Genomic DNA, 101,433 nt, shown 5'->3' with positions numbered 1-101,433 from the left:
GACGCGGCGCCGGAGGATCCCTTCGCCTCGTCCCGCGCCCAGAGCCGGACCCGCTCCTCCCCGCAGGCCGCCAACAGCCGCCGCCACCGTCCCAACCTCCAGCCCCCTTCACTCACCGCGCATCCCCCCCCAAACAGAAAAGTGCGAGAGCGGGCGCTTTAACCCAGGGAATCAGCAAGAGGGGCGAAGGGGCGGGGCGGGGGAAGGGCGGGGCTGGGGGCGAGCACCGCCCCCCGCCAGTCGTGGGTGGGGAGGGGGCGGAGACAGGGAGCGGCGCGAGGGAAGGCTCGCGAGGGTTGGGCGGGGCTCGGCGCAGGCGCGGGCCGTGCTGAGGGGAGCGGGGCTGCGGGCGAGGAGTCGCGCCGCTGAGGGGAGCGGGCGGCCCTGTCAGCGGGGACCGCAGTGCCGCCTGCACCTCCAGCTGCCGGTTAGCACCCGTTCGAGCGCGGCCCCAGGTGTCACCGCGCCCTCCTACCCCTCAGAGCCCCCGGGGCGCCGACGAGGTTCTCTTCAGAACACCTCCTGTTCGGCCTTGACACCCGAAATAACTCACTTTCTCCATTAATTGCGTTTTGATATTGAGTGGGACGTACTTCTCCAGTTGGAGTTTCCATGGGCAGGGAAATTTTCTTCCTGTGACACCAAATATTGGTGTGGTGTTTTTTCACCGTTGTTTCCTGTGCATTCCCACCTTTTCGTCACGATGGACAGTTCATAGTATGTTTACCTTCTTGATTCTTGAGCTTCTAAAAGCCTTTGGGTTTGGGCGTGGAGCCGTGGGGCACAGATTGCCCAGGCATGTGGCCCCATCCCTCCTTGGCCCACTGAGGCCTGGTGGGTGTCCAGCACTGGGGTGGGAAGCCCAACCTGCTGGATTTGCATTTCGGCCTTCACTAAAAGCAGTTTCGGGGCTACGAAGGCTGGTGGAGTTGGTACAAATCGGGCCTGGGCTGGTGCCCAAGCCCTACCGGGATCCGGATTTCCAGCACCACCGGCCCCTCGGGGACGATGGGCAGTGGCCATGTATCAAACACGCCTCGGAAGATTTCCTTCCTCACCCTGAGCCCAGTTTTGTAAATTTGTGAGATCAAAGCTGTGCAGGCACACAACTTGTGTTTGTCTTTTTTTTTTTTTGTCCTCTTTCCTTCCCAATAAACAAGAGTGTTGTTGTTTCTTCCCTTTCTCCAGCTATTCCTTCCCGTTCTCTTTACCAGTTGCCCTTTACGGCACAATTGTCTTTGTTGTGCTGAGGGACTTTATTGACCATTCAAAGTTGTTTTATAATATTTCTAGTGTTTCCTTTAAAGAAAAACTTGAGGAAATTTGACATTTCCTCAACTGTAGACTTTTTTTGGTGCTGTGCCTGGTATCATTGCAGGCACAACAGTGGAATGGATAGACCGAATCTTAAAAGCAACTATTCTTAACATCACAAAGTCATTGCACTGCTACCACTAGAGAGACAATGTAAGATGCTCTCCAAAATGACAATCGGGTAAGGACACGGTTTCAGTCCCGTAAAGTCTGTCAAGACCAATTTATTTATTTTTTTACTTCATTTTGAACTTCCGTGGTAAAATTAACATTTCCAGATACCATGTCTATTATTGTTCCAAAGGTCAGAAGTTTGTACTAGTTATTTGGCAGAACATGTTATCCTTTTCCAACTTCGGTACATAAAATATTATTTCCAGTAGTGTGGGAATCTTCTGAGATTCCCTGCCAGGATCCTAAATCAAAAAGCTGAAGATAAAAAGTTCTCCTAAGTAATTGAGGAGAAGCCAGTAGAAAAGAACTGAAGCGTGAATCCTTCTTTATTAAGAGATTCTTTTTTTCTTATTACTTCGTTATGTTTTCTTTTTTTTTTTTTTAATCAGAGATGTAATAGCAAATAAAGTAATTTTTCTTTATCAGCTCAGTTTATAGTTAAAGATCATGTAAAGGATTAGTCGATACTGCCCAAGTGCAGGTGGCTGGAAAAAAAACTTAATGGAAGACTAGAATAAAAATGTAACTGTAATCTGTGCTATGACAGTTCTCATGGATCTGTAATAATCTAAATCCTAATCCAATTTTTAAAACGGTAACTTACTCTACCACCTGTTCTAGCTGTTCATCATTCCTGCAGTCAAAATAACACAGCAGTGGGCACTCAACATGGGAACAAAAAGAGTAGCCTCAGAATTCCTTTTTCTTTGGCACACAAATTATCTTCCTTATTGTGCATCAGGCAACAGACAGGCATCGAGCAGGAAGGTAGACAGAGGTACTCGATAGGAACCAAAGCTGCTCTTCCAATTTAATTGCTTGGCTCAACTGACCCATGAAACAAGACTCCTCACTCAGAAAATACCTGAATTTGGGTAGGTAATGGCTCTAATAGCTGCAATTATTCCAGGGGCTATTTTAGCTGTCACGTTTATTTTCCCAAATATCTGGAGAACAATGGAAACGAGTATCATGATCCTAACTGCTTACTGGTGTTACAGCCTGTGTCCCCACGTAGTTAAACACAATTAAGAAGCTTTCACAAGTGAGCAGTTTCAGGGCTGGGATTAAAGGATGTGGCCAAGCAGGATGCCTATTGTCTGCGTGGAGGGGAAAACCAGCTTCCCTTTTGTCTGGATTGTATCACTCTGCCCAAATAAAGCATCATTACTTATCACAATTTTTTTATTTATTGAAAAATGACGGTATTTGTAGCCTTATATATAAGAATTGAAGGTGTCTTGCGTTTATACGGATGAGTTGCAACCTCAGGAGATTAAATGTTTCTGCTTCAAACATCTGTGAATTTGAGAAGATCAGCTAAATTACGAGGGACATCTCCTCCTCCTGGTATGTTCCTTCAATTGTTTGGGTTCACTGACACTCCCAAAGATGCCGTTTAATCTCACGCCTTTCACCACCATGTGCACATCCCAGATTCTTCAGGGTAAAACTCAACTTCCTCACCTCTCCCACTGGGAAAGATAAACAATCATCACACACTGAAATATTTTTTACTTGTATTTTCACGTATTCTCTATATTTCTTGTGAGTTTTATTACACCCTGGCAATTTCCTTCCTCTCGTTCTCTAATACGACTGTTGGGCTATTGTTTTTGATTTCTTAGGTTTGGGAAAAAAACTGCCCTTCAGAGATTCATTCACATCATTGGCAGCGACTACTAGCTAAGTATGTGGTTAACATGCCGCAAGGAAGACATACAAACGAATTCTCTGCCTGACTAGAGGAAAACAAAATGTTCTGGGATCCCCCAGTGATGGGAAGAGTCACTTCAAACTGTTTTACCATATATGCTTATTCTGATGATTAACTTCCTGAGTAGAACATGTTTGTGATAGTGCAGTAAAAGGGTGTGAAACTGGGGAGGCAAAGGGATAATTAGTAATTTTGCGCAAGTGCACCTTTTGCAGGGAAGTTCCATTTCTGCAAATGGCGCAACACTGATCAGGTACCCAGAGGAGAACACTGATCTCCTGTCTAAAACAGCATTTTGCAGCTCAAAATTTCCATTTCTGAAATTATGTCCCAGAAAATGTCAAATACCAAATTATTTTTGCAAAATCAGAAGTGAGAACGAAATGGACATTTTGTATTGTACCACTAATTTTGCTCCTCCTGCCTGAGGCAAAATTCCCCACTGTGCATATTCCTAGAGCTTCAGTGCAAAGGACAATGGTAAAATGTAGAAATGAAGCACGCGAATCGTGGGATCTTTATCTTTCTGCTGTATAATATTTTTTTTTAAATTAAAAACCCATCTCTTTTCTTTAACTCAAGAGTAGCCTTCCATGTACAGATTTTTCTGATGGGTAAAAAGCCATGTACACGTAAGCAATTGTGACAGTCAAGCCCTTATTTTTCAGCCTTAATTAACCAGACTCAAACAAATGGGAAGCCTAACAACTTCTAAATGCGGGGATACAACACTTTCTCTACTTAGGCTTTACCTTCATCAGCGATTTTCCTTGCTTTTGGCTTCCCTGTCACTCATCTTTGATGGTCTCTAATGTGCTGAGTGCTGGTGTGAATGTACTGTGAATACAGTGAGCCTGAAGATTGAAAGGTCTTAAGACTATATTAACATGCAAAGAGAGGGGGATGACAAGCCCCAGCTGCTCCCTGGAGCAGACTGAGCCATAGCTCTGGCTGGAGAGATTAACCATTTCCTACGTCTTAGCTCCCGACTGAAGGGAGCATCTCTTCTCAACTGAGGCCACTTTATGGGATGTCCACGGGAAAGGCTTCATAGAGGACAGGTGGAAATTCTAAAATAACCAATATTCCAACCAGTATTTGCCCAGAGAAGCTACCCCATACCTGGAGGTGTTCGAGGCCAGGTTGGACGGGGCTTGGAGCAACCTGGTCTGGTGGGAGGTGTCCCTGCCCAGGGCAGGGGGGTGGAACTGGATGATCTTTAAGGTTCCTTCCAACACAAACCGTTCTATAATTCTGTGATTCATGCTTGAGGATGCATAGCGGGTTAGGAACATCGCGCCCTGGCCATTTTGTTGGGTAAGGCCCGGCGAGTCATGGACCGGACCGCTTCTGGAGTCCTCGTTCCCAAGTTAGGAGCAATGTGCTAAAGCAAACAGTGAATTAGGTTATTTGCTATTCATTTACTAAGGTTTCTATGAAAACAAAGACATTCATTGATACAGACTCTCTGAAAGTTGCCAGTGAGGACAGTGAGAGCTATTTATACCGAAACAGCACTGGCTGTCCCGTGACGCTTACATGTGTGTTCTCATCTACCTCATTTCCCCTCCATGTCCCAGTGTGGAAAGGCACGTATCAAGAAGGACATTCCTCTTTCTTGCCGGCTGCCGAGTGACTGGAAAGGTGCAAGTGAAGTGAGAGATGGCTGTCTGCCCATCCGCGCCTGCCGCCACCCTGTGCTGAATTACCAGGCTCCGTCAAATGTAAGTGAGCGGGATCAGGAGTGAAAGGATTCCTGCCAAGTCACCAGAGCATCCAATCTGCCCCAGGCACGGTATAGTGTACAACATTATCAAAAGTGTCTGATAAAACAGAATAAGAACTGACAAAACCATTCAAAATTGTTATAAAATACCGTCTAAAATAAAAACAGCTGGTCTGCTCGAAGCCAGAAGTTCTTGCCCCAAGCAGACACACACTCAGCAATGGAACAGCTCTGTCTTTCTGTCTGAAACAGGCTCTTTTATCAAACGGTTTATCTGTCTTGTGCCATTTTACTCTTACTATGCACAACCTACAGACATTTGATTCCAGCCCCAGTGCTTTGTTGGCAAAAGCTAAAAGAGCATATGGACCTGTCTAGATATTGGAGGTATCCAGCAACAGTGTACAGATGTCCAAGCTCTAGCCTGAAAAAATTAAAGATGGGGGCGGCGGGGGAAAACCTGCCCTGACAGGAGGCAATCTGGAGTCTAGTGACTACCCCATTTGCATTTTCTTTCTTGTTATAATCAGGTTAAAACTTTAGCTGAAAGATTTTCTTCCTTTGTCGGTAGGAAACCTCATGCCAAAAACCATTAGAAAGGGGAGAGGTGGGTAAAAGAATGGGCTAGGCGCAGATAAAGATGAAGACTTAAGAAAAAAACAATGAAAGAACACTCTTGCCATGGGAAACTCCCCACTAGTAATCTGGCATCGGTAGCCAATTCAACATATCTTATCCCAAAAAATTAATGTCTCTTTCATTAATTTTGGGGGGCCGCTTAAAGCTGTACAACTATAAATTGCAAGAAGATTTCACAAACTGTGGGGATTTTGTGACTGTGACCTGTTATAACCCGGAGAGAACATGCAATCGTATTTGTGTTTTTCTACCGAATACTTATTTTCAGAGGCAAAAGGCCAAACACTTGCATAACTCAATATTACCATTCTGTGTATCTATGACATTTGTAAGTGGACAACACTTTGGCTGACAATGTTGAGCTAGTAAAAGAACAGGGCATGTCTACGGAGAGGAGCCAGTTTAAATACGATAAAGATTAGAGTAAATAAGATTTCAGTCCTCTCCTTTTTTAAGTAAATGGAGTAATTCTCTGAGCATGTGGAAAAATAATAAACAACCTCTCTGCTGCCAAATAACAGGCCAACAGTCTAGACTTTTTCTTAACTGGCAATCAACTCAATTAAGAAATTGTGAATAAACGCCTGACATGCTATTTCTCTGATTTATGCATTCAAATAAATGCTACTTATTTGTGAAATCCTATGAGAACCATTACACCATTTGAATCAAGACCAAGACTGGGGAAAACTTGCAATTCTTACCGTTTTCTTGCTGCTAGTGTCAGTGTCAGGGTACTTGGGCATTGCTGTTGTAGCCGAGACCAGCGCCGCAATTCCACCAGCATCGCTTCAGCTTTCCACTGTAGGCATGTATTTTGTGTGTTTGTAGGAAGATACACGTCTGCCTGTTTGTGTTTCTGTGTGTGGATAAACTAGAATTTGATTAGGGAGAAATGTTGCACAGTTCAGTAGACTCAGTTCAGGCCTGGGAGCCAGGAATGCTTGGTGAACTCATTGCAAAGTTATGTAGGCCAAAATTCCCTGTATCATCCTCTGGTTTTAGTCACTTTTCGATGCTGTCGGTCTGATTTTTCTGATGAAGACAGTATAAACAGCTCCTGCTGACATTAGGAGTTAGCAAATGCTCAGCTCCTCCACGCTGGTAAAGTGGGTCCCCTTGCATCGAAGCACTCGGTGTCAGAGGCAGTTGCTTTTATCATCTGTGTTCGCACGATGACATGCATCCTTATTATTCCTTATGATCTGTTCTCCGACTTCTAATGACCCTACAGAGCTAATGAGATGTTTAGTTCCCCCACCCAAGCACAACCATGTGGATGAGATGATATCAGGCAGCTCACTGAAACCATTAAATCACAGGCATGCAGAATATCCAGAAAGTTCCTGTTTTCAGCATGTCGGTTTTAGTCTTCAAATGCAGAAGCGTATGGCATGCTCACATGATGTCAGCAGCATAACAGAACAAACTGTCTTCTGCAGACAAAATCCTGTCTATTTTTAACTTTAAAAAGATCTGCAGATGACTCTTCTTCCACTCGGGGTGGTTTTCCTCCCTTCCTCCCCTCTTTCCAGAGGCCCCGGCCTTGGTCACACAGTAATTCTGTATCACGGTAGGGGTGGTGGCAGGGGATATTCATCCACAGCAGTGTCCCAGCCCCTGTGGTGGCCTCCTCCCACTGCCCAGAAGCTCTCCTGCAGTGGACAGCTGAGATGCTCCAGCAGAGAGACCACCAGACTCTCTTTTACCTTCACACATCAAAAAGACAAGACATCCAGGGACGCTGGCCGTCCTTCCTCAGTTGCAGGGGAGGGACATAAGTGCGGCCTTGGGAGGAATGGCCTTGCCAGGCGCAGAGCAGGAGCTGAAGGTACAGTACCAGCAAGAGCCAGCACGCAGAGTTAGATTTCTCCTAGAGTCATGGAATGGCTTGGGTTGGAAGGGACCTCAAAGGCCATCCAGTGCCACCCCCTGCCCTGGGCAGGGACACCTCCCACCACACCAGGCTGCTCCAAGCCCCGTCCAACCTGGCCTTGAACCCCTCCAGGGATGGGGCAGCCACAGCTTCTCTGGGCAACCTGGGCCAGGGGCTCACCGCCCTCACAGCAAAGAATTTTTTCCTCATATCTCATCTAAATCTCCCCCCTTTCAGTTTAAAACTATTCCCCCTCGTCCTATCACTCCACTCCCTCCCCATCTCTCAAGGAACTCACGTTATCTCTTTGCATCACACAACACCTCCAGAAAGCTATCGGCGACGTTAACGTCTGTACCCACAAAGTGCACAGCAAGAGTCGTGGATTTCGGGAAGACCCAAGTTATCTTCTGATTCATTAGTTCATAACTCTAAAATTCCGTCAAGGGACTGGAAGGGGCTCTGAGGTCTCCCTGGAGCCTTCTCTTCTCCATGCGGAACACCCCCAACTCTTTCAGCCTGTCCTCACAGCAGGCAGGAAAACCCGCTCACTTCACCTTTTGACACAAAAAATGGTGGAGACCCTCACTACAAACCCTATCACCCCACCCAACGCTCTGCAGCGTCTCCTACCTGGGGTTTCGCCCAGGAGGGGAGGCTGTGACTGACACACAGCAACTCCTGGAATGTGTATGGTGTCTAGGGGGGTAAATGCGAGGGGAAAGGGGAGTGGTACTCCATCCTGTGCTTTTCTAGTAGAGGATTGTACCAGTTGGGTTTTTAAATACTAAAAGTGCAATTATTTGCAGTCTTCCTGAAATGAAAGGAAGCATTGTGTATGAAACACAGGAAGAATTTCCTTTACTGTAACTTGTAGGGAGCAAAGGAAATAAAAGCAGAACAGCAGCGAGATGAAGGTCAGATGATCGTATGAATCATACGGTGATGCAAGTTATCGAGTGCGCGGCTCAGTGCACCGCCCAATAAAACCAGATGCCACCTAAGTACACAAGTATCACCTACCTACAATCACTTACCCCACATGGAAGTAATTTCTCTTGCTCAGAGCAGAATAGGCAGCTTTTGTTCGGTTGGTTTTTTGTTTCTTACTATGATACTGTGAATTTAAAAATCAGGAAGATATCTGTCAGGTTGGACAACAGTGGTGATATTGAGGCAGAAGCAATTTCTTTTGATTTTTAGGCATTTCCTTCCACCTAAGTGAAAGTTGAGATCCAAGCGTTCCCCAGTCTGAAATGGTGAAGAGGTGATGGAGGCTGCTGTCGGGGTACCGGCAGAGCTGCGTCTGGAGATGTATTTGCAATTTCCATTAGAAGGAGGAACACAATGAAATTCATGCCGAGACCTGCCTGGCCTGTAGGAACCACACCAACATCCAGAAACACCGTGACACCAAGAACAATCTTGTCAAGGAAATATTATTTTTAATAACTGCGTATGAAATGACTGCACACCTTGAACCAGCAAAATTTGACCTGTCTGGAAAGCTGAATGGGGCTCGCTGTATTTTCACGCGTCGCAAACGAGCCGCCCTCCAAGTGCCCCAGCTCCCCTCGGTGCCATTGGGAACACTCTCAGTGCCGTACCGGCATGCTAAAAGCCATGGATGGTACCAGCAGAAATCTCAAGATCTCAATTTTTCAAACTGTTTCAGTGACAAATATTTTTCTCAGAGCTTTGGCCAGTGGGCAGATTCTTTCCATAGAAGTCTGCATTGCATTTAAACAGTTGGGTTTCATTGCTGTCTTTATCCAAGGCAAAATTGCCTTTGCAGTAGAAGTGTTTTCTTTTGTATAAACAATTGATGTAGCAGTTGCTATTTTGTGAACTACTATTTGAGCCCGTCTCCAGGAGGGCGTTAACAAATGTGCTGCACTTTTTAAAGAAGGTACCAGGAGAAATGGAAACAGTTCGCGGGCTTGCAGTTAAGGACACCTTGAGGCAGCAGGAACTACCCCAGAGTTTTTTCCAGTTGTGGTCTAAAAGAAGGATGTTCATAAAATGGTGAAGAACCTGCAACCAAAACCAGCAGTAAGAGCATTGCAACACGAAACTAAGAGAGCAGAGCTCAGCAGAAGCCTGTGTCCAGGATGGGAATCACCAGCAGTTGCAACGGCATCTCCAGGAACCCGGCCAGTAGCCGTCACTGGTTGATTGTGAGCGGAGACGGGTGCCAGAGACACCACAGACGTGCCGGTGCGGTCACAGTTGCACAGCCCAGCGGTGACAGGTCCCGGCAGATGGAACTGTTGGTGACACCGTGGGCAAGGAGGGGGTTATAGTTCTGTTGGCAGAAGTATTTTCCTCGCTGAGGTGGCAACACCACCACATGCTCCAGTGATGATGCTCAGCTGCCTCCTTAGTTGACAGTCTGAACAGGAAATAGCCGACTCACAAATTAATTAGAAATGCTTAATGAGCTCTCATGCTTTGACTGTACGTGATGAAGGCAAAGGACAGACACTCCTGATGGAAGACATTTCCTCTTGAACTGCCTCTCTTGTATGCATTCTGAAAAAGGGGGAATTCACCCCATATTTCTGACGGATGGCTTGCTCTTGCCAAGCGGCCCGAGCCAGCGAGTCCTCTGCAGACCAAAGGGTGACCTGCCGCAGGCACCTGCGGTCCCACAGGGTCAGCAAGCCTGGGAAAAAAACAGAACTACAATATATTTGAAAAGCTGTATTTAGATTATTTTCCCCCTAAAAATGGGAGTCTGAATTAGTGACTGGGAAAAGCTGCAACTGCCAGGAGCAGCCGGGCTTCTCTCTAGGCCAGGACAGGGCCCTTGGTTTTAATGCTAAATCACTTCAAGCCTACAGTTCTTAAAAAACTGTATCTGTTTCCACGGGAAGGGCCTGCTTTTCACTAACCTATAATTTAAGAAATGGTTTGCAGATTTAAACTGTATTTTGAAAAATAAATTTGCCTCCAGGCTGATGGCTTTTACAGCCTAACCAGCCTCAGAACAATGTCATGTGAAATGACAGAGATCAAGACCTTTATTTAAACTGTTGGAGCTGTACAAGAAAAACAAGCCTGGAGAATAAAGCGCGCGATCATTAATTATTGCGGCACAAGCAGCACAGCTGTAATTATCTTGTTCGCCGAGAATGTCTCCCGCAAATTTTATCAGTCATATTGTTAATACATGGAAACAGGAGCCCTTATTCTTTCTGCTCTCTCGGTAGTGATCAAAATTAGACAAGATTTCTAGTTACAGCTGCTATTAATAAATCTACTCCTTGAAAATTTGGTAGTTAATTTCTTAGGATTCAGTGCACTCAATAAGCTATTGAAAAATATAATTGCTCGTGGCTGTAATTTTGAAGTAATTATAGAAGAATTGCTGAATGTAGTCTTTTCAAATACGTCGAAGCTCTCCAAAGTGAAAAGCTTCTCTGGCAGGAAAAATCAAGCGCACAAATGCATTTGTACCTTCTTCCCAAAAGTCACTGTTGATAAATGCCTTTGTCGCATAAGGACCTGTCGCAGTCCCCACGCCACAGCCCGTAAGCGAGGGTGTCTGCTCAGGAGAGGTCCCACCACCCGTCCAACCTCAGCGCCAGGAGCCGACCGAGCGCTTGCCGTGACCACCCCCGTACAGACCTGGGCTGTACCTCCCTGCGCTCTCACCGCTGCTCTCTGTGCTGGCTCCGGGCCGTTTATAAACCACTTTTATTTGGTGACATCAGTGGAAACAGTCTAGAAATTCATTCTATTAGCCAAGAAAACTAAAATAATATGCCTGTAGGAAGTAAGATGCTCAGTGTTCAAGGAAATGCTCTCACCCATCTTTCTCAGCCCGACTACACGCATTCCCACAAGAAACACCAGTTTCATTTTCCACGGCACTCAGGGAAAACATTTGTTTTCCATTAACAGGCTGGGACAAACTCCACCTTCAGCTCTCCCGCCCGGCCCCAGCGATGCCACGAACGACGTGTACGTGTGTCCCAGAGCCGTGACTTCAGCCCATCCTCCTGGAGAAGGGAACAGCAGCAAGAGCAGAGCGGCCCTGCATCTCGCTTCTCGCAATTGCTGCAACACAGCAGAGCCACAACAGGACATCACAGCAGCATCCCGCACCCCCGTAGTGGTTTTCCTTAAGAAAAAAGCTGAGTCTGTCCCCCCAGCGGCACTAAAACTTGAGCTAAGGAGTTAACGAAGGAGAAAAAGCAAGTTCCAGATTAAACAGATGCTCTGGTTATAGTGGTTAGAAACTGAACAACAGGAGCAGCCAAAGGCATGGCGGTCAGAGAAAGTTCCTCTCTTCAGCGGCTGAGAAAGCGCAGGAGAGATGAAATCTTGAAACGAGAAAAATTCCAGCATTGTACAATGACTTTATGGGCTAAAACCCAGCGGGCCCAGGGACATCCCCAGGGGCTCCCCCGGCCCCGGGCGGCTTCGCAGGAGCATCTCCCTCCTGCTCACACAAGGTTCTCATCTTGTAATGGGAAAAGATGAGCTTGGGGCAGGACGTGTCCCTCCTGCCACCCCCACCCACCCGGGGATAAGAAAAGTTGAAGTCTTTTCTTGCTCTGTAACTTCATCTCTGAGAAGACGCATCTACAGAAAAACTGTTCCCAAAGGAGCCAGGTTGCAGGTCCTTAGGGAAAACAAGAGCAAACAGAAAGCAGGAAGGTGTTTAGGAAGTGAGGGGTGGATCACCCAGGACCCCCCCAGCCCATGGCCTGAGGCTCCTCTCCCTGCCCAGGGCCCAGCTGGAGATGGGGACAGGCAGAGCAGCTGTGTCACAAGGAACAGGCATCTTATCTCCCATGCTGCTTTTGAAATCCAGGACCAACCTACGGCCCAAATACTTCCTTTGGGATGCTGCGATAAGGAGCTGCCGGCTGGTCCGGGATGCCTCATCGATGCCGTCCGTCAGCGGAGCTCTGGCGTCCTGCCCGGCTCTGCCCAGGAGCCAGGCAGGGTTCCTCGCTCTCGCTGGCGGCTGAGCACCCAGCTGCTGCTCAGGCTGCACTGCAAGGCTCTGGTACGGAGCGCTGGGGGAAATCCGGCCTTGGAACACCAGGGAGTGTCTGCGGCAGGACCGGAGGGCCCGAGCCCTGGCATGAGCGAGCCGGGCTGGCCCCACAAACCACCGGGGCCGGTTGTTCCACCCCGCGCCCGCCACAGCCTGGATCATGAGGCTCCTGTGGGTGCCAATGGACCGGATCCGCCTGCGCAAGGTGCCCTGACCACAGATCGGCCACACTGGGCATGGCTCAGAGCCGTGGGGGCTGCCACCACGCGTGGGCATTCAGCTGACGTGCGTCAGTGTCATGGCTCGGGGAAGGTGTTGCCGTGTGGTGGCTCTGACTCGTTCACGAGATATGATCTGGTGGCAGAGGTGACCACGTAGGGCCCCCTCTCCGCCAGCAGCGCAGGCGGTGCTGCCCACAAAAACGCTTGTGATGTTCTTCAGGGAACCTCTCCTTCAGCAGTAACATCTCAAAACACAGGACCAGCTACTTACTGTTATCTGCCTTACTTCTACAGCTTCTCCTTCTGCACAGTAATTACCGGTGATCGCATTCAGAGCTCGCCGTGCCCTGTCGTGGCTGGTTCTCAGGAGCTCAGGCGGTGACTCCCACTGTCGGAGCAGATGTCTTCAGCTCCAGCTGGGAACAAACAGCTGGAACAGGCAGAGGTTTAGAAATCAAATTCTACCGCCGTACAAATATTTTCAGTAATGAAAATAAACAAAGACATGGGAGTAACATGCTCCCTCCTGCTGCTATGCTTCCCAGGAGCTGATGGGCTGTAAGAGGCAAAAGGACCTGCACAAGACCCCAGCGGGTGATGGCTCACAGGAAGCCGTTCTGTTTCCAGAGGCCACACATGTCCAGCCATAGACGTTGCAGAGAACGTTGCCCAGCAGTGGTCCCTTGGGGGAGAGGAGAGACGCAGCACCCCTCCGACACACAGCCCCTCCTGCCGGCTGCTCAGCTGATTCCCATGGGGATCCATGGCTCGTGGGAAGCTCCGTGTCTGCTCTTCCTCTGCCAGTCGGGGCAGGCCCTCACACCACCGTACTTCAGTGCTGAGTGAGCTGCGTGTCCCGCAATGACGCTGACAGAGCTGGCACGCTGCAGCTGAAACCCGGAGGAAATATATTTAAGGTGTGAGAAGCTCAACACGACCTGGTGATGTGCGCCGGCAGCCCAGAAACCCCCCGCAGCCTGGGCTGCATCCCCAGCAGCGTGGGCAGCAGGGCGAGGGGGGGATTCTGCCCCTCTGCTCCGCTCTGGGGAGACCCCCCTGCAGTGCTGCCTCCAGCTCTGGGGCACCAACAGCAGAAGGACTCGGAGCTGTTGGAGCGGGGCCAGAGGAGGCCCCGGAGATGCTGGGAGGGCTGGAGCCCCTCTGCTGTGAGGACAGGCTGAGAGAGCTGGGGGGGTTCAGCCTGGAGAAGAGAAGGCTCCGGGGAGACCTTGGAGCCCCTTCCAGTCTCTCAAGGGGCTCCAGGAAAGCTGGGCAGGGACCCTGGCTCAGCGAGTCCTCATTTTTAACTCCAGCTCACTATTTTTTCATGATAAATGTTTAAGTCACATTTGCAGACAGAGAAGAACGCGAGAGCGGTTCGGCAGCGAGCAGTTTGGGAGCTCTGCGCCTTTGTGCAGCTGACAGCGAGAGCTGCCTCCCGCCCCGCGGCTCCAGCCATCACCCTGCGCTTACTCTGCACTAAGAGCACAGAAAATAATCACCTCCGCTTCTGCAGCCCCCTCCTGGATGAAAGACACCGTGGTACTGGCGTGCCTATGGCTCACTGCCCTGCCTTTGCCCAGGCAAACGAGAATTCACTTTCCCCTTTGCTTCAGGAAAAGTAAGGGAATTGCAGAAAAGGAGTAATAGTACATTAAAAATATTGGCTAGCAAGCGCTGTATCCCAGTCTGGCTGCAGAGTTAGAAAGGAAATAAATTCTGGGCATTAACATCAGAGTTTTCTGGATGCTGCAGTGATTATACTGCGGAATTTACTGCTAACGTAACCGCCTGCCAAACACCCCCCCCAGACACATGATCGCCGGCTCACCTCGCGCGTCCCCTGTCAGGAGGGCACCTCATGACTGTCTACTCTGGTAACACAAAATTCTCTGTCCTCCCTTAGGTGGAAAAACACTGCGGGAGGTCTGACAGCCCGTGGAAAGCAGCGGTGCACACGTGTGCGCCACCAGCGTCCCACAGCAGCGTCTCGCTGCCTCTCCTCCGGCGCCGGCTGAGGCCAAGCATCTCCTGCCACAGCCCGGACCTGGTGCTGCCCGCTCCTCCCCTCCAGGGACCACAGGCTCTGCCTTCCGAGTCCATCATGGCACAGGAACTCTAGGCCAAGAAATAAACCCCTATGTTATAATTATTAAAAGGCAATCGATCCTCTGTCGATTGTTTTTACATCACCCCACCCTTGCGGAGCATTGAGCCATTCGATGTCAGGCTCCTCGGGCTGGGAACTGACAAGGCGCCCTCGGAGCAATTCACCCATTCCCGGCGGGCAGGGAGACTCCCAATGCTGTTACTGCAGCTATCGAAACGCCCGCGAGTCTGCCGAGACGGCTCCATTCCCCCTAGAGATGGGAAAAAAAAAAATAGTGGGGTAACAGGTATCTTTTTACAGGAGGGGCCTTGGCAGGTGCAAGCGGAAATCCTCAACAGCCCCGCTCCCAGCCCTCTCCTGCGCCAGCCCTGGTCCGGCGGCTGCAGGATGGACCCGCGGCCACTTACCTCTGCTCGTCCCTGTCCCTCACCTGCAGCCGGGGCACCTGGGGGAGGCACGTACCGGGAAAGTGAACTAGGAGAAAGCTCATCAAAAATAGAGGATGCAGCGACTTCAGACAAAGGTCTCCATCGTTTGCCAATTACTTGTTCCCTCTTCAAGAACACAGGACCTGTATTAATCTCCAAAAGCCGTCGTAGGGACGCTCTGCTACATCTTCCCAAGTGAATTCTTTTTACCTGTTGTATGATTATCACTCCACTGTCCTTGACAGCACTGTATCATAATTTGAACTTACATTTAATAAAACCTTACGAAGACTTCTCAGTAACCTTTACTCCTGCGCAGCGACCCAGAGAGACAGAAAAGGGATTGTAATAGGGCAGACGGGCACAGACACGGTAATCTGTAGGAGAGGAATTACAGACACTGCTGGTGTGACAAACGGCTCTGCGGGTGAATTTGGGATGTACGGAGCAGCGCAGGCACCACGGCTCTGTGCATACACTTTTCTCCTCCTGCAAAGTCACGCATCAGCACGGACGGCCAGGGCCACCTTCCTGTCTTCCAATCGCTTTTTTTGGGCCAACGACATTCACAACTGACGGGACAGTAAGTTCAAACACAAATTCCTATTTGAAATGACTAATTCCCCATGAGACCCCAAATGAAATGGCCGCGGCACCCTCGTGTACCAGGATGCACGTCCCAAAAGGGATGGGTGACAGGAGACGCGCAGACATCAACCCTGAGATGGTGACAGTTCATACGGTCACCAACACGCTTGTACTACCAGTACAAAAAATGGACACAAAAAGGTAGCAGAAGTAAATTGACATACTGTATTTATTGCACAAATTTCCCCTAAAACTGGGAACGGTTATTATAATACAAGTGCACATCTTGGGAAATATATACAAAAACAGAAGAGATAACAAGTATGTACATTTTACCCAGCATTTTACAAGTACCACCATCTAAATAATTTAGAGAAAGCAAAAAATTGTCATAAAACATCTATAACAACTAATAGGGAAAACATACGCAAGGTGTAAAATCCTTTCTTTTAAATATTTTTTGTTCTTAGCAGCCCAGTGTTTGCCAATTGCAACAAAACCCAAATTTGCTAATTTGTGTGCCTAGTACATTTAGTTTTCAGCCAGAAAATTTAAGACATGTTAATGGAGATTGGTAATAGTGGAAAAAAGAAATCAAACGTTAGTTTTCTATTCACATAAAACAATCGCGATATACTTTTAAAAAGTCGATGCTATAGTCCTGTAAAAGATCCCTTTTTGTATTATTTAACAAATAGACTCACGTACCACATTGTTCACGTACCCTAAAAGTTAACTTACAGAGTAACTTCCCGTCATACGAGGGTTTTGGTTGGGGTTTCACCACACGCTGCTCCAGAGGGTGCCACCGCCGGGTGCCACCGCCCCGGGGGCTCTGCGGGGACCGGCCCTGGCGGGAGGACGAGGAGGAAGCCGCATCTGTGGCTGCTTCGTCTGGGACCGACTGGACACATTGTCACAACGGCGTGAACGGGTTGTGTTAGGCAGGGACAGCCGAGAAAGATGCCACCAAACAACCACCCTTTGCTCCTTCTCAAGTTAATACTAATTTTCAGCTGCGCAAGGGCCTTCCTTGAGAGTCAAATTCGCCTAATAACGGTTAAAGGGAGGAGAACACGGCATTTTCCTGTAAGGATGCATTATAAGCGTGGTCCTGGAGGTGCCAGGACTACGGAGCGGCGCTGCCGGCCTGTTTGGGCTCGTGCTGGGGATGAAGGAACCTCCCCGGAGCAAGGGCAGGAGCTGCTCCCTGGGGACCCTCCACCAGGGCCACAAGGGCAGCCCCCGGCAGTGCCGATGGCGCCCGGTCCCTACCGCACATCTATGTACAATGTTCGGAATCCTAACTATTGGCTATACAATGTATCGTAGCAAAGAGTTAAAAATTCATATTCCGAGCTCAATCCGACATTTCATTAAAAATGCGTTTACACAACTGGGCCCCTACGTTTTGTGCTCATTCCAAAAGCCAGACGTAACGTAACTGTGTGGCAAAGAAAGGACGTTTGAAGAACAGGGGGGAAACACATCCTTAGATAGCGTATTAACACAAGTTTCTCCCCTGCAGCAGTCAGCGTTAGATTTTATATACAAAAGAGTTTCAAATGACACTGCTTATATTAACTCCGGTTTACTCCCTGGCGGAGACGCAGTCCTGCGTGGAAAGGGCTGTGGGTTTGCCACGGAGGTCTGCCCTGGAGCACAGCCTTCAGTTACACATTTGAAATACTACTGAAAAACCCCTCCGGGTGAAATCCTGGCCCCCGCGAAGGAAGGGAGGAGAGTTTTGTCATTGACAGCGGCGGGGCAGGGATCTCTCCTATTGTCTTCAAGTTTATCAAATGGTTAAAATAGATTCGTATTTAAAATAACTCGGCAAACAACAATAGCAGGCGTGCTATACTATTGAAAAGAAGATTACAGAACGACGTATTTATAGAACTGTTTATAGAGTTCAGCGCCCAAGTGAACGCGTATCTCCTACTTCTGTGGATAATCCATGAACTTCAAAATGAAAACAGAACCTAAAAATCAGCAACATGAATTGGCTGCTAGGACAAATACGCAAAGAAAAGCCTGTAATGAAGTGTCCAGTTAAACTGAGGTAGTAGAGCCTTTGCAAACATAATCCACCTACCACTGTCTATTTACATTACTTACACCAGACTGGGTCCATCAGCTATTCCTACAACTATTGTATATACAAGGAGAAACCAGTGATGGCTGAGGAAAGGAGAAATGCTGAGAATAAAATAAACAACATTTCCTGCTGGTAATTACACAAGTGAGTAGAAAAGGGACGAGAGTCATCTGCATCAAGGGTCTATTTGTCAAAAAATAATTTTGATATTTCTATACTATGGTGTAATCAACGTTCATTTTTTTTTGTAGAATGGTTTTAAAAAATATATCAATTCATTACCTGAGCAATTAAGGGTAATAGTCTATTTGTTTTTTTTCCCTGATGCTTTGGTACAATTATTTCTAGTTCATTATTTCAATAGCTGACTGACTGCTGTAAAAAGAATAGGATGTTGCGAGAACATTATAGACCATAAAAAAGTTAGAGGTAAGAGTCGTGTCATTCCAGGGACCCCACGGGGAAATTTCAGCCAACTTTCTCTGTAGTTTTTTTTTTTTTCCCCGTTAACATTTTGATTACGTTGTGGAAGAAAAGCATCACTTGGTATAAAGCAACATTTAAACATTATAAACATTTAATACTGGTTACAACATCCGGCCCAGAAAGGGAATCTCCATCGCTGGTTTGTCTGTTGGCCTCTTCCTCCCTCCTCCCTGTCCCCCCCCCGGCACCCCCGCTATTCCCTCTCCCCAGGAGAAAGAGCATAAATAAATTTTGGAGCTGAGCGTCATTAATAAGCTTTTTACAAAACAAACCAACCCCCCCCCACAATCCCTGTTCTTCCTGTGGGAAGTATCCACAATTTGACCATGACATGAAAAAGTAGAAGTTGTTTACAAATCATTGCAGCTTGAGAATTAGAGATCTTAACGAGATCCTAATCAGTGGAAGCCAGTCTGAAGCCAGCTGCTGCGTTCTCTTGTTAAGTTTGTAATTGCCGATAGCATCATCTATTTCTCAAAGCAGTTCTTCCGCACATTTCCCAATATAAATTACAGTCAGCCACTGTGGCAGAAACTGATAAAAAATGCAGATCTTCAGCTTTTGCTAAAATCTCTCCTTTTGTGTGGTTGAAATCTCGGCCTTACTCACTTTTCTTTTTCTTTATCCTTTTTTATAAATGAGCGAGTGGGAGAGGAAAAGTCTCCAACTGTTTGCATACCGTGCAGTCATATATGGAGGTGCTGCAGCTCAACGAGCAGTTTGTTTTAATTGCTTCAAAGAGAAAGGAGCCAGAACAAGTCGTCTTCCACTTTGTTTCCAGAGGGGGAAAGAAGTCAACATCTCTGGCCTCTGGCATTTTAAAGTAGTATCTGGGCAACGTAGGGAGAGTGAGTGCTCGCTACAGCTGCCAGTAAAGGGAGGTCGCTGGATTCAATCCTAGAAGGAAGCAGAAGAGTCACATTTAATCTAAGGCGAAGCGTAGCTGGGCTGAACACGTGCATCAGTCGCCACATTGCCTGCTCCGGCCCCAGCCGTCGTGCTGGGCCTGGGAGATTTTACAGCGCTGAGTGGCAGGACGTCCCTCAAGCAACAGTGAAGCCGAATGCGCTCCCTCCTACCGCAGCGCTGCCAGTGGGGAGACGCGCTGCCGCCACCAGACTGTTTCTAACATCACCCCCAGATGTGTCAGCTCGTGCTGAGCGACAGCTCCGCGCTGTCAACGATCCTCAGCTCCTGCCTGCCTGCTTGGGGGTTTTTCCATAGGGCCAACAGACTGGTGAGAAAGTAGATGAAGGGAGGAAAAATAGCAGATTCCTTCCTACCCTCAAAGGGACCAACAGTTGGGGGACAAGGCGCAGGAGCAGAGGACCAGGCTAAACTGCTTCTGCAGCTGCCGAGGAAGCGCTGGCACTGGGCTCACCGCGCTGCAGCTGCTCCCCATCTCCAGCTCCACAGGCGCTCCGTGTGCCCTCCTGCTCCCCCGGTACTCCTCTGCACGGAACACCATTCAGAGCCGTCCTATAAACACCCCTGAAATAGCTCCTCTGCCCGTGCCCCACACCCCCAGGGAGGAACTATGTGCCTTAAATGACACAGAGGGTGTTTTCTGCCATGTAGGGAAAGTCAACGCGCAGGAATCAGGTGCCCCACATTGTTCAGTGGTGACTGACCAACTAAGGACGGAGCCTGACAAGCTCTGGGGTGCTGAGCCCACCTTCCTGCCCGGAGGGAAGAGAGAAAGGCTGGGGGATCCTGGGGATCAAGCAATGGCAAAGGAGAAGCCTGCAGCTGCGGGTGATTTACGCCACACCACGGTTCCAGTCCCATTTAGGAATCCGTTTCGCTGTGCTTAGCACAAGGCCAGGCAGAGGATGTGGCACCGCTCGGAGAAAGGGAGGGATCGTACCCCAGCACCATGCCCAGCTCCTTGACGTGAACTCTCATCTGGCCCTTGAGATACTCGGACAGCATCTTGCTTTTGAAATACAGCTCCTGCAGCCGATCTTCCAGGTGCATAACACACTAGAAAGCAAAGGGGGTTGTGTCAGGGAGAAGACAGTGCTACGTCCAAACCGCGCCCGGCCTCAAAGCAAAACAGCACAGACCCCACTTCTACTGCCTGCTCCGTGGCCGTGCCCAGGTGAATAGTTAGTAAAACACTGGCAAATTTTATTTCACTGGCAAGACTCTCACTTTTGAGCAGAAGCCTTCGATTGCATGTTAAATCTGAATTAATAAGACAGCTGTCTTGATTAGAGCGCAGCAGTTAAATGGACAGCTCAAAAAGCTACATCAGGGAATGCCCTGGCTACTAAAACTGGGGCTACAGATAAACTAGGCAGAACTTTACACCCTCTTCAACTTACAAAGTGAAAGGATGCTTTAAAAACATCGCCCTCTCGATTATCATTCATACTTACAAAGTTTGGAGATAAATTATGCTTGTAAAGCTGAAGAGTGGAATGAAGCAGGTTGGAGACGAGACTGGAGACTAACACTTCTTTTCCGAGCTTATTATCAATCATTCGTCTCTGGCTACTGGCCACTTGCACCGTCCATTTGTCCGTGTCTGCAATAATGCAGACGGCTTCTGCAATCGGTTCATCCAGAACAGGATGCTAGAAACAAAAAAAGAATAGCAGAACCCTGAGAATGACAAAGGACAACGGTCTTTTCACAAAACGTCATCCTCCTGGATAGCAGGGAGAGCGTCCCAGGCACCGCTTCATCTAAAATACAGTATCATGTGCCAAGAACTGCATTCCATCTATTAAAAACACTGTTTTTAACTGTTTAAGGACAGTTGCTTCTTTTCTTTCATTTCCTTCTAGGTTTGAAAGCGTGTCCTTGGCTGACAATTAAATCATTTGATATTTTATATAAAGAGTTCTGATGTATCTAAAGCATATTCTAACTGAAAGTACCAAAACCCCAACTTGCTGTTCAACATGGCTGCGTTCACGAGGCCGGTTTCATTCCCAGTTGTCACTGGCTTCCCTTTACGGCAGGGCCAGCAGAGGGAGTCAGGACCCAAGCCTGCGCCCAGCTCCTCCTTTCCTTCCCAGCAGCGTTTCACCTCCCGTCCAAAGCCATGGAGGTGGTAAAAAGGGAGTGTATTTGGAACCCCACTGTCCGCCCCAATACATTTTTGGGGCTGGACTGTTAGGAAGCACCTCCTTCCTTCACTCAGGACTAGGCTGCAGGTATTATTTTACTTGAAGATAAGCATTTAAAATCTTGCTTCCTCCTTTTGTATCGTCTCCATCTTTGACTTCTGCGATTGAGGTTGAAGCCTGCTGACGGACACGCACCGCTATCGGCTTATATTTCACACATGTGTTTCATAGCAGCAGCTACCTCACACTGCTGCCTCTGCTGCCTGAAGTTCAGTTACGCTTCACAAATGGCTGAAACCACAATGGCTTAAAACAGCCCCCAGAACAGCCGCGCAGGGAGCGAAACTGCCCCCCAGGGCTGGGCACAAGGGAAGGGGACGGTAACGCGGGGAATGGCCGCAGCAGGTGGCCGTGCCACCTGTGTAAGGTGTGATGCACGTCGTTACCTCGAGAGGCGTGGACGAAGGGGCATTTCGGAGGCTCCCAGGGGAGCGCTAAGCAAAGCAGACTGATGCTACCAGTCTGTGGGCGGGTCCTTCCCCAGTCCCTTGGGAATAAACCGGAGGGGAGCGGAATCCCGCTGTTCAGTGCCGGCCTGCTTTCTGCTCCTCTCCTGGTGACTACAAAAGGGGTAGGAAATTCCCCACTTCCCAGTCACGCCTCAGTTCATCTACGAAAAAGCTTCTGTGGAGAAGAGATTTCCAGCATGAGATGCGTGAGTCCCCTTTCTCCCTTTCGCCTTTTCCGACGAAGCCGGCACTACTGGACACTTTGACTACAATCCTAAAAAAGGAGTAATGTCCCCAAAATACTGAGCGTTCCTGATGGCTTCACCGCAGAGGACACATTCTGCCCCACAAGCGGCAGCAGGTTGGTTAGATACGCGCCAGAAGAGGAGGGAGCAAAGGCAGCTTCTGCACAACCGCTGCGGCCAGACTCCGTGCCCGGGAGGAGATGCCCAGCACCCTCGGCATTTGGTCTCGTTTAACATCGTTCCATCCTGTGGGCACACGACAACCATCAGCAGGCTGCCATGTCTGCAGGAGATGATGATTTCTCTGTGGCTTAGCAGAGAGATCCATCTTCTCAAGCACAAGCCTCTCTGCTGGCTTCAGCGGGAGCCTCAGTTTTTGTGCTCCAGATTTGTAGTGAAATAACCACACTTTTCAGATATGTTAATTGAGAGAGGAGAAAAAATTGGTGACCTGGGACTGAAGAAACCTGAAGAGAGCTGTGACAGTAAATATTTCCACTTCCAGCAGGTTTGTATATTCAAAAACATTTGCCCTTCCCTACTGTGACAAATACATTTACCAAATATAGCTTAATTACCTGCACAGCATGAGACAAATCTGACACCAAACAGTGCCTCAGCTTTTCATCGCTTCCTATTCCTTGCAAAACAAAGTCGGGGACATAAGATGAACAGTAGCCACCTAGTAAGGATCTTCCAAAATTGGCAATACTGGGCTGGACAGAGTTCACTTCCACTAATTTTGACCTGCAGGAAAGGCACAGCAAAGAGATGTACAATAGGAAACAGCAAATTCAGCTTACAGACAGATTGCATTCTCACATCTGTCGCATCTCTTCTAACTTTCATTCAAGCATTTTTTAAAAAGAAAGAGTTTAAAGTCAACTTTTGCAGTCAGACCACTGTGGAAGAAACAGAGATGAGCCAAGATCGCAACGCACAATTAATATTTTTTTCCAGACCACTGAACTCTCTATATTCTTTTACAACCAGCAAGCTCAAGAGACACTTTTCCAACCACCGATGCCAAGTTAGACTACATTCCTCCAAACATGTGACATAAGAAGAGGCTCTATCTTTTTTAGGCTCTCTTACTGCTGAACGGCACTTACCCAGGGAAAGGAATCTCATATTCTTCTGCCCAGTCTTCTTGCTCTCCTCCGTAATAGTTACCGCTTGGTCTAGTTAGATCATGACCTGTATCCTCACTTTCACTGTCACCCAGGGCACTATCTGAACTCTCATTTCTTGGAATGTCCCAGTCAATTCCCGGGGCGACTTTTTTCTCTACGTTTTCTCTGTCCCCATGGGGGACGCGAATAGAGATGTTCTCTCTTTGGTCCTGCTCATTAAAGCAGTTTTTGTAGGTCTCTTGTCGAACAGAGTCCATGAATTTACAAAATTCGCTAGCTGGTTTGTTAGTCTTTGTACACAGCTTTTTAGGAAACTCTAAACTACTGTTGTGAGCAAGAAGGTCTGTAGCTGCTTGCCCTGGAATATCATCAATAGTCCGGGTTTCAATTGAACTGTCATCAGTAAAATATTCGTCAAACAGACTCATGCTTTCAGCATTGTATGGATTTGGATTCCAGCCCTGATGCTCACTAGCAACTTGAGGAAAGGGTTCGGCTGTCCCACAGTCTCTATTTTGGTCCTCAACAGTTTGTTTAGCTTCACAGTTCTGATCAGCAGACACTCCTTCCTCTGTTGCTGGTGGGCTGTGATGCCGAGCAATTTGTTCCACTACTGCCTGACTTCTGAGTTCGATGTCTGAATCAGGAGACATGGAATCTCCGATAAGGAAAGTCACCTTTGTCTGAGCTTCAGCAGCACTGCAAGGAAACGCATCGCAGAAGAGCTTATCCGGCGGCTTCTTCTCCACAGCAATGCCGGGTGACCTTGTTACACTGACTGCCTGGTTGCCCGATTCCAGAGAGTCTTCGCTCCTCCACACATTTGCTGGTGGCTCCAAACCAGATTCCGTCACTCCACGTTTTTCTGGTGAAGCTGACCCAGTGCACACCACGGTCTCTAGTTTTGTGTCCAGGCAGGGTCTCGGTTGCTTACCATCGACAGCATCTTCCTGGCAATCGTCAGGAACAATAGTTCTGTTCTCATCTGAAGAAGTTTCCAGCTCTACCTTAGGAGTGTTTTGAGCATCTTCTCTCTCTTGCTGTGAAACACCTTCTATGTTTTGTGCAAGGGAAATCGGACATTTGCAATATTTACAGCTACAGTTAGGAGTTCTCATTTCTTCAGACTCCGTCGGGAGCAAGTTGCCCCTGTTCTTGTGCATTGTCACAAGCACATACTCCGATTCTTCTACTTCTCCTTTCTCCAGCGTGGTAGTTATAACAGTTCCAGGCATGACAATGGCTTCATCTTCCCCATTTTCTAGAAGATGCGTCTCTTGAAGCTCAGAGCATCTGATGAAGTAAGTAAGGAAATAAAGCAATCTCTGTACCAGGTCATGCCTTTTGCCAACCACAACTGTTTTTGCTAATCTCACAGGTGATCCAATAGCCCCATACAGGTCACCTGGAATAGGAAACAAAACTGACAATTATTTTGCATCTTTAAAATAAACTATTCTTCTAACAGACAATTGTTGTGGACGGTTTTCAAAGGCCATGTCTACAACAGAAAAGTACTAAAGCAGAAGAGTGAAGACAGCTATGCTAGTAATTCTATTTTCAATACAGAGAATCCCAAAGATGCTGTTGGTATCGTATGTAAGGTGACACGCTGGTCAGGGAGACATGTGATCTCACACATTAGGGAGTATTCGCAACACCTAACTTCAGTGCCTAGTTTTGGAGGCTCTTCTCCTGGGTTCCTTATATAGCCATGGGACAGAGGAGGCATCTACTCTGAATTACCCTGGACAGCCTGGAAACTGGGTGAACTTTTACCCACCAAGAGAAAGCTGTAAGGAGAAACAAACCTATGCCAAGAACCAGGGCAAAAAGGGACAGTAGCGGGTGCATAGTTGAGGCCAGCCTTCTTCTCTTCCCTCCCCTTGAGCTCTACTATGGGTTGGATGGGTTGTCCTGACTGTATTCCAGATTCACCTGAGGAAGTGCCTGTGCATGTGGCCAGACTCACCTCAGCAGACCCCTTGAGTCCCATGAGCTCTGAAATCTTGTCTTCTTGCCAAGTCCCTGGCCATTCCTGTCTATACCAGAATAGGGCAACCTTGCAAGACTTTCCTTTCCCTTCCCTAATCAAATTCCATGAGAGTTTGTGTACGGAGCAGGACAATCTGAGCAGAGTACGAAGCTCATCTCCTGTTCCCTACTTAGCAATTAGAAGAGAGCTACTCAATCGACTGGGCTTTGAGACCTTCCCCAGGGGGTCGCCTCATCATGATTTCCTGTACTGTGTCGCTTCTTTGCCTGTTGTATGGAGAGTATGTTCATTTCTTATCAAAAGATGAATTTTCTTGATTTGCTCTTTCCAGAACCAGGCTTAGTGATAGCAGCATCCCAAAAAATAAAAATTTATTTTCCTTATAGAGGACCTTAAGAGACCTGCCACAGATGACTAAAGAAGGCTTTACTTCTTGGCTGCCATTTTATAATTGATTAATGCCTTGAGAAATTACAACACACATAAAAAAAATACAGCAACCACCTCTAAGCTTGAAATACACACTTTTGTCTCATTTTGAATAAAAAAAAAATAATCTGGGGGGGAAGTAACAAGCATCCATAAAAACCACCATGCGCATATCCATTGATGTAGAGCTGTTGGATGGTTTAGAACTGTTTGTCACATACCGAGCTGTGCCCACAGTGGGTTGTACGGATGAGTTTTGGCCAGCATGTCCACACTCTGGGAAGAATGCTTTTCCAGGAAGATTCTTATAGGCGGCTGCCCATTCGGCATGACGGTAGGGACCCAGGCCAAGTGGTTAGTCAGGACTGCAGTCAGTAAAGCTGGTAAAAACCTGAAAGCAAAACGTTCAACATATTGTTTTTTTCCAAGTACACACTCAGGATGTTAAACTGACAGCAGTTCTACAGTCTGTATGGATCAAGGATTACAGAAACAACCAAAGTCGTCAGAGATAATCACTTCAGTCTCGGCTCTCTGGGGAAAGAAGGGAAGGCTGTACCCTCCCTCCCGCCCTGCAAAGCTCTTTCTTAGAACACACATTTAAAGTAAAATGCAAAATTTTAAACTTGTGGCATCTCAGTTCCTCTGTTTGGCAATAATTATGAGACTTCCTATTTTGCAAGCTTTATGTTGTAAAACACCTCAAAACGAACTTTGTTTCCTGCGAGAAAAGACTGGCAACGTGTGGCCTCTGTACTCCAAGAGGGATATCCCAAACCCTTAAGATCTGTAACTATTAATGAAAAGGAAGGCAATTGCTGCCAAACCTGTATAACAGTTAGTTGCTGTGTTCTTTCATAGAACTGTTAAGCACTTTAAGCATATATGGTTGCTCCTTTTCAAAAATAAAAACGCCCAAAGTTCTGTAGCTCAGCTGGAAGGGCTGCATCCTTACACTGGCAAAACAGTTTTCACTAGCTAAGCAAGCGAGGTGAAAAAACCTTTCTGAAAATTGTTAACTATCTGATTTATTGCTGTTTCTGCTCCGTGGAGGGAAGCCTTTCCTTCCCAGTCCCCTTGCCTGGCAGGAGGAGCATGCAGAAGCACAGCCCAAGAGCCGCCTGCACGCCGACAGATGGTGCTGGCGGCTCAGGTGCGTGGCGAGGAGAAGAGTCAAATGGCACAGAGCCTCAAAATAATGCTATCTTAATAGTTTACAAGCATCAGGAACCCTACAGTTTACATTTAGCCCCACTACCTCACTAGAGACAGCTAAAGTAGGAAAGGAGACTTAAAACTGGATTGAAAAGGAGGATATGGGGCTTGATTTTCCTCTTGCTTCCATCAGTGTACATCTTACTATATTTCAAATAAAGCAAGCAAACAAACCCAAACAAATGACCATTTAAATGTAACTAAGTGCACAGGGCTCAGAATGGCAAGGACCAAAGGGGCTAATCCCAGGAAAAAGCTTCCACTAAGAAAATACATTTGAACCCACTCAAAAGTCCCTATGGTTTCTCCCATTGCTCTGCGGCAGGAGAAGGGGGACCACGCTGACCAGTAATTGTCACCCTCCCATCTGCAGGAGGGAAAAGGTGACAAAGTTGGTGGTAAAGCTGGAAGATGGTGAGCAGCAGCCCCTTCCCCACCCTGCAGAGAGCAGCTTCCCCGGAGCGAACAGCTGGTCTCTCAGTGCCATTCCCACTCAAACTTCACATGTTTGTGCTCGTTTTAGGACTTCAGTGGAGCCAAGCGCTTTAAAAACTTCCCCTATTCATGCCCTGGGGAAAGAGGATGAAGTGTTGACAAACGAGTAAATTTATCAGATTCTCCTGAGTTTATCAAGAACATTCTTAGTTTTTAACAACCGCTCAGGGCTTTGTCCTGAGGACAGAAAGGTGAGTACTAATGAAGCACACCGTTTCCTTAGTGGCATTTTACAGAAGTCAAGTTTAAGAGCAATTTGCGGTCAGACAGTATTACAGCCATGGCTCTTACTGAATGTCTAACCTTGCTCATCATATGATAACTGATTTTGAAAGGTAGATTAATGCATTTCGTAAGGTATGTTCACCCCCTTCCAGACATACACACCCATCACGCGCTTCCTATGGACATGTTTCAAATGTTTAGCCTCTACCAAGATTTAGAGGATTGTGGAGAAGCAGACGTTTAATAAGATACTTTCTTATTTCTTTTTTGTTTTACAAAGAAGGTATTTAGTATGGTCTTTTGATTATTTGATTACCCGGATTTTAAAAACCGATTCAAAACTTGGCTTGAAATACAACGGCATGAACACATAATGTAATTGAAAAACTAAAATCCACCATACTGGTTTTTAGAAGCGTTTTCCATCAAGAAAGTGAACTCCTTCATGAAGCGATGGCAAAGCTGGTTCTTTTCTGGTGTCCCTGACATCATAGTAAGCCAGACAGGCTCTCCAATCCGTGGCATCGTGTAGAGATTGCAAATAGTTGTCCTAGGAAAAAAAATAAATCCAGAAGACTAAATAAAATAACCAAAGGCAGAGATCCCGATTCAAAGAGTTTAATGCAACATTTAGTTCCAGCTGTCATTTCTATCAGAAACAAAATTTCTCTCATCAACCATTACCTAAACCATGTTGTTCATTAAATAGTATGAATTCACCCTTCCACCTCGGCAGGTTACGGTTCTTCATGCGTGTGCCTGAACTCAGCCCAAGCACAGCAACATTCACTGTCAAAAGTCAAGAGCTGCCCTCTTCCGAATGCAGAAGAAATGAATGATGTTTGTTTGTTGTTGTTATCTCCCTGCTTTCTCTCCAGTTTGTTCAAAACATGTAAATGCTCCATAGTTCTGCTTGGGGCAAGTTTACGTGTATCTGACTTATAAAAATACCTTAACTTCCTCCTTGTTTTAAAAAAATTGATGTATCTCCAGGTCAAACCCACCAAAGCGTGGATTTGTCTAGCAGGGGACCAGGTTACTTCTTTAGCTTTAAATACAGTATGAGAATCAAAGCTACCCCACGGTTTCCAGTATTATGCACCTACCCACATCTTTTTTGAATTTACAGAGGACAGTAAATGTACAAGTAAAACTTTGGCTTTGCAGTAAAACACCAGATCAAAACCCTTCAGATTACTGTTAAATTCCTCTAAAATTATAGCTTTGTTTTGAAGTACAATGCCTACATTATGACACTATGGGGACAAGTATTTTTATCACAGTAAAAATGTAGCCTGAAAAACAACCAAAACAAGACAGGAAATGACTGATCAATTCAGGTTTCTCCTCACCTAATGCACTACTTTTTCTAGAAGAGATATTTTTGGTTTACAAGACAAAGATTTACATTATCCCATTATCCCTGGTACCACCCCTGATTTATAAAGATCTTCTCTGGATACGTTGCTCTAAAAATTTATAGTCATTTCCAGAAGCAAAGCAATGGCCGTGCGCGCCAGGCAGGCAAACACACTCCAGCAGCAGCTGCCAAATCTTCCGTGGTTTAGTGTTTAAAGTGAAACTCCCAAGGAATTGAGAGCAGCAGAGCAGCACACAACGGCACCCCTACAGGGGGCACTCGGGGGGGGGAAGGAATTATTCCCTAGTTATTTGGCAGAGAAGAAAGCAGATGTAGCGTGACAAGACCAGAGCAGCTCCCCAAAGGGCAGCAAAGGTGACCGTGCGCCATACGAAGTTACCGGGACTGCTCAAGAAGAAAGGGGTGAGGGGGGCAGTGGCATTTTCCGCTTTATTTTTTTTCTACTGGTTTTCATTAAATACAAAATCCATCCTGTGTGTTCATAACAGTCAAAATCAACCCTGTCTTCCTCAAAGGTTAGATTTCCAGCCACTCCATTGCCACGGGCACAATGGGAAAGCCAGAAAACAGTCAATGGGCTGGAGAGGGGGAAAAATCAAGTTACCAGACCCACAGGGTTGCTGTTTGCTGGGTCAGTGCAGAGCAGCCTCGGAGCTGCTCTTCATTAACCCTCTGCTGCCGGTCTCTCTTGGGAGGACAGCACGGACTGGTTCCAAACCCGGGCACAACAGTCCTGCCAGGGTGGCTGTGAGTGAGGCACGCAGCCGGGGGAGCCCAGCACAGCCGCTCTGTGGGGGAACTGGAGGCTCTCCAGCAGCATAGCAGTCTTGGGGCACTGGGAATTCATGCCTCACCAGTAGGGAGCTGGGACTAGAGGTGGGATCATTAAGGGAAAGCTTTCTGTTCACAGCCCATTAACTGGAGTGGATGTTAAAGAGGCCCAAAGAAAGGGAGAAACCCCAAGTCCAGGGACTTCAAAGCTCCATGAGTTTCAAAGCTCAAAACAAGTATCAAAATTTACCCCCCCCCAACACAGCTGACCTTATAAGCTGAAGATAAATCAAACAACTTAACGTAAAATACAGCTCATTTCTCCTTCCTATGCAAACTAACCCAAGCTAAACCTCCTGCAGCTCGGCTGTTTTGAAAAAAGAAACTACTTCTATACTAAAACCAACATATTAAAATATTTGTTTTCGTTGAAAAGATAGACCGAGTCTTGTGATTCGTTATTTACTATTCTGGTAACCCTGGCTGCATCTGCAACTGATAGTGTTTCCTCAGAGAGCGATCAGATTGCCCTGGCCGGCGGCCAGCAGGCATGTGACTGCAGTGCAGGGAACCCTCCATGCCAGCGCGGGCAGCAATGCCACACAGACCAAGGGCAAGGATTAACCGCTTTCCAGCTCTGCAAACATGCGGGGGAACGGGCTCCTTCCAAAAAATAATAATAAAAAAAAAAAAAAACAACAAAAAAACCCCACCCTACAATGCTACAGGGAAGTTAACTGGATTTAAAAAAATGACAACCATTAAAAATCAGATTGATCCCCCTCAGCCATCTGCAGCAAGCAGCCCCCTCCCCTGCGCTCACCTTCCCCCCCTACACCAGCACGCAAGGGAAAGTTCAGTTAATGACAGACTCTGTTCTTTTGAGGGTTACGGTACATTTAAAATGGTTTCTATTTGGAAATGCTTCAGGGAGGCTGAACTCCAGCCTGGAGCTGATAGGCGTCTTGGCACCAGCAACGGGTGCAGCAGGGGCTGGGGGAGCTCCTCAGGAAACACCTTCCTGTCTAACAGCGGCTTGAAACCAAACAAAGCACAGCCTGGCCAAGGAAAACGAAGACCTGAGCACAAGCCCTCCTTCAGTCCCGCGGGGTCTGCCTGCCGTGCGGGCGCAGATGGCAGGGAGGCGAGCGGCACGGTGCGGCACGGCCGCGCGTCAGGCGGTGCTGCTGCTTCCTGCTTCCCCCACACACACCCGCAAACCTCCCCGGCCTTTGGCCTGGCCTTTAGTACCGGTCCCAGGTGTATTTCCCTGCTGCTGCACAAACTAAACAAGAGAGACGGCTCCTCGTGGATGAGAGCATCCCTCTGCAGCCCCCCATCACAGAATGGTTTGGGTTGGAAGGGACCTTAAAGCCCATCCAGTGCCACCCCCTGCCCTGAGCAGCGACACCTCCCACCACACCAGGTTGCTCCAAGCCCCGTCCAACCTGGCCTTGATCCACATCCAGCTTGTGATCCCTCAGCACCTTGCTGGGAGAGCTCTCTGCTATTTCCGAGCTGCGATACAATGGGAAAGCTTACCATCCCTTTAGGGATTCTTTCAAAAAAGAAAAAAACATCAGTGGTTTGTAAAACTTACTTAACATGCATTTGCTCCCTATCCTCATTCCCACTTTCCATAGGTGATTTTTCCTTAAAAAGTAACAAGAAAAGGAAGGCAGTAATTGCTGCAATGAGTGCCCATGCAACTCCCGTGCCCGTGCTGGCACAGGGACCAGCCCGCACCGCTCAATTCACAGCAGCATAAGCTGTTTAAAAATTACTGGCATAAAATAGGATCGAATTTGGCTGCCAGAAAGCAGAGAGGGGTGTTTCCCTGGGCCTTGCGCTCAGTGTTTCCTTGCCAGCCTGCGTATGTGCCACACAGGTATTAGTCAGATGCATAATCTGTATTATCAATGTGCTGCATTGGCCTCAGGGACCGGGGGAGTCGAAATATTTATGCAAGTACAGTAGCTTATTTCATAAGTCATGTGTCTGCACAGCTGACATCTGAAGAGTTTTAAGCCTCTAAGTCAAGTGTTAACAGCTAAACCCATCAGTGCTTCAGAAAATTAAAAATTGCTGTAAAGTGAATGATGACGCAAGGGTAGGCCGGGAGCTGGGCACCAAATCGATGGCAAATTTATCAATACCATCAATTTGCAGAAGCAGCCTAGGCCTTTCAGCTTTGTTTTTCCCAGGATGCGACAAGAAGAGCCCAGGAAGGGGTCTGTTTTGCTGTCTTCTTTTCTGCCCCTCGGCCCCCAGGACCAGCAGGTAAATGCCTGTAAATGCCTGGCTACTGCTGCAGCCAGCTCCTCTGCAATAACCCTCCTTGCCGACTCCCACGCTGAGCTACAGCCACAGCACCGTCCCTGCAGAGGGGGACTTTTGGGTGACAGGTTACCGTAACAACCCTCACCCCCCCTCCTCCCTTCTCTGATCAGCACCACCACGTGGAGCTGGTCCCCCATGCCCCAGTGATTTGAGGTTATTCTCATCACCAGCAACACTTGAAAACCTCTGAAAGTCTGGGTTTTAAAACAAAAAATAATTCTCCTAAAAAAAAAAAGAAAAAAGACAGGCTGCAATGAGTTAAACCAGCAGAGGATTACGTTTTAGAAACACCAACCCACTGAAGTCAGCACCCTTCTTCCCTCCAGCACAATTTGCTAAGAGGGCAGGAATCAACACAAGTCTCAGGTTCAGCAAAGGACCCGGGCTCCTGACTTCCCCGTGACTTCAGTGGGAAAGCAGACGCCTGAAGAGATAATAGTGGCCTAAATGGGTTTGCTGAACCTGTGCCAAAGCATCTTTGCATTCAGCCTTCAGTATTTAAATACACCCTTTTTTTTTTCTTAGTAGACACATACTGCATTGGTCTGAAAAGCAAGTGGCTCTTATATGTTACAGAAATGCTTTTCTCGATGGCTGCATGAACTGACAGCCCAAGACACCAAGGAGGCATGAGGACCTTCTGCAGGACCGGCCCGGGCTGGGGGCACCGACTCGTGCGTGTCTCTGAATGCGTTTGCTTAAAAAAAAAAAAAAAAAAAAACACCAAAAAAACCCCAACCAAAAACCAGAACTGACAAAGTCTGCTGCCCCAGGAAACTCATTTATATGAAATTAAACTGGATTTAATTTACCTTGTTACACTATTAAAGAGTAATATTTATATCACCATGGGAACCTCTGCATAAAACTGGTAGTTAGACACATGCTTCCAGTGCTGGTTGCGCAATGGCTGTGTCATGTGAATGATCCGTCTTACGGCGGCTCGGCTGGGGGAGTGCCAATCCTCCCATGTCCGGGGGGCCAGTATTTTCCTCCGCAGCCCCAGCAGAGCAGCCATCCTCGTCCCACCCCAGCTCAGCATCGCCGAGCTGCCCTCCAAGGAGGAAAAAGCTAGCAAGGGGGACCTGGCTTGTGTTTTCAGGGTTATTTTTCCTACGTTTGACTCGGGATACGTGCCCCTCCCCACCACTCTGGAACTGTTTAACTTGGAAGGACAAAGGAGAACAGGCAAAGTCCACTGAATGTATCTTGAGGGGGAATGTTTTGGGGGAAATTTTGGGAAAACAGCCGGGGAGGTGGTGTTATCAGGGGGCAGGAATGCAGAGAAGTGGCTCTGGGTGAGAACGGGGAGGAGAGGGAGAGCAGAGCTGGGGGAGCAGAGGAACCACCGTGGCTGCTTGGAGTTGCCAAACTCGTCTCGGGCCCCTGGGCAGGATCGGCGGCTCCCAGCAGTCACGAGCTCCCTCCGCTCCTTTTCTTGGCACTGCTTATCCCCATCCACCCTCACCGCAGGCCCACGTGCTCGCTCTTCCCTGCCTCCTGTCCCTACCAAACATATCCTTTGCCCTCCCTTGCAACTGCCAGGAGGTGAGGTTCTAAAAAATAAAAATAAAATATACTGTGCCTTCATCCTGCACCACCACCTAATCCACGGCATTCAGGTAGTAAGTGGAACTGTAGAAAAATGAGTGAGCCCTCATGATCCTTCACTGTTTGATAAAATACATCCTGATGTCCGGATTTTCTTTTTACAACATCAGAGCACTATCTTCTATACTGTCCTTAAAAAGTAGCTCTACACTGGTTGTAAAAGGAAGCACCCTGCCACTCCCATCGGAGAGGAGATGAATCACTTGAAACAGACGGATTTCATCTTAATTCCCTCCCCATGACTTAAACTATGGAAAGAAAATACAGTTAAATGCCAGGGATGTGCTTATCTGTGTTACTTTGTATATTAACTGTTGAATAGGGACGCTCTGCAGGTACTGATAGCAAGAGATTACAGTACTGCATTTTACTGTGTGAAAAAGATAGTCTTCTTTCTTAGTAGCCGGTTATCTGAAATGTCTTTAGAGTAGAATTTAGAGCCGGGTAAAGGTCTTGCTTTGCTTACACATCAGGAAAATATACCCTAGAGGAGGATTTCCCTAATGTGGCTTTGCAATTCTTTTCCCCCTCTAAACGGGCCATAAAAGACAATTTAAGAGGTTGCTGGAGCTTCATTACCACCTAAAGCACAGAAAACCTTGATCATCTAAGTCCTGTTCAGATGAAGCTCTGATGGATATACACACTTGGCAAAAATCTAAACAAAGAGATTATAATGGCTTGCTACCATCAATACCTTTTTAGTACTTGCTTTTGCAGAAGACTTTAGACATTATAAATTACTTATCCTGCACTAAGGCGAAGATCCTTTTAAAACAGAGTTGAATGCTTTTGAAGAAACAGACACAAAAGATAGGAGACAAACTGCTCACCTGAATTCATTAAGGGCATCAACAATTCTGTTATATGCCAAACTCCGCTGACTGGCATCAGCTGATCTACGACTCATTTTCATAGCCTTGAAAACAATCATTAAACAGATAAGTAACACATAGCTACAGAAGCACAGAAAATGGAAAACAAAGTCATGTGTTTGACTTTATCTTTCATGCAACAAGTCATGCAAATAATTTTTTTTTAAGTGATAAAACGATGGTACAAGTGCCAGCTTTCATATCTGAGGAACGATAGGTGAGGCACATGCATTTGCAGCCTCTGCTTCTTCTGTGCTTTTCATCATTCAAGGCATAAAAGCGGTCAAAATTTTCATTGCAGCGGCAAAGTAACCATTAAGTATTTCCTAGAAGAGAGATTTGAAGCAAATCTAACTGCATATATGAAACTTCAATCTTTGAAAATTTCCTACACATCAGAATCAGGGGGTAAAATAAAGGAAAAGAAAAAAAGCTTGCTATTTATTTACGGTCTGGAATAGCCTAGAGATGGGTTCTTACCCTGCGATTTGCTAGACTCAGACACAGCTGAAACCAGGAGGTAGAGGTGGCCTTAAAAGCACCTTTCCCCCTTGGCTGATCCAGGGCTTGCTGGGAGCTGACACAGCCCAGTGGCTGTTCTGGCTTTCAGCAACCCCTGTAGCGTAACGCAGCGTACTGTGTCCTCACCCTGTGTTGTGCTTTTGCTAGCAATAAGAAACCTCATCAAAGATGTTGTGGAGCAAAGCTCTTCTCTGGTGCAATTCCAATACCCAACAGCAAGTCGATCCCACTTTTGTGAACTAGTAACAAGAGTTAGAAATTAAATCTGACAGCTGGGGGGAACATGCAGCAATACAAGTGCAAGAATCCAAAGAGACTGTGTTTACCTGTTCTATTGCACTCTTCAGTTTGTTCATGTGACTCTCAAAAAGAGGAAAGTGTGAGAAGAAGAACTCATTAAATTTGTTGTTTTCATCTTCGTCTCTTGAGAGTGAAAAAATAACTCCAATTGCTATCTTTTTCTTCCTAACAATTCCTGGGCTGGGACCAGAGCTGTCATCTGACAAGTTAAAGCTTTCATCCATGGACCTTGAAGCACGGAAAAAATAGAAGGTTAATGTAATCCACTGCTTAAAGTTGTACGTTGGTTTCCCGTGTAATTAAATTCTTGAACATTTAACTCCAATAAACAACTTTTGTTGGCACGTGTTGTCAAATCATCACCTTTGATAACATCCACTTTGCAATTTTTTACAAGCACTCATTAATTGATCCTGCAGTCACAAAAGCTGGAACCAGACTCAAAGTGTTTGTGGGATTAGAATATGGTATTCTAGTTCTCTCGCATCTCTGCCAAGAATTTGTGTTTTGAGTGGGATTTTAGGGCTTCTTATCCTCAAAAGTACAGCCTACAGGTTTACATTTTGCTGAAGGCTTTCTAGTTAGTGCAAAACAACGAATGTCACCAAGAAAACAGATACTAAAAAAGATCAGGCACTGAAGTGCAGCCTGACTTACACCTCTGTAAATACCCCACAGAAAGCAACAGCAAGAGCAGATGTACGTATGCAAGAGCAGAATCAAGCTGACAACGGTGGAAAATTTATGGGCAGCAACCAGCATTTTCATTCCCAGCTCACCATCGAGGGAAGACCCCATTCTCCAAGCTGGTAGTCTGACTGCGACGCCAACGCCGCTGGTAACTGCTAGCACAGCTTTTGTTAAACGAAGAGCCCGGAGATGGAAACGGAGTGATGAGCAGACTGCTAAGAGATGCTGCAATAATAAGAGGAATAAATAAAAATCTCTCTAGAAGAAAGAGCATTTGGAAAATAATACCAGCAATTAAACGAAGCCCCTCAAGATAAACTGCAGTTGGTTGTCAAGTGCCTTCTCTTTTGCTTATCTATGTTTCTTATCTAAAAATAACCAGTTTATAATAACATTAACAAGATATACCAGCACTACAAGGGTGGGACAGTCCTGCAGCTTTACATAATAAGCAACATACAGGCTGCACCGTGCTCATCAACCCTGAGTATCGGGAAATAAATTCTTTGTGGAAAGGAGTAACATTAATCATGTCCTTTAACAGCCTTTCCAATCCTAACCCTACATGCCCAATATCCTGAATTTGGGGGGAGGAGAGGAGTGTTGTGGAGGCGAATTCATGTTTTAACATTACCATCCTCCTCAATTTGGAAAGGAGATGACAACAAGTATCATTTAGAAATGCTGCAAACTCATTTCAATATTTAATTTGGCTTGCTTATTTGCAGCATGCTTAAATAAACTGAACTGCTGTTCAGATTACCTCTTTGAGGTTCCTAATGCAATACTCTTGACGCCTACAACATTTGTACGTAGACATATAGGTATGCATTAATGCTTATATATAACAAAACAGAACAATCACATTTCAGCAGAGGAAAAACTATGTGATGATGTCTAGACATCTCAGTGACGAATATTACTGCATATTTTTGGAGTCTACGGGGTTAACACATGTAACTGACATTACCAGATCTTGCTATACCGCTGTCTCTGTCCTCATTCTGCTCCCTCCCAGGCATATCCATAGGGTTGCTATGAACTGTAAAACAAGGAATACCAATTAGCAGGGGAATATACAGTTCCTTTCTTGTTTGCAGATCTCCATGTAATTAATGAAACAAAAACATGCTCATTAATTCAGATCAACAGCACTGCACAAGGCCATCACCAAGAAAGGCTGCTTAGCTGAACAAGCCAAAACACTTATCTGAAAAGCTTGTATGTCTTTTTCTGAAGTTCATACACCTATTTTAGTACAAACTAAAACCAGTACACTTTGTTTCTCTGCACAGATATTTTTCAATGAAATTTTAATGTAGCAAAAGGATGTTGGTCACATTGGTAGTACTTAGTGTACAGACAAAAACCCCACCAAAGCCCAATATAAACAGGACTTCTTCCATAGACCAGTTTTCTTAGGTATTATATATATAATTTTAAAAGGATTTTACAATGCTGTCTTGAAGAAAATACTTTTAAATTGTGAGCAGTGCATTGGTTGTTCAACTAAGCCATAAGCTGTCCAGATTCACAGTCTGCATATACACAAGATCAAAAGTGTCTCAGGCTCAACAGTCTTGAAATGTGATATATTTTACACATATGTGTGTGAAATAAAGCTACTCAGCCATGGAAATAAGACCCAGCCACTAAAAGCAAGACATGTCCATTTTAAATGAACCTAGGTTAGCTTTAGTTTTTACAGTTTGGTTGAAATAAGTCCAGATCAAAATAGCTCAACACTATTGTGAAATATTATTTCCAGAAATATGAAATCCACCATTCAATATATAAATTTCCAAAACAAAACAACACAACACAACCAACCAACCCCAAGGAGGAGTATTAAAATATGTCTGCTGTCCTCTGGGGATTTAAAGCACATACCCAAAAAGGTAAGAGCGCAAACATCACCGTCCATTTTTGTATTTTAAAAATAAAAATCTTATTTCCAGGGCTAAACTACAATTCCACACGGTTTTGTCACACCAGCTAGACTAGCCACACAGCACAGCACACAGCACACTGCAAACCTGCAAAGAAAGAGGCGCTCCGGATCAGGCGGAGCGGACCTTGCTCTGAGAATGCCCGCCTGGGGCTGCAAAGCTGTGAAAGACCTACATGGCAAAACGTAAAATACACATGAAAGAATGAGGTTAGTAAAGCAGAACAGTCTGTAGGGATGGGGCCAGGGCAGGGAGAAGATATAAGCCAACATAAAGGCAGACTAACGTATGCAGGAGAACAGCTCTTAACGCTTAACAAGAACGTCGATTGAAAGATATGGCTTACAGTTGAACTATATAGTATTTATAGAATTAAATAATAGACCCAGCTTTACACTGTCTCCCATAGAAGAGTGGGGTTTCTCTCCAAGGGCTTTTTTTTTTTTTTAGTTGAAAAATAATTAATTTATGCAGGCTCAAAGCCTAACTTGATCACAAACAGGAGATTCATCGTGGAGTACAATGTTTGTTTTAACATCCACACTGGTGGGGTGGCCGAGGAACACAGTCGCTGAAGATGATGGGAGAAAGGGGGAAAAACGCAGGCAGAAATCCGTCTTAGTAGAACCAACAGAAAACTATAGGCTAAAGTAGCTTTTCTGAGACCAGTCAGTACATCAGTTTAGTGAAACAATCAATCATATAAAAAATAAATGTTTGCAGTCTTGGTAGTCCATTTTAAAAGTAATACCGGTTTGTAGATATACCAGAGAAAGAGTGTATTTACCGTACACGGAGCCAGGAAAAATGCATGGGTATTTTTAATGAGTTAATTGCCAGTCCCTCTCCTAAATTTGAAGCTACTGCTCACTCAAAGTTTTCTGATTACACAAAACATGAAAGCTGCACCTCAACAAAGCTCCCTCCCATTCTCTTAGGTCTTCAGTCATTAAAGAACATGACCAGTGCTGCTTTTCTTTCTTTTTTCCCTTTTTTTTTTTTTTAACCATCGTATCTAAAAAAAGCAGCTTGTAAATAGCTCCCAACCAAAACACATAGAGCCTTCTCCTATCACAGGCTGGCGAGAGCCAGTGAGCCCAGAGCGGTCTTTGCCATTGAACAGAGTTGTGAGAAATGCTGCAGTTACAGATTAACTTCTTTCCCTCCTTTACCCATGGTTCCCCCGGCGCTGAAACAGGAACTGTAAACAAACACTGTCAAACCGACTGCAAACTTGTGCGGCTCAATAACAAAGAAAGTTTCAGCATCCTCTTCTAGCAGGCAATCTTGGCACTTCTTGTTGCACGCCCTTGCGCTGAGGTGCCTACCCCTCGCTGAAAGTTGTCCTTTCTGCTGGTGGGGAAGAGTCACCCTCACACAGCCAGACACAGATGGACGTGGCCCTGGCTACACCTAAATCATATCAAGTCCATGCCTAATAGTTGCATTATCTGAATTTGAATTTGCAGTTTAGATGACACTGGTGAGACAGCAAACTTTTGCCAAGTGCAAACCGCAGCAAAATCCTAAAAGTAGATGAAGTGAGTTCCTCCCTCTTAGGTCGGGCACCTCATTCATCATGCACTGTGAAAAATCACAACTGAAGTCTGAAAGTAATACTGAATAAAAAGATGCATTTTTCTTAAAAATTTTCCTGACTTAGTAAATTCAGGAAGCATTTAGTATATAATAGGTTCTTACGGCTTTAATTGGCTTCCGTTATAAATAGACTATTGGGAATGATTTTAATGAGGTATACAGTTTTTGCGCCTGAAAAGCATTTAAGCCCATGCTTAGGTGTAGTCTTATCAATGTCAGTGTGAAGGAGAGACGTAAACACACCCAACAAGAATTAGGACCACATCAAAGCCAGAAATCCGGTTAAAGTAATTTATTCCTTACTTCCAACCCTAGAAAAGTGTATTTTACATACAGCAATATTCTGTAAAGCAAACATAAAAAGAACCCCTAATTCCACCTACTACAACAGACGTTTGCTTGGAAAGTCAACAGTCTAAACCAATGGAAAGGGAGGACGTGCTAAAAAGCTCATCAGGCTGCTACACTGGACGACCAACCACTGAAGTACAGGATCTTTACTATCAGCTCAACTGTCCACCAAGGGAAATGCCAAAACCTTCCACCCTTTCTCTTATCCGTTCTTGGAGCCTTCATCCACAGCACTTCCATGAAGGCTGAGAACCAAAGATGCCAGATGGTTTTTCAAGACTGCTTAGCTTCCGCCATCAGACAGAGAAAGAGCAGAGAACAAAAAGATATTCTGTCTAATCTGATCAAAAACTCCAGCACAACTGTGCAAGGTTTACGTACACTAGTAGGAAACACGTGGCCACACACGCCCAGAGTACGGAACAGAATGAAAATTATTAATGAAAATAAAACTGGGGAACTGAGCCAGGCAGAATCAATCCTGTCTGATCTGAGATATGCTGCTTACAAGTTCTACAGACTGTTATTTTCCAACATTTTCTGTATTTAAACTTGTATATCTAAATATTTCTGTTATGTATTTTATATACACATATACAGCTGTATATACTGAACCACTGCTAATTCCTTGAACTCTCTCATTTATTCACCTCCAAACACTACCAACATTAATTTTCTGTTATGTCTTTAGCTTTTTTTTTTTATTATTTTATTCTATTTGGAAGACTTTCATATTCTAGAATCTATGATTACTCGGTTAAAAATACCAGAAAATAAAATCTGTTTGTAATTACCTATATTCCCAAGAAGCCCATTCATAATTGTACTGTGGTCAGGCTTTAATGTATTGCTGTCTTGATTAATGAACTCAAGACTGTCCTGCAACCTGTAACAAACATAAAGATACAACAAAAGCAGTGATTTGCATTGCAGTAGAATATAGTGTCACCTCACTATAATCCAAATGGAATGGACAAGATAAGAACACAGGCTTCCACTAGAAAAAGCTTTCATAGCCTAAGCCACATTCTCAGTGGGTCACTTAATACACAGAAAACTAAATATTGAACCCTCTGAAGCCAGATGTTTTTGCAACACCTTTTTTGTCATCTCGGACTGCATTCCCCAACTCCAGTGTTCTGTCCTCATCCCTTCTCCTTTGGTGGTTGCAGGTACTTATGTACCTTACAATATCAAGCTTCACTATATCAGCATTAAAGGAATGTTTCATTCATTTGCTTAAAGCAAACTGAGGTGAAGACAACGGCAAGGGAAAGGTGGACGTCAGTGACAGGATGTAACAAAGCAGGGAACAATGAATTATTTTTCTAGAGAAAGGGTCCAAAAAAAGTCTTCTATGTTCTTTACACTCATCTGCTTATGTGCAATAGATACAATTTGCAATGGACTCACGTATTCAGACTTCCGTAGATGCTGCTTCCAGTGCGAGCTGTGAAAACCTTGCTGAGCATGAGCTGAGGAGGTGAGCTAGAGGACAAGAAGGAAGATGTCAGTCAGACACACGGTGCCACGACAAGCTTTGCTTTCCATTTCACAACCCTCCAGATTTTATAGACCTAAACAGCCTTTGGTGTCAAAATTGACATCAGAACAACTTTAAAGCAAACCCAGAAACTCCTTTTACTCTGCACTTGTGGCATTCAATTCATTACATATTAGCATTAAGGAGTAAGTCTTCTGAAAAGAACAGCAGTAAAAAACTTAAACTTACCGGATCTGGTGAATTTTCAACGTGGAGCCCTTGTAACTCATGGCCACAGAGCCAAACATCATCTCTCCAAGCATGTTAGCATCTGAGGAGCACCGAGAACCCTGCAAAAAAACCCCACCAACACTTGGTTTTAAGCATTTTAGAAGCACACTCCTATTAAAGTAACACGGAACTAAGGAAAATATTCTTTACTTAAAAGATAAACATGCAAAATATCTTGCTATAAAACTGTTGAATACACTAAGTTGAACAGTTCAATAAAGGTAATGCTAGCATAGCAAGTGATCTTCACATTGGCTGTGAGCTAAGCCACTAAAATCATCCAACAAACCTAACTCAGCTACAGGGGGTGTGGTAACACTCTTTACTGAATAAGAACCTAAACCTCGTGTCTGCTTCACAAGAAGAATCACAAGTTCACTGGAGATCTTATATAGACTGTGCTTTGGAGCCAAGCTGGACCAGTGCTTTCTTGACAAAGACTGATTTATAACATATCCCGAGATGGTATTTTATATTTGATGCATCTTTCCCTGTTGCTTCTGTGATGGTACCAGCAAAGAGCTGTAGCATCATGGTGCCAGGCTTAAGCTGTGCAATTCCTGCCCCTCGGTTGGTGAGAGCTTGCTGTAAGGCATACTGGCTAAATACAAAGGAGGAATGTCACTATGCCGCATCACAGGCTAGATCAAATACTGCAAACAAAAACCTGAAATTAAAAAGTTACTCAGGGCAATCAACTGAAGATGACTGCTCAGCTGACAGTCATCTTATTTGTATACTTTTAATGACTGAGATTACTGTCCCTTTATCAAGGGCTGTTTCATCTCTAGGCTAGCAGAATATTAGTGCTGGTTCTCCATTTGTGCCTTGCCTTGAATAATTTACAATATCATGACCACTTACTCACAGAGCTCAGGCTCAAGGTGAAGTACTTTGGTACCGTGCAAGAGGGCAACACATTTCCTTTGAGGTGCATGGTAACTAATAACTCCTTCCTTGGAGAAATCCTTCCAAAAGGTCCCTAAAACCAGTCACCGAAATAACCTTGTGCTTGGAAAATGCTAAGTGCCATATCTCTCCATATCCCTTATCCAAGCTCTGAACAACCAGGATCCTCACCCAGATTCCTTCACAGGCTTAGAATATATCTAAATATTTTCCCCAGCGTCAGACAGTGAGCTCAGAGCACAACCAAGGACAGGGTGTCCACACCACGGATTCCTACCAGCAGTAAAGAGTGATATGAAAATGCCCGCTTGACGTTTCTGCTCACGCTAGTCCGCAGAACAAGGGCAGGAACAAGGAAATGCTAATCAGCCAAAAGGCAACACACTTATAACACTTTTCAATTTTTAGCTCTTCTCAAGCACTCTCAATTAAGATGATGGTACTTTAACAGACATACTATTAACCTCTGAAATCTGCTATCAGTGCAAGAAAGACAGGGGATGACTAAAAGTAGCAATCACAGTTATAAAAATGAGGATACAATTGCAAGGTTTGTTAGTGTTCATATGACAGGGCAAAATCTGATCATTAGACGGGTCTCAGAGAAATTTCCATCTTTACCTGCCAGGATATCATACTGCCTGGGTGCACTCTAGGCGGTACTGGAAAAACTGGACTTTAAAATCAGGCAGTATGACCCAGCAGCTCCATGGAAATATAAGCATACATGTTAATGGCTCTAGGAAATAACAGGTCTGCCAGCATCATGAAATCTTGAAGTAAGGCCACTGCAAATTACTACAGCCAAATGTTATGATTGTTATTTTTAAATCTGTTGCAGATCTCCTATTGAAGGACTCATTCTGAATAAATGTCAAGCCCTTGAAGGCCGGTTTTGGTTTCAACTTTCTGCTGTTGTGAAAATCTAATTCTAAAGCTGAGGAATAATACTTTAAGATAAAGTATTGATTTTCTTTGTCAAGCAACCAAATCAAAAAAAGCAAGCAAAAATCAGCTACTTTCAAATTTAATTATAGGGGTTTCCCTTTCCTCTGAAACACAGAGACAAGCGATGAGTCAAAGACAAAGAGCATAAGATGCACCCATGGCCTGTTTCAGTCTGGCATTTCATCTACACTTAATAACAATAATTTTACCATGCATAACAGAAGATGCACATATTTAATGCATTTAATATGGAAACACCGCTACAGCTCAACTCTTTGGGCCTTCATTGCTGCAAAATAAAGGTCACTCAAGACCAAAGTAGAGTGCAATCAACTGAGGAAAGGGGTTAAATATTAAAAACTCAAACAAAAAATAGCCAAGGAGCATCTGGCAAAAAGGGCACAACCTCCGGCACTGACAGCTTGGAAACAAACCAATTCCGTAGGTCATATTTACCAGCTCACATAAAAACTGAACATAAAATATCCACAAGTGTTTGTTATTGCACATTAGCATATTAGAGGTAGTAAAATTTGCACGTTTGGGAAATTACATTTCTGAATATAATATTTACCACATGTAATAGTCCACTTACTGTACATATTGTCCTATTGATAACTAAGCCCATATGTAAATTAAAAACACAGCACAGAAATAAATGTAAAATGTTGCGACCAACAAATCAGAAAGACTTTCAGTCCTGACTGCACTGACAAGCAGGTACAGAGCTAACACTAGTATCATAACGTGCAAATAATCGTGGGCAAGCTTAGAATCGTATTCAGCTTCACCTTAATGGATTCTAATCACATTTGTGAGGGATCTGGATAGGACATAATTAAAAATATGGAAGCCTGGAAGAAAGCCCTGTATTTCACTTTGCAATTAAAGTTGATCATATATAGTCAAAGTGTATTTAAACAAGGAAACATAAAGAACTATTTAAAAAGTCTTATAACATTGTATTATTTGGACTTCCATTTTATAGCTTTTAAAAAAAAAAAAACAAACAAAAGAACTTATAAATACCGCAAATGCATTAGGTAACTTCTGAGGTTACCAGACACAGCAGTTAGAAGATAGGAAATGCCGGGCTGACTGATGTCTGGACAAAATTACTGTTGCCCTTCTGCATACACAATACAAAGTTTTATTGTGCAGTAAAGAACTCTTGTATTTATGGCTCTCTGCTCACGTGCTGGGGAAGCCTGAAAGGAGTACGGGGAACACAGTAGATGATTTACAACAAATAGGCTGTGGAAAATCAACTTAAGCTGAAAGTTTCTTGCACGCTTTCTGAGCCGGTCACAAAGCCACACATCACTTCAGTTCAACTCAGTAAGATTTTGACTAAGTGATACGCATGAGGAAATGCAGACTTAAAAGGGAAAACTTTCCACAGCTTTAAAATACACTGTCATGCCAACAACTAAAACTAATTTCCTTTAATAATGTTGACCATTGTTTGCACACAGCCTGCCCAGTAGGAGAGACAATTTCTGGATAGTGGGGGGCATCATTTTTCTTGGTCACACAATGCACGAAGGAGGTTATTTTGTGCTGGAAGGAAGCTGCTGACAGAAATGTCTCTTCCTTTCATAACCGCAGCTAAATGCCCTTCCAGGAAGGGAGGAATGGAAAACAGATCTTCAGCCACCTTACTAAAGCTGTGGAAAAGAGTGTGATGAGAAAGAGAAAACAAGAATACGCAGCTCGCCGAATATAGCGAGAGCTAACGCGACAGTGGGAAAGTCAGCACTGAAAGGTTCTTCATTTATATCTACGGTAGATTAAGACATCAGTAGTACTGTACTTCAGAATAGGTTGTGGAGATAGCAGCTTCCCTCAAACACACAATTACTTCATTACAAAGAGTGGAAGGGCTTAGTTCTATTTTAGGGTGGCTTAATATAAAACACTTGTGATCCATGGAAGGAGAGATGACAGAAATATATCCATGTCAGATGACTGTAGCTACTCTCGTGGCCAAAATCTCTTATGTAAAACGTAACTCAAGTGCACTGAATCCCTTGTTATAAAGCTGTTAAATGGACTGTCCCTACGGACAATGCATTTCTCTGTTATTTCCCTGTCCTTTAGCAATAAAGTAAAATAAACTACCTCATCTATACCAAGATAAGATATTTGTGCCAGGTCTGAGTGTACTGAACAAGTGTTATCACCCAGGTCATAAGACAGAACAAATGCCCTGGAGAAATCGCTGCCATTCAAGACACATCCTGAGAGAACGAGCTGGTTACTTTTAGACTCGTTGAAACCCAAGCTACAGAATTAAACATTACTGAGTCAGAACCAAAGTCTGGTTTTGACTGAAAACTGCTCTCCACTTTCAAGAAGTTGAAAACATTCAGTACCTCACCTGCAGTTAGTATTTGACATGGGTTATGCAAAAAAAAGGAAGAGTGACTCACCTGGTATTTTGGGCATTGTTCTTTTGGATCAGAGAACGAAGATGATGAGTTGATTGAACTATCCAAGGAAGAGGAGCTGTCTCCTCCAGGCTTCAGCTGGCAACATTTCCCAAAAACTCTCACCTGAGCATCACTGCAGAGTTTCTGAAATACAGAAAACATACATGATACACTGAGACCCACAACCTGAAATCACTGTTTAGCAGCACTGTACTTACCTGTTTAGGTAAGGTATTTAAGAGCTGAAAGGCTTATGCCCCAGAAAAACAATTAAAAGAATATTTATTAGTGTCTCTTGCAGCCTGGCTGTACAAGAGAAAGTTGAGCTGTTTTACTTTCAATTAGCCAGGAGCTAATAGGGCACTGCAACTTCTTTTTCCTAAGCAGCCATCCGGCTCTGAAGCTTTACAAATGACTTTTTTAGATTCAGGATCAGGAGGAGAAAGGATGGTAACAAAGTGCTCAAGGGAAGGATGGCAACAACAGGCTCCATCTGTCCCCATCTCGCTCCCCGTGCCCACTGGGGCAGAGGTGACAGCGCAGTGTGATGGGCACAGCCCTCCAGAGCAACGATGCCAGCCTGATCACGACAAGGAGCAGTTTACGATGTACAGGAAAACACACTGATGAGGAGTAATCGAGCAAGAACACCAGAATTCCAGAGAGATTCATGTTACAAGGATAGGTGGAGAGAAAAGCTACTATTTTTATAGATCTCTCCACAGCTGCGTCTAAGTCCCCTAGTCCTTTTAAAGAGTGGCACAGAGGTGACATGTTCCTCTTGTTTTCAGTGCGAGGCAATTGTGAGGCTGAAAATGGACAAAGTTGAAAAACAGTCAGTGTTACAGGGAAGCCAGAAAAGTTTCACAAAACAATGGAGAAATGGTCCAAGGGGTGATTTCTGGTAGAGATTCAGAGAGAAAACATATCAAAAAAGGGAGTTAAGAGGGCTCAGATGGTGCTGGAACTGCCATAGAGGATGGGTAGGATCTGTGTCTCTATTATCAATCACTGGCACCGGAGATGCTCCACTACTGTTTTTTTGACGATTTATAAACATTTGTGACTTCCCCTGTGAATCTCAGCATCCCAAGCAGAATCATTATCCATGTTAGTTAATGCTATTTACACTAGCATTAGGCAACCCTCTTCACCCAAAGATCTCAACATACTTTTCATATACTCATTACACTTCAAAACACTCACATAAGGTTGACATTATTTACATTTGCTAGTGGGCAGCGCTAGGAGACAGAAATAGTCTACACTGCTCAAAATTACATACTAACTCTGCCCTAAGACTTTCTTAATTAACATTTCCTACACAATCACCAAACCAGTAAGAGCAAGCTGGAAGCAAACCCTACTGGAAGCACGGTTTGCAGGAGAGATGGAAATACAGAAGTGCTGTCATGCTTGATCTCTGGACTCAGAGGTTCACATCACAAGCTCCCCTTTCATTCAAAATCTTAAGTATGTCTCAATCTTTAATAGCGATGAAAAAAAATAAAAAGCATACAGAAAAGTGCAAAATACCCAAGACACGGGGTGGTAACTTCATGACTCCACTCAATAATCAGCAACAACTGTAGAAAAAGGCGACTGCCCTTAGTGCTGTGGAGGGATTTTGATGAGAATCCCATGCCTCTGTCCTAGGCTGTGCAAGTTTCTTTCTTTTTTTTGGCTAAATCTCAACCCCAGTTAGGGACAGGTGACTTTTATGTGGCCCTAACTGGGGGCGAGATTTAGCAAAACAGCAGAAAATGTCAGGGATTATGGAGCTCCACGCAGCAGCCTGCACTGCTGCTCCCATTAGAGAGCTGCCGCCGCAGAAAGCCTTAAGGAAAAATGTGCAGACAAATCAGTAATTCTGTGGCAGAGGGGAAGGAAACCGTCACTAGCTGCTGAGTCCTGTGCTTTACTGACATATACAACCTCCCAGAGTAGTATCCTCTCATTACCACATCGTGGTGAGTACGTTGAATTCATGCAATATGTAGATTTGCTAATTGCTAGTATCTGTGGCTTGAGCACAGTACACAATGGCTGGAACATGTGAATGATCATCATATGACTTCAGTCGGAACTCGTGAACTAGAATTGCATTTTATCTCTGACACAAACAACAATGTCCTCGGCTAGGCAAGCATCATGTGATAAAACCACATAAAATCCACAGGGTTACAGAAGCTTTTGCAGGCGAACCACATTTCAGCTTGCATTTTTCATCAGATGTTGAAAGTTCCTTCTAAAAAGTTACAATTCTAACTAAGCTTCCTTGAGACCGTAAAGCCAGTAAAGGCATTTCCACAGGTGAAGAAAATTTCTGTTCATTAAAAAAACAGACTAAGTTTGCAAATTACTTACTTTTAAATAATTTCTTCTCATTATCTCTGCATTTTTCTACACAGCAGCTTTCCCCAGATCCATTGGGGAGTCTGGTATCTTGAAGTAATTGCCTAATTTAAATAGCAAACCAGGAAAATGGCTGTTTGGTCTTTGCAGTGGAGTTTAATGAACCAAGACTGCTGCAAGGAGTCTGTAAAGGAGGTCAGGATCTTTCAGACACCACTTTTCAGAACCTCGTGAACAGTAAATCCCTCCTAAAATGCAGATCACTGATGAATTTTGGTGTTTGCTTTTTTTCAAACTTAGCATGTGCTTAAGAATAACCTGTTGGACAATGAGATCAAGTACCTGCAACGTCCCTCTCCTCTGCAGTTTCTGACTCCAAACATCACTGAAATTTTAGATGGTACAAATTTCAAGATATTATGCATCAAAGGACTGGGATTACTTGCATTCCAATATAATATTCCAAAGATATCCGAGCCAGGTTTCCAAAAATATAAAGGTAACCTAATGATTTAAGAGCCGCACAAGGGAAAGATTCAAAGTTATGGATTTTCTTTCCAAATAGACATAGCTGCAGCAAATCAGATCCCTAGGCGAAGTGCTGCTGGAGTCCTCCGAAATGCTCACTTTTGCTGGAGAGCAGAACATCTGCTGGAAGGATGCCGCGGACAGTGCTGCTCCTGGCTGCCACGCTGCTCTCCCTGCTGTGGTCACACTCTTTGTTCTTTTTCTGCCAGCTCGATGCAGATACCGCCCAGCTCCAAAGACTTCCTGGCAGTCAGAGTTCTTACATTAGAGGTCATAATTTGCTGAAAGTCTTGGAGACGTATCAGATAGTACTGAAGATAACTTAGAGTAAAATGTCTTTATAGTACAACAGGGTACAAAGTAGTTTTCTTCTACAGTTCTGCTTCTGGAATCTCTTTTCTCCACCTCTATCAGCAAAGACCTTTAACTCTTTGCCACAAGGTCTATACATTCCTCAGTAAGTGGAAAGAACGTGCCCAGTGCTGTGCACAGGAAGAAGAATTTCTGCTGGGCAGGTTTTGGTTGGGGATAATAAGACAGTTGAAAGGAGCCTGGTGTGTTAAACTGAATCCAGACTGTGTGCATGTGTGTTAGGGCTGTGAGTGACAGAAGGAAAGAGAAATGTCATCATATGCCTCACTCTTTTCTACCTCTCTGCAACAGCAGGTGCTCAAATACCACTGTGGTGGTAGAGACAGAGAAATCTATATATCCAAGTAAAGCTGCCATTCTTTGAGACCTCTGTATACCTCATTTCTAGAGCAGGTTATTCAGCAAAGATGAAATATTATTCCAAAAATACATAAATTAATTCTTTTGCTTTATTAATATGTGTTGGTCTGAATATCTAATTAAATGTATGCATCCACCTAGGACATGACAGTAACTTAAATAGGCATTCTTTCCTTCCCTTCAACTGCTGCTGTAAAAATCCAGGTGTCTTTCTTAAAATGCAGCTGTCAAGTGCTCCATTCTCCCTTTATTTCCAGAGTTGTCAAGTTCCTCTATTGCTCAGAGGTCAGTGAAAGAAGTAAAACGACCGTGGGTTCCCCCACTTCACTAGTATTCTTCTGTTTCTGTTTCGAGAGAATAAGCAGAGCTAAGAAGGCGGGACTCAGTCTCTGTGCTTACAGCTGGTGTCTTTATCTGTCTGCTCAGCCTGGCTCTCTGGAAACCTGTCCACTGAGAGCCAGAGAGAGACCAGAGTCTCCATTTCACACAACTCACCTAAAAGCAAAAGGCTCACTATCCAATTACTAATCCCTCAAAGCAATTTGCTGTTCAACATTTATCCAGTGCTGAAGTATATTAGAACACGTGGCTAATCCTGGCTTGTTTAAAACAGCATGCCTTTTTTCTACTTTGGGATAAATATGACATTCAGAGTGAAAGAAATTGCCACAGTAGGAGATCAAATATCATATGACCTTTCAGTTAAATTATCCCAAAGAGAAAGACGACTAGGTTACATGGCAAAAGCGAACTTTTTGCTCCCTAAATCCAAGTCCACTGTTGCACCTTTAGATCTCCAATTCTGTACCCTGGGCCACTCTTTCTCTTTCATTTCTTCAAGAAAACAAAACAAACCCTGCTTCTGAAAATCCTCTTCTGCTCTGGGTCCTGGGAACAAGTCACTGCCCTTGTCTGATTCCTTGCCTTTCCCTGTTCCCAGCCAAACCACCTAAACTCCGGATCCCTGCTCAGCACATTGCACAACTTGGCGTTTGCCTTCTTTCCTCCCTCCTCTTCTTCGTGGGCACCCCTTCTTCTTCCTCCCTGCACTCCACGCCTTCCTCTAGGCTGATCTTTAGGCTCAGAAAATCGTTTAGCTTCTTACATGTCTGTCAGCACCCCTCTTCAGTCAAAGCCCTAATGGCAAACGCCATCTTGTCATAAGTCACCAGTGGACAACATAAAAAGGAAAACGAGCAGCTAAATGAGATCATAACCCTGAACTCCTTCAGCCTGCTCCAAGGAAAGCCCTGACGCAAGGTTCCCCTTCCCAGCTTCTTCTTTGGTTTACTCCCCACTTCTCCCTCATGGCATCATTTCTGTGGCATCCTTATCCCAGTCAGTTGCTGGCCCTTGGAGGAAAATTCCTCCTACTTCAGCTGGCCTTTGCACACTGACATTTATGGCAACATAATTCATGTGCCGCACAACAGCAGCAGCACAGTAAAATACAGCACAGCCTTTGCGTAAGGTGAGCATGAATGCAGTGTCAAGGTTGAGAAGCCAAGCACAGAGGGGTCAGGAAAGGCAGAGCCAAGGCTGAAAGCTCAGCACTGGCCGGGCCACCTGCCCTCTGCACCTTAAGACGGAAAAGGAACTGCTTGTTGTGCTTGATTTGAAATTCAAACCAGGCCCGGTATCAGAGCTCTTGGAGGAGTGTACCTATGTTTACATACGGCTCCTGGCTTGGAAACTCAGTACAAGCCATCAGGGTGGATGCGTGCGGGACCTGGCACAGCCATGAGGCACCACGCAGGCAGTGAGTGGGGCTGGTGGTACCTGCGAGCGGGAGGCAGGCGGGGAGGTGTTAGAGAAAAAGGGGCAGACAAGCACCGAAACAAGTCTACTAGTAGAAATCAGCCATACGTTTTAACACTACCACCTGCAAATCAAGTAAGAGTCTCATTAGAAAGAAGATACTTAGTAGCATGAGGAACAAATTCTGAAGTAACTCTCTAGAGGAGACAGGGGGTCAAACCCATGAGCTTGCCCAAAGAAGTACTTTGATGCCCAAAAAACCACGGGATGTGGATGTTTGGGTGTGGACTGAGGCTGTTTAGTAAAGGCATCAGTAATGTCTACTTGTCATACCACACGCTGCCCCGCTATACTCAGTATGCAAATGCCTGTTCTGATACATTTGCTCATGACCTAGTGTCACAGGGCTGGAAAGGGCAGCCGCTCTCTTCTGGGATGCCCTGGCAGAACACAGACAGGGGAGTTGCCCAATTTTCGGATGCCCATGAGGCAGCAGCCTTTCAGGTCTGCTTAGAGAGCCCAGCGGATCAATAGCCCATCCCCTGGAAAGCTGGGGAAGAACCTCTCCTGCTTAGCACCAAAAAAGGTATAGGACTCACAAAGGGGATCTCTCTGCCTGCCCCATGCCAAGTGCCCACAGCTGCCTGAGGCAGATCTCCGCCTGGCCTGGGTGGAAACGCCTGGCACAGCCCTCGGCCAACATTCCCGGTGTGGCAGCCGCCAGCCCTCCGTGTCACCAGACTGCTGCTCAGCTTTGCTTGCCAAGTTTAACTCTAGCAAGACCCAGGGAAAACACTGATTCTCCTGCCCAATTAAAATATCTCAATGGCCATATGGCAAACTCGCAGCTGCTTTCTATGTGTCTCTGTGCAATACCCTCCCAAAATTCTTGTTTACCTAATGTTTAGCTTTACTGAAGACATGAAGAGGCTGATTTAATATCCAATGAAAACACAAAATCCTTATTTGTGTTATAGTCACATTTCCCTCACGGATAATATGAACCTAGTAATGCTTAAATAATTAGAGCCCAGCTTGGTGTGAGCACAAACTCTGCAGTTTTCACTCATCAAAAAGCCGGAGACTACTGTTTTATTTCCTGAAACATCTGTGTCAGGAAAAGTTTGCTCTGATGCTCCTTAAATTTTATAACCATACCTTCCCTTACAGAATTCAAATGATTGAGCCATCTTTTTAACCTTGGTCCACTGCACGCGAGTCTTGACATATGTAGAGATTAGATATATAAAATAGAGCGAAGTGTATCTCACCTTGCTGCAGCCATACAACTCTTAAATTACAATTGCTTTCAATTAGACAATTTTGTTACACGTCTCAGAAGCAACAGAAAATGGGAACTGAAGAGCACAGCAACATAAAGCAAACTGAAACCCTCTCGGTTCTCTGTATTAGACTAATTAGACTTCAACCGTAATAGTCTGGCCACTGCTAGCCACTCTTGCAAATCTCTCCCCTAGTGTTATTTGTCAATCCAGAGGTATAAATCATGTTAGGAAATGGGGGGGGGGGGGGGGGGAGATGCAGAAAGTGTTGGCTGTTGTGGGGTGGTGAACAGATACCCTTTCAGAGGGGAGAGTGCCCAGCCCACACACATGTCTTGCTGCGAAAGGGCAAGAGTGCCTTGGAATGTGCTTAGAGCCAAGATCTGGCTTTGTATAGGCAGGGTGTGTCTTTGTTAATGAAAATCATGATAAAGAGCGAGAAAAATAAACAATGCAATTCCTTGGAAATGGCCAGTACGTACTGCTAACTGCACAAGCCTGTACTAAGCTCGCAGCAAGCCGAGCCGAGGACTCTGCACGTTTTTACCTGCATAATGTTTCTGCTATTGCAAAGTTTTGTTTTATGAGAAGTTTTGCCTGACATGACATTATCTGAGTGCCGCAGAAGGCTGATACCATGGCAAGCAAATGTTTCAATATATTCTCTTTCAAAGTCTCCTAATACCACAAAAAAAGAAGAAACTTATCAAGTTACTAGAGATGAGTTTTGGGCATTTCAAGCCCCCTGGGAACAGTCTTCCTCCGCCAGTCTCACATACTCATTTCATAGAGATGGTGAATACAGCTATTTCTCTCCCCCTTCATCCTCAGCAAAGAAAAATAAAGGCGAGACTAACATGGAACTATGTTGGCTTCATTATTAGCTGTTTATTCTGTTGCTGTTGAGCTACTACACTCAACGATCTTTCTGAAATAAACCAAAACAGTGAAGTCTGGAAGTTCACTGTGCAAGTACAGAGCTATCTTACAGAGGTTTTAGGCTTTCAAGAAATCAATTGAAATACGGCAACATGTACGACATCTTTTTTATTAATGAAGTAATAGTTTACAATTAATGAAGTAATAGTAATAAGCATGGCCAGAACTTCGTACCAATAAACCACTCCTAAAGATCTCTTGTCTTTAAAAGCCTGTTTTCGTGGCAAGAACACCTAGATAAGCAGGAACTTATAAATTATAAAGCCATTCTAACCAGTTAAATTTAAAAAGAAAGATGCATTTTGTTCAACATTTGTGAAACTTGCTTTGTTTCACAAATTCCCCAAAAGAACTAGGAAATTAGGATCTTGAGTCATGGCTATAAAAGCACTAGAGTAAGTCATGGAGAAGCCTGTAAGTTAGTGCCTGATGAGACACAAAGTGACTTGCAGAGGTTAGGATACGCGGCCATAGGAAGCACTCAGGACCGGGATGAGAAACATCAGGCTGGCAGCATCCGACAATAGGCCGGAAGAGTTTACAAAGCTGGATGAAGAATCTTCTGGCTGTACTCCAACACCCAACATGAAAACCAGGGCTTGGGGGTAACGTTATTTTGCGTACTCCTGCTTACAGAACTCAGTAGGTCCTACGGGTAAAAGCAACTGGGATCATAAATTTCAGTTCACACAGTGCTTTCTGCTTGCAGAGCTTAAAATGCTTTGTAAATGTTTTTAGGGATGGTGAAAAGGAAGTTCAAAGCGGCAAAATAAGCTGTCCAACCTCACACAACCACTTACAATAGCACTGTGGCTAGAAATTAATCTTCTGGCCAGAGCCCTTAGAAGGAAGTATCCTCATCTGACTGCATCCATTACAGTTTCAATTAATAGATTACCATGCAGACCGTGCCAAAAGGAAAAAACAGAGGAAAAGTTTTCAAGTAACTTCGTGTCAAAAAACTGTCAGCAAAGCATTGGAAAAACAATTGGCAAAAGCTAACCAAACAGGACACAAGAGGACAAAGGACTGGGAGGACCATCCAATTAAGAATGCAGACCCCACCACGGCACAGAAGTACATCCCTAAATATCAGTTTATGCCCTCGGCCCCCCAGCATTGCCTGCTGCAGCCCCAGGAAGGAATCCTTCTCTCTGCAAGAGCAGAAAGTAGACAAGCCCAAGAATAAGGAGATCACTATAGTATTTAAAGCTGTTAAGAGTGAAATCACTGAAGCCTGAATAATTTGCAACTTAACAGGCATTTAAATATAGCCCTGCATATAACTGACGTTTAAATGTTAATAGGAATAAAACAGAACATTTGTGATTTATCAATCTTGGCATTTTAAAAAATATAGACTATAACCATGCAAATTAGTAAAATGCTCACCGACACTGAAACATCCTCTATTTTTCTTTTAGCACTGGAGTCAAATAAGACATTCCGTCCTCTTCTTTCGCAGTCCTGATACACAATCAGTCGGATCTGACTTGGGTCAAACTCCGGCAAAGGCCAGCTTTAATGAAAAAACAAAAGAGCAGAAGGATCAATTACCACAACTCCTTATTACACTGTTCTTTCTACATTATCTGTATATACAACTTTATTAAAACATAAAGGCGAGCAAATGCAATGCTATTTCATCAAACCCTTTGATCCTGTAGCCAGAACTATGTCTTTTGTTTTTTCTTTCCCCTACACTTGCCAAATTACACTGGCATAAATGGCACCAATCCACTACAATCATCTACAATGATGTGCACAGCATTCTTAGCTCTTGTGCTCTGTCTTGTGATATTTAATGTTTTCTTCAAGTTCCAGCTTTTTGAAATCAAAATCATAGAAGAACTGAGCTTTTGTGTTTAAAGACACAAAAAAGAGCGCCCCTCATCATTGCAAGCACTAGCTTGAAAGCATTCACAAATCAAAAGCAAAAAGAAAAAAGGTATATATTTACACCAGCCTCTCCCTTAAGTAATGAATTTCTGCATTTGCAGTCATAGGTTTTCAGTCTCATGGGTTGGCAAAGCACTGAACTCCGTGGCTGAAAAAATGCAAAGTACCTTTCCTACCCTTCTTCAGGTTTCACAAACACTGTAGTAACATACGTGTACAGAACTAACTGCAGTATTATAAACTACAACGTTCATACTAATATATATGCTTTCATGCTGGGGAAGAGAGCCACGTGTAGCTTGACTATATACTCAGGTCCTCACTACGTTCAGACTTAGAAATAATCTCCACTTAAGCCACTGTGATTCAAGGCCATGCTGCTGCACGGGTCAGCAGAACGCGCACAGCAGTCCCCTGCTAACACACCTATTCCCAAACTGGTTTTGCAGTCAATAAAAAGGAAAGGAGCTTTCCTGAGCCTCTGCCTTCCCCGGTGCCACTGACTACAGAGGTGCTCTGCAAAGGGAGAACTTGCAGGGCTCAGGCTTGAATACCGTTGCGGAATCTTGCCTTTAAGGGTGCTTTGTAGCCATCACCGCATTTCCATTTCAAAAAGCCAGCCATGCTTTAAAGCCCAGCAAGCATTGTTGCCCATGGGCTTGGGAATCCATTTTCACTGATACCTACTCAGTTCTTGGAAGATAGGAAACAAGACGCCTGCTCTATCCATGAAACCAACAGGAATCATCTTTCAGCCAGTTACAAGCCATTTCCTAGATCAAGTGAAATTCTATCTTCCTTATCCTTGGCTTTTAGGCACAGTGTCAGCATGAAACCCCAAGAAGTAAGAAACGAGGCCCTGGAACTTTCCAGCCATTAATGAAGGATACAGGCTCACAGTTTACAAGAAGGAGCTGCACATTTATTCAGAAAAAAGACACTCGTAAGTGATTAATATGGATTAAAGTAAACTTGGCATGCTAGACTCCAAGACTCTGGTAAATTTTCCTCTCCTCCATCCCTCTTAATTCACTAGCCAAAAGGTCTCCTTCTCTACATCCATGCTTTATGTGATCAGCACACTAATGACAATTTGTAACCCAACTTCTATAAGAGGTCACAGGAGAGAATCAATTTGATTGCCATGGTCGCCTATCAGAAAGGCTTTAAGACTGTCCAATGCATATTCACAGGCTTTACAACTAGTGTAGTCCCAGCAAGGTGAAACTAAGCACCAAGATGTACAGTTACTCAGTCTCTTGAAGAGGAAATCCATTTCCTAATCTGCCTAGCCCCACCATTTAGCAACAGGAGAGAAAAACAGAAGCTGCAGAGAAGATAGTATGCAATAAACGTCAAAAGCAACTTATTACAAGAAAAAACCTTGAGCAACTTGAAACTGAAATAACTTGGTGTCTAGATTTGGGGGCAAAGAGCCGCGTGCCCTCTCTGTTTGGGCACCGAAAGCCAAGTGTTGCCCGCAGAGGGACATGTCCGCAGGAAGAGCAGACGCCAAACTGAGCAAATTCTGTACCAGAACCCAAGCACAGTGACAAACTCATAGCAGAGCTTGCGTTTACCGAGGGCTCTGCAAATGAGCCCCATCTTGCATTTCAGAAAATGTTAAGAGAAAAAAATCCATAGAATCACAGATTAATTCTATGAGTGACTCTGTGGTCTCCTAATATTTAAGTGAAATCAATGGAAGTCTGGAAACTCATTTTGTTTCCAGATAGGCCACTGTGGTTCCTATAAAGAAACACTATGTGACAATAACAACGAACTGCTTGCCAAAAAGGTGCTATCGCCTGCTCCACCCTTGCAACGCATCTGAATTTCCTTCACACTCAGACAAAAGCGTGTCTTCCATTACCTAGTACTTTTGATATTTGACTTTGAAATTACTGGCAAAGAAGGGCAGTAGCTGTTCCAGATCTTAGGAAAGTCTACTTATAAAAAGCTCCAAGAGCAGATTACACACTAAGAGGAGAGAAAGCTAAATATAAAACCCTTGCTGTATTCGGAAACATATTTGATCAAGGTAACAAGAGCTTGTTTACTTCTCAGCTTCTTCACATGACATTTTAACTTTCTCTAGACAAGCATTTAGTAGATATTATCCATCGTAATTTGTGATAATTCCCAATAAGCGTTATCTCTGTTACATAATAGAGTCCTTAAGCACATTTCAGCCTTGCAAAAAACATTCCCTGGCAATAGCGGGCCACTTCCCAAACCAGAAGAAACTTTTAAGAGAGCTGGGGGAAAGTTCATTTAGACAGACAGTAAACAGAGGCAGCCTGGCACCTCCGGCTCACCCCCCCACCTCCCAGCGAGGCACATTTTTCTGGAGGAAGCAGGACACAGAGTAGCTTTGCTGGTGTTGTCAGCAGCTTTAAAGTACCGTTAAGCTTGATATGTGGATAGATTATCCCAGAAACATACCAATTCCTGCGTGCAATACACAGGGCACGTTCTCAAACCAAATGTAACAGGGCAATACTCCAGGACCGCTCTTCAGCTGGATGAAAACTGACCTAGATCTTCTGAATATAATTAGTTCTGTTTATAAATGGAAACTAACTTTGACATTTAACTGATGTTTTCTTGAGATTCTTATAGGAAAACCAGGAGACGTAGAATCAAATGTTCTAGCAATGTTAATGAAAGGTGAGTCTCCATCTCCCACGCTGTTCTGGAAATGACGGTTCTTTTAATGAGGACTTTTTCCTGCATGACCTACCTACCACTCTTTGATCTTTCCTTGAAACTGATTATATTTAAAGAAATAAAAACAAAAACAAACCTAGAACAAACAAACATAAAAACCACCACCAAGAAAACCCCAACAATCTTTTCACCAGCGGAACTGTTTGTGACTTCGCCACACAGTTAGTGCTGTGAGTTCATGCGTCGACCAAGAGAAGAAATAGTGGAAAACAAATTATTTCTGAGCAGGACACCAGTCCTATGGAGATTTCCACTACACAAACAGTAATTCCTCTAGAATGACATGTTCAGAAATACCTACATGAACAGAATGGGGTAGAAATCATTGACGTATAAATGCTGTGTGGGATATTTCAGAAACCAATCACATCAAACCAGACGTCACAGACTGGTTGAGGGTGGAAGGGACTCTGGAAATTATCTGGTCCAACCCCGCCGCACAGATGCTAAGGCAGGTAGAAAGCACGCGGGGAAAGGAATTATTTGGGACAGAAAGGCAAACTTCCACATGAATAATGATGAAATTACTAGAAAGTAATAATAATGAAAACAGGGCCTGAAAAATTGTATTTTAATGCAGGTTCACGCTGAAGCCCTACCGTTGTTCAGCTCTTCTCGCTCTTTCACCTATTTTGTTTTCCTGCCTTTTTCACATTCAACCACCAGGAGTATTATTTGTAGTTTACATTTACAGATCCATTACACGCTTCCTGACACCTCTACTGCGAGTTGCATGACAATCCCAAACTCCAAATTCTCTCCAAGGAGAGATTTTCTCATGTGCCTAGCTCCTGGAGTTTATTACTGCCTTCAACATTTCTCAGCAAGAGGCAACTGAATGGCTTTCAATTGGTATTATTAGACTCTGTGCAAGTTTTAATAGATGAAATGACAGACACAGAAATCCTTTGTTATCACTCCACCAATTAAAATACAATATTTTCCCCTGTAATTGAAAGCAAGTACATTCCTTCCTCCTTGTTTCCACTACACCATGAACAGCGCTTCTTCATTACATTCAGGGTTTAGTTTAATACTGTCTTTCCTCCTGACTGAGACTTTACTTTTAAAACAATTTCATACTAACACGGCTTAGGTAGTATCCAATTACTTTTTAATTATTAACACAGCTATTTTAGAAATCTTAAAGAAAAGTAATTGAAGCAAACTGGTCAAGATTATTAAGCAGGTAGGAACCGTAAAACAGTTTGCTAAAAAGTAAATTTGCTCAAAACCAGAATATGACTCATCATTGAAAAAGTAAGTTGAAATTATCAGTCAAACTATTGTTTTCCTACATCATGTTACCCACAGTTATAAAAACTGCCTGGTGATGAATCACTTCCAACTATTTTTAAATGCATCTACGCAAATGATATTTATAGTTTATGCTAGCTTATCTGTTCTGCGTGTTTTTCATGTTAGCACCTTTTTAAAAGGCTGACAGCAACAGCCAGGGCAGAGCAGACGGCGGGTCCACCTTGCCCCGTGCCCTCCTCACGGGGCTCTGCACAGAAGGAAACATCTTGCTTCACTCCCGTTAAGATGAGCATGAGAACAGAGGTATAGGGATCCCCAGCGCTTATCTCTAACTCCTGCAGATGATCCCCTTCGTGTCCTGCTGTTGTTACAGCAGTGCTCAGACCCAGCTAACTTCTACACGAGCGTTGGACAGAAAGACTGCCCCTCTTTTGAAGAACTTACATTGTAAATATGAGACTGTTCCACTGGGTGCACTGGAATACTTCAGATGCAGATTATCTCCACGTACACTCCCATCAAAGTGTACGCTCACCTGTACATATAAACTTAGTAGTATTTGGAATAGTAGTATAGGAAAGGTGAACAGAAGCAGAAGGCAAATTGTCCTTGCCTAGTCCAACCATCACATCATACATGTCTCACTCCTTACTGAGATGCTCTTTCCAACAAGGGATTCCTTCTCCTGCCCGAATTCCTCCGTGCATTTCTATTATCTGTTACTGGATTTTTTTCTTTTAGCTTTGAGAAGACTCAACCAAAGCTGAGTATATAGGACACAAGGAGAGGGTATTTTAATACCTTCTTACTGCAATTCAATTATTCATTTATTATTTGACCATTATTGTACAAAGACGCCCTTCTGAAAGAGCACAACTAATTTGGAAGCAATGAAAAGAGCCATATATGGCATGTTAATGATGCTTCCAGCTTTGGAAGACCATCCATTAGCAGAGCTTTTGTAAAGTGGCATGGCCATGTTCAATATTTTTTAATAATAACACCTGAAGTACCAAAGAACTTTACTGGTATTCCTGTGATAAGGATGACCCAGACTGCATCGCTGATTTGCAAAGTTGGCATTTTCAGTGAGAGATTCCATTTAAATGCTGTTGACATAACATGACCATAAGGCTATGAGGAGGAAGAAGATCCCTGAAGCAGAGAAACCACAGGGCTTATACTTAGAAAAAATTTTGCAAGATAATTGTCTTTACAAGAGTTGAGGTCACTCCAGGGTTGTGCGACTGTTGTGGCGAACGCCTGCTGATTCTGCAGACAAAACTGGCGTTTGTGACTTGACCAAGGCCACAGAGGGAGCCCATGACGATCGACTGTGAAGGAGTTTACCCAGCACTTTGGATGACGCTGCCCTCTAGCACTGTGACCTCAGCTGGGGTTTCGCAGAAGTCAAAGGACCTGTACCCTGGGCAGCTTGGAAGAACTGAGAGATGGTGGATCGTCTCAGGGACAACCACTCGCGCTGGGCGACTGCTTGTAGCAGTTATATTTTTAAGGTTCATCCCAAGGAAATAATGTTTCTTTTTTTAAAAAACCCAAGCCTCCCCTTTTTCATTTCTTGAAGGAGGGCGACAGTCCACAGGCACTGCAGCACTGTAGAGGTCAGCTCCATGCTACATCTATAAATCTGTCTCATTCAGTTACCAGCTTAGCAATCCTCACCTTGAATAGCTGCACGACTTGAGCTCCAGGAAACTTCTGCTGCTTATACTAAGCACATATTGTACACCAGGCACATACTCAGTCAGCCAGATATTTCACACTCAGTATAATAAACTTGGACCTAAACTTCAATTGGCTTCCAAGGTCCTTGGCTCTGTCCAATTCTTTAACTGTATATGAAGCTGACTTTAGTTTGTTTTTATTTTTTTCTCCCTTCTACCAAGTCACTTGGCTCTCGTTAAGGTAGCTAATTTACGCTCTAAAATCCAATACATGAGCCAGATGCCTTTCCACAAGCAAAAAGACATAATATATACAGGTTAGGTGCAGCCTAGTCAGCATATTAATCATAATCTGGAGTGCAATATTGAAAATAAGTAGGTTGGAAGGTTTTGTTAGAGACATGTAGCATGTTGAGGAACTTTGTATTTCACATGGCTTCAGAATTTGCAATTAGTAATTTCGTAGAGTATTTCTGGGACTACTTCACATATGTCCTTTCAGCTTTTAGCTGATTTAAGCACATATATGCATGCAAACATATGGACGCACATGCACACACACACGCAAGCTCTGTGCTCTTTTGAAATACCTGTTTTAATAAAAAAAAAACAAACAACCCAAACCACACACAAGCAAGACACGGTTCCTTTCAGTTAAATTCACTAGCACTGAACACAAGGTCTTATACTATTCAAGTAGACTGCACTTCCCTTTGCAAAACTGTAAAAGATAGAAGCAATTCAGGAAAAAAATACATTATGCCATTTAACATACAATTGTAAGAATCATAAATAAAGCTTCACATTTCTGGAAGAGAAATACTTTCACCACAGTGAAAATATTAAGCTTTCAAATAATTAAAATAATCTCAAGAACTGTGCAGTGACTGTACCTGGGAAGCATCTTTGTCCCCCGAGCAGTTCCACTTTTCAAAATCCCTATAAACTCCTGTTGTGCCCGGCTGCCAACTCAGGTTAATAATAGCAATGAGCCATATTCATCCAAAACCACAAGACTGTCAGGTGACATATCAAGAGGTCTGAATTTAACTCAAACAAAAGACTCTCCATGCTGCAATGCAAAAGGCTTAATCCTAGCAACAGGATCACAAAAACCACCTTAAAGAACGCAGTTTGCTGAAGCCCAGTATAGGCGTTTGCACCAGGCTGCGTTTGCACTGCCCTGGAGTTTCATAACCCAAATCCTGTCCCTCCATTCTCTTGCACAGCCCGGGATTTCTGCTCAAGTGAATATCTCCCGTCTTCCCCGCTCCTCTGTCTCTTCCAGGGTATCGCTGCAGAGGAGATCAATCTAATTCATCAGGAAGCTAAGTGCTGCTTTGGCAGCCGCCGGAGCATACATGTCAGTCCCATCTATCCTCCTCCTCTAGCGAATGCAATCGGAGTTGAGTCGCATGACCCAAGTCCCCTGGCAACTGTGGCTGCCGTCCTGCACCTCCACGAGCCGCGACCGTCGGGAATTCAGCCTGCTCGGTCAAGGAGAGGCTGGGGGGGAGGGGGGAGACGCAAAGCAAGGCAGCCCCCTTCCAGACTGCACCCCCAGCCTTTACATTCCTGGAAGCGACGGGATGCTTGTGCCGGAGCCCCGGAGCACGGAGGCAGAGGGGTGGAAGAGCCAGCGCTGACAGCCATCATGTGACCCAGCTGTCAGCGCGTGCCACCTGGAGCCGCCATCCGCCGCCACCAATCCCAGCGCCCACCCCTGCGCACCATGTCGCCCCTAAAACAGAGGCCCTTCAGTGTTTAACTACACGGGGGTCTCGTTTGTATGGGTGCCGGGAAAGAGGTGCCTACAGCTCCCGATGCTCACTGCCTGCCTTGGCATCGCCGGTGCTCCATCCTCCGGCGTGTCCGCAGGCTGAGTGAAACCAGCTCCGCTCCCTGCATCGCCGCAGCACCCACTCCCCCTCCCCAGCTGCTCCTATAAGAACAAAGAAAGCACTGTATGCCCTGGAAGGGCTCATTAATATTACAAGTGAAGCATCAGGAGCATGCAAAACAACTGGATGGCAATATATAGGCTTTTTTAGGGGTGGCAAAAATAAAATAAAGTATGTGAAATAATGCCCACAAAGAAATCCTGACCGATCTGATAGCTGTAAACAAGGTTTCGTGATTGCTCTTGTGGTAACCCGGGCCATGCTAGGACGGCTGCCCGGTACATCACAAAAGCAAAGAGCTTTCTATTTAAAGAACTTTTTTTCTCTAAATTGTGGGGGAGGAGCGAGAGAGATGGACAGGGAAGCGAAGAAGGAACCAGGCATCCAAAAGAGCAGTGCACATTAAAAGCCATCAAGTATTGTCACAGGCGTATGTGGGGCTAATAATTCATACTATTAATTTTGTATTATCTTTGGACAAAGATCAAGAAATACATAAAGGCAGGAGAGTGTAGCATCATAGCTACTACTTCAGTTTTTTTCAGTGCCTGAAAACCTACAGGGTTTGCCAGTATTTCAAAAACAAAGGCAGCAAAAATCCATTTATCATCAGGACATCCTGTTCCACTGCATCCCACAACACAGAGTTTAAGGCTCCCAATGATTCCCCTGTATCACAGAGTGGGTGAGCTGATGGACTTCTTCATGGGCTCTGGTTCCAAGACCCAACAATCCCAGCATGCCTGGATGATGTTTTGACCCCATAAAATGGATTCCACCAGAGAACACCTCTTCTGCTACACGTCTGCTGGATTAAGTTCAGGGAGAAATCCTTAATCTATTGACGCAACAGCAGTTTTGCTGCTGACTTATAGGAAGGTAATATTTTTACGTTTGATGCTGGGCAAGTGTTTTGACACAACCACAGTAAAACTAGGAGATAGATACTTACTTGGTTCAAAATCCAAATCCACTATCTTTTGTGACCTTGAATGTTTTATAGGGAATTTCTCATTTAGAAATCAAGAGTCAAGGTCCTGACCCCACACAGACATACATTATAGACTTAGCCTTTCATACGTGGCTAGTGTCAGGGAATTCAATGGAATTACTCACATGAGCAAAACTGGGCAAGAGCTGTTTACAGGACACATGCCTTAAAATCAAATCTTGCCTTTAAACCGTAAAATGCCAAGCCTTGGGAGTTGTATGCAATAACATTTGACCTCTCCTACCTTCTTGATCTAGTGAAAAGAATGTGCTGCGCACAGTAACTTTCTTTACCTGTGTGGCAAAGGCATCGCTCTCTAAAGGTTACTGATGTCAAAAGTGACCTTTTTTTCTTAGACATGCAATGGTGAGAAGTTCAGTGCAATGTATTATGTAAACATTTATTTACAGGAGTAACATCTAAGGTTTCCATTTTACCTCAGGGTAACCTGATGCATATTGAAGACAAGTGCTTTGAAAGCAGAGCCAACCTCCATCCAACAACTGCCGAGGAAAAATATTGGAAGGAATTTCCCTTCAAATAGAGAGGGACTCAAAGCGTATGGAGAATAAGTAGTTCTTTAGTCAGATCAGTGAATATTTATTGCTTGAGGAAGGACTTCAGATACTCAGTGTTAGTTCAAACAGAGTCACCATTCCCACATCCTAGAAAATACTCAGGCCTCTTTAAGATTAAACATGCACCATTCTCTTCTGTAGATGTATATCCAGGTACAGTGAACACCCGATTTACTGATCTGCAACAGATGAAGTAAGTTTTAAAAAACAACATCTGATTCTAAATTTCTGAGGACAGTGAGATGTCACTGTCACACCAGGGTGTACCTATTGTGTTTTAAACCTGGGTCCAAGCTTGCACTCAAATCCAAACCCACTGGCTGCCAGCTGCAGGCACAAAGCCATGCTCAGAGACGGTTCAGGCTTGGCAGGGATGGGGGAATGCAAGGTGGGTGCGCAGAATGTAACCCCCCTGCTCAACTGAGAGCAACTTGCAGTGCAGAGGGGCACAGCCCCTCAGCCACTCCTCCTCACTGCTTATCTGCACTGTTTCTAGGGGGGGGAAATAAAAATAAAACCCAAAATGGGCCACTGGGCAGTAAGAAAGCTGTAATTACAATATTAGTTGTATTCCAGATACAGTAACTTATTTTAACCTATGCTGTGAAAGCTTTATGGGGTTTGCAATAGGCCTATGGCATCTATCATTGAAAGGTATCTGCAGAAAGGCAGCTTGCTTCCCCCCCGCCCCAAAGTCCCTCGTTTACCACCTAGGCAGTTTTGGCTTTGGCAGGGAATATGATACTCTTCATCTCTTTGAAAGGGTGCAGGCTTTTTGTGTGTGTGTATAAATTTGAACTCAGAAATCAAAGCTGATAATATTATCTAGCTTCAGAAAAACACTTAAGTTCAAAAAATAAAGCGATCAAAATCTCCTGCCTTAGCCCATCACCTTCCAGAGAGATCCTGGGAGAGCACTTCCATGCACATCCATGCATATCCATCTGACTGCAGATGGGAAAGACATGGGTGATGGTGTCCAGCCGCATTTAACAGGGAAGAGGATGAGGTACATCCCACCCAAGGGGTTCTGTGCAGTCCCTGATGCCAGACTGGGGCTGTAGCTCATTCTTAAACACACATAAACCAAAAAAATTCCTCAAAACAAAAGAGCACCGGAGAGAGTTACGTTCTTCATTTTATCCAAAGGCATTTCTGAAAACATTTAGAATTGCCGCAAAGGCTCACATGCACCTTTTGGATATAAATCATCTGGTTTTAAACCAAGGAGACAACAGTTTGCTCTAGCCACAAGCTAAAAATGTAATGAAATTATTCATTTTTGTTCTCCACTGCCTTAATAAGTGTTTTTAGTCTTTGTCTTGAAAGAAGGCTTCCCTCACACATGCTGTAAATGCACACAACAAAGAGCTAGTATGCTTACTGGCCAAGAAATGTTTATTGCTTAGTAATGCACAAAGGTAGGAGCTGGAAGTCACACAAGAGAAAAAGAGAGAAAACCAATTAGGATTTTATTTGAAATATGACTAGAAATACTTGGATACCATTTCTCCACAAAATACTCGCCTTAGCAGGATTACCACTGAGCTAGACTTTTTAAAAAATGTGCTTTCTGTGCATTCTTGTATGCCTGCAAAAAAAATCCCACTGAATTCCACACTGCTGGAGAGGAAGAGTGGACAGTATTAAAGCATAAACCCTCCGTATACAACTGGAGCACACACACATACCTGCACGCACCATAGATATACACACACAAACATAAGCCCAGCCAAAGGTCAGCAAGAGCCAAAATGATGCGAAAGATGACTGCAAGCAGTCTGCAGGTTTTTCACACCCAGGCCCCATTTTCTTTAAAGGAAACCAGATTTTTTACATACCGAAAAAAAGTGCTTTTCATATGCAGTACAAAAAAAAAAAAAAAAAAAAAAAGATCAACAGAGAACCAAAGTTTATAAACTCTGCATACACAGGATTCTCATTAGCAGCAAGAGGAGGTCTCATGACTAGAATAAACTGTCTGTAAAGGAGCATCAGCATAAATACAAATCTGCCTGGGAGCATTCCTGGAGGGTGCGACATGGAACATTATCTTTCTTTTAAGAATGCGGATGCTGAGACCTCAGCAGATTGACTGTCCCTTCACTGTTGTAATTTTTTCAAGTCAGGATAAGAGATGCTTAAAATAAAAATAACTATCAAAGTAAAAATCTGATGCATGGCTAAGCTACTGGAACATTGGTGTTTGTTTTGTATCACATTTCCAAGTGCAATCTACTATAAATAAGACACCGAACAAACCTCCATAATACCAACTGGTACTGCAAGACAACAGGGCATTTTCCCCCTGCCAAACAGTTATTTTATTGTGCACTCTCGGGTGTGCAGAGCAGAATAATCTTTTGCTGTGGCTATTAAAAATAAAGTGTAAATAGTTCATTATTGTGTGTGTTTAATGAAAAGTTGAGAAGAAAAAAGTTCCAATACAAATCGTTTTTGCTGCACATAAACAGTTGGTGGACATGAAGAATTTTCTACAGTCACACAGAATTATCTAGTGTAGCAGAGGAGGGTTGTGGGGGGAAGTCTTAAGTCTCCCCCTTAATGTTGTGTAATTCTGGGGATGTCTAGATAGATTCTTCAATCCTTAAATCCACACATAAAACTAACTTCTGTTTTCCATCCCCTCTTCTAAATGTGAATGACAATATGACACCCAGTGACATGCAGCATCTATCTTTGCCCGACACACGAGAGTTTCCAGTAGACAATAAAGCGAACTTTGCCCATGAAAACCAGCATCTCCGTTCCATCTGAGCTACCACTGTTGAGAATTACTATTATGATAAAAAAGTGACCATTTCACAGTGCTAGACGCAGAACAAAGACAAACTCACAGGCTTAGGTGTATCAACTGCAAAGTTTATTGCTTAGGTAACTGAATGGTGAATTGCTGCTTTTTGTTTAGGAGATCACAGATATTAATAGAGGATACAATGAAAAGAAGATATATTAGAGTCAAGGTTGACTGCAAGAACTCTGGTGCCATGAAAATGAAGACATCTTAGCGGGGTCACTATAGCTCCGCTAGTACTATCAATTCCAATATTAATAATAAGCCCTTCAATGACTCCTGATGTAACAAAAGTACATTGGCTGAGGAATCCTGACATTTTCATTTTTTAATAGACAAACACTGAATTCCCTGTATTTATCTTCAGCTTAAAGACTCTTTAAGGCTTTTATTTTCATGCTCTTCCCAGCAACTGTAAGGACTGTGCCAGTTTTCTTCCTTTTACACAAGTGAAAACTGAGATTCTCAATACATTACTTCAGGAGATATAAAAAATAAAAGATGGAAGGTGCATAAACAGATTGCTAGTGTATTCGAGCTATGCCTGACATGCCATGTGATTTCTGCACCGAGTAAACACATCTAAATAAGCATTTATTTTTTATCAGATAGATATATCAAGAAATAAATAACTTTTTAAAGACTAGAATGTAAACAGTTGCATTTTTTTGTGGCATGCTTTTTAATGAGCTGTGCCGGGATGGGCAAGTGGGGCTGGGCAATGCTGTGCCCTGGGTGCCAGGAGGCAGCGGGTGACCCTGCTTTCTCCTGGGCTGAGCACAGCCCCGAACCCCCCCGGCCTTGAAGCAGGCAGGCCAGGATGACCCCTGGTGGATATCTTCGGCCTGGAGATATTGCACCATGGAGCACCCAAACCACTGCTACCTCCATGAGGGCAATCAAACCCCCTGCTGCAGACCCGCTGCACAGCCCAGCACATCCCCGACGGCCCACTGCCAGGTCAGGGTGGAGGTAGCCATCTGCTCACGCCGATTAAAACATCCTGTAATACTTGTTCCGTGAGTTTTATAAGGGGAAAAAATATTGCCTTGGTGGTGAAAGTCATACAGCATGAGCAGGCAGCATGGGGATTTGAGCATTCCTTGGCTGTAGGCCACGTCCGTGTAATTGATTAAGGTGGCTGCACTTGTGACTGGGTGATAATTGAGAGCCCAATAAATCTCCACACAAGTATTTGCCACTCAGAGATGGAAAGCAATTGTTATGGACCCTTTGCAGCGTGCTGCAAGTGAAAGAATTACAACTAATATTAAAAATACCAAGAATCCCTCCAGACCAGTCTGAAGATCTTACTGTATTTCCTCGTCCAACATTGACATTTTCAGTTAAATTACCAGGAGTGTCAAATGCACAAGGACTACAGCTTCAAGTTTTCAGCTAAGTCTCCCCCTGCACAAACTCAAATAATTCTGATTTCTCAAGATTTTGCCCAGTACTTCCAAGTCTTCTCTTTCCCCTACCCAGGTCTCATTTATCTGCACAGACAGCAGTGCTTTAGCTGAGGTCTACGTGATCTTTTTTCCCTTGGAAAAAAAAATAATAAAAAAAAAAAAAGCAAAGCTGCAGCTGTTCAGGGTTCCTTGGAGAAGGAGGAAGACAGATGTAAGTAGTTACTCTCCAAAGATTCACAATGATCAGTGCCTGAGCAGCATTTTACTCTGTCCCTCATGTGACTGTTTAATTAGGTGTTGATTCACTCAGTCATGAGACACAAGGAAACAGGGCTGCAAGCCCTAACGTCAAAGAAAAAGTAATGCCTGTTCTGCCAGTTTCTGTATTAGCAAAGCACAAAGGGGACATCCAGTTCTGAGAAGCAGAACTCGTGTTTCCTTGCCCATAAGCCAAACCATCAAATCACTTCAACCTTTCCATATAAAAAAACAAAACAAAACAAAAACCATCTCAAGGATTTCAGAGCAAGATGCTCGTGAACTCCAGATTATTCTCCACCATAAGAGCTGAGCCCAGTGTGAGCATTTGCAGTGCAAGCCCTGCAAGCAGGGTGTGCCCTTCCAGCTGGTAATCCGGGTGCAAGCTGCTTCGGGATATCACGCTTTCTTCTGGGGTTGGTTGGTTTGTTTGCTTTTGGAAAAAAAAGAATACAAGCTCTTTTGCTTTTCCTGAACATTAACAAAATTTCTTAGCCTTCTTATTACCAAAAAGCTTTTCTGTTATAGGGTCCGGTTGCCATAGCAACAGGCTTTTAAAAATATCAAATAAATTTTCAGCACATGGTAAACCAATTTCACAAACTGTGTATCTTTGTAATGGGAAAAGCTGGCGGACAATTATTTAAATGTACTCAGTTCAGCTGAGGTTTGATGTAGGGATAATCCCAAAATGCTGCTTTCAGTCTAAAGCCTGGTGTTGTAGAGGACTACAGTGAATTTTAGCTTGTTATGTTACCAGGTCATTTATAAAGAGTGTCACATAAAATTAACAGATGATGATCATTTTTCCAACAAAGGTGACATCTAAGCTCAGTGTGTCACTAAAATGCATTAAATGCCAAAAGATTTTTTTTCCTGAAGAATACCACCTTAAACCTTTGATTTGTAGCATTTTAAACACTGTGTATTTGTAGTCTTACCCTCCTCATTTATGTAGATTTTACTCAAAAAAAAAAAAAAATTAGACTCTGGATCAGCAACTTATTTAAAACACATGCCTAATGCTAAGCACATGAGCAGTTTCATTGGGAGCAATGAAACTACTTACATACTTAAAGTAAAGCACATGGCTTAAGCAGAACGCTGACTCAGTCTTATTCCCCCCTCAGATTTCACAAAAAAAAGGTCTCAGTTACACAGGAACAACTGCGAACTAAAGACAGAGGATGATTGTATAAACAAGTATAACAAATTAATACCTATGGAACGAAATCCCAGTCTGGTCTATCCATACGTGATGCTCATTGATACCAATATCCCATGAGTGCTAATGATAGATATTCCCTGTGAACCAACACCTGTCTGACACCAGTGTGTTTGTCACTTGTGATCTAAGCATCCTCCAGCACCTTCAAAAGTCTTACATGATGCTTTGCCCAACTCTGCAACCTTTCCGCACACAGAGCGGTTACCTGCTTCCATGACAGCTCTGTGCCTGGAAGCCTTTAACCAACCCCCTTAGTTAACCCTCAGAACTGCTAACCAGGAAGGTCACTGCATTCCAAGACTACTGCCAGGCTCTGAATCAGAAACAACTAGGAGCACTAACAGATCTGCCAAATAACATTAATGAATATCTAGGTGGACTGGATCTATCCTACAGCTGCTTTTCAGGAGGGAAGACTTTCCTAACTTGTCTCCAACCCGTGGACTGAACATCCCTCCCTTACTGGCTCTACAAGTTGAACGGGCCCCTACTTAATTTGCAGAAGGGATGACATCTTGATTTGCGTAGATATTGCAAGAGCCCCAAGACTACCGTGAGGAGCCCAGACTGATCAATTCTCCAAGGCAAGAGTCATGCTGCTCAACTGTTTTCCAAATTAAGCATGCAAAGGTGACCTGAAACTATTTCAGGTAGATCTATATAGAGCAGACACTAAAGACATTGCTTGACTTCACTTTTATGTAACTCATAAGGGCACGAGGACAAATAGAAATCGCTTGAACAAGCCACATGGCCATACAACTTCATTTAGTATCTGCAAAAAAATACAGACTGACAGATAATGGAACAGCCAACAAACAAATGCACTAAAACTGTGAGGTCCCAAATATCTGGTTCACCAAAGCACTTTAGGGTGCTTTTAGCTGTCAGCCAGCTAACGGAGCTCCCCAGTCTTTATGCCAAGCTTAACCAAGTGCTGTACTGGGTTTGCACTAGAGTGCTTTGCTCACTGTCATTCTAAACTCTGTACTTTCACATTTTACGCTGTCCCCTTCAGTTTTCTAAGTCTCACTACATGCTCACCGTCTTTGGTTTCTGAGACTGGTAGGAACAGAAAATACAGTGTAGGACTGGCCATTGCCCTGTGATGATTAAATAAAACAAGCTTTTCAACACAACTACTCATCTAGAGGGATTTTCCACTGCAGAACAGCTGAACTGGTCAAGTCTTACTGAAAACTCCACAAGCCAGACACATGCAAGCTTTGAGCATCAGCTGAAAGCAGCCCCTATGTGCCCACACAGCTTTTCTTACTGTTAAAGTCTTGGCCTTGTGATAAAGAAATTACAGGTTCAGCTCGGCATGCCCTCCCTGGGTATCAGCACTGAAACTCACTCCAAACACACGCCTTCCTTATCATGGGATTGAGGTGGAACACACACTCCAAACCAGCTCTGCCTCACAGCTCACAGAATCAACAGAAACCCTTGATAAAACCTACATTGTTCCACTGGGAGAGGTTGTACTTAATCAAGATATATATATATATTTAGTGTATGTTCAATAAACCCCTTTTTGCTGGTGGTAATGGCTTTGGTGACAACATAGTTGCAGATACTCCTAGCCAACAAGGGGTCGCCAACAGATGTGGCTGGGGCAACTCCTGACTGTCTCCCAGAGGGACTCTCCTGGGGTTGCAGCAGAATGAGCTATTTCCCAATTAGCTCCGATTCACTCAGGATCAGCTTTTGCATCTTCTGTAGCTCATGTACCGCAGTCTAACATGACAAAAAAAACCCCAAAACATTAACTGTTTCCTCTTGTTCCTATGGAGTGGCAGACTCAGCTTTGCTTTCTCATTCAAAAGTATTTTCTTGCCTCATCCTTTTTCCCCTTATTCAGTCCGTCCACATGAGCATCTGTAAGATGTGGAAAATGGAAGAAGCCTAGTGCTGTGGGTGTCCTGCTGTGAACCAGTAACAGCACCACATGAGGCTATTTATTCTGCTGCATCAACAGGAAAGAAAAGCTCACGTGCTGGACAGCAATAGCTGTCAATGCCACCAGGACATTTCGGACTGGGTTGTTTTGTCGGGGTTTTTTTTTTTGGAAAGGAGCTGTTGGCAAAGTAATCGCTCACTTGGCTCTTCGTTTCCCTTTCCCCTTCTCATGCTAGCGCATGTCATCTGAAGTGACACAGCAGTAACCCCAAACAGGATGCACCCTACTGCTTGTGGCAGGAGGAGGAGGGGATGGTACAGCACCCAGGGGAAACCTTCAGAAGGGAGAGGCAGCACTGCAGGTCTCAGACAGGACAAAACTAAGAGGAGAACAGAAAAATGGAAGGGAAAGTGAGCTGGGCTTTAACCCTTTTCTTCCTCTATGTGTGTGCGCATGTGTGTAAATACTAGTTTCCAAAGCAGAGCACCAAACAACAGGGGCAGTGATGATAAGGGAGAACATTACAAGGCTCAGGGAATACCAAGCAGAAATAATCCTGTAAAACGTATGCATTAAATCACAGCAGCACCATCCAACTGCTCCCAACTACACTTGCACACCTATCTGTTTATCCTTCTGACCACAGAGCAACTCGAAAATGCTAAAATGCCACTTTATACTCATTATGCTCACTTCACACCCAGCGTTTCCAGCCTGACTCTTATTTTTTGTACTTAGCAGCTGTCATTCCTCACGTTATAACTTCCAAATAAAAGCCCACTGCACCCCTCTCCCCTCTGCTTTACTGCCGCTGTGCAGAAGGTGGAGCTAGACCATCTCCTATCCCCAGCCCCTTCTCTCCGTCAGCAGATACATCAGTGGTGGTCTCCAGCCGCTCTAGGGCCTGATAAACTGATATAAACAGCACTGATAAACACAGGGACAAGAAAAAGTGAAAGAAAATAAAGATTATAGTTTTCAAAATCTCTCCATCTCTTTTGTTGCTCGTACCTTGGCTTATGCAGCATCTATGACCCCCCTAAAACCCACCACAAGAATCTTAGAACTATGGTTCTGATCTAAGAAGCAAACAAGTCTGTCCAGCATTATATTAAAACTATTTAGGTCTGTCTACATAGTGTATGCATATACTGAATTCATCTATCTCACTGCTGGGGGAAACACAGAAGACCTTACTACAAAGACAACATCAAGCACTGCTGAACAAGGTCTGCTGAATGATCTTCCAACTACTCTAAGTTTACACAATTGCCATTAGAGAATTTTATTTTATCTTGCATGGGTTCTTCTCCAGTGTGGGTGTGGACTAATGTCATCTCGAGTGTAATTTACCTGATTTGTCCTGCTGGCTTCTAATAGAAAAGACCAGTCTTTAAATGAATACATACCAAATCCAGGTGGGGAGAAAAAAAACAACCACCAAACCCAATGAAAATCCAAAACCAAAACCCAAATAAACAAAAAACCTAATACCCAGTTTCTTACTTTCTGACCCCAAAGTGAAAAAAAAAGTCTTGCCAAACACACAAACACAAGCTCTCTAGCCATTCTGTGAACATTCTTCAATTGAAAAAGAAAATCTGATGACACATTTTAAAATAGATACTTTCAGACTAACCAAAGTAATTCACTTTAACATCACAGCCACAAGATACCATGAAAAAAAGCACTTAAATTTAAAGCAAGTAAATTAAATCAGTCTCATCCCAAAGTGGTATTTTTGCTTATCTGAAGGTTTGATAAACATTTCTGTTTAAAGAAAGATATAATTCTGTTACAGTCTCATAAGAATTTATTTTAAATGGCTTTGATTTTTTTTTTTATATATTTTTTAATTATGTCTGGTTTGGAAAAAAAGAGGTCATGAGTTCACGATTAGCATCTCTTGTATGACTAGAAAATACACGTAGTTAAGAAACCAACATGCTTATTTTCACAGCTTATTAGCCCTTCATGCTGTCAGTAGAACAATTTCCTTTTCTACTAAGAAAGTAGAGTAATTTCCAGTAACTCACAGCAGCCGAAATATGTTTAAGTACTGAAAAAAAACCAACCACCTTTTTCTGTCTGACTATTTAAGTGATATGTCAGAGTTTGGGCTGTCTTTAAATAGACACACTGTTAGCACTGTAAGCCAATTCACCGTCCTAACATTTGAGGCATTTCTTTAACTCTGTCTTAGAGGGTAATATTGTTATTTTTCCTGTAGGAACAAGAAAATCCTGGCAGAATTCTTCCTTAGCTTCTCAGATGTTCAGATAATGTCAACAAGAACAAGCTTCCGAGAAGAAGAGCACGCTCACCCCATGTTTTGCAGCCTCTGTTCTCTGCACACACAACCACACAGCTTATCACTTGCACCTATTTTTCATTAACACCTGAACTAACACTGTTTTTCTACCAATTTCTGGTATCAAGTTTCATGAAAGGAGGAAACAAACCATTCGAGCAACTCTTCACATGGTATGAACATTTTCCAGGTAGGCCTTCAGACGGGCAAAAACCGCCAACAAGAATCTCATTCCTATTTGATAGCTCATTTCTCAGCTAACTGCTTTCTTCTGACTTCCTTCTGACTTACCATCCTCTTTCATAATTACCCCAAAACATGGCAAACTACATCCTGAGTCTACAATCTTTGAAGGACTGTTTTTTCCATGGGACAAAGCTGTGCAAGGAATGCACATGAGGCAAAAGAAATGTGGGTATGTAGTAGATAGTGTATATTTTAGCACTGCCTAGAAAGAGGAATAATGCAGCAAACAAAGATTTTTATATTCTAGTATTCACAGTAGTCCAGGACTGGCCTTTCTTGTGGTCACGCATAGCTGTTCCCTGAGCAAACTGTGAAGCCACACGTCTACCGTCTTCTTCCAATATGCCTGTACTCTGGCTGTCCCCAGGCTCCCTCTGACTTGCCCACTGGAAAATGCAACACAACGAGGTGTAGCCAAGTCGGAGCTTCCCAGGTACTAATGGGCAGGAGGCACCCAACAGCACGTGCAGGATTTTCACTAAGGTTACAGAAACTCATCTCCCTCGGACTTCTCGCATTCTCCACCACAGATGACTGAAGCTGATCAAAAGCTTTAGAAATTACTAAGAGGGGAGCACGAGACTGAGTGCAGCGCTGCGTGAGCCACCGTTTCCACAGGTACTGAGGCCAAAATAAAAACCAAAGCAAACATATAGCAAAGCAACTGCTCCTATGGGCAATGCTCAAAGAAACAATATACCTTCTCTCTCCTTAACTGGGAAACGACACAGGAACTGGGGTGAAGATACTGCTCAGGCTTAAATAGGCACAATGCCAGGACCTTAAGTCAGGGGTGAACTGAGCTCAAAGTTTCTTCATTTATCAACTAAAACAGATGGCAGAGAACTGTAATTTGGCTCCCATTTCTTTCCAGTTATATATCACACAAACTAAAAGGGTAGAGTGTTTGTGGTGCTCTTGGAAGTTTTACATTTTGTTGACATTTGGGCTGGAGCAAGAGAAAGACATTTGAAGACACTGCTAATGAGGCACACGCAGATACAGAGGTGTATCAAATGCCATGAACACACAGGGCACAAACAGTACTTGTAGTAAAGGAAATACCATTGTTTCTATGATGTATTTTACTTATTTTAGGCCAAAATCACTGCTGACGAAGTTGTGGAAACATCCTGGAGAAACAAAGCAGATGAGTCGTGTGTGATAGATCATTTCCACTCTTCAAGATCACGGCTTTCAGCAAAGGTCCATGCTCAATGCTACAATCCAGCACGGAATATTGTTGGGGTGTTCACTTGTGCAGACTGAAGTGGGCAGGGGGTGTCCCCAGCCGAGCTGCTTGTTACTGAGCCACACTGGGCTCACTGCAAAGAGTCCTTCACCTGTACAAAACGGGGGGGTCTTCCAAGGCCATAGTTTCAAAGACAGATAATACATAAAAGCTGGAAGATACCCAGGTTATCACCCCAAAAGCGTCAGGCAAAGCTGTTTAAAATAAAGAGCTTTTACATGCAGTCAAACTGCTTAAATCCAAAAGTTTAACCACTTGATAAGAGCTATGAAATTACTTTTTCAGAAAAGACGGAAAACTTCGTACAAACACATTGTACTCATGGATGAATGCTATATGCATGCACTGTTAATGCTCTATATAATGCTCTAACTCTATATGTAGCTTGTTTAGCATTTTGTGCTGCAATTCACACATTTGAACAAGTTTCTCTGTAGTGTATTGTATTCTGAATAATAGTATCTACAGAAGCTATTGGTTTCAGAAAAGAAAAAGGTCATACTTCTTACGCAAATGTGCAGAATTACCTCAATTAAAAGCTTCGGTTGAGCACTAAGCAACAGCACAACGCATTGTTGTAAAAATAAATAAATCCTTTTTGATACAAAGACTACATAATAACCGTTCACACTTCTACGGAGCAGAACACATTTGAGCATGTATTTTTAGAAATAAGTGATTAATCCTGCAGAGAGGACTGCCCCTTTTGAATGTAATCATTATAGTCACATTCCTTAGGCACAGCAGAATCGCATGTGTATTTTGTGCAAATGAGTTTTTTCAAAGGAATATTTCCCATACCTGAATTCTGTTACTACTCACTGTAAGGTAGAGTAGCTGGTGCATTAGCAAGTCATTTACAGACGACTAAAATTACTTCCTGTTTTTAATGGGCATAATTTTTTTTTCCTCCAGCAGATATTTTATAGATTAAGGTTCTCTATCTATACCACAAACACAAAATTTTTCAAGTCCTCAGAGACAAATTCTGCTCTTGGCTGATTCTGGAAGCCCAGCACAACCACACTGTGGATTTGCTGGTGCAACTGAGCTCTGCATTTTTCCTAACGTTACTCACGAACATGTGATCTTGCAGACATTCTGCTCCAGATGTAGCAAGAGGAGGGAACACAGGCTCTGAAACCACCATGTGCGTTACTTTCCACTCGTAAAACACGCTTCTAAAGTGGTCACCTCCAGCAGTCAGCCAAAATTACAACACAAGTTTCAGGCTCCAAGTGACACTGGACCAGTTTATTCCAGAACAGGAGCTTGAATTCATCCAAGCTGTCACCATAAGCATACACTAACTCAGAAGCATACGCAGAGCAAAGGATAAACCCCTTTGAAAAGGCAAAGACAATCCATCAGTCAACCAGAGGAGCTGATCATCTCAAGAGAGCAAGGTTTACAACATGAGAGATGTAAATACGCCTTCAGTCACCAGAAAACGAATGGTGGAATTGTTTCAGAAAAGGAGAAGACCTCACAGTGGACAAACAGGTACATACACCCCATGCTCTTGACACATCTTCATACCCCCATGACCTCACCTGGAGAACCAGTACCCTTAAATCTGCAGAAGAACCTTCTTAAAACACTTGCCAGCATAATCCAAGTAGAAAGAAGCATTTTTACTCTAGTATAGCTACACATACATTTTCAGACACGCAGAAACCATGTCAAGAAGTCAACATATTCATTCTTGAGATGATAGGCCAGCTCACCCTGTCTCCATAGAACAAGCATGGGAGCAGGGTTTGTCTCAGCTCTGTTGGGTCAAACCCTTGGGGAAGAGGACAGCAGACATTCATGCCTTCCAGAGGGAAAACTGCTACATTCACCTGTCTGGCACGCACCATCAGAAATCCAAGAAAAACTCGAAGTAAAATCAAGGGATTCATCTGATCTGCTGTCAAGATCCAAACTAGTACCACGGCCTGAAAACCTAACCAGCGGTGATCCCAATGGTAAAAAAGGCATCATGTGATTCACTCACTCCAACCTCTCCTCAAAAAGATTTCTGACTTAGAGGAAAGAGTTGAAAAGCTGGAAGAGGAACCAAGAAAATGACTCTTCCAAGGGCAGCAAGAGACCGCAGGCCATCCTCAGACAACCATCCCAGGGGGAGGAAGCGATGTTGCAGGCTGGGAGGAAGCCAAGCACACGCTGACAGCACCAACCTCATGGTGTCAACTAAGGGCAGCACAACCTCGTGATGCCAAGTTCTCAAGTCACCGCAAATCCCAACCACCATGGGAGATGCCAGTATGCAAGACAATAAGGGTGACCCTTAACCTGTGTGTTAGCTCATTTTGTATCTTTACTTCCTTCTAAAAAAGTAGAGAAAAAACAAGCAGAGAGCTTTTCCACTCCACTGTAGAGATGGCTAGGCAGGGTCTATTCCCACCAGGGCAGAGGAAAATTTTCCAAAGCACAAAGTCAGGTAGGCACAAGCACCCTAACGGTTTTCAAATTATTTGGTCATTCTTTGTGTTCACATGCACCTATCATGATGGGAGTACTGATTCAAGTTAATTCCTTTGGATACGACAATAATACAACTAAGTAACAAACACCGGCTGGACCACTGACCCTCTGATTTGCAGCTCCTTCAGGCACTGTCCAGACCCGGCTTGCAGCGTTGCCTTATTCAGAGCTAGCAAATTTTCAAGGACTTGCTGGATCTTTTAGCAGCAACACATGCCTACCTGGAGAAGCTCTAGGAGACCTACAGCGTGGTGTGAAGGAGGGCTTGGAGAGTGGCCCCTTCAGCAGAAATTGTCAAAACTTTCTCTGTGCTCCACAGGTACTTACTGGAACCTATTAATTTGTATCTCTCTGCTTCCAAGATAAAAGTTGCCTTAAAGCACTGGAAGATACATAAAAGCTCAGATGACAGGAAATGCAAAACAGAATTTGGCAAAAAGAAGTACTTTAGAAAACAGCAATATATTTCAAAATACAGGCCAAAGTCATCATAGTGATAGAGAAAACTGCACATAAATCAAAGTGAAATATTAGAACTTGCTACACTCAAGCTAATGAATGCAACCAAAAAGCCAAAAACTTTTCCAGAGATATTACAGAAGAGATGGATTTTTTTATAAAAAGCAAAACTTAAGGGACATTAAAGGACAGAAATTAGCTTAGTAAAAACAAAAGAACATTTTGGATGTTTAAGAATTTGAATGGTCTTAAAAAATTATGGTACAAAAGCATTTTAAATTCATCAGGTTACTGGAAAAGATGAAAAGCTGGAGCTATTACAAAACGAAGTCCAGCTAAAGCTCTTTTTCAAGATAGACTTTGAGATGATGAAATTCCAGGAGTTTTACTTTTATTGGTGAAAGACCTGCAGAATGCCAGAAGTGAACAAATATCAAAACACACTATTTCTTTAATAGCAGGTTTTGGTCAGACTAGCTTGACACATTGACAGCGCTGTTGAGGAACAGCTTTGTAAAGCCTTGTGCGGTGCTGTTAGAATAATGAATTCACTAGCTGTATTGCTCACGAGCTTGGTAAGAGATTTGTTTCCCTGGGCTCAGCCTTGCTATACACAAAGCTACCTGCTGTTGACAGAAAAGCCTTTGACTGGGTGGAGTGGGATACCTTGTTTGCTGTGGAAGGTAAATTCAGTAACAATTTTGGCAGTGTTTTTATCTGTTTGATGACACTACAGTGTCCAGACACCACTGGCTCTGAAGTCCTTTGGCATCTCATGAAGGCGTACCTTAAAAATGGAAAGCAACATGGCAATCTGTGGTGGTTACCCCTGCTCTGAGCACAGGAGGAACAAACACAAAACAGTCCCTGTAACAATACCACATCATTTACGTCACCAATGCTAGCCACCTTCAGAAATAATTCGAAAACTTACCAAGAAGTTTTGTGGGTAAAACTTTGACTGGAAAATCAATGTAAAGACAACTTTCATGTTCCTCCTTCACCTTACTCCAGCCTCCACTTTAAAAAGTCCCCAGCTACATGTCGTTAGATGTCTCCAAGTCTCTTCACAGTTTATTTCAAGAAATTAGCTCCTGGTTCAAGAAGCACTTATGCCTTTGTAAGAAAGCATATAACATTTTTGTTGTGCAAGAACAATAGCTCTGCAGAGGAACTGGCTCATGAAGCATCTTTGCATCATGCTACCCATTTCCAACACTGGGTTTATTGCAATTCCCTTGATGAATCCTGCTGCCAAAAATTATGTGAAAGGAAACAAATCTCAGGATACCATTTAAAGTCACTGCCACGGAGAACAGAAGAGTCTGGGCTGATGGGGGATACTTGCCTAGACAGATTTCAGGAAACAGTACTTTGCAGACAGCCTTAGGCCTATTCATATCTCAGGAACCTGGCAATCTATTCTCCCAATAAAGGAGCAGCACATATTACAGAAAGACCCAAAGAAAGCACATTTCCAGGATGACCAACAATTCTCCATAAATAAAGAGTGTTTAAAGTTATTTATTCCTGTACCTTCCCACTTGGAAAGCTGCGCTCGTCCTCAGAAATACCCAGATAACCAAAGCAAACCCCTAAAGGAAGAATGTGCCCAAAGATACTCCACGCCGCTGGTAAGACTCGAAACTGGAAGGGGTTCTTTCAAGCTTGAACAATTACCACACAGCTGTACCTCTACAACAGGTGCTTTAACAAGAGCAAAACAGAGTTTGCAAACATCGGTGGAATGCCCCTCAGGGTGAGATGGTTCTTTAGAGCTCCCTAGATTAAAAAAAAAGAGAGACACTGAAACTTTTATTGAGCTGTAGTGTAAAAAACCCCTCCTAATTAATAATCCCCCCACCCCCCAGCTAGGTGGGAAGAATGTCTAGAGATATAAGGGAACAAGTATTTGAACTTTACACATAAGATGGAAAGAAACACTGAGTTTCCCTCCTACATACAACCCCAAAATGTACCAGTCCTGTAGTTCAGTATTACAGGACCATCCTTCTCCCTCTGTAACAGCTTAATATTGCTCCAAGCACAATTACTATCTCAACAGACGCACTCTCCTGCAAAAACTCTGCTGCAGTCCTTACAGCTGTATTTACCGTTGGCAATACTGCCCACATTTCTTAACAACAAAGATACAAAGCCTGACTGAGCTTTGGGCTCATTCTACTGAGCCCATTTTGAAGAACAAAAAGCTGGTTATCAGTGGTTCGGCAGCTCCCTCTTCTCCAAAGCACTGAAGCAGACCCCTAGAAAGCCAGAAAATAAATAGTAGCTAAAAATCAGGATCTATGCCAGTCAGTAATGTAAATCTGCAGTGGAATACTTTGTGTGCCCCCATAATATTTAGCAATGTGTGGCTGCTTCTGCTTGGTTTAAGGAAGTTTTTGTAAGATTGTTTCCATTTTACTGGGGAAATTGATCAGAAAATTCTGGAGGAAGGATCACTGAATTGCTATTTAAAAGTGTATATACATTTTTAGACATGCATGGCACACAACTGGTGTGAACAGCGGTGTAATTTTGCAACAGCAATACTTTGATTCTAAAATTCTAGAAAACAACATACCTGAAATCTCATATTCCTAATAACTGTAAGAGCCCAAGCCTGGGCTGAGCTCTCCTGTCACCCGCAGCCACCAGTGCCAGATGCTACAGTACGGCCAAGAGCTCCTATTTATAGTAAAAGTTACCCTCAGGGAAAATCCACTCACGTGAGTATTATTTGCAGTAGACAGCGGGTACTCTACACCTTGGAACTTAAGGGCTTGTCTCTTCTCTATAATACTTGCAGGTGTTTCTGTGTTTCTTGTAAATAGATTGTACCACTAAAATTCTGAACATTCTTTTTCACCATGTGAAAGTCGAGCTGTACTGAGATATTTCAGACAAAGCACCAAGCCTGCCCACTGCACTGTGTTAAACTGAAGAGCTAAGATACCAACATGTAGTAGATCTATTGTGATTTCCCTCTGTAAAATAATCTGCTTTTATATATACATTAAAAAAAAAAGAAGAAAGGCAAACCGGTAAGTTACAGTTGCTAACTTACTGGTCACATCACTAGAACTATTAACCCCTCCAGCACCTAGTTCTGAAGGATTTCACAGAGTTTGGCTAAACCCAGACGCATAAATTTCACAGACTCGCAGCACAGAAAGAAAGAGTAGGAAAAAAAGCCCAAACAAACAAACAACTAAACAAAATATGTTTCCCCTAAAAAGTATTAATAATTTTATTTTTGAAGCAGTGTAAGCACAGATGAAGTAGAATTTACGTCCTGGTAAATTTTCACAATAAGCCTGACAGAAATGCAAAATATATTCATATTTGAAAAAAGAATGAGCATCAAAATCATCCTTAAGTGTTCTGCTATACTGATGTCACTGCCAGAGTAGTTGGAGTTTCCTCTAAGTACATATTATTCACAAAATATATTAAGAGAATGTATGTATTTTTTTCATGGTTATTCTACACAGTCTCCTCAGTAACAGGACCAAGCTTTCAAAGTGAAGACAGAAATAACAACGTTCAGAATATTTGGAAAGTGTTCTGTTATTTAGAATATAGAGAGATAATAATATATCAATCCATAAACAAAACCTTGCTCCACTGAAATTGATGAGGCTCTTGCCTTCAGGTTTACTGGAACGAGGAACAGTCTAAAAATCCAAAGTGCTTGTTTCCAGCCTCTAAAGACCCAGCTGTAATAAATAACAGTCTTTATTTTGCATACTATCCAGAAGTTTCACCAGTAACTGATAAGACCATACATAGTGAGGATTAACTAAAGACTTAACCCCATTTGGAAAATGAAAGCAGTCGTTAGGCAACATGCCTAGAGGGCACCTGTATTAGTCTTCAAAAAATGATACTTGGCTTTCTAAGCAAGAGCCAGGTCTCCCACCGCCCCAAGGCCTTAGTCAGAAGAGCCGTCAGTCTCCTACGGAATTTTCTACCCATGGGTCTGCCAAAAAAAATAACTGCAAATTCACTAATTATTGGTTGACAGTTCGCATCACAAAATGAAACAGCACTACATGAATGGAGGAGAGAAGAGCAGAGTGACCTATCTTAAATTTCACATCCAGTTTGGCACAGAACGATGCAGGTAAAGAGGGAAGAAGAGGACTTGCGGGACTATCACTCCTTTCAACACAGGCGTGATCCCCACATTTCTGCCCCAGGGTCTGCACTGCAGCTGTTGAATGAGCCATGAGACTCTACATAAATCCATCACTAACGAACAACTTAACAGGGGGAAAAAGGCAGGGCAGTGATACAGAGCAGTCCTAGCGCCTCTTCCCCACCAAGGGTTCTGATCCCAGTATTACACTGATTTAGAAAATAAGATGACACAGACATCATTAAAACGTTTTGTCTCCTAAAAAAAAAAAAATCACTTAAAAAAAGCAACCACCTTCACAGTAAGTGGAGAGGTATGCGAGCAGCTGTGATCAGTGTCTTTTAAAGGCACATGCTAGCAGTTAAAGCTCTGGACTTCAGGTAGTGTCCAGGACTGTGTCCTGACTCTATGAGGACACAAAAAGAGCCATCAATATTCTGTGAAAACCGTGACGCTTAAAAGACCGCAGATATACTATTAACCATCTAAATTGCTCAATTGTATCACTGCAGCTAAAAGGAATATCCCACCGCATAAAATTAAGCCCGTCAGCCAGAGATCTCCCTTCACAGAGCAACCCAAGGGCCGGTCATTTGCAGGCAATAAATTTCGAGGCAGCGGGTGGGAGGAGAGCGTCACCACACTGTTAGAAGTGTTTCAAGAAGTACGTAACTCTTACTAATAAAGCACATTGTACTTGCATCCAAGCCGCAAACTCTGTGCTTTAAAATGATTTTGCAGGTTACCTCTTCGCGCCGCCAGCCAGTGCTGGGACCGTGTTGCTTTCCAGCGTAATCATGATCCACTCGTGGAACAACGTGTATTTCACAGCCACAAAAACTACCTGTTTCCAAGCTAACCGACCCTGGAGGAGGCCCCGGGGAAGTCCTAGGCCCCGGTGCTGGGGGAAGCCTCTCCCCGCACCAAGTCCCCACGCAGGACCATGCACCACAGCCCCCACCCAAACCCCACCGAGAGCTTTCGCGACCCCAGGGCCGAGGGGGCAGAGAAGGGTCTGCGGGAGAAAGGCTGCCTTCCTCCGGCCTCCCCGTGTTGTGCTTGGCACCCCTCGGCGGATCCAGTTTTGTTGCGGTTAGAGCATGACAAATTTCACGAGAAACCCTACACCTCTCCTGGCAGCGGCCAAAACTTCGCGTTTTTTCTCTCCCCCCATTCCTTCACGTTTCGGAGGTTGCTCCCCGGGGATGGCCACTCGCCTGCCCGCCTCAAGCGGAATGGCGCCTTTCCCTCCTCCCCGGCCTCCAGCATCCCCGCGGGGAGCCCGGGGCCCCACAACCCACCGCCGATCGTGACCAGGCGAAACCGACAGGAAGGCGGCGACGGGGCCGAGATGGAGCTGAGCCCCGCTCCGCTGCGGGGGGGCCGCGCTGCGAGGGGGCCGCCTCTCCTGAGGGCCAGGTCGTGCCTCCCGTCAGGGCGGCCCCCGGCGGGGGGGAAGACAGCCGTGAGAGGACCCGGCACCGAGGGGAGGCGGCCCCCGGGGCGGGGGGGGAAAAGACAACCAGGAGCGACCCCAGCCGTGAGGAGACGCGACCCCCAGGAGAGGGGCAAGAAAGCCTGAAAGGAAGCAGCCCTGAGGAGACGCCACCACCAGGGGGGAAGACAGCCGTGAGGGGACCCGGCCGTGAGGAGAGGCGGCCCCCGGGAGGGGAGGCAGCCGTGAGGGAAGACAGCGCGGCGTCCCCGACGTGGCGGCCCCGGGGGGGCTCCCGCCCAGCGCCCGCCTAAGGGGCCCGGGGCACCTCAGCGCCCCGGGGGCTCCCGCGGCGGGGCGGGGGACGGAGCCCGAGGCCAGCGGTACGCGAGAGGCCGAGGGGAGCCGCGCCAAGCGGCCCCGCTGCAGCACGGGCGGCTGCCGAGCAGGCAGCGGAGGGCGGCAGGGAACTCGGCGCAGAAGTTCGGGTGAGGGGAGGAGGGCGGCCGCGGTAGCGGTTACCTGAAGACACAGTCGTCGCGGGCGTCCCTGGCCGGGGAAATGAGCCCGTGCTTCTTGTTGAAGAGCTTCTGGAAGAGGGTGGGCGGCATCTTGGGGCGCCGCCGCTGGCCCCCGCCGCCGAGGCGCTGGGCTCCGCGCAGCGCCGTCCCCTCGCCGCGGCTAGTTCCACCCGCCCGACTCCATTCGGTGTCACAGTCATATGACAGACATTAGTCACTCGGCGGGGCCGGGGCGGGGAGGAGGGGCGGGGCCATGGCGGGGGGCGGGGCCAGGGGCGGGGACGCAGCAGGGACAGGCGGCTTGTTTTAGCCCTAAACCGAGAAAAAACAAACATCTACAAAATAGTATTTAGGACATAAGGCGAACCCATCACAGAGATATAAGCAAAACAAACAAACAAAAAAAAAGCGTGATCGATTTTATAAAAATCAAAATCTATTTTATAAAAATCAAAAATCTGCGGATTCTTGCAAAAACTCTTTATTAGTGAATTTAAATGAAATGGAAGCACTGGGTACAGTTAAATCTCCTTCAATGTCTCGCTGCTCAGATAGAACACTACTAGAAAGTTTAATTAAGGACTGACAAAACAGACGCATCTGCTCTCCCTAGAAAATGGAATTGAACTAAAACAGCATATGATGTAAGATTAAATTAAGCAGATTATTTTTAAAAGGCGTGGTTTAGTACATGTCTAACGCATCTATATAATGTTTCTCACAATCAGCCATCTGTAGGAGCTTTGGGTTTCACTAGAAGTTGAAGATAAGTATAACAGAAAACAGGATTTAATGTTTAGATGCATCTTTTTCCCCTTGCTCTGTATGAAGACACACATGCCTGCCACAGACCTACAGATGGCTGATCTTTGCATCCTTTCACCACGTGAAAGCCTCCTGCCTTCGAGATAGGCATGTAAATACAGTCTCAAATATAAAAAGTCCTGAGGGAACACTACGAAATAATAGAATTTTGGCCAGGATATACAACTCAGTTTTCAGTGTTTTCACAATTTGCAGCATTGCAGGTTTAGCTAATCTCAAATGCATTACAATTCAAGCTGATAGAGTCCCTCGAGAAGTAAATATTAACCTGTTCCAAAACTCCTAAATTAATAGCAAGTGATTCCGATAGGCTTGACTGACATACTTTAATAAAGGGAGGGGAAGATGGACACTAAGAGAAAAAGGGATAAATACAAGTTTCATCATCCATTTTCCTGTAAAAGCTTCCCTGTAGACAAATCTTGGTACCTACACAAAGAATATGAATTTCAATTTAAGTGTCCATTCAGCACGTATTGCCTTGGGCCCCAAACCCATCCTTTCTGTGTTTAGAGATTATGAACCAAACCAGAACCATGCGCCTGCCAGGTCTGTACCCTCCAACAGCCAGCCCCTGTAGAACTCCGCTGCTGGAATCACACATCTTCCATCGTCTCTGAGCACTTTGCGTCAAAGTCTCCTAGAAGTACACTTCAGATAACAAAAATAACTGAGCAGTGTTAATGAAAGACCTCTTGTAGATTTATGTATAATACACTCACTAAACATGCATCTACAATGCACAATTCCTCGTGATAAAGTATTATCACGGCTCTTGCGCAGACTGACTCCCTGTAAGCGATTCCATTCAAGCCATTAAGACTTCATCATGTCTGGGACGTGCCGACGCTGCCCTATTGACACTGAACAGATTTCTCTCCTGAATCACTGCACAAATAAGCTCTTCTGCACGACCCATTAACTGGCTGCGACCCATAACCTTTATCCACTAACACGGAAGAGACAGTTTCCACTTTGAATGAAATTTTATGTAGTCATTCTTCAGTTTAAAACCAAAACATGGGAAAATGCCTTCCCTTTGAGAAAAGCAGAACAAGAGTAGACATTGTTGCGGCCTTTCCTTCCCTGGGGCAGAGGCTAGCCGGGTAATTAATTATACTTTCTCCAAGAGTCAGACAAAAGATGGAAATAAGAAGCAGCACTTTTGTAACTGAAGGGAAGGACAAGAAAGATTGTGGTTCATGATATTTCTGTCCTTCTATATAGCCTCATCACATCAGGAAAAACAAAACTTGGCAGTTTTCAGCCTGCTACAGCCAACTCCACAGTTACATGCCATATTTTCTTCTCTTGTGCTCTCCAATCAGTTTGTCAGTATTACTCTGTCCCTTGTATAGAAACTACAAAAGGGTTTTGGGGCAAAATGCTTTTTCCTAGGACTCCTAGAACACCCTTACAATAAACATGTCTCATTCTGGACCATCCTTTACTTGAACGATCACCACAATCACAACTTACTAGATATACAACTTCCTATTTTGCTTAAAGCTACATGAAGGAGCTCACCTCTGTCTCCTAGGGGCTTAGATTCTTGCATAATTACCAGTGGCTTAGTATTTGCAAGAACAAGGATATTGATAATTAGAAGCATACCCAAGAGAACTCCAAGGAGTTATTGGCAGAACTCATTCTACTAATGCTTAAAGGAAAAATAACTTACTTAATGTATCATTTTTAACCTTCAGCCATATAGTACGTTTATACAATACTCATTCATAGACCAATCTAGCAGCATTTATTTGCACTTCCTTCTACCCCAGAGCAATGGGAAAAGGCTCAGGGTCTGAACTTTCACAGACGTTTTCAAACGTAGTCAAACTAATTAGAAGTTATGGATTTTATGTGTCTTCTTGACATGCTCTTTTTGGAAACACAGAACTATTTTACAGGGCATGAATATTCTGGGTTATAAGACTGAGAAACAAACTCAGAGTTCAAGAGGTTTGGACAGCTATACTATAATTTTAAAACATTAAAAAAACTTCCTTTATGTCTACAAAAGAGTCTGAGTAGGGGGTGTTGTAGTGAGAACAGTCAGGATCCAAATTACTTTAGACTGCAGTGAATGCAACTGGAGAATAATTGCTCTTGTCAGTGTATTCTGAGGCATTCATCACGCTGCTGAAGAACGACATTAATAGATTAACAATCCACAAGCTGAACTGTTAAGCACTGGGAATCTAATTTATGTGCCATGTAGCATGAGCAGTAACCTGAAAATCCAGAGTGTCAATATCCAGCTCTTGAAACAGATCAGCTATAAAAAAGGGTTTTTTTCCACCCTTGTATTCATGTAAGGCACCTATTTCCTCTGCACAAGTCTGATGCCACTAGAAGAAACAATGACTGAGACAGGTGATATTATAAAATAAGTGAGATGAAATGGGAAGGAGCCCGAGATGACAGCAGCTGGGCAGGGGACGTGTCCAGAGTGCTGACAGTGCTGATCATAAAAAGCTAGCCTGCAGTAGGGTGAAGGTAACCTATATTCATGTTTAGAAATCAATTCACAGCAGAACACACAGAGTCCCGTACCTCCAAAGTTCTGCAGACCCAAGTATTCGGGTAGTTTAACGGTAGTGTACTATTGACTTCTGAGTTGCTGAGAATACATGAATGCTTCACATAGCCATTTCCAGGACATGCAGTTTACCTTTATAAACAGTGTTAACACTTCTTAACCCAAGAACAGGTCACATCTTTAGATGCTAATGCTACTAGGGAAATCTAGAAATCTTGGCACTACAAGAGCCAAAAATAATTCCATTAACACAATCTGGTCTGCTGTTCTTGAATCACACTTTTTAAAAATCTAGATGAACTGAAGAATCATCTATATGAACTCTTTACAGAAAAACATCCAGAATCAGATCTAGTTGCTTGTACAAAATAACTTAACATTAAGTACTTGAATAAAGTATTTACTGCAAAGCATTACACTAAATTTCAAACAACGTATATGCCAAAAAAGATACAGTCATTAATTGCCGGCAAGTAATTCTGTTTCACCTCCTTGCCACAGTAGCAAGACAGTTATTTCTTCTGTGGACTCCTGCTGAAATCTTTAAGTCTTATCTGTGTTTACAGCAGATCCAAATTTTAGTACTCGTAATAGGATCTGTGGAAAAAAAGTGGTAAGTTAAATACTATCAGTAAAGTGGCACATTAGAGTGTAAGAGAAAGCTCATTGATCTGACAAGCTGTTTAGATGTTCTATAGATATCTATGCTATCATTTGTTTGGGAGGATCTGAATCTTGTAGATCAATTACCAGCGAGAAGAGAACAATAGTTTTGAGCGTATGTGCATTCCTAATGAAAAAGAGCATCATCTGAAAGATTCCTTGAGCAGAGATGAAAACATCCAGCACAAGAAACCCACCACCGCCACTTTAAGCACTCTAATCCCCGATTCCCTGCTAGAAAAGTAGTAACAAAACCAAACTTTTGTTCTGACACCACTTGCTGATTTCTCAGAACCACTTGCCTACCAAGCGCAAGCTATGTTCTGTATTATCACAGTTCTCTTGGGCACATGACTTAACTTCCTTATTCTTTGATGTGTACAGAAGCACCGGATGATTGTCATTCATACATACACACATTTAAAAGCACTTCCCTGCATTCTAGATGCTGCATGTAGCTCAATCTGTAATAAAGTAGGACAGTATTTGGACCTATGAGACTGCAATTCTGTCGAAAAATTTGTGTATATTCCATATTTTTGAGAGTTATTATGCTTATGCAGTATCTGTATTAAATTAATACAGCATAAGTGACAAATAAACTTGCAGAAAACTTGCAGACATTGTAAAGAACTACTTTAAACTTAGGAAGACATATGCCATCCAGTGGCACACTGAGAAACTTCAAGAGATCAGAACGGGATGGAATTTTACCTCTATGGTAGCAATGAGATAGTTTTGTACCCAGTTCTCCTTTTTGTTTAACAAAAATCTAGGAAGTGAAGAAAAGGAGCTTCCCCTATGTTAAGGGTCTCAGGAAAAAAGAACAAAAACCTTTAGAAAGAAACTAATAATCTTGAAAGAAAAACACACCCTATTACTTGAACTGCTTTCAGGGGGAAATAATACTGGATGCTAAAGAGCTCAGTTTAGCTGAGCAAGATACAAAACACACCAATGGCTGAAAGCACAAGTCATACATATTCACCCTAGAAATAAGGCACAGGACAATAGTTTACTAAACAAGCTGGTATCTTTTCTAGGGAGTCTCCGTACCAGCAGTGAAGCTCAAAGTTGAGTTTAGGAGTAACTTGAAGAGGTGCAGATGTTCCCAGAGTTACCTAGTAGCACCTTCTGTCCTTAATGATCTAGCCTAGGAAATAGCTAGATTGTATTAATTTCTTTGTTAAAAAGATCCTTGGAGCAGAAAACGTTAGTGTAGTCTGTTAGTGAAGTACTGCTGCACGAGAACACTGTTATGTCAGAAATTTGAAGTCTTCTGCCTCTTTTAATCTTTAGCCTTGTGGTTCTTCCAAATATTCATACTTTCAAAAGAAACCCAAACACCTTTAAACACTCAAATAGCCAGTTACCATCTGCACAGTGCACCAACTCTATATTACCTTCAGGCACTCCTTCAGGAGGGCGGAAGGCTTTTTTGTTAACTGGAATTCGGTGAAGCCCCCGAGGCTTCTGGCCCGGTGAAGTTCTAACAATGGAGCAGATTTCTCGTCTGCCACACAGAGGCTGAAAAGATAAATGACATTTCATTCACACAACTATTTCCATTGAAGAAATATTCTTCTAGCTTTCCTATGGGGCAATTAGAGATGACGTACAGATTTCAAGGGATGTCATTAGAAAACATTTAAGACTACTTGTGTACAATTAATATGCTATGAGAAAGGGTGATAGAAAGCTTCAAACTTAAACATTCTCTTCAGCTGTTTGTAATATTGTAAGGCTTAAATATATCACAGAATAGTTCAGGTTGGAAGGGGCCTTAAAGATCATCTAGTTCCAACCCCCCTGCCATGGACAGGGACACCTCCCACTCCCATATAGTACATTACATACTAGCATGCCAAAACTGGACTTCAAGACTGCAATAAAATTAGAACCTTAAAAATATTCTTTTCTTCTGGACTTTGAGGAATAATTTCTTTTTCTGAGCGCAGAGATGCAGGAACAATTTCTTCTGAATTTACATATGGACCTGTGGTATTCAGGAAGAGGTCTTCCCTGACTTGGCACGCTGGTGACAAGCTAAGCTACAGCTCCGTCAAAATACAAAACATACAGCAATAGCTGCCCAATTAAGTAACAGACAACAATTCAAATTGGCCAACACTTCTTGGCTCAAGCCAAAGACGTTCAATTGCTTAAAAAATATGATTTAGGACTCCAGTGATTCCTGTCTTCAGCCTCCAACAAGACCCTGATGTTCTCTATTTGTTAATCTAGTATCCATAAACACAAGTATGCTTGCAACAATATACTGAGTTTTACAACACTAGGAAAGCCCAGTAGGTTCTCCTGCAAAATTAGGCAGATTTTCTATTGTAACAGTTTCCCTTTTTCTAAAAAATTGTACAGTTTGCTGATTCAGTTGGGAGCTATGGCATGAAAGTGACAGGGACATTACTTCTATTCCTGCTGAGAGAAGTGGTAGTACTATACTACCTTTACTGACAAAGAATTCAAACTGGCATTTAAATATCAAGTTTGTTTGTATCAGAGAAGCAATGCAAGTAAGCTACTGGGTGCTGGTTTTACATTAGAAGATTTTGCAAAAATACAAACCAGATACCTAGGGGTTTTGTTGTAGTTTAACTGCCCAGCTGATTGAATTTAACACGTCATTTGTTGTGCAATTTGTATTGTAGCATAAGTATAGCCAGAATTGGACAGTGCCATGAAGACCGAGTCATTTGGTTTTAATCATTAAAAAAAAAAAAAAAACGTATCAGAATAGACACTCACACTTAGCTTTGCAGGCTGAGCATAACCAGGATTTTTTAGGGCTTTATTTTCCTCCACGATCAGCATGGTCGAACTCATCTCCTAAACAAAAACAGAGAAGACTTCAGTATCAGTTTCCAATTCTTCGCTGTTTATTATTAGTCCTACAGTATAACTAGTACTGTGTACTAGGGGAATAACAACTCCATTTAGAATTACTAACAGTTCTTAAGGTTTAACTACTGAATTCCTGTCATTCACTTTTTTTGGTCTTACACTCTTCAAAATTAAGACAAAGAATCTATTTAGTGCAGCGCAGAACGCACATTTCAGTGTATCAACTAGGCGATAAAGCACTTCCTACCACTTCTCCTATTCAGTTGTAACTTTTGTCATGATTCAAAACTCTCACTTCAATTTTATGCCTTTGCTAATCAGCAGGGCACAATGGGAATACTTACCACCACAGCATCTGTCTGTTTCGATGGCAGTACTTCTGTCAACCCCACTGATTTGGCCAAAGCGTTTCCTGGGGCATCACGCTGACTGAATGACGACGTACCTTCTCCTAATGTATTAGAATTTTTTTCTTTTTTCTCACACTTCAGCCTTTTGGGTTTAGCAGTTTGATTGTCAGGCTAAAGGGTGAAACAATTACATTTTGTGTTATAAAGTGAATCTCTATAGTCTGGTAAGCACTAACAGAGTCCCACTGTCATACTTGAGCTCTACACAACTGATTCGCTACCACTGACACAGTCAGCCTGAAAAACAGTGAGCTTAGGGGGCACCCATGACTATTACTGCTATCCAGAGGTAGAGACAAGCTACATCTTCACTCTCTGCAGGCACCCCTTTCAAGAGAACTTCTAGGTGGAATCTTCTACCTATACAAGGAAGTAGCAAGTCATCTATGTTACAATCTGGATGATTTATTAAGGCTCTTTCACCTTTCTTTCCGGTCCTAACGGTGAAGAACAGCGCATACCAGTTTTTAGGTCTGGAGTTCTCTCTCTTGCAGCTGTAATTTTACAGACTTTTTTTCCTGTGATAAATTTCCAACAAATTAATTAACTTCGAGATAAAGACCACGGCTACTCTCCAACCCATGTCTTACAGGATGGTTTTCAAAGAGGGATCATTTCAAACCACCCATCTAAACACGCTTCCTCCCCTCAATATAACCCTCATCTCCTTCTTCCCACAAACAGGGCTGCTTTACTCCTATCCCTTTTCTCGAAGAAGCAAGGTTGCTTATTAATCTTATGTTCACCTGGCTATTTACTGCTACACACACACACTGTGGGAGCAGAGGAATTGCATAATCACAGCAGTCTTTGCCAGTGGCAACTTCTGCTGCTACTACAGTCCAAATTAAGCCGGGGAAAATTATGTGGTACCTGGGCCACAGCCAGAATTGCATCAGTCACAGTTCAGAACTGTAGTTACATGAGGGACTCCTAATAGTATTTGTGAAGCTGATAGGAAATAAGTTCAAGTAAGGAGCATGACACAAACAGTTCTGTTCCTGGATAAGTTAAATAAGAAGTGCTAGTTTTCATTGAGCACCACAGGTAATTAAATGGAAAAATACAAGGTCTGGGGTTTTGGGTGGGTTTTTTTATTCTAATACATTAGTCAGAACCAAGTCTTATTTACAGGGAAGATTTTCAATTCACACTTTCCCTTCTAGACACAATTAAGCTTAGCCTGTACCACAGAGACAATGACCCAGTGAAAGCCCAATTCTGACATTTTGCCATCATTTAAGTTTGGGTAGAATATTCTGTTGTCTCACAGCTACTAGAACTGCTTCAGGTCATGTTTTACCTGCCAGGGTAGTTGAAACACTTAATGCTGAAGAACTGTAACTGCAATTTGACGGTCTCTTTCTAGGAGAGGAAAAAAAAAGTAAACAACTATTCTGAATTAATGTTATCATTCAAAAAAATGTACAAGGAGATCATAGGAAAACACAGACTGCGTAAAAAGGGATAAGGCCTATTTTTAGAAATATTGTTACTAAATCACTTCATCACACTTTACAGTTATCTGATAGTTTATCAAGTGGCACAGCTTATTCTGAAGATACTTGCAATTTAACACCCACAAAAGACATTCACTAAAGTACTCGGCACTGAAACATACTAGGACAGAATGTATTTAAGGAGGATGCAGGGGAAAATTGGATTCACAAGAAAATTCAGATTCTGTAGATATCTGTAACACTGTAACGTTAGTATAAATGAGTTATAAATGGAAATGTCTGCATGTAGAACTGGAAACAGCAGCACAAAGGTTAAAAGAAACGATACTGTTCCTAGAAAAACACTCACGTTACTCAGATTTTTATGTCAGGACGCGAAGGCGGCACTGTGACAAGGCGAAGTACAGAAGACCCCTCCATTGTGATAAAACCACACCAGAGATGACTTGTCAACAGAAAACCTGTCATCTTAGCAACAGGAGAGTGGCAATAGGGTTGCTGCATATCACGTACACCATTCCACTTCCTTGTGGACGTGTATTCCAAATAAGAAAAAAAAACTGACAGTGGGCAACAACCTGGCCCAAGATTTACGAAGGCTGAAGCCAGGCCAGCAAGAGTCTGAAGCAAAGGACTTCATATAAGCTGCCCCATGTAAGCTGATGACTCCTAAAGAACATAAAAGATTTGCCAAAACATAATTTTGTCCTGGGCAAGCACAGAACACCAGAGACTTAATGAGGACTTAACAACAGGTACCCTTCATACTCTGTACTGCACAGGCAATCCTGGCCAGACCACCTGGGCGCACACATCTTGCTGCCTGTGACTGAATGAAATCTGACAGACTAAGTGCAATTGGATAAAAGCAACTTACTTAGGGATTTTGGAAATAAACATCACCTTCCATAAAATCCTTCACTGAGGTTTCTTACATTGATTTCCCTACAGCTGCAAGACCAAGACAAAAGTCTTTAAGGCAAACTCTTATCTGACTTAATGAACCAATTTCAAAGTTAGCGAGGACACAGGTAGCTGAAACTCAACAGAAACGTTTGCAGGATCAGAGGTTTCATAATGGCCTTTCTTTTAAATATCATTCAAGAGAGAAAAACCTGAACATTTAGGTGCATCAAAGAGTCTGTTTTGCAGATTACCTTCTAGCGTATTGCTCTTGAAAATCATCCCGTACAGGTTCTAAAAAACATAAAAGCCAAACTTTAAAAGAAAAGGCTAAGCAGACCAGACAAAGTTTTAGTGCACACTAAATTATAAAGCAAAGCATTAGAAGCAAGCACAGACTACTAACAGGGAGCTGTCCCCCTTTATGTAGGCACGCCTTAAATGAAATTATCATTACATATTTTATACAGGTTCCACTAGAGTGAAATTTGTTTATGTATATATTCTTAAGTATTGTAGAAAAGAATTACCTAATATTGCTGAAAGATTTGAAATCTGTGGTATCTTGTCTATGGTCACTGCTTTGCTGGAGTCCAGGAGAGTAGAGTTCTTGTACTTGCCAGAGTCCTCAGAGTAAAAATTACTTCTTTCTTCTATATAAAAGATACAAGTGCAAGCTTCTTATGCTGATGTTCATTGAGTTATTAAATTTGTGACCAAACTGAAAGCAATCACATTGGCAAGACAGGACCTTTAAAGCAAAGAGAAGGCACTGCCTTGGCTCAAAACAGCCACAGAAAAGTTTGGGGGGAATTTGATTCAAAGCAGATTTGTTGGTCATCCTCAATAAACAGCTTGTATCGACAGTGAGTACTTTAAGCTTACAGTATGATTCAGATTACACCAGGACCTGATTCACACTGGACTGGAGGATAAGATACAGAGATCTGATGTTAAGCGCCAGTTGTCTTATAGCAAAGATCCGACCTGGTGAGTCACAGCAAGAGAGACCACTAGTCTTTCTAGCGTAGATAGTCCCCCCACATTTTCTTCATTAAATAAAGCTCAAAAAACCCAGAAGTCTCACCTGAACCTTCATCTCTGAATGTTTCAGGGGATGGGCAACTGTTCAGACTGTCACTAGCACCTGCGTTATAATCTGCAGTGGAGTCTACATCCAAACACTCTAGGAGAAAGGTTGAAACACCTGTGGGAAGAGTCATTCCTGTACCTAGAGAAAGAGACAAAAAAAGGTGGCTACCCAAAAAAAGTATCATCTTCTACAAAGGATTTCCTTACCTAAATTTCATTCTGTGATGAGCTAAATATTGTCAAGTCAGCATCTTAAACTTAATACAGTACCTTAATCGTAATACAGTTAAAGAAACAAATAAACAAAGGGCATCCTGAAGCCCAGTTTGTACTGCAATAAGCTAATAGAAGACTCCTTCCTTGCCCAAGGCTCACTAGAAATACCTGAAGAATTCAGCCTCTGATAAGGTAATTCTTGGGCAGGTTTATTTTCAGAAGGACAAACTATTTAGGCACAAGCTTTTAAAAATGCAGGCTTGAGTACACTGAAGAACTCATGTCAACGACTAGTTCTGTCACAGATAAAACCAAGATCATGTGGTTTTCAACAGGCTGGGCTCAAGACTTGTCTCAGGTCTTGTGGGGCTCCTATCCTGTCCGTGCTGCCGACAATCAAGTCATGTGAACCAAGCCACATGCTGGAATAAGAGGCAGAAGTCCAGCTAGTGGTCTCAAAGCCTTTACTTTCTAATATCATGCAGTCAGAACCAGTACAAGATCAGCACACCAGTACTTTTACAGAAATATAATTAAAAGTATATTGTAAATTTTCAAATTAGTTTTATACAGATATTAAAGTTATTTAATATGATGTATTGCTAATATACTCACTTGAAGTCATTTCATCATTTTTCAAACTTTCCTTACTTTCAGACTTGATTACCAGGGATTCCTAAAATTAAGTGACCGAAACAACCTGAGAAAACTGGATGCAGACAAAGAAATGCAATTAAATGTATTCCTACATTAGTAAGTGTTCAGAAACTTACTGTCTGGTACTTCACCACTTAAACTTGCTATTCACAGTGTAATTTGTACCAGGATTTTTCATGCATCATTAACAAATCTGCAATCTGATTTATAGTTCTAAAATTCCTAACGAATACCCAATAATTTGATCCTACAACCTTTGCTGGATGAGACTTCCAGTGAAGGCATACTGACATCAACTGAAGTTATACATAAGACAACAGTGGAGTAGTGAATTTCCCTGACTTTTATTTATTTAAGAGGCCCAATTCATGCCACTCACTTTCAGAATCCTAGACCATTTCTGTAAATACAAACAACTGTGCTGTGTACACAGTATATTCTACAAAACTAAGCATTTCCAGGAAACGCAAATAATTAGCAGACTCTAAATAAGAGCTAACATTTTAAAGAAAAATATTTTTACAGCAATATCACTTGCTCCCTTTGCTGTAGCAGATTTTAGTTCAAACACACCAAACTATTTTCTTGCCATTGCAGTATTAACTGTCCACTTCTGCTCAGTCATCTCAAAATACTTTGCTCCAGTTTTACTAACATGAGGAAGAATGCAAACAGTGACTTGCCAAATGTCTGTGTCTGAACCAGAAATGAGCAATTCTCTGGAATCACACTCTAATGAGATATCTTCCACACAACAATTGCTACGGCCTTTATTCATTATGGATAATTAGTATTGATGTTTTCCCATGCTACCAATAGCTCCAACAGCTTTTATTCTGGCCAAAGACACAGGAAAAATGTCACCAAAGTACAGGAACAAGTTCAGCCTGAAAAATGTGTGTGCACACACATAACTCACAGCAAATTCTACTTGATTAGAAAAAGAATTTAACATGCCACATTTCTTTGACTTATCCTCCATAAGATACCAATAGTTAGAAGAGCAAGACAGCATTCTCACCTTCAGCGATACAGTGCTTTCTTCTATTTTCTCTTCATTTTTTTCCAAGTTTGTCGTTTCTTTCACATTCACTTGATTCCTGCAGTTGGAGAACAGAGCTAAGCTCAGTACACAGAACTACACTGTTGTAGAGGAAGGCAACAAAAACTACAAAATGTCTTTATAAGTTATCAACAAATAGTCTGACAAACATCAGTTTACTGATAATTGAGACTGTGTATCTCCAAGAGATTTTCTCATGCAGGCAAAACAATATAAATGATTAGTTAATGTTAATAATAGTGTATTTGAATGAGTTCTAACAGACCTTTGGTCGCCTGTCACTTTGGTGACTTCAAGATTTTCTTTAATTTTTGGTAGGGTTTTCAAACTGGACTTTCCCTTCAGGCCTAGAGAAGAATAAGTACTTCGTTCAGTAATTTTAGTTTCAAGATTAAAATTTAGATGATTATTTCAAATAGGGCACCTTTAGCTGTTCCCACTCTTCCATGCCCATAACAGTTTTTGTCCCTATTATCACAAAAATTGTAAAGTCTGAATTTATTCTTTTTACACAATTTTATTATTTTTACCCAAGCTTTTTTCATCAGTGTATCAACAAGACCAAAAAAAAAAAAAAAAACAGGCTTCCTGAAATACTACAGGTGTTTTAGAAACCTGTTGACTAAAAAGAAAAAAAAAAACCCACACCTTGGAAGTGACCTTTACTATACCAAAGTTCAAAGTAGTTTGAGTCTAAACCAGTTTTAAATGGAGTTTAATAGCAGTATCATAAGCGTTTCTACAAATGGGTCTGAATTACTGAATCTCCCAGCACTGCACAGAACCCTTTAGCCGAAACTCCCTGGAAGTTCAGGACACGACAACACATGAAAAGCAAACAGACCTCAAGGCCACTAGCTGCAACCAGTCAGGTATGCAAGAGTACTAAACACCTATGAGAGCATGAGCCAGCAGAGTAAGATCAAGACAGAAAATAATGTTAATTGTACCCTGTAACAGGAATTTAAAGTCTTACCCTTAAATTATCAAGATCAGTGTGGGACCAAGACAGCCCACACTGGTCTTCCCCATTTGCTTTAGCAAGTTACAATATCACTGTTAGGCTTCCCTTGAATCCCATACCTTCCCCTTAGGCCACATTTCCTTTAAGGTCTCCAATTCCTAACTTGAGGTCTGCTAAGCCACATTCAGTAATGAGGCTGCTCCTTTTGAAGGACAGCTTTAAGAACTTTTTTAAAGTACCCACTCAAACATGGGCAAGGGCTTTACCGTGACATTTCTAAAGGAACTTATTAGATGGCAGGGGGAAAAAAACAGTACCTTACGAAAGGAAAAACCCTTTTTATTACTGACTAGCAGCTAAAACAGAGGAAACAGTCCCGTTTCCAGATCAGCTACCTTCTGCCTACCATGCTGTAAGGGAGATGGCTAACAAGCAGCTGCTTCCCAGCCTCACACAGGGCTGGACACAACCCCAACGGCTGGACACAACACTAACGGGACACTACACGGATGGGGGGGAAATAAAGCTGAAACCACACAAAATTTATCAGATCATTGTTGATAAGAACCTTCCCCGGAAGGTGACTTAACCTGACCGGCATCCTTACTGGCTCCTGAAATTGCCATGAAAACACAAGGATTGGACAAAGCACAGCACAGGACCCTCTCCCCACGCCCGCCTTCACCCCGCCTCCCCCAGGCCCAGCCACCTCCCCGCCGGTGCGGACCGGCCCGGTCCCCGCCCGGCCCGGTCCCCGCCGCCCTTCACGCCTGCTCCGCGGGGCCTAGAGAAGGCGGGCAGCGGGACGGAGAGCGCTTACAGCCGGGCTCCGGCCGCCGGGAGCCCGCGCTCCCGAAGAGGCGCCGCCGGCACGGCTGGGAGGCGCTGGCCCCGCCCGGGAGAGTGGCTGCCCCGGGCAGCGGGGACAGACACCGCTTCTTCCGCGGGGCCCTTCCGCCGCGGAAAGCGCTCGGCCAACGCGGCCCCTCCATAGCGAACCAGGTCCCCTCAGCAGCCCCTGAAGGACGAGGCGGGGGGGGCGCAAAATAACCGCCCCCTCAGGAGCCGCGCAGCCGCCCCGGCCAACCCCAAGCGCCCCCCGCGCCTCCAGCACGCATGCGCGGAGCGGCGGCGCCAACGGCCGCCAGCAGGGGGCGCCACCGCCCCGCGGCAGCGCTGAGGCGGGCGCGGGGCGGGGCCCGGCCCTGCCTGAGAGGGAGGAGGTGCCCCCGCCCACCGCCCTCGGGCCGGGGGGGTGGGCGGGTCGCGTCCCGGCGGCGGGCGGCTCTCTGAGGGGAGGCAGTGAAGCGGCAGAGGCGGAGGAAGGGGGAGAGCTGGTTTTCCCCGGCGCGTTATCAGCAGGCGTCTGGCCTGAGGAGTTTTCTGTTGAAAAAGTGAAAATTAATCATAGAATCATGGATTCTTTTGGGTTGGAAGGGACCTCAAAGCTCACCCAGTGCCACCCCCTGCCCCGGGCAGGGACACCTCCCACCACACCAGGGTGCTCCAAGCCCCGTCCAACCTGGCCTTGAACCCCTCCAGGGATGGGGCAGCCACAGCTTCTCTGGGAACCTGGGCCAGGGGCTCACCACACTCACAGCAAAGAATTTCTACCTGAGATCTCATCTAAATCTCCCCTCTTTCAGTTTAAAACCGTTCCCCCTCCTCCTATGGCTCCCCTCCCTGATCCAGAGTCCCTCCCCAGCTCTCCTGGAGCCCCTTGAGGGACTGGAAGGGGCTCCAAGGTCTCCCCGGAGCCTTCTCTTCTCCAGGCTGAACCCCCCCAGCTCTCTCAGCCTGTCCTCACAGCAGAGGGGCTCCAGCCCTCCCAGCATCTCCGGGGCCTCCTCTGGCCCCGCTCCAACAGCTCCGTGTCCTTCTGCTGTTGGTGCCCCAGAGCCGGAGGCAGCACTGCAGGGGGGTCTCCCCAGAGCGGAGCAGAGGGGCAGAATCCCCCCCTCGCCCTGCTGCCCACACTGCTGGGGATGCAGCCCAGGCTGCGGGGGGTTTCTGGGCTGCCAGCGCACGTTGCCGGCTCATGTTGAGCTTCTCATCAAATGACCCCCAAGTCCTTCTCAGCAGGGCTGCTCTCCATCCCTTCATCCCCAGCCTGTATCGATACCAGGGTTGCCCCAACCCAGGTGCAGGACCCTGAACCTGGCCTTGTTGAACCTCATGAGGTTCACAGGAGCATGCTTCTCCAGCCTGTCCAGGTCCTCCTGGATGGCATCCCATCCCTCAGGCGTGTCACCACTAAGCTTGGTGTCATTGGCAAACTTGACGAGGGTGGTTATGAACCTGACTGAAACAGAGAGTGAGGGGAGAATGAGGGGGGAGCAGTGCCCCAGGCCGGGCACAAGCCCCAGGCTGACATGGCCACCAGGCCCAGGGCCCTTGGGCAGGCTGGGATCAGAGCAACTTGGAAGATGATGGCAGGCAGTATCAGGGATGGCTGTTTCCCTTGAGCTGAGCACCAGCCACTGGTTCCTGATGCAAAATTAA

The 101,433-nt window shown here is 44.0% G+C and overlaps 2 protein-coding genes across 6 annotated transcripts; both read right to left on the bottom strand.

Annotated features, from left to right (window-relative positions):
- Window positions 1-16,015: 16,015 nt before the first annotated feature.
- FNIP1 (folliculin interacting protein 1) lies at window positions 16,016-85,465 on the bottom strand. Of its 4 annotated transcripts, none has more exons than XR_010072892.1 (18): window positions 85,279-85,465; window positions 55,155-55,281; window positions 46,168-46,311; window positions 41,837-41,937; window positions 41,518-41,592; window positions 40,899-40,990; window positions 38,242-38,325; window positions 37,176-37,247; window positions 36,295-36,430; window positions 35,542-35,743; window positions 34,652-34,737; window positions 28,119-28,265; window positions 26,002-26,171; window positions 23,335-24,760; window positions 22,801-22,969; window positions 20,773-20,970; window positions 20,067-20,374; window positions 16,016-19,288 (listed from the first exon to the last, which is right to left on the bottom strand). XR_010072892.1 is itself a non-coding variant. In XM_063348953.1 (18 exons), exons 1-18 carry the CDS (start codon window positions 85,365-85,367, stop codon window positions 19,210-19,212), a joined length of 3,513 nt encoding a protein of 1,170 aa, XP_063205023.1. In that variant the 5' UTR covers window positions 85,368-85,465; the 3' UTR covers window positions 16,016-19,209. The 4 variants fall into 4 exon arrangements, 3 of the variants coding, with proteins under 3 accessions (XP_063205023.1, XP_063205024.1, XP_063205025.1); XM_063348953.1 differs by having other exon boundaries at window positions 20,259-20,374; XM_063348954.1 differs by lacking the exon at window positions 85,279-85,465 and adding an exon at window positions 62,230-63,255 and having other exon boundaries at window positions 20,259-20,374.
- A 305-nt stretch (window positions 85,466-85,770) lies between these two features.
- MEIKIN (meiotic kinetochore factor) lies at window positions 85,771-100,012 on the bottom strand. 2 transcript variants are annotated; one of them, XR_010072943.1, is made up of 14 exons: window positions 99,752-100,012; window positions 98,233-98,314; window positions 97,926-98,004; window positions 96,863-96,923; window positions 96,027-96,170; window positions 95,470-95,592; window positions 95,194-95,233; window positions 93,880-93,941; window positions 93,000-93,094; window positions 92,511-92,687; window positions 92,071-92,151; window positions 90,711-90,834; window positions 89,099-89,241; window positions 85,771-86,742 (listed from the first exon to the last, which is right to left on the bottom strand). XR_010072943.1 is itself a non-coding variant. In XM_063349334.1 (13 exons), exons 1-13 carry the CDS (start codon window positions 99,921-99,923, stop codon window positions 89,195-89,197), a joined length of 1,287 nt encoding a protein of 428 aa, XP_063205404.1. In that variant the 5' UTR covers window positions 99,924-100,012; the 3' UTR covers window positions 85,771-89,194. The 2 variants fall into 2 exon arrangements, 1 of the variants encoding a protein (XP_063205404.1); XM_063349334.1 differs by having other exon boundaries at window positions 85,771-89,241.
- Window positions 100,013-101,433: the final 1,421 nt, after the last annotated feature.

Source organism: Chroicocephalus ridibundus, chromosome 11 (genome assembly GCF_963924245.1).
Source record: "Chroicocephalus ridibundus chromosome 11, bChrRid1.1, whole genome shotgun sequence".
NCBI classification, from domain to species: Eukaryota; Metazoa; Chordata; class Aves; order Charadriiformes; family Laridae; genus Chroicocephalus; species Chroicocephalus ridibundus.
The sequence above is the reverse complement of the archived record's forward strand: the minus strand, read 5'-3'. Positions and strand labels throughout refer to the sequence as shown.

Bases quoted from the DNA above. Each gene is read 5' to 3' on its own strand.
- FNIP1 (XM_063348953.1), bottom strand. From the start codon at position 85,367: ATGCCGCCCACCCTCTTCCAGAAGCTCTTCAACAAGAAGCACGGGCTC. The intron at 28,266-34,651 runs GTGAGCAGTTTG...TTTTTTTCCTAG, and splicing joins GATGCCCTTAATGAATTCAG to GACAACTATTTGCAATCTCT. The intron at 22,970-23,334 runs GTAAGTGCCGTT...CCTTTCCTGCAG, and splicing joins TATGAGATTCCTTTCCCTGG to GTCAAAATTAGTGGAAGTGA.
- MEIKIN (XM_063349334.1), bottom strand. From the start codon at position 99,923: ATGGAGGGGCCGCGTTGGCCGAGCGCTTTCCGCGGCGGAAGGGCCCCG. The intron at 93,942-95,193 runs GTAATCTGCAAA...TTCCTCTCCTAG, and splicing joins CAAGAGCAATACGCTAGAAG to AAAGAGACCGTCAAATTGCA. The intron at 92,152-92,510 runs GTAAGTATTCCC...GTTTTTGTTTAG, and splicing joins AACAGACAGATGCTGTGGTG to GAGATGAGTTCGACCATGCT.